The sequence below is a fragment of the Bufo bufo genome, chromosome 4 (genome assembly GCF_905171765.1).
Source record: "Bufo bufo chromosome 4, aBufBuf1.1, whole genome shotgun sequence".
Lineage (NCBI taxonomy): Eukaryota > Metazoa > Chordata > Amphibia > Anura > Bufonidae > Bufo > Bufo bufo.
In genome coordinates, this window is record NC_053392.1 from 212,074,992 (window position 1) to 212,211,677 (window position 136,686).

General features: G+C 43.6%; 1 protein-coding gene across 1 annotated transcript; it reads right to left on the reverse strand.

The window, feature by feature from the left end:
- Positions 1 to 62,744: 62,744 nt before the first annotated feature.
- Positions 62,745 to 121,078, reverse strand: ZMAT3 (zinc finger matrin-type 3). Its single transcript, XM_040428257.1, has 6 exons — positions 120,951 to 121,078; positions 82,863 to 83,208; positions 75,928 to 76,035; positions 70,964 to 71,130; positions 69,546 to 69,640; positions 62,745 to 64,771 (listed from the first exon to the last, which is right to left on the reverse strand). The coding sequence occupies exons 2-6, from the start codon at positions 83,133 to 83,135 to the stop codon at positions 64,563 to 64,565; spliced, it is 852 nt and encodes a 283-aa protein (XP_040284191.1). The 5' UTR covers positions 83,136 to 83,208; positions 120,951 to 121,078; the 3' UTR covers positions 62,745 to 64,562.
- Between the last annotated feature and the right edge of the window lie 15,608 nt (positions 121,079 to 136,686).

Here is a 136,686-nt window from a genome sequence, read left to right on the forward strand (position 1 = left end):
CCAGCTTTGATGATGCTCGACGTCTTCCAGCTGCCACCGGTCCCTGATTGAAGTAACGCCGCGCCTGTGCAGTGGCATGTTTACAACGCCAAATGATCGCATGGAATATGCCCCTCTCTGCCTTGATGTGTCCACCTGATCGTCCCTTTGCTCCGCCCTCGGTATGTTTTACACTCACTGGACATATCCATCGATTGCTTTTTTGTGTCCGATCGATGGGTCTGTCCTTTTATTCACATAATGTATGCAAATGTCAGACATGTATATTTATGTCATTTGCCTTATCATGTATTTTTTTCACTGTATTTTTATTATGATTATGATGCTGTCACTTTTGTAACACACCCACTGGGTGGGACATGGTCACATGATCTGTATACTGATTGATTCACCTATATATTGGTCTTCACTTGTTTTGTATCTCTGCTTGAAAAAGGCTCATTTTTGGAGCCGAAACGTTGCACCCTATGGTTGAATAAAGGAACATTCACTTTCATCTAACCGGAGTGCTGTCCATTTTCTGGATTTATATATATATATATATATATATATATACAGTTGCAAGAAAAAGTATGTGAACCCTTTGGAATTATATGGATTCCTGCACAAATTGGTCATAAAATGTGATCTGATCTTCATCTAAGTCACAACAATAGACAATCACAGTCTGCTTAAACTAATAACACACAAGGAATTAAATGTTACCATGTTTTTATTGAACACACCATGTAAACATTCACAGTGCATGTGGAAAAAGTATGTGAACCCCTAGACTAATGACATCTCCAATAGCTAATTGAAGTGAGGTGTCAGCCAACTGGAGTCCAATCAATGAGATGAGATTGGAGGTGTTGGTTACAGCTGCCCTGCCCTATAAAAAACACACACCAGTTCTGGGTTTCCTTTTCACAAGAAGCATTGCCTGATGTGAATGATGCTTCGCACAAAAGAGCTCTCAGAAGACCTACGATTAAGAATTGTTGACTTGCATAAAGCTGAAAAGGGTTATAAAAGTATCTCCAAAAGCCTTGCTGTTCATCAGTCCACGGTAAGACAAATTGTCTATAAATGGAGAAAGTTCAGCACTTCTGCTACTCTCCCTAGGAGTGGCTGTCCTGTAAAGATGACTGCAAGAGCACAGCGCAGACTGCTCAATGAGGTGAAGAAGAATCCTAGAGTGTCAGCTAAAGACTTACAAAAGTCTCTGGCATATGCTAACATCCCTGTTAGCGAATCTACGATACGTAAAACACTAAACAAGAATGGATTTCATGGGAGGATACCACAGAGGAAGATACTGCTGTCCAAAAAAAACATTGCTGCACATTTACAGATTGCACAAGAGCACCTGGATGTACCACAGCAGTACTGGCAAAATATTCTGTGGACAGATGAAACCAAAGTTGAGTTGTTTGGAAGAAACACACAACACTATGTATAGAGAAAAAGAGGCACAGCACACCAACATCAAAACCTCATCCCAACTTTGAAGTATGGTGGTGGGGCATCATGGTTTGGGGCTGCTTTGCTGTGTCAGGGCCTGGACGGATTTCTATCATCGAAGGAAAAATGAATTCCCAGTTTATCAAGACATTTTGCAAGAGAACTTAAGGCCATCTGTCCACCAGCTGAAGCTCAACAGAAGATGGGTGTTGCAACAGGACAACGACTCAAAGCATAGAAATAAATCAACAACAGAATGGCTTAAACAGAAGAAAATACGCCTTCTGGAGTGGCCCAGTCAGAGTCCTGACCTCAACCCGATTGAGATGCTGTGGCATGACCTCCAGAAAGTGATTCACACCAGACATCCCAAGAATATTGCTGAACTGAAACAGTTCTGTAAAGAGGAATGGTCAAGAATTACTCCTGACCGTTGTGCACGTCTGATCTGCAACTACAGGAAACGTTTGGTTGAAGTTATTGCTGCCAAAGGAGGTTCAACCAGTTATTAAATCCAAGGGTTCACATACTTTTTCCACCTGCACTGTGAATGTTTACATGGTGTGTTCAATAAAAACATGGTAACATTTAATTATTTGTGTGTTATTAGTTTAAGCAGACTGTGATTGTCTATTGTTGTGACTTAGATGAAGATCAGATCACATTTTATGACCAATTTGTGCAGAAATCCATATAATTCCAAAGGGTTCACATACTTTTTCTTGCAACTGTATATATATATATATATATATATATATAAACATGCCATGGCACAGCCTCCAGAAAATGTGCGTTTATTCACCCATAAGCGACGTTTCAGTCAACACAATGGGATCTTTCTCAAGCAGTGACAAAAGTGAATGGTGCCAAATACAAATACAAACTCAGGTGATTATTCAATGAAAACTATTAATAAGTGAATTACAATTAATGTGTTTGATTAGTATTGTGTCTAAAAATTAAAAATACTGTATAAAAAAATTACATAATATACAAGTATCCATACTGTGAAGAGATTAATAACTTCAATTAAACTATGTGAATTCATAATATGTGCTTAATTCATCATAATTACATATTTTAAAAAATACGTCCAAAACCAATTGTGTCATTAAAATATCAGTTGTACCGATTAAAAACATAATGGAAGGGGCCAAGAACTAACCAGCATGGATCTGATATAGCATCCCGTTTGGTTAACACTGCATGTCGGCGCATAGCTTCCGCATTACATAAAGAAACATGTGATGCGATCAGTGATCGCATCGAAGGATGAACGCACACAGACCGCGAGCGTCCATAGACAGGGAGGTCACATGATAACAGATCACGTGTTCGCACCTGAAATGGAACGCGCGCTGAGCCGCAGGCTCCTCACGTCTATGCGGTCACATGATCGCAACCATGGAAATTAATAGACCAACTCGCAAACTGGTGACCTGGCTTCAAGAACATCATATATTCAACAGTTTATATTGCAAAGTGAAAAGATGGGATTATATATTAAAAAAAAGCATGTGCAACTTATCATTACATAGTTGTCAAGAAGTAACATAAAATATAAATGTATATATAGATATACCCATGTGGCAATTACGCTACATTCCTAAAACCGCATTACCACATGGTTCAGTATAACGCCAGTCACACCCAACCATGTAGAGAGGTCAACATGGAAGTCAGGAATCCTGTTCAGGACGACAGACAACACCATGTTTAAACCTAAATCCTAAATAAAACAAACAATGAAATAATACAATTTAATTAGGTTCCTCAATCAGTCCTGTACAATGTTAACTGCACAAGACCTTTTGACAAGGGAAGCCCACATGCGGTCCCTACCTAGCTTTAGTAAGAACCACACCAGGGCCGCCCAAAACCCAAGAAAAGCAAAATTATAACTGAAGCATAATTATAAAATGAAATAAAGTAAAAAAAAAAAAAATTGGGAGAATGAAGCGTAACACTGCATGATTGTATTTTATTCAAATGATTCTTTTTATATATATATATATATATATATATGTATACTGTATATATATATATATATATATATATATATTGACAATATATGATGAACAGAGCACATGTGCAAAAATGAAGCATGCGCACCAGTTTAAGAGAATTCTAATACTCGATAGTTGAAAAAGTCCTAGGGGCGAATAAGTGGTCCATGCTGGTTGTCCTCAGCAGGATCAGGACAGACAGGTAATTGTTAACGCTGTAGTATAAGGCAGCAGGTAAACATAGCTCGACCAAACTCAGCAGGATCAGGAAAGACAAAAAGCAGGTAATTGGTAACGCTGGAGTATAAGGCCTACACATAGCTCGACCAAACTCAGCAGGATCAGGACAGACAGCAGCAGGTAATTGTTAACGCTGTAGTATAAGGCCTACACATAGCTCGACCAAACTCAGCCGTATCAAAACAGTCAGCAGCGGGTAAATGGTAAAGCTGTAGTATAAGGTCGACACATAACTCAGCAGGGTCAGGACAGACAGCAGCAGCAAATAAAGGTAACGGTGGAGTATAATGCCTACACATAACTCAGCATGATCAGGACAGACAGCAGCAGCACGTACAAGGTAACGGTTGAGTATAAGGCCTACACACAGATCGGTCTATCTCAGCAGGAACAGACTGCAGCAGGTTCTTTTTTGCAGCAGGAATGTTTTCCCAGGAATGGGGCCCCGCCAGACTGGGGAAACACCAAAATTAAACTTAGACACCTCTGACAGCAGCAGGTTCTTCGACTACAGCAGGAATGTGCTCCCATGCATAAAAAATTCAATATTTTCCTTTGACAATTCATTTTTCAAAGGTATTTTAAGTTTGTAAAGCCCACAATAAATTAGTTAAAAATTTGCTCCACACGCCACCCGCACCGATCTGCTCTCAGATTCCATATCGGGCACATCGAGTCTGGAGAAGAACACTGCCTTTAGGTTCATGAAAAATGTACAGTAATCCGGTCCTATACAATGCAGATGTCTGGAGGGGGAGAAGAATGCAGGGCTTCCAGAGAGAGATGGGATAGATAAATATACACATGTGGTCCATCCTGCTAGAATCTAACTACCCCATCTCTCACTGGAAACACTGAAATCTTCTCACCCTCCAGACATAAAAAATGTATAGGACCGGATTACTGTGCGTTTTTCAGGAACTTACAGGATCTGATTTTCTATGTCAAGTCCACAAAGATGAAGCAAAGCTGTATTCGTTTTGTGGGGTAAGTTTACCTGCAGCTCTATGTAACTCAAGAACACATGGTGGCTTCAGAACAGACTACAAACTCCGCTCTGCTGGATGACAGTGTCGGTGCTCCCCGGTGCCTGTGAGTAGAGATGGCCTTGCGGTTCGCCCTGCTGTCGTTTTGCAGCGAACTTTGACCCATGATGGCCACATCCATCAGGTGGTACAGGACAGCCAATTGAGACATTTCAGCACATGCACATACCCCCTAACATAAATAAACCTGATCTGGCCGCCATTTTACATTCAGTCTTTTGCCAGTGTAGGGAGAGGTTGCTCTGTGGAGCAGGGACAGTCTGTTAGGGACACCAAATGCTAGCTAATACGGCCACAAAAGTCCTTTTATGGACTAGTATAGGTGTGCTATCGATAGATGTGACTTACTGAGGGGTGTAATATACTTATAATATACTTTCTAACATAGAAAGTATATTATAGTGCATTTGTATTGTGCAGCAGTTGTGTGCGGTTCTGCTGAGATACTGCAGCTACACAGAGTGCCAAACGCTATTGGAACAAATAATTTCTACTGGTGTGATTTACCAGTTGCCTCCCCAAAAAACTGATTGAAGCAGGGGTGTTATATACTAATAATATACTTTCTATATAGTGCATTTAGGTAGTGCAGCATTTGTCTGCGGTTTAGCTGCGATACTGCAGCTACACAGAGTGCCAAACACTATTGGAACAAATAATTTCTACTGGTGTTATATACCAGTTGCCTCCCCAAAAAACTGATTGAAGCAGGGGTGTTATATATTAATAATATACTTTCTATATAGTGCATTTAGGTAGTGCAGCATTTGTTTGCAGTTGTGCTGCATTACCGCATCTACACAGAGTGACAAACACCATTGGAACAAATAATTTCTACTGGTGTGATATACCAGTTGCCCCCCAAAAAAATTGATTGAAGCAGAGGTGTTATATACGAATTATATACTTTTTATATAGTGCATTTGGGTAGTGCAGCATTTGTTTGCGGTTTTGTTGCGTTACCGCAGCTACAGATAGTGACAAACGCCATTGGAACAAATAATTTCTACTGGTGTGATATACCAGTTTCCCCACAAAAAAAATGATTGAAGCAGGGGTGTTATATACCAATTATATACTTTCTATATAGTGCATTTGGGTAGTGCAGCATTTGTTTGCGGTTTAGGCTACTTTCACACCTGCGTTCAGGTGTCCGCTCGTGAGCTGCGTTTGAAGGGGCTCACGAGCGGTCCTGAACGCAGCCGTCCGGCCCCAATGCATTCTCAGTGGAGGCGGATCCACTGAGAATGCATCCGCCTGCCAGCGCTCAGCCTCCGCTCCGCTCAGTGAGCGGACACCTGAACGCTGCTTGCAGCGTTCAGGTGTCCGCCTGGCCGTGCGAAGGTGAGCGGATCCGTCCAGACTTATAATAGAAGTCAATGGGGACGGATCCGCTTGAAGATGACACCATATGGCTCAATCTTCAAGCGGATCCGTTCCCCATTGACTTTCAATGTAAAGTCAGGCTACTTTCAGACTTAGAAAATTTTCTAAGTAATAATGCAGACGGATCCGTTCTGAACGGATGCAAACGTCTGCATTATCGGAGCGGATCCGTCTGATGAAACATCAGACGGATACGCTCCGAACGCTAGTGTGAAAGTAGCCTTAGCTGCGTTAGCTCAGCTACAGATAGTGACAAATGCTATTGGAACAAATAATTTCTACTGGTGTGAAATACCAGTTGCCCCCCAAAAAAACTGATTGAAGCAGTGGTGTGATATACCAAAAATATACTTTCTATATAGTGCATTTGGGTAGTGCAGCATTTGTTTGCGGTTTTGCTGCATTACCGCAGCTACACAGAGTGACAAACGCCATTAGAACAAATAATTTGTACTGGTGTGATATACCAGTTGCCCCCCAAAAAAACTGATTGAGGCAGGGGTGTGATATACCTATAATATAATTTATATATAGTGCATGTGCAGCATTTGTGTGCGGTTCTGCTGAGATACCGCAGCTATACAGAGGGACAAACGCTACTGGAACAACTAATTTCAACTGGTGTGATATAACAGTTGCCCCCCAAAAAAACTGATTGAGGCAGGGGTGTGATATACCTATAATATAATTTCTATATAGTGCATTTGTATTGTGCAGCAGTTGTGTGCGGTTCTGCTGAGATACCGCAGCTATACAGAGGGACAAACGCTATTGGAACAACTAATTGCAACTGTTGTGATTAGAGATGAGCGTATCGAAGCTGACGAAGTCGAATTCGTTCCGAATTTCAGGAAAAATTCCATTCTTAACCAATGCAAATTTCCTCACGCTTCGTGGTAGCAAATCGCATTATTTCCTAAAATGGTGTCTGAAATGGCGGCTACACGTGTGAGGACCTAGGGCAAGGAACTCTGGTAAGGCGGGATGACCCATAATGCGATGCATGCAGCCAATCAGCAGCCAGCCAGCCCGGTGATGTCACAGCCCTATAAATACGGTGGCCATCTTAGATGCTGTCATTCACCATCGTACATTGTTCAGGGACAGACGTGTATGCAGGCACTATGGAGAGTGAAAGAAAAACTGTTTTAAAAAAAAAGGAACGACGCGATTTACTAGTGCAGGGAAAGGATAAGTGAGATGAATCATTTCACAGTCAGGGAGAGACGTGTGCAGATGCTAGTAGGGAGAGTCATCGGAATTTCCTCATTGTGAAAACCAGCGTTTTACAAGTGCAGGGAAAGGACAGTGAGAGGAATCATTTCACAGTCAGGGAGAGACACGTGCAGATGCTAGTAGGGAGAGTGCAGGGAAACATTACATGGGGATCCAGATCGTCTGATAATACCTCTCTGTTATTCCAGCAATTAGTTATTGGGGTGCAAGTGCTATGTTGAAAAGCCTTTAGTGGCTTTTATCTGTGGAAAAAGATAAATATACACGCAGGTCACTTTTGCTGTTAACTGCGCTGATATAATTTAGTGGCCTATTTCAATACAATACAAAAAATATATACGCAGGTCATTTTTGTTGTTATTTACGCTAAAATCATTTGCAGTCATTTCTTGTGAAAGAACATAGGGCCGTATTTCAGTAATACATGAAACATTTAAATGCACTGCACGGTTGCATTCATTTCTGGTGAAAGAGTATAGGGGCTTATTTCATTTAAAAAATTAAAATACATGCGCACTGCTGGTGAAAGCGTATAGTGGCCTATTTCAGTCCAAGAAGAAATATATATTTTCAGTTCACTTATGCAGTTATTTCAGTTAAAAGCGTATAGGAACTACTAATTTTCCTTATGATGTCAGGATGCAGTGTTTTACTTTTATAACTTAATATACTAATGTCCTTTGGACTAACTTACACCTATTAATCCTGCACCTCCTTATCCTAAAACGTAACCTTTATTCATATTGTTTCTAATAGGTGACTAAGGACTCATAAATTAAAAGTTTTGCCAGTTTGTTTCTAGATTTTAGTCAGTAGTTTTCCGGATATACACTGTTACCTTGCTGGCTGCGTGCTGCCAGCATTATTAGGTTTAATGTATCTAATATCTCCTATTTCACATCAGTAGAGACCATACTGAGTTAAAACATAAGATCCTCGACATGTTTCGCCGAGTACCGGCGTCTTCAGGGGTTTGGGCAAATGATGGGCTAATAATGCTGGCAGCGCGCAGCCAGCAAGGTAACAGTGTATATCTGGAAAACTACTGACTACAATCTAGAGACCAACTAGCAAACTTTTAATTTATGAGTCCTTAGTCACCTATTAGAAACAATATGAATAAAGGTTAAAAAGCGTATAGGGACGTATTTCAGTAAACAAAGAAAAATATATTCTCAGTTCCCTTCTGCAGTTATTTCTGTTGAAAGCGTATAGTGGCCTATTGAGTCCAACAAGAAATATTTATTCTCAGGTCACTTCTGCAGTTATTTCTGGTGAAAGCGTATAGGGGCATATTTCAGTACTAATAGTTAAGGCTGCATGCAGCCTGTTATTGTGGGAGGGGCCAGGTCCCCTTACTTAAGCCCCCTCGTACAGCTCACCATCACCGCGCCCGCCGACCAGCACTTCCTGTGACTCACGTCACTTCCGGTAAGCACGCCTCCCCAGGTAAGTAGCGCCGCACGCCTCCTGCCTCCCGCCGGTGTCTCCGGTCCGTCCGACCGACTTCGGGACCGAGGTCGGCCGCAGGCCCGCTCCCCCTCACCGCCTCGTGAGCTCCCTCCACCGCCGTCGTGTCGCGTCCGTCCTCTCGCGAGAGGTCGGGCGCATGCGCAGCCGGCTACCGGGCCGGCTGCCGCATCAAGTCCTGCACGCTGGCCGTAGGGGTGGTGGACAGAGGGGGAGCCCCGCTCACGGCCGCTACTGCCTCCCACGCTCCTGTCATGGCCGTTCTTGCTTGCCACACTCCCGTGCCCCAGAGTGCAGGCCTTTCCACCATCCACGGTGCACACTCACTCGGGGGGTCTGTTACATACAGCTGCATGCTCGTACAGGGGTACATTAGTCAGCCGACCGCCCGTGCCTGCTGCCAGCCCATGGTTGTTATGGTGGCCAGCCTGTATTCGTGCAGGTTGGCTAAGCCACGCCCATTTGGTGTCAACATAGCAGGGCTGGCAGATGCAGCTTCAGGTCATATCCGCCACTCTGGCCGGTCAGTGGTCCTGACACGCATTAATTGCCCATCACGTTGAAGTGGCGCTGTTGGGTAATTAATGGTCCGCCCCCTTCACGTCTCGCCTGGCTCCATCCAGCTCGCCGTGCCTGGCTCCTGGGTTCCACCTCCAGGCCACCCGCTCCGCCAGGTTGGCACGGACCACAGACACCTCCACGCCCACCCAGGGGGGACCCGTGGCCTTTCAGGCCTGCGCACGCCCCTGCCAACCCACGGCCTCCGAGCCGGTCCCACGGGGGCTCCGACCCTTGTGGCTCCCCAATTTTTCACATGCATGTTCCTTTCCCAGGTGCCAGTAGCGTTCGTGGTCCCCGACGAGTTTTTTTTTCGCGACTTCCTGACGTCAGGTTCATGTCCGCAGAAGGTCGCTGCCGGCCAACTCGCGGGTATTCGCAAGCTTGAGGGTGTTCAGGTAGGTAATCCTGGGCTGCTCCCCGCAGTTCCTCCCACCCATATCCCGGGTTGCCTCCACGGAGGCAAGCAGGGATGTTTTCTTTCTCACTCAACCTGAGACGTTCAGGCATCTTCTCTGTCCTTCTTAAACCGGAAGCGTTCTGGTCCTTCTCTGCCCAGGTACCCTGAAGCGTTCAGGTGTCTTCTCTGCACATTTCTGCCTGAGTCAGTCAGGTGTCTTCTCTGTCCAGGTACCCTGAAGCGTTCAGGTGTCTTCTCTGTCCATCTTGGCCTGAGGCGTTCAGGTGTCTTCTCTGTCCAGGGACCCTGAAGCGTTCAGGTGTCTTCTCTGTCCATCTGGCCTGAGGCGTTCAGGTGTCTTCTCTGTCCAGGTACCCTGAAGCGTTCAGGTGTCTTCTCTGCACATTTCTGCCTGAGTCAGTCAGGTGTCTTCGCTGTCCAGGTACCCTGAAGCGTTCAGGTGTCTTCTCTGTCCATCCTAGCCTGAGGCGTTCAGGTGGCTTCTCTGTCCCAGCACCCTGAAACGTTCAGGTGTCTCCTCTATCCATCCAGCCTGCGACGTTCAGGTCTCTTCCCTGCCGGGTGCCCTGATGCGTTCGGGTGTCTCCCCCGTCCGCTGTCACTTGGCGTCAGGGTCGTTCCTGGTCTCGTTAGCGCACGGGGGCAGCCACCTTTAGGGTAGTCAGTCGGTGCGACAGGTGTCTCCCAGTCCCCACGCATCTTGCAGCACCCAGGCAACTTGCTCGCGTCCCCAACCTGAAACGTTCAGGTCACTCCTCACCGCCCGTCCTGGAACTCCACTTTTTCCTGGTTCATGTTTTATCCACGTCTCCCTGTTGCCATTAGCAGCCGACACAGCGGTGTGTCCACACGCATCAGCATTGGTTTTCAGGTCCTGCGCTGCAATTTTCTCACGTCGCTCCTAACTTTTCCAGTCCTCAGGGCCAGCCGGGTCGTTCCCGTTAATCCGCAGACGGTAAGGCAAGGGTGTTGATTCCACGCTCTCAGGTACGTTCTCAAATATGTTCGCCCTCGTCCTCAGCAGTCAGGGTACTCGTCCCCAGGACCTCTCCAGCTGCCATATTGTTGTCTCTAATTCCAGGTATTGCAAGGTCTCCACTATCTTGAAGCTATGTCGCAGGTCTCTGATGTCGACGACACTTTGTCCCTCCCGGGTACTTCGGTCTCCAGCCAAGGTGGCCCTGTTGCCCTCCGAAGATGGACCGTGCCGAGGCTCATTGCGGAGTTGGCCACGAGAGGTATCAGGCACCCAGCCTCAGCCAGGAAGGCCGAGCTATACCGGCTATTGATGACCGAGCCCAGCCCTCCTGCAAGAGAAGATCCACCCCCTGCCATCCAGCAGTCCCTGGTGCTGTTACAGGCCTCCTTGGATTCGCTCATCTCGTCCGTTGCCGACATCAGGACCAGGGTGGTGGACTTGGAGTCCAGGACACCAGCGTCATCCCAGGCAGTGGTCCCCGTCACCGATCCCCCGCTATCCCTGCTTCCGGCTCCAGGTACGTCCCCGGCTGCTCCGGTGGTGGCTCCTGCGCACTTGGTGCCGGACCATATCAGGAGGGACATCTTGGCGGGCAAGGACGTGAATCTCGCGTCCATCCTGATTGCGTCCCACGATGCCGCAGACAACAAGACTTTTGACTGCGGGGAGGTCTCGGTGGTCCTTCGGGCCAAGGATGGACGTCTCAACCGCAAGCTCTCTGTCGTCGAGTTTGTTTTGGCCTTCGGCCTGTTTAGAGACGTGCTCTGCTCCGCTTTCCCGGCCCGCCGGGAGGAGCTGGACACGTATCTACACAGGGTCACGGGACTTGGGCACAAGTACGGCGGCACGGCGTTTTATGATTACCACCGCTCCTTTTCAGCCAAGGCCGCCGCCGCGCTTGCCCAGTTTCAGTTCTCCGTCAACTGGGCCATGCTGGACATGGAGTTGTTCTGCCAGCATTTCGCCGGTCTCCGGGCCCCCGCTTGTTCGACCTGCCAGTCGATTTTCCACTCCACTGAGTGGTGTCCTCAAACGGCCACGGCCCAACCAGACAAGGCCATTCCAGGCCCCTCTGGGGTCCCCCGCAGTCCCTCCACCACCGATAAGTTGGGTAGACCCATTGTCTACCTGGGCAACAGTCAAGTTTGCAATAACTTCAACTTTGGTTCCTGTCTGTTTAGCGGTTGCAGGGCTCTGCACATCTGCTCCATTTGCTTCAGGGCTCACCCCAGGTCCACATGTCCCAAGAAGGCGTACAAGCGCCTATGACTAGCCGACTGCGACATCGACCTCCTGGCTCTCCTGTTACGGGACCATCCGGTGCCAGGGTTCGTGGACTTCCTGGTCACTGGCCTCTGCTCCGGGTTTGACACAGGGTTGGTGGCACTACCCCATTCCAACTGGGAGTGCGACAATCTGCAGTCAGCCAGGTCAGATCCCACCGCTGTACAGGAACTCCTGAATTCGGAGGTGGAGAAAGGGTTCCTCCTGGGCCCTTTCAACCAGGTTCCTTTCTCCCGCTGGCGGATCAGCCCCATAGGCATCGTGTCCAAAAAAGATTCGAATAAAAAACGTTTGATTTACGATCTCTCCGCCCCCCATGATTCCGTCATCCCCAGCATCAATTCGCTCATCCCTTCTGAAGAATTTTCCATGACCTATGCGTCCATAGACGAAGCCATTGCCCTCATCCTTAGCGCCGGGAAAGGCGCCTGGTTGTCTAAAACTGACATAGCGGACGCCTTCAAACTGCTGCCCATCGCCCCTCACCTTTGGCAGTTCTATGGCATCAGGTGGGAGGGCAGGTTCTATTTTGCCAACAGGTTGACCTTCGGCTCAAAAAGCAGCCCGTGGTTATTCGACCAATTGGCGCAGGCCCTGCACTGGATCCTGATCCACCACGGCAGCGCCCCAGCGGTCATACATTACCTGGACGACTTCCTCCTCATAGAACCTCCGCTATGTCGGCCATCCGGGCTGCTCTCCCTCCTGGAGATCTTTGCCGCCCTTGCCATCCCTATTTCGCAGGGAAAGACCGCGGGGCCGGTCACTTCCATCACCTTCCTGGGTATTGTCCTGGACTCAGACAGAATGGAAGCCAGGCTTCCGGAGGCAAAGCTGTCCCAGATACGGGAAGTCGTGGCCAGGGCCATCACCTCTTCCCAGGTGACCAAGGTCGAGCTACAGTCCATCCTGGGTCGGCTGAACTTTGCCTTAAGGGTCATGCCCCAGGGCAGGGCTTTCATTTCCCGGCTGCTCTCGCTCCTTCCCTCAGCCTCCGAACCCAGCAGCATTGTCCACTTGGACAGGGCTGCCATGGCAGATTTGCGCATGTGGGACAGCTTTCTGTTATCTTGGAACGGGGTCAGCCTGTTTGTCCCCTCATGGTCCCAGTCATCTACCAGGGTGTTTGCTGATGCCGCAGCATCCCGGGGTTTCGCGGCCATCTTCGGGTCCCAGTGGCTGGCTGGCCCATGGCCTCCTCAGGTCAGTTCCGACCCTCAGTCCCTCAGCTCATCACCGTTCCTGGAATGTTACCCCATCGTGGCGGCCGCATCCGTCTGGGGTCATCTCTGGGCGAATTCCAGCGTCATGTTTATATCTGACAGTCAGGACCTGGTGGACATCATCTCCAAAGGCCGAGCTAAGTCGGCCAGGGTCATGTCCTTGTTGCGCAAACTGGTCTGGCTAGCCATGACCCATAACTTTCATTTTTCATGTTCCCATATCCCAGGTGCCAGCAACACGGCGGCCGATGCCTTATCGAGGTTCAATTTTCACACCTTCTTTCAGGTATGTCCAGAAGCAGACCGGACCGGGGCCCGGATTCCCGGCTTCAGCGACCTGATGTTGGACTGAGGTCTCTGCTGGCAACCGCCGAGGACCTCAGGCACCGATCCCTTTCGGTCAACACGGCTCGCAACTACGGCACAGGTTGGAACCACTTCCAGAAGTTTTCCAGGGACCATCCCCAACTGGATATGTCCTTCATTGCGTACATCATGGCTTTCATGGCCCATTGCCATGTCAACCTCAAGCTGGCACCCAGCACCATCCGTTTGTACCTGGCCGGGGCACAGCATTTCTTAGCCCTTCAGAACCCTGAAGTACGCGCGGCGTTCACATCCCAAGCCGTCAAGGCCACGCTCAGGGGCATTGAGAAAAACAGTAAAGACTCCAACCCGTCCCGTCGGCCGGTCTCCGGTGAGCTGTTTAGGCAGCTGTCTGCATCCCTAGATGGCAATCCTTTTGGCCATTTCACTAGTCTGGTCATCAAAGCCGCCATGTACCTAAGCTTCTACGGCTTCCTTCGTCCAGGAGAATTTTCAGTTGCTTCCCTGAAGACGATCTTCCTGAAAAAGAAGCAGCTATCCTGGAGCCAGGATCATCTGGTATTAAGCCTGCCTTCCACCAAGACGTCCCAAACCGGTCCTCCCATACTGATCCGTTTCTTCAAGTCCGGGAACGCCTGGTGTCCGGTGGTGGTACTCCAACATCTCCTGGGTTCCACACCATCTCCAGATCCAGAGTCTCCGTTGCTGCCATTCCAAGGGAAACCCCTATCCACGTCACAGTTTGTCTCCCACATCAGATCCCTGGTCGCAGGGTTGGGGGTGGACCCCAAAACCATATCAGGACATTCGTTCCGCATCGGAGCAGCTTCAGCGGCTTCCAAGCACGGGACGCCTCCGCACGTCATCCGTCACATGGGTAGGTGGAGATCTGCTTGTTTTTCCCGGTACATCCCGGATCCGCTGACTGAAACCCGGCAGGTATTCCGTTCCTTGGTTTTGTAACCCTGTTCCACATGCATTAAACAGCAGCACTTCTCCTACCTGGTGTCTTTTTGGCCCTCTTTTAGGCAGGCCCACGTCCCGTGGCTCCAGGCACACCCCAGCCACTGTCTAGCCCCCTCCTGTCACCTTACTGACCGTGGCCGCGGCCACAAATAGTTAAGGCTGCATGCAGCCTGTTATTGTGGGAGGGGCCAGGTCCCCTTACTTAAGCCCCCTCGTACAGCTCACCATCACCGCGCCCGCCGACCAGCACTTCACCCACCCGTTCCCCCCCCCTTTTTTCTACTCTCTCTAGGGTTGGCCCTCTTTTAGGCAGGCCCACGTCCCGTGGCTCCAGGCACACCCCAGCCACTGTCTAGCCCCCTCCTGTCACCTTACTGACCGTGGCCGCGGCCACAACAAGAAAAATATATTCTCAGTTCACTGTTGCAGTTATATCTGGTAAAGCCTTTACTGGCGTATTGCAGTATAAAAAGAAATATACATTCGCCATTCGCTGGTGCACTTATATCTTGAAAAAACGTTATTCACGTATAGCAGTAGAAAAATAAATATGCATTCGCCATTCGCTGCTGCACTTATATCTTGAAAAAACTTTATTGACGTATAGCAGTAGAAAAAGAAATATACATTCGCCATTCGCTGCTGCACTCATATCTTGAAAAACATTTATTGACGTATATCAGTAGAAAAATAAAAATATATTCAGCTTTTACTGTTGCAGTTATATGATGTAAAGCCTTTAGTGGCGTATTTCTGTACAAAAATCAAGATATATTCAGCGTTCAGCGCTGCAGTTATATGTGGGAAAGTCCTTTTTGCGGTATGGACTGAATTACGTTGTGTTGAAATTTTGTATTTACGTTTCACACACTGCGCACTTACGTGACGACATCCATAAGAGTGGTCCACCAATACAGGTGAATACACTATGCACTAACCCTGCACAAAAATGCGAAATAATTCACACCAGCCCGCCTCTATCTACAGTATTGCTTACTGGAAACTACGGGGACTTTTCTGCAGCACAGAAACCGCACCAGGTCCGAGTCTCGCTCTTCCAGTGTGGACCTACTTCCTCCACTACGTCCCGTTCACTTCCGAAAAAATCTTGTATTCTGCGTTAAGCGCTGCACTGATATGCGCTAAAATTTCTTATGGAATATTTGGGTGGAAAAAAATCTTGTATTCGGTGTTTAGTACTGCACTGATATGCGCTAAAATATCTCTTGAAATATTTGGGTGGCAAAAAATCTTGTATTCTGCGTTAAGCGCTGCACTTATATGCGGTAAAATCTTTTGTGAATTATTAACTTCCTCATCTATTCATTAACATTGGACACACTAACTTTACATCCCCCCCTCCCCAGCTATATATCTAAGTGGTTCCTGCACCACCTAGGGGCAAATAAAGGTAAATGATACTGCCAGCCTATTAAAGGGAATTACAGCATGATACCACAATACATTTGATATGACATTTAGAAAGAGTTTAAAGTGCCCAAATATAGCACATAGTGGGACACTGCATCAAGATGAATCAGGGGTGGATCAGCCAGGATTTCAACACACCAATGCCTGATGCATCAGACTAGATCATCAATGGTGCCACACCAACATTATGACAAAAGAGACCGTTTTTTTCTGGCTACCTGCCTCAGCTACTATTCTGATGCTGTTACCCGCCTGACGTAAAACATCTGATGCCAAGTGCTCCTTCTTTCACCCACCATCTTCAGCGAGTACTAGTATTGCCACCCACCTCCACACTATGTCATCTTGCCACTGTGTGGCCTACTGATGCTGCCGTGTCCACACTATGTCACTGTGCCACTCTGTTGTATCATGCTGCTGCTGCCGCCATGTCAACACTATGTCACAGTGCCACTCTGTTGTATAATGCTGCTGCTGCCATGTCCACACTATGTCACCTTGCCACTCTGGCCTCCTGATGCTACCATCTCCACACTATGGAAACTGGCCACTCGCTGGCCTTCACATACTGCTGCCAACTACATGCTCTGTGATTGTGCCACTCGGTGGCCTCCTCCTACTGCTGCCACCTCCACACTGTCATTGTGCCACTCTGTGGCCTTCTGATGCTGCCGCCACCTCCAGACTTTGTCATTAGGCCACTGTGTGGTCTCATGCTGCTTCCGCCTCACCACTCTGTCATAGGGACACTCTGTGGACTTCATATGCTGTTAACACCCTCCCCACTTCATGACTGGGCCACTATTTTACCTTTTGACCTGGCTGACATCATCATTAATTTGACCATTCTTCTGATCTGTCAGAAGGAAGGAAAAATGAGACACACAACAGATCTTATCTGTGTAGCAGCTGTAAGGCCTGTATGGTCCCATCAGAATTGGCTTACGATTTGGTAGACAAATGCAGGAGTGGGTACAAAACACAGAAGACATGCAAATATTCCATTCACGTGTCATCTCTGTTTTAGATCCACTCCTGTTTTTATTGGCATTAGCAATACTGAGCAAATGCTGACCGAGTAAAGGCATATGCTCCAAAGACAGGATCCGTTTTTTGTGGGTTATTGTTCTGACGGATCAGAGGAAGAGCAAATTAATCAGTTAATCTACTTGAATAAGTGTGTAATAAAACAGGTTCTGTAGACATCTATGTGGAATCAGCTGACAAGGGTGTAAAAGGAGTGTGCTTCTTCTTGACACTAACATCGACCTATAAGGCAGAGTTCATACTTGAGTTATTAGGCCAGTTTTGGCAAATTTAAGTATACTTTCTTATAATTTTAATCAAGTTTTGGTTTAATAAAATTAATGTTTTTTTTTGTGGTGCTGTTCTGGTGGGTTGGTGGGACCCAGTGCCATGGGTGGCGTTGTCGGACAGCAGGTTTGCTGTTGGACTCCTGGGTCCCTCCGCCTACCAGGGCAGTGCCGCTTTGTCACCGCACTGCGCTGCACCTTTTTGTCAGAGTAGGTCCCACTCAAAGAGGCGACCTTGGCGTGATGAGTGGGCTTATGCCTTTTGATCAAAATGTACACTAATGCCTCTTGTACAGCATGCAGTATGGGGGGCTGTACACTTCAATATAGCGATGAGAAGCGAGTTAGATCAAAGCATAGCATTGTGGATGTGCGATCCAGTTCTGTTTCTCTCCCCCTGGCATATTAATAAAATTAATGTTAAAATATTTAATGAATTTAATAATAAAAATTAAATGTTGAGTAAGACAGGAGATAATCGGCCAGTCTTCAGTTTATTCAACAATGTGGTGTTGCGATGGAGAAAGCATTCCAAAAAAAAAATGTACTCTCCACCTGGAGCCGAATCCTGTCAAGATTGATGCAAGTGCGGTATTGGCTGCTCATCCAGCAAGATACTTCTGGGGGTACCTGCCTGGCATGCTTAGGCCTCTACTAGTGACAGACAATGAGAAGAAGACAAAGCTTCAATATTGCTTGGAGCCCGGAAGAGTTGCAAATTTAATCACGATTCAAACCAACCAGGACCCAGTCTCTTCATCAGTGGTCATCATGGAACGGAAAGAAGGGCATCCTTATTATATTTAATACATTTTATAATAAAAATTAAATTTTTCCTAACACATGAGGAGGAGGACATCCTGTGGTGCACGGAGATGAAGATGATCTTCGGATTCCCACATAGACGTCTCAGAAATGAACCGTGGCTCCCAAAAGCAGCTCCTGGGAAGATCATGGAGCGTCCCGATCATCCGTCATCTATTCGCCCCACTTTATTTTGGAATTTTATATTAGGCTTTCCACAAGCCTAATAGTGCAGCTTCCATCTATCTTCCCTGGTACAGAACTTTGTATAATCATCAATGTATAATATTTTCTTTAAGTGTGATATCCTTGTTATTAGTCCTAGAGATGGTCTTCCAATTGACTTGTGATTTATTTGACTGCTGTAATGCTTGTGATCTGTGGCCCATCCAGATCCTTAGCTTTGTTTGTTTACCTACATATAGCATCTCTTCTCATGTGCCTTACTTCAGTGAAGTGAAAACAGGACAGCACCACTTGTTAGTCAATTTCTGTGTAAAATGGCGGCGGTGCTCGCAGTGCCAGGCCCCTTGGTAGCCAAAGCCAAAATATTTATATAGCTTGAAAAAGACTTTGCTGTCGAAACGTTGCTATTTTTTTCGGTGTTAATAAACACAAAATTGTATTCAAGACTAGTAGTGCTGCGGTTTTTCATCTATTTTTTGGGTTACTTCAGTGATTAATTGATTAATGAGCTAAATTACCCCTAGTTCTGTGATCACACTTCCTATAAATATAGACACAGACTAGAGGGAAGCACTCGCAGGGGTCAGCACGAGCCTTAAGCACCATCTCTGCCAAAGCGCCATTTTGCCTAAGCGCTTGGCAGTTAATCATGGCAGTTAGACAGGGCAGGAGACGGAAATGCTATGTGTACTACTCAAACAAAGTTACATACAGCACAGGTATGCTACGCTATTGTTTCACTCAGGCTCTGGCTGCTCTTCTCATCACTATGGCTGTCTACTTTCAAATCCAACCACACTGTCCACACTGTCCACCCTCTGTCTCTTCTCTCCACATCAGTCCGTCCCTCCTTCCCTCACCCTTGTTCAGTTCCCATACACTTTATACCCTCATACATTACACTGACCCATCTTCCTTCACGGTGCAGCATAAAAAACACCAATATAAATCTTTCAACCACTTGCTGTCTCTTTCTGTCCTTCTGCTACTAGCTGCAGGGAATATTTCACCAAATCCTGGCCCTCCCTCTCTTGCTAACTTCTCCACTGCCACACACAGAAACTCCAAAAATCAGATTAATGTTCACTGCACATTCTCTCTTTCAGCTGTGCACTCTGGAACGCACGATTACATCCTCTCACAGTCTCTGAACTTGCTAGCCCTTACAGAAACCTGGCTTCAACCTTCTGACACTGCTTCCCCTGCTGCCCTATCCTATAGTGAACCGAAAAGAATTGTGAGGTATTAAACAGGCAGGAAGTGCTCAAACCCACATGCAGTTGTGCATATATATGCAGGGGAGAAAATCCTGCACTTGTGGCCCGTTGCTAATTTGTGGCCCGTTGTAATTTGCCCACTGGCTCCTGGTATTGCCCACATGGCACAGGTAGGTGAGTGTTAGGTCCCGAGCTACTTGAGAAACCTTGGCGTGGTGTCCGGGCTTAGACATGTTCTACACCGTAGGACATGTTGACTAATCTCTCAATTTTAAAATCAGTTTGAGGGTCTAGTGAGACTGCAGAGTGCACCTGTCCTTGTTATTGTTTTGTTATATTGTTATATTAATTATGACATCCGCACTTGTTATCTTGTGTAGGATATCTATTGTGGTACTTGTGGTTCGCCGCGGGCATCCTCCATTGTATGCATTTTGCTGGGGATTGCCATTAGCAACGGGCCACAAGTGCAGGATTTGCTCCCCTATATATATGCACAACTGCATGTGGGTTTGAGCACCTCCTGCTAATGCCAACCTGTCTTCTTAGTATATATAGATTTCTGGAGGTGTATAAACTCCAATTTAAATGTGCCTGTTTTCCATCTACAGGCCACATTTAGGTGCACCTGTGAGGCCTGGGACATATCAGCCAGTCTTGAGTGGGACTCGCAGACTCCTCCCTCCTCCCATTGGAAGCATGGCTACATGCTGGAGGTAACTGGTGAGCTGTTTGTGAGTCGGCCTTATGCTCCTGTAATTTGCCCACTGGCTCCTGGTATCGCCCATACGGCTCAGGTTAGGAGAGTGTTAGGTCCCGGGCTACTTGAGAAACCTTGGCGTGGTGTCCGGGCTTAGACATGTTCTACACCGTAGGACATGTTGACTAATCTCTCAATTTTAAAATCAGTTTGAGGGTCTAGTGAGACTGCAGAGTGCACCTGTCCTTGTTATTGTTTTGTTATATTGTTATATTGTACGGGGTTACTGGTTGTTTTACAAAACCGTGTGGGTGGTATTAATGTGTAAGAATGTGTATATAAGAACAATAAACACACAGCTCTGGCTGTCCACTGCTTTACCCTCAACACAGAGCTTGGTCTTGTTCTTGGGGGGATTCACTGTATGCTGTTAGAGACTGATTGCTAGGAGTGTAAGCCGCTTGGGTGCGTTTCATATTCGTCTGCTAGCAGCTATTCGTGAGGTTCCGTTGGGAGTTTGGAGCATTCCCTTGTATGCCGTTCGGGAGTTAGGTGTTTTGTAAGTAGCTGTGCCTGTAGCTCTGGAAGGGGAAGATCGCCTAAACGGTTTTAACCCCTTTTACGCCCGGGGTGCCGTAACATGTTGTGATGGAGAAAACATTCCAAAAAAACTATTCCTCTACACCTGGAGCCGAATCCTGTCAAGATTGATGCAAGTGCGGTATTGGCTGCTCATCCAGCAAGATACTTCTGGGGGAACCTGCCTGGCATGCTTAGGCCTCTACTAGCGACAGACAATGAGAAGAAGACAAAGCTTCAAGATTGCTTGGAGCCCGGAAGAGTTGCGATTTGAATCACGATTCAAACCAACCAGGGCCCAGTCTCTTCGTCAGGGGTTCCCAGTCATCATGGAATGGAAAGGAGGGCATCCTTATTATATTTAATAAATTTAATAATAAAATGTTTAATAAATTTTATAATAAAAATTTAATTTTTCCTAACACAGGAGGAGGAGGACATCCTGTGGTGCACGGAGATGGAGATGGTCTTCGGATTCTCCCATAGACGTCTCAGAAATGAATAGCGGCTCCCAAAAGCAGCTCCTGGGAAGATCATGGGGCGTCCCGATCATCCGTCATCTATTCGCCCCACTTTATTTTGGAAGTGTGTAGAACCCGTGTGGGACCCCCACGCTGCAGATTGATCATGGAGACACCGAATTTTATAATATATATGGAATAAATTTTATAATAAAATGTTTAATAAATGTAATAATAACTTTAAAAAAAAATCTTAGGAGAGAATCGGCCAGTCTTCAGTTTATTCAATGACGTGAAGGGGGTTGCGATGGAGAAAGCATTCCAAAAAAACAATTCCTCTACACCTGGAGCCCAATCCTGTCAAGATTGATGCAAGTGCGGTATTGGCTGCTCATCCAGCAAGATACTTCTGGGAGAACCTGCCTGCCATGCTTAGGCCTCTACTAGCGACAGACAATGAGAAGAAGACAAAGCTTGTTCTTTTCTGTAAATTGAATGAATAATTTTTGGGGCCTGTATTCCACTGGCCTGCCGTAAAATTGATATCTAATGACCGTCTAATATACCTCCAGCCACATAATCACTTGATGTTTTCTGGCTGGTGAATGCCTAATGTTTGGGGCCTGTACTCCCATGGCCTAAAATAAAAATTTTCTAGGCTCCAGCATGGCACATTTTTGAGAGTTTCAATTTAAGACGCATTAAAAATGGCCCCTGATTAAAATACATATTTTTTGTGGGACTTTTTGCCATTGATCCCCCTCTGGTATGTCACTGTCCATGTTGTGGGACGATTTGTGCATTTCTAGTAAGTATTTGGTGGCTGTAAATATGAGCTGAAGGTTTTTCAGGTTCGCCTGCCATTAGAGTGAATGGGGCCCGCCGCAAACTTGCGGTTCGCGAACCATCCCGGCCGATATTTGTCCATCACTACCTGTCAGCCCCTTCCTGGTGATGTCTGGCTCGGGCTGTGTGACACTACCCCCCGTGTGTAGCCAAGCATCGCAGCTAAAGGCTTATTCAGCAGCCAATAAATTAATTGATAAATAAATACATAAATAAATTCATCGATAGAGAAATAGATCAATAAATTCATCAATAGAGAAATATATAAAGTCATCAATAAATAAATACATAAATAAATTCAGCAATATAGAAATATATAAAGTCATCAATAAATAAATATATAAATAAACTCATCCCTAAATAAATAAATAAATAAATAAATTCATCCAGAAACATATACAGAAGTTAGAAAACAGCAATGTTTTGGAGGGAGAGCCCAAGTAGAGGGATTGACAAGGGCCCCCTCAGCGCCCTGAACCGACGGCGGGGGCCAAGATTCATTTTGATAAATGTCAGTCTATCCACGGAGTCTGTGGACAGACGGGTCCGCTTGTCGGTGACCACCCCACCTGCCGTACTGAATGTCCACTCAGATAGTACGCTGGAGGAGGGGCAAAACAGTGCCTCCAGTGCATACTGAGCGAGCTCACGGCAAGTGTCCAGCCTGGCAACCCAGTACTCCATGGGGTCGTTGGTGATCATGCTGTTGGAAGCACCGACGGACCCCATGTAGTCAGGCACCATGCGGGCCAGCCTCTGGTGGTGACTGCTGCTGCTACTGGATCGCGCAGGCAGGTAGAACAGCCTCATCTCACTCATAAGATCACCTGCTCGGCTGGAGCTGCTTGGACCAGCCACCTGCAGGGTGAGATGAGCGGGGAGAACTGGAGCATGAGGCAGAGGGTTGGCCTGCTCCAGCCGGAGGAGCAGACAGGCCTGCAGGTTTTGCATATGGGCATCCCGCCGGCTGGCTGGGATGAACTGTTCCAGTTTCCCCTTGTAGAGAGGGTCTAAAAGGGTGGCCAACTAAAAATCATCCCTCTCCTTAATTTTCCTGATCCAGGGGTCCCTCTGGAGGCAGCGCAGCATGTGGGCAGCCATGGAGAAGAGCCCGCTGTGACTCTTCTTGGCTGCCCGGGACCATGACGTCTTGGTCCTGCTGCTGCTGCCTCTGGGAGCCTCCCCACCCCCAGACTAACGATGCCCCCAACAACAACCTCCTCAAAAAATTCTTCCTCCTCCTCCTCGTCCTTGGCTCCACCAAGGCGCTCTCCCCAGCATTGAGCAGGCGTTCTAGTGTCCTATCCAGCAGGAACACTATGGGGAGCATGTCATTGAGGCTGACATGCTCCCCTCTGACCATCTTGGTTGCCTGCTCCAAAGGGGCCAACATGTGGCAGACCTGATTTATCTGTCCCCAGTCCGCATTGGTGATGTAGGGGAGTAAGTGTGATGGCCCGGAAGTGCCTAGGTCCAGCAGGTACTCCTTCACCGCCCGTCACTGTTCGCACAACCTCTCCAGCATGTGGAGGGTGGAGTTCCACCATGTTACACTGTCCACAATCAGCCTGTGAGGTGGTAGGCTGTTGTCCTGCTGCAGTTTGGACAGGGACACGGTGGTGGTTGGGGACCGTCAGAAGTAGCTGGCAATCCTACATACACGTTGCACGATGTCGCTCAACCTTGCGTATGTGCGTAGAAAAATCTGTACCACAAGATTGAGTACATATGCCATGCAGGGCATGTATGTTTGACTGCCAGCATGGAGGGCGGCAAGGAGGTTGCTGCCATTGTCACAGACAACCATACCTGCCTGGAGCCTTCAGGGTGTCAGACACTTGTGGACCTGAGCCTGGAGGGCGGCCAGAACATCAGATCCAGTGTGTCTCCATTCCCCTAAGCTCACAAGCTAGAGCACGGCCTGGCAGTGGACGTGCCCCACACTTGTGTAGCCATGGGGACACTTCCTGGGGGGCTCAGCAGCAGTGGAGACAGTGGCTTGAGGGAGAGCAGCAGTTCTTCTCTAGACACCCCGGGGCCGTACCACAAACTAAGATTCCACCACATCTGATGATCCCTCCCGGCGCCTCGGAGGGACACCTAATGGGCTGTGAAGCTGATGTAGCGTCCCTGCCCATGTCTGCTGGTCCAGGCATCCATTGTGAGATGCTCCCTGTCGCTGACAGCATGATGCAGTGACAGGGATACATTCTGCACAATGTGCTAGTGTAGGGCAGGGACGCCGTATTGGCCTGCTCCAATAACCCTTGCCAGGAGCCCATTGAGTGAACGCACCCGATGGTCCCCGGGTGCGTAGGCCGTGGTGTGTTCAAATGCCTCGGCGACCGACGGCTGGCGCCGGACACCAATGCAGGCGACAGAGGAGGCAGAGGTCTGGCTGCCGGTACCAGTACCTCTAGGAGAGGCAGTAGGGGAGTGGGAATGTATTGTTGGAAGGGGGTGGGGTGGCTGCAGGACAGTGGCAGGGGCTGCTGTCCCCTACGCACTGCTGCTGGCGATGCTACAACCACCCTACATCTGGTCCCACTCCCGCCAGTAGTTTCCTCTCAGGTTCTGGATAAGAGCAGTGGTACCCAGCCAGGCAACTGACCTCCTTCTCCTCACCCTGGCATGGCACAGATGGCAATTGTCTGATCGTCTTCTGCCAGGGTGAAGTAAGCCCAAACAGGCGACTTACGCACCAATCTCTTGTCAGATGAGGCGGTGCTGGCTTGCGCCTGTTCAGGCTCGGTGCGCATAGGTGGAGGCGACACATGCTTCTACTGCCTCACCTGCTGCTGCTGCCGCCTCCTGCTGCAATTACCAGTGGAGCCCCTGCCACTGGGCTCCCTGGTGACCTGGCACACCGTTTGCCTCGGGTGCCTACCTTACTCATCAGTGCTGCTGTCAGCTGACAAGGGAGGTGGCACCCATTCTTGGTCACCCTCCTCTTCGTTGCCTGCATTGTCAGACCCAAAGGCGACCAGTTGTGGACTGAGGGGAACAGCAGACGTGGAGCCCCTGACCTGGCTCCGCTGTCCCCCGGCTGACGCCTGGGTCTGACTAGGTGCGGGGGTTCTGTGGCTGAAACCACCCACACAAGTTGGAAGGGATGTCACTGGGGTACTGACGGGCGGTACCCCCTCCTCCTCCTCCTCCTCCATCCCTTCCAAAAGGTCCTGAGCATCCAGGCCCAAGCTCACTTTCCTGCATTACCTCCCCTAAGATGTTCCTCTCGCTGTCAAACAGCTGCAGGGACGAGTCTTGGGGGCTGGTACTGCAGGAGACGGAGAGCTGCTGCTGCTGCTCAGAGAAGGGGCAGAGGACTCCGTGCCACTGGCTTGTGTCACAAAAGACACAACTACCTCGGCGTCCTGGAACTAAATGAAGTGGCTGCCACGCCCAAAAAAATCTCTGATGAGGCGGACGACACTGCCCGCTGCACCCGCCCCTCCGTGGGTAGAGGAGCAGCCCCATGCTGGCAGCGGTCCAGCACTGGAACTGGCTCCCCTACCACGACCACGGCTGCCAGCACGCCCACATCCACTCATGATCGGCACACAATATTTTTAAACACCAAAAAAATTTAGAAAGAAAATGAAGAGCGATTTTGGGCTAACTTTATTGGGTTTGGGACAATGGGGCAAAAATCAAATAAAATAGACATGAAACTCTAACACAATGACAGAAAACCAGACAGCAAAAGACTTGTTTTTTTCAAAGACGAATGACGCTGACGCTAATCCCTCCCTAACACACACAACCATAAGGCCTCTTTCACAAGAGCGAGAATTCCGTGCGGGTGCAATGCGTGAGGTGAACGCATTGCACCCGCACTGAATCCGGACCCATTCATTTCTATGGGGCTGTGCACACGAGCGGTGATTTTCATGCATCACTTGTGCGTTGCGTGAAAATCACAGCATGTTCTATATTCTGCGTTTTTCACGCAATGCAAGCCCCATAGAAGTGAATGGGGCTGCGTGAAAATCGCAAGCATCCGCAAGCAAGTGCGGATGCGGTTGGAGACCCGATCATTATTATTTTCCCTTATAACATGGTTATAAGGGAAAATAATAGCATTCTTGATACAGAATGCATAGTACAATAGGGCTGGAGGGGTTACATTTTTTTTTACAATTATTTAACTCACCTTAATCCACTTGTTCGCGCAGCCCGGCTTCTCTTTTGTCTTCATCTTTGCTGTGCACAGGAAAAGGACCTGTGGTGACGTCACTGGCACTGCGCTTATCACATGGTCCGTCACATGATCCATCACCATGGTAAAAGATCACGGTAGCTAGGAGATGATCGGGATGGGGACCCGATCTTTATTATTTTCCCTTATAACATGGTTATAAGGGAAAATAATAGCATTCTTAATACAGAATGCATAGTACAATAGGGCTGGAGGGGTTAAAAAAAATATATATAATTTAACTCACCTTAATCCACTTGTTCGCGCAGCTGGCATCTCTTCTGTCTTCTTCTTTGAGGAATAGGACCTTTGATGATGTCACTACGCTCATTACATGGTCCGTCACATGATCCATCACCATGGTAAAAAGATCATGTGATGGACCATGTGATGAGCATTGTGACATCATCAAAGGTCCTATTCCTCAAAGAAGAAGACAGAAGACAGAAGAGATGCCTGCTGTGCGAACAAGTGGATTAAGGGGAGTTAAATTATTTTATTTATTTTTTTAACCCCTCTAGCCCTATTGTACTATGCGTTCTGCATTAAGAATGCTATTTTTTTCCCTTATAACCATGTTATAAAGGAAAATAATAAAATCTACACAACACCTAACCCAAACCTGAACTTCTGTGAAGAAGTCCGGGTTCGGGTCTGGGTACCAAACATGCCGATTTTTTTCACACGCATGCAAAATGCATTACAATGTTTTGCACCCGCGCTGAAAAAACGCAAACATGGAATGCAATCGCAGTGAAAACTGACTTGTTTTAGTGTCAAAATTGCACCATTTTCCCTGAATGCATCTGGCCCCAATCCGCAACGCCCGTGTGAAAGAGGCCTAAGACAGTGACACTAAAACAGCAAGCAAAATACTTTTTTTTTTTGTTTCTTTCAAAGACGAACGACGCTGAAAATAATCCCTTCCTAGCACTCGAAACCCAAAGACAATGACACTAAAACAGCAAGCAAAAGACTTTTTTTTTTTTTTTTATCAATTAACGTGGATAGCTCACCACTTTTCTCTGTATGGCTAAGGTGCTCTAGTCTGAAACTGATCACCCAATCAGTCAAAGTGTTTGTTGAAAATGGATAAATATACGACTGGCACTCGCTATGTAGGTCACATTCACAGCATTTAATCACAATAAAATATCACACTATAAAATGTTTATCACACTATTAAGATATAACAATTTCCGGGATAATGTTATCACACATAAAAATGTCCCAAAAAAGTATATAAAATACAATAAGCAATACACTGGTAATGAAGTCCTATATATGGGGTAAGGTCATCTGTATATAAAATGTCCAATAGGTGAAGATCCTTTCAGCTGAATATAGTTGTGCTGCCCACGTCCCGCTTTTGTGGCCTATATGGTCAGCGAATTAATATTTGGACAATGTCCCTTTAAATATGATATGTATCCAGATGGTGGGTCTGTTTGGAATACAGTGTCCACATTAGTTTGCAGTCCGGTCCTTATGGAGCGAGAGCGCCTCTTTCAAACTTAATAAAAAAATATTATTAGCAGCAATGTCACCTGGTGCTCGGTGTTGGGGGGGGGGGGGGGGGGAATCGCTTACCGGTATGTGTTGATGCCCGGCAGTCCAGTTGTCCCGCTCTCCTCTTTCCACCGCACGGCTATAGCTGTTTCCCGGCGTCCTCGCTCTCTGGTATCTGTCACGTGATCTCTCCAGAGATATCGCGAGGTTTAGTGTCTTTATTCCGGTATTCAGGTGAGATTATACTCACAGCAAAAAAAATATAGAAAAATGGAGCGCTCCAAGTTTTAGGATGTCCCAATCATATCCGAATCCTCTAATCAAAGCAGGGATATAACGCCAGACGCGTTTCGGGGACTTCACTCCCCTTCCTCAGTGGCTGTATCCCTGCTAAAGCGTCACATCCTTTTATACCGTCACAGGTCCTCTTCAAAATCTGGACTGGAATATCTATTTTCATCATTTTGGTATTGATGCGTTTTCCATGCGGTTTTTGGGTAACACATGCGTTTTTTATATATTTGCTTCATCTTGTTGTAATTAATACAGGTGATAAAGGAAAAATTGCTACCAGGTAGCTTTCCATTAAAAATATAAGAAAATTATATAAAAATTTATATAAAGTATCCCAATAAAATTAATGATATTTATCACAAGAGGGAAAGTATACTACAGTCTTATGTAGGGTCCATATTCATATAAAACGTATTAGTGGAACTATAATATCGACATAGGCTTCATAAAACTCTATATTTTCGGAGTAGTACAAATGAGTTGTATTTGTTTGTTTGTATTTTTCAAAGATGAACGACGCTGACCCTAAGGCCTCTTTCACACGGGCAAGATTTCCGCGCGGGTGCAATGCGTGAGGTGAACGCATTGCACCCACACTGAATCCGGACCCATTCACTTCAATGGGGCTGTGCACATGAGCGGTGATTTTCACGCATCACTTGTGCTTTGCGTGAAAATCGCAGCATGCTCTATATTGTGCGTTTTCCACGCAACGCAGGCCCCATAGAAGTGAATGGGGCTGCGTGAAAATCGCAAGCATCCGCAAGCAAGTGCGGATGCGGTGCGATTTTCACGCACGGTTGCTAGGAGACGATCGGGATGGAGACCCGATCATTATTATTTTCCCTTATAACATGGTTATAAGGGAAAATAATAGCATTCTTAATACAGAATGCATAGTACAATAGGGCTGGAGGGGTTAAAAAAATTAATAATAATTTAACTCACCTTAATCCACTTGTTCGCGCAGCCCGGATTCTCTTTTGTCTTCATCTTTGCTGTGCACAGGAAAAGGACCTGTGGAGACGTCACTGCGCTTATCACATGGTCCGTCACATGATCCATCACAATGGTAAAGGATCATGTGATGGACCATGTGATGAGCGCAGTGACATCATCAAAGGTCCTATTCCTCAAAGAAGACAAACGGCGCTGACAATAATCCCTCCCTAGCACACGAAACACTAAGACAATGACACTAAAACAGCAAGCAAAATACATTTTTTTTGTTTTGTTTTTTCAAAGACGAACGGCACTGACAATAATCTCTCCCTAGCACACGAAACCCTAAGACAATTACACTAAAACAGCAAGCAAAAAACTTTTTTTTGTTTTTCTTTTGTTTTTTCAAAGACGAACAATGTTGACGCTAATCCCTCCCTAGCACACGAAACACCAAGACAATGAAATTAAAACAGCAAGGAAAATACTTTTTTACTTTTTTTTCAAAGACGAACAACGCTGGCAATAATCCCTCCCTAGCACATGAAACACTAAGACAATGACACTAAAACAGCAAGCAAAATACTTTTTTTTTGTTTTTCTTTTGTTTTTTCAAAGACGAACAATGTTGACGCTAATCCCTCCCTAGCACACGAAACACTAAGACAATGAAATTAAAACAGCAAGGAAAATACTTTTTTACTTTATTTTCAAAGACGAACAACGCTGGCAATAATCCCTCCCTAGCACATGAAACACTAAGACAATGACACTAAAACAGCAAGCAAAATATTTTTTTTGTTTTTCTTTTGTTTTTTCAAAGACGAACAATGTTGACGCTAATCCCTCCCTAGCACACGAAACACTAAGACAATGAAATTAAAACAGCAAGGAAAATACTTTTTTACTTTTTTTTCAAAGACGAACAACGCTGGCAATAATCCCTCCCTAGCACACGAAACACTAATACAATGACACTAAAACAGCAAGCAAAATACTTTTTTTTGTTTTTCTTTTGTTTTTTCAAAGACAAACAATGTTGACGCTAATCCCTCCCTAGCACACGAAACACTAAGACAATGAAATTAAAACAGCAAGGAAAATACTTAATTTTTGTTTTTTTCAAAGACGAACGACGCTGACGCTAATTCCTCCCTAGCACATGAAACCTTAACACAGTGACACTAAAACACCAAGCAAAATACTTTTCTTTTGTTTTTTTTTTGTTTTTTTCAAAGACGAACAACGCTGACGCGAATCCCTCCCTAGCACACGAAACACTAAGACAATGACACTAAAACAGCAAGGAAAATACTTATTTTTTTGTTTTTTTCAAAGACGAACGACGCTGACGCTAATTCCTCCCTAGCACACGAAACGCTAAGACAATGACACTAAAACAGCAAGCAAAATACATTTTTTTTTGTTTTTTCAAAGACGAATGAGAGCTAGCTTTTTTCAAAGACGAACGACCCTAGCAAACGAAACACTAATACAATGACACTAAAACAGCAAGCAAAAGACTTTTTTTTTGTTTGTTTTTAGTTTTTTCAAAGACGAACAATGCTGACGCGAATCCCTCCCTAGCACACGAATCACTAAGACAATGACACTAAAACAGCAAGGAAAATACTTTTTTTTTTTTTTTCAAAGAAGAACGACGCTGACGCTAATTCCTCCCTAGCACATGAAACCCTAACACAGTGACACTGGTTGCTAGGGATTTTGCTAAACTCTGACAAAGATATTGCAGCCATCTCATTGGCCCACAAGCTAGAAGCAGGGAGGGATTATGTGTGCTGGTTAAAAAAAAATCTCGAATATTTTCGATTATGAATATATAGCGCCATATTCAAAATATTTGCGAATTCTCGAAATTACGATATTCGCGAGAAAAATTTGCAATACGAATATTCGCGCTCAACACTAATTATGAGCTGCCACTGTGCAATGTCAAGTCACAGTGCAACACAGGCCAGAAGAAAACCAGGGAGTGGTGAGTGAGTGGCAGACCCGTTCAGAGCAAGTGATGGGGGTCTGAGGATGATGGGGATCTGATCTGAGGCTTATGTGGATCTTATCTGATGCTGATGGAATCTGGGGTGTCTGATGGGGGGGTCAATCTGAGTCTGATGGAGCTTGGGGGTCTATTTTGGGGTCTGACTTGAAGAATGGGGGTCTGATGAGGATTGGGGGTCTGATCTGAAGTATGAAAAATATTGTTTTTCTTATTTTCCTCCTCCAAATCCTAGGTGCGCCTTATAGTCCGGTGCATCCGGTAACTGATCCCCGCCTCTGGGTTTCAGCTCCATTGCTCACCCTCGTGTGCCTCTGGTCCCAGCTGTACCCTTGTTAACATCCTGTTTCACGTTGGTCACGTGACCGCCACAGCCGATGACTGGGCGCAACAGTTACTTGTCACCCATGTGTCACTTGGAGGGAAGACAGAAACCATTGTAGCACTTTTGAGTCCTCTGTTCTCTCGAACACGACACTAACACTGCCTCAGTGTCCCAGTGATCATGTGACTGGTTGCATAACCCCAGTTATTCTTACTTACCAACATGGCGGGGCATATAAACCACACCCCAGGAATGCCCAAACCCATCTGGAAACTCTCACTTATGGTTGGAGATTACACAAGCCCTGTTCACTTTCAGACAGGGATAACCTGAATTTGCTTTGACTGTCTCTGATTTCCCTGCAATTCAGGACTGTTGGGAAGTATAGGAATTCCAGTTCTAGAAGGCTGCTGCAGGGTCTAACTAGACGCAGCACAGCCGTAGCAGTGACAACTGTCCCTGTAACTGGGCAGATTTCCCTGTCATCTGTACAGTGAGAAACAAAATAGTGTAAAAAAAAAAAAAGTCCCCCAAGGGTCTTTTCTGACCTTTGAAGGACAGAGCAAAAAAAATAAAAAAATATAAATGACACAAAACAAACATCCTCCGCACGAATCGTTCTCATACCTCTAGCCAGTGGATGATTTTTTTTTTAAACTACTTCCTGCTCTTAGACAACTTCGAGACAACTGCTTTAAGTTAAGAAAGCTGTGGTTTCAGGAGAAAATAAAATTGGAATTGCTGAATATAATACTACGAAAAAAAAAAACTTTTATCACATAAAAGGTTGCATTAGAAATTTAGAACTTTTTACTGAATCTTTTTTAGCACGCTTCCCCAAAAGCTATGTGAAAGTAATTTTAGATAATTTGATGGTCCTATTTATATCTCAATGACAAAGATTAATATAGTTCTTGTCCAGTAAAGTGGTCATTTCAGACTTCATTACATTACCCCCAAAGCTGTATAATTTATGCAGAGCTACCTGAGGGCTTCTTATTCCATTTGCACTACAGGAAAATATTTGCAAAATTCAGAAATCATTTACTCCATTTCTGGCATCAAGGGTTTCTATGGTAATATTATTGCCTTTGCTTGACTTTGGGGCACGAGGGCATTTTAACTTCCCAGACTCTTCTCTACTTGCAGCTAGAAGGTAAGAAATATTTTTTAACAGAGAAATATAAATCAGGTAACAGAAGACAAACCTAAAATGACAAAAAATGAAACAAAAGCATTTTGGCAGCTGGTTGACCCATCACAATTATATATACATCTATATACACACAGTTTAGTCACATTATTATGACCCCTTCCAGGGTCTATTCCAGGTTCATGTGGGTCGATAAAGTCTCAGTGAGTCCCTTTGTGGCATTTTGCACGACGCACATAGCAATTAAACTGCATGTATTATAATTATATACAGTATAAAAAAAAAACGGGAAGAGCAATGTCATCTTCTGCATCCTCCCAGCTTCTGAACATCTGGTAAGCCCAAAGCAGGCTGTGGTTTACCAAAGTAAGAGGCAGAATAGGGATCCCTCTGCCCCACATGTTGAGGATGCAGATACTGTAGAATGCGGAGATCTGGGTGGGCCCACTTCCCTTCCAGGCCTGGTCACACAGTCTCATTCCCTAAGACCACAATTGTTACACAACTGCTGCCATCTGCTGGTGAGAGGGTAATAACTGCCATGTAGTACTCATCATTCACCAGCAGATGGCAGACAGCCTTCCAGGAAGACTTATGTACAAGAGCTGGAGCAGGAGAGCCATGGAGATGAGCGTGCATGTGTCTGCAATCGAAAATTTGATTGTGATCTGTATTGAGGACAATAGATTGTTTCAGGAGCAGCAACACAGACGGCTTATGAAGAGCAAAGATGGTGAATACGCAGCAGCTGGGCAGGGGATCGCAGATCCAAAGCGGTCCAATGGCATGTAAAAAGAATGGAGGGCCACAGCAGCGTCTCGCCAGGAAAACTTCTTTATTCAGGAACACTCCTCACAACAAGGCATATAAAAAGTAGTTTACAGCAGCAACGTTTCGGCTACGAGTAGCCTTTGTCAAGCATGTTAACAAGTTAAAATCATAGCCTATAAATAGCACATGACAGGTCCACCCACACCGCTAAGCAGCCAATAAGATTCAAATTTATGTATAACACACCTGTATATGAAATCAATGGGAACCGATATGTTGAAATAGATTAGCCAGCTGTAGAAAAACGTACCCATATAGGGCCATCACATATAAAACTCCTCCGTCCCTCCAGCGTCCCATGGTCGGCAGTGCGCATGTCTGCATACGTCATCACATGCGCCACCACGCGGCGGCGCACGTGTGACGTGCCCAAGTGAATCCAAATGCATAGTCAACGCCGGACAACTAACATCATCAGGCGGCGGCCGACTGACGTCACAAGGCCACTCCCACCTGGCGTTACGGATTGAAATATGCATGTGGACTCAAGTGGGGCTGTGCATGGGGGGCGATCGCACCACTGCAATACATAAGCAGTGTGCAAAAAACGCTCACCAAGGATAGCAGCAATAAGGCATAAACAGCGCACTGGCATTAATACTAGCTCAAGGAAGGAACAGGGAGATATGTAAAACCATATATATATAGGCATCGCATAGGAACAGCAGGCATAATAAAAGTGCAGAAATCACTAAATATTGATGACAAAAAGTGTATTCACTATGCACAGGTTACCTTTGATAAATAAAATATCATATACAGGTGTGTGTAGAAAAAACCACAGTGATCATCATGATGCTATAAAGCGGTGTGATTAAGGCACAAAATTAAAAGAACAAAGCAAAAAATACTTTAACAGAGGAGAAATATGTAATCGGCCATATAAAGAATATTTCTTGATTAAATCCAGATCTTAGCTGATACCAGCCACATTAAACTCTAGATTTAAACCAAATGGCTGTAGGGATTTCAGTGTGTAGATCCATTTGAGTTCCTTCTTCCTTAATATCGCATCCCTGTCACCCCCTCTCCGTAAGGGGCCCACACTGTCAATAACTCTAAAGCGAAGCTGGTTAACAGAATGCCCCGCCTCCACGAAGTGTTTCGCAACGGGCTTATCCATGTTCATCTTGCGTATGGTACTCTTGTGTTTATTAATGCGTTCTCTAATCTCCATGGTGGTCTCTCCCACATAAATAAGGCTGCAGGGGCACTGGATGGCATAAATCACATCCCGTGACCTGCAGGTATAGTAGCCCTTGATTTTATATTTTTTCCCACTGTAAGGGTGGGAGAAATATTCACCTTTGAGAACGTTACCACAATTACAGCAAGATAAACATGGATAAGTCCCATTTTTGCGCGGTGCAAAAAGTTTTTGTATCGGTGACTGGCCACCTACATCGGATTTAACCAGTCTATCACGGAGACTAGGGTTCCGTCTGTATGCCATCAACGGCGGGGATTTGAACTCTTCTGTATCTGGCAAACCCCGTTGGAGTATATGCCATTCCTTTCTGAGGATGTTGGCAATGTTGCCACTATCCCGGCCGTAGATGGACACAAACGGAACCCTAGTCTCAGGGACCGCCCTTGCTGATTTCCGTAGTGTGGTGCACCTGTCAACCAGCCTCACCCTCCGTTTAGTTCGAGTAAGTAGGGGTTTCGGGTAACCTCGTTCCAAGAAACGTGTGCACATTGTGTCAATCCTGTGTGCACACTCTTCTTCGTCAGAGACAATTCTCTTCACCCTTAAGAGTTGGCTCCATGGAAGGGAGTCAAGCATTCTATGTGGGTGGTAGCTATCATGCATAAGTAAAGTGTTGCCGTCAGTAGGCTTCCGATAGAGGTCCGTAGCCAAAAGACCCTCCATCACATAGACTCGCACATCAAGGAACTGCAACTCACTAGGAGAAACAGTTATAGTGAATTGCAGACCCGGGACACCCGCATTCAAATGAAGATGAAAGTTATCAAGTTCATTCATAGTGCCTGTCCAGATCATAAAGATGTCGTCGATGTAGCGCCACCAACATAGGACTCTCCCAGAGAAAGGGGAGTGATACACGAGTTTGTCCTCCACCTCAGCCATAAAGATGTTAGCGTAGGTGGGGGCCACATTGGACCCCATGGCCACACCCCGCTGCTGCTGATAGAAGGTGTCCCCGAAGAGGAAGTAACTCCTCTTCAGGACCACCTCCAAGAGGCGGAGGACAAATCGGCACACACCCGGGGAGAGCCCCATGTCGGATAGGGCCACATCGACGACATTTAACATGTATGGTCAATCGAAGTGTACAAAGACACTACATCGAAACTGACCAACAAAAATTGGGCGGGCAGTTGTAAATCCTGTAATTTAGAGAGAAAATGCCCAGTATCCTTGATATAGGATGGGGCGGAGGTCGCACGGACCTGCAATAACCTGTCCAGAAAGACAGACAATGGATTGAAGACCGAGCCCCTACCAGTGACAATCGGTCGGCCCGGTGGGTCAATCAAACTCTTGTGAATCTTGGGGAGTATGTATAGCATCGGGGTGATAGGGTGGGGCACCACAAGATATTGATACAAACCATCATCTATAATGGAACTCTGTAGTGCCTCCTCCAATATCACCCCGATGTCACGCATAATATCCCATTTGGGATCACCGTGTAGTTTCTTATAAACCTCAAGATCACTCAATTGTCTGTCTATCTCTCCAATGTACATCGCAGTGTCCATAACGACCACCGCCCCACCCTTATCTGCAGGCTTAATGGTAATGCGGGTGTCTCGTTCCAATGACATGATAGCCTGTCGTTCAGGAATCGAGAGGTTATTCCTACCACCAATGGGACTTAAAGATTCGATCTGTTTATGCACTATGTGAATGTACGATTCAACCACGTGATTGGTATGAGGTGGTGAAAAGACACTGGGTTTCCTGAGTTGAAATTCTTTACATGTCAGTAACGCTGTATTGTTATTACTAATCACAGGTGTTTTATTAGCTTCAACATTTTTAGATGCAAAAAAACATTTTAGGCGTAAGTTTCTAAAGAAACGTTGTAGATCCAACTCTAGAGAGAACCAGTCTCTATCGACAGTAGGAGAGAAACTGAGTCCCCGACTCAATACCCGTGTCTGTACAGGGGTGAGTGGTACTGAGGAGATATTAATGACTAATTGTGTTATCTCCGTGGATTGCGTCTGGTCGATCTCGCAGACATCGCTTGATTCTGAGGTGGCTTCCCTTTTACGTGACCGATGGTGTTTTCTACCACCCCGGCGACATCCCCGTCGCCTAGTTGACCTAAAAAAGGGGCTGACGTGGAGGGTTCATCAGTAGAATCGGAGACGGTGGAGAAACCAAAATGATTGTGGTCAAACCTCTTATTGCGCCTCCTCCTAGGCTTCCCTTGTGGCTGTTGGTTGCGCCAGTTGTACACTTTTCCGGACTGGTAATCTTCCAGATCACGGTGCCATTTTTCCCTTTTAATGCGCTCAGTTTCACTTCTGTGGCGTAGGGCTTGCTGTGCTATTTTATCAGTGTGTACCGTGTATTCCTCAACACTGGTTAAAGCCTGGATTTGCGCATTCAGCTCGACAATCACACCTTTAATTTTCTCCACCTCCTTACACAGAAAGTCAATGTTGAGCAATATCAATTCAAAGGAGTACTTGTTACTCACCGCCTCGAATTTCATACAGAAATCTGTATCGTTGGGAAAGAGGTTCGGTCGTAAATGAGAACGTAAACCTCTCGGAATCCGGCGGTTCCTATAGTATTCTCTCAGAGTGCTCAGATGTAACTCCATCGTGGTCAGTCTTTTAGACTCCTGTTCACATTTGCGTTTAAGCAGATCAATGGAGGGAGTGCTTAACCACTTCCCGCAACTGTAACGCCGAAAGGCGTCATTGCGGCGGCTCCCCCAGGCTACGCTAACGCCAATAGGCGTCATCTCGCGTGAGCCGAGATTTCCTGTGAACGCGCGCACACAGGCGCGCGCGCTCACAGGAACGGAAGGTAAGAGAGTTGATCTCCAGCCTGCCAGCGGCGATCGTTCGCTGGCAGGCTGGAGATGTGTTTTTTTTAACCCCTAACAGGTATATTAGACGCTGTTTTGATAACAGCGTCTAATATACCTGCTACCTGGTCCTCTGGTGGTCCCCTTTGTTTGGATCGACCACCAGAGGACACAGGTAGCTCAGTAAAGTAGCACCAAGCACCACTACACTACACTACACCCCCCCCCGTCACTTATTAACCCCTTATTAGCCCCTGATCACCCCTGATCACCCCATATAGACTCCCTGATCACCCCCCTGTCATTGATCACCCCCCTGTCATTGATCACCCCCCTGTAAAGCTCCATTCAGACGTCCGCATGATTTTTACGGATCCACTGATAGATGGATCGGATCCGCAAAACGCATCCGGACGTCTGAATGAAGCCTTACAGGGGCGTGATCAATGACTGTGGTGATCACCCCATATAGACTCCCTGATCACCCCCCTGTCATTGATCACCCCCCTGTAAAGCTCCATTCAGATGTCCGCATGATTTTTACGGATGCACTGATAGATGGATCGGATCCGCAAAACGCATCCGGACGTCTGAATGAAGCCTTACAGGGGCATGATCAATGATTGTGGTGATCACCCCATATAGACTCCCTGATCACCCCCCTGTCATTGATTACACCCCTGTCATTGATCACCCCCCTGTAAAGCTCCATTCAGATGTCCGCATGATTTTTACGGATGCACTGATAGATGGATCGGATCCGCAAAACGCATCCGGACGTCTGAATGAAGCCTTACAGGGGCATGATCAATGACTGTGGTGATCACCCCCCTGTCATTGATTACCCCCCTGTAAAGCTCCATTCAGATGTCTGCATGATTTTTACGGATGCACTGATAGATGGATCGGATCCGCAAAACGCATCCGGACGTCTGAATGAAGCCTTACAGGGGCATGATCAATGACTGTGGTGATCACCCCCCTGTCATTGATTACCCCCCTGTAAAGCTCCATTCAGATGTCCGCATGATTTTTACGGATGCACTGATAGATGGATCGGATCCGCAAAACGCATCCGGACGTCTGAATGAAGCCTTACAGGGGCGTGATCAATGACTGTGGTTATCACCCTATATAGACTCCCTGATCACCCCCCTGTCATTGATTACACCCCTGTCATTGATCACCCCCCTGTAAAGCTCCATTCAGATGTCCGCATGATTTTTACGGATCCACTGATAGATGGATCGGATCCGCAAAACGCATCCGGACGTCTGAATGAAGCCTTACAGGGGCGTGATCAATGACTGTGGTGATCACCCCATATAGACTCCCTGATCACCCCCCTGTCATTGATTACCCCCCTGTCATTGATTACCCCCCTGTAAAGCTCCATTCAGACGTCCGCATGATTTTTACGGATCCACTGATAGATGGATCGGATCCGCAAAACGCATCCGGACGTCTGAATGAAGCCTTACAGGGGCATGATCAATGACTGTGGTGATCACCCCATATAGACTCCCTGATCACCCCCCTGTCATTGATTACCCCCCTGTAAAGCTCCATTCAGATGTCCGCATGATTTTTACGGATGCACTGATAGATGGATCGGATCCGCAAAACGCATACGGACGTCTGAATGAAGCCTTACAGGGGCATGATCAATGACTGTGGTGATCACCCCATATAGACTCCCTGATCACCCCCCTGTCATTGATCACCCCCCCTGTCATTGATCACCCCCCCTGTCATTGATCACCCCTCTGTAAGGCTCCATTCAGACATTTTTTTGGCCCAAGTTAGCGGAATTATTTTTTTTTTTTTCTTACAAAGTCTCATATTCCACTAACTTGTGTCAAAAAATAAAATCTCACATGAACTCACCATACCCCTCAAGGAAAACCAAATGCGTAAAATTTTTTAGACATTTATATTCCAGACTTCTTCTCACGCTTTAGGGCCCCTAGAATGCCAGGACAGTATAAATACCCCACATGTGACCCCATTTCGGAAAGAAGACACCCCCAGGTATTCCGTGAGGGGCATATTGAGTCCATGAAAGATTGAAATTTTTGTCCCAAGTTAGCGGAACGGGAGACTTTGTGAGAAAAAAATTAAAAATATCAATTTCCGCTAACTTGTGCCAAAAAAAAAAAATTTCTATGAACTCGCCATGCCCCTCATTGAATACCTTGGGGTGTCTTCTTTCCAAAATGGGGTCACATGTGGGGTATTTATACTGCCCTGGCATTCTAGGGGCCCCAAAGCGTGAGAAGAAGTCTGGTATCCAAATGTCTAAAAATGCCCTCCTAAAAGGAATTTGGGCACCTTTGCGCATCTAGGCTGCAATAAAGTGTCACACATCTGGTATCGCCGTACTCAGGAGAAGTTGGGGAATGTGTTTTGGGGTGTCATTTTACATATACCCATGCTGGGTGAGAGAAATATCTTGGTCAAATGCCAACTTTGTATAAAAAAATGGTAAAAGTTGTCTTTTGCCAAGATATTTCTCTCACCCAGCAAGGGTATATGTAAAATGACACCCCAAAACACATTCCCCAACTTCTCCTGAATACGGCGATACCACATGTGTGACACTTTTTTGCAGCCTAGGTGGGCAAAGGGGCCCATATTCCAAAGAGCACCTTTAGGATTTCACAGGTCATTTACCTACTTACCACACATTAGGGCCCCTGGAAAATGCCAGGGCAGTATAACTACCCCACAAGTGACCCCATTTTGGAAAGAAGACACCCCAAGGTATTCCGTGAGGGGCATGGCAAGTTCCTAGAATTTTTTATTTTTTGTCACAAGTTAGTGGAAAATGCTGATTTTTTTTTATTTTTTTTTTTTCATACAAAGTCTCATATTCCACTAACTTGTGACAAAAAATAAAAACTTCCATGAACTCACTATGCCCATCAGCGAATACCTTGGGGTCTCTTCTTTCCAAAATGGGGTCACTTGTGGGGTAGTTATACTGCCCTGGCATTCTAGGGGCCCAAATGTGTGGTAAGGAGTTTGAAATCAAATTCTGTAAAAAATGACCTGTGAAATCCGAAAGGTGCTCTTTGGAATATGGGCCCCTTTGCCCACCTAGGCTGCAAAAAAGTGTCACACATCTGGTATCCCCGTACTCAGGAGAAGGTGGGGAATGTGTTTTGGGGCGTCATTTTACATATACCCCTGCTGGGTGAGAGAAATATCTTGGCAAAAGACAACTTTTCCCATTTTTTTATACAAAGTTGTCTTTTGCCAAGATATTTCTCTCACCCAGCATGGGTATATGTAAAAAGACACCCCAAAACACATTCCTCAACTTCTCCTGAATACAGAGATACCAGATGTGTGACACTTTTTTGCAGCCTAGGTGGGCAAAGGGGCCCATATTCCAAAGAGCACCTTTCGGATTTCACAGGTCATTTTTTACAGAATTTGATTTCAAACTCCTTACCACACATTCGGGCCCCTAGAATGCCAGGGCAGTATAACTACCCCACAAGTGACCCCATTTTGGAAAGAAGAAACCCCAAGGTATTCGCTGATGGGCATAGTGAGTTCATGGAAGTTTTTATTTTTTGTCACAAGTTAGTGGAATATGAGACTTTGTATGAAAAAAAATAAAAAAAAATAAAATCATCATTTTCCACTAACTTGTGACAAAAAATAAAAAATTCTAGGAACTTGCCATGCCCCTCACGGAATACCTTGGGGTGTCTTCTTTCCAAAATGGGGTCACTTGTGGGGTAGTTATACTGCCCTGGCATTCTAGGGGCCCGAATGTGTGGTAAGGAGTTTGAAATCAAATTCTGTAAAAAATGACCTGTGAAATCCGAAAGGTGCTCTTTGGAATATGGGCCCCTTTGCCCACCTAGGCTGCAAAAAAGTGTCACACATCTGGTATTGCCGTACTCAGGAGAAGGTGGGGAATGTGTTTTGGGGTGTCATTTTACATATACCCATGCTGGGTGAGAGAAATATCTTGGCAAAAGACAACTTTTCCCATTTTTTTATACAAAGTTGGCATTTGACCAAGATATTTATCTCACCCAGCATGGGTATATGTAAAATGACACCCCAAAACACATTCCTCAACTTCTCCTGAGTACGTAGATACCAGATGTGTGACACTTTTTTGCAGCCTAGGTGGGCAAAGGGGCCCACATTCCAAAAGCACCTTTCGGATTTCACTCGTCATTTTTTACAGAATTTGATTTCAAACTCCTTACCACACATTTGGGCCCCTAGAATGCCAGGGCAGTATAACTAGCCCACAAGTGACCCCATTTTGGAAAGAAGAGACCCCAAGGTATTTTGTGATGGGCATAGTGAGTTCATAAAAGTTTTTATTTTTTGTCACAAGTTAGTGGAATATGAGACTTTGTAGGAAAAAAAATAAAATAAAAAAAAATCATCATTTTCCGCTAACTTGTGACAAAAAATAAAAAGTTCTATGAACTCACTATGCCCATCAGCGAATACCTTAGGGTGTGTACTTTCCGAAATGGGGTCATTTGTGGGGTGTTTGTACTGTCTGGGCATTGTAGAACCTCAGGAAACATGACAGGTGCTCAGAAAGTCAGAGCTGCTTCAAAAAGCGGAAATTCACATTTTTGTACCATAGTTTGTAAACGCTATAACTTTTACCCAAACCATTTTTTTTTTACCCAAACATTTTTTTTTTTATCAAAGACATGTAGAACTATAAATTTAGAGCAAAATTTCTATATGGATCTCGTTTTTTTTGCAAAATTTTACAACTGAAAGTGAAAAATGTCATTTTTTTGCAAAAAAAATCGTTAAATTTCGATTAATAACAAAAAAAGTAAAAATGTCAGCAGCAATGAAATACCACCAAATGAAAGCTCTATTAGTGAGAAGAAAAGGAGGTAAAATTCATTTGGGTGGTAAGTTGCATGACCGAGCAATAAACGGTGAAAGTAGTGTAGTGCCGATTTGTAAAAAAGGGCCTGGTCTTTAGGGGGGTATAAACCTGTGGTCCTTAAGTGGTTAAGAAGGAAACATCACTGCATTCGGATCCAATCAATTTCAATATTTCATCCTCTGTATACATATATGTCGTGGTGTTAGGGGTGTCCATGCTCTTACCCGAGCCTGGGGGTCCATCCATATTCACATAATGTGAAGACAGCAGGAATACTCCCCTGGTGCACGCTCCCCGGATCAATAACTTCGCTTTAGAGTTATTGACAGTGTGGGCCCCTTACGGAGAGGGGGTGACAGGGGTGCGATATTAAGGAAGAAGGAACTCAAATGGATCTACACACTGAAATCCCTACAGCCGTTTGGTTTAAATCTAGAGTTTAATGTGGCTGGTATCAGCTAAGATCTGGATTTAATCAAGAAATATTCTTTATATGGCCGATTACATATTTCTCCTCTGTTAAAGTATTTTTTGCTTTGTTCTTTCAATTTTGTGCCTTAATCACACCGCTTTATAGCATCATGATGATCACTGTGGTTTTTTCTACACACACCTGTATATGATATTTTATTTATCAAAGGTAACCTGTGCATAGTGAATACACTTTTTGTCATCAATATTTAGTGATTTCTGCACTTTTATTATGCCTGCTGTTCCTATGCGATGCCTATATATATATGGTTTTACATATCTCCCTGTTCCTTCCTTGAGCTAGTATTAATGCCAGTGCGCTGTTTATGCCTTATTGCTGCTATCCTTGGTGAGCGTTTTTTGCACACTGCTTATGTATTGCAGTGGTGCGATCGCCCCCCATGCACAGCCCCACTTGAGTCCACATGCATATTTCAATCCGTAACGCCAGGTGGGAGTGGCCTTGTGACGTCAGTCGGCCGCCGCCTGATGATGTTAGTTGTCCGGCGTTGACTATGCATTTGGATTCACTTGGGCACGTCACACGTGCGCCGCCGCGTGGTGGCGCATGTGATGACGTATGCAGACATGCGCACTGCCGACCATGGGACGCTGGAGGGACGGAGGAGTTTTATATGTGATGGCCCTATATGGGTACGTTTTTCTACAGCTGGCTAATCTATTTCAACATATCGGTTCCCATTGATTTCATATACAGGTGTGTTATACATAAATTTGAATCTTATTGGCTGCTTAGCGGTGTGGGTGGACCTGTCATGTGCTATTTATAGGCTATGATTTTAACTTGTTAACATGCTTGACAAAGGCTACTCGTAGCCGAAACGTTGCTGCTGTAAACTACTTTTTATATGCCTTGTTGTGAGGAGTGTTCCTGAATAAAGAAGTTTTCCTGTATTGAGGACAGAGACTGATGTGAATGATGACACAGAACTGCAGAATATGTTGGTGCTATATCAGCAACATGAAAAGAGAAATATAATAACTGAAAATACATTTAGTCTTATAGGCATAATGTAGGGAAAATCCTGCAGAGCTGTTTTTCTTCTCGCTTAGCTCGGCACCTATTACGACATAAATTTTCTTGCCATTTCTTTTATTGTTTGTACTTCTGGTGGGATAACTGCAAGTGATTTTTTTTTACTGAGGTTCGTAATGAACAAAAATAAGTTAAAAGGCAAAAAAATAAAACAATAATGGTTATTTATGGCAGTCTAAGAGTGTTCTAGGCAGACGATCATTATTATGAGTCAGTACTTTTCTTACGGATATTCCGAAGAATGCAATTTACTGATTCATCACTCCTTTTGCTTCAGGTCACACTGTTGGGATATCGGTCATATGGAGAGTTTCTGTGCACGAGGGTAATGATTATGAGTTATCCTTTCAAAAAGGGGATAGCTCTACCTTCACTTTCACACTCATCCGTTATGGGGTGGGAATTAAAAATAATGCTGCTTTCAAAGAGAAAAAAAATCTGCTGAGATAGATTTTTTATAAAGACTGGGCAGCTTCCATCAATATGTTTTCTTTCGCATGCAGTAGCTGATGTCTGAAGACGTTTAATAGGAAAAGCACTGTAATAAATCTACTAAGAAGCCAGCTCCGCTATCTTCACTCTTAAAAGCCTCTTTGTGTCACACCCTTACAAACGAAGGCTATAATGAGAATTTAAAGAGGTTGACTTATCAGATACAGAATTCAGTTCCGTTCACGACATCACTAGCAAACAGCAGATTTTTTTTTTTTAATAGTATCTTTTTATTTATTAATTTAGCAAAAAGCATAACAAACACATCAAATACAGACAATCATCAATTGAGTCCAGTACAAATCAAATACATGGGATCAATCATAACAGTTCCTCATGACCCAAGTTTGGGACAGAAGAAAAAGATATCACTTTCAGGATGAACAGTACCCAAGATATCAATCCTAAGGAAGATTAAAAGTACTGCACACACACACACACATTCACACACGCCTTCATTGGTCAGAACAGTCTTTCAGTCATCTATGGTACTAGAGTCTGGGCTCCAATCCAGGGGTCCCATATCTTCATGAAGCGATCAGGGGTCCCTCTTCTCTCATACACAAACTTGTATAATTCAAGATCAGCAATAACTAGATGTACCCATTGTTGCACAGTAGGATTCTTAGGAGGTTTCCAGTTGAGAAGGATAGTTTTCCTAGCATAATATAAGAGTATTCTATACAGCTTCCTGCCAAATTTGATGGGAACAATCTCGTTGGCTACTCCCAACAGACTAGTGAGTTCAGTACAGACGTTAGGAAAGCCTAGTTTGTCATTAAAATATTTATGGATCTCTTCCCAGAAGCCATGAATAATCGGACACTGCCAAACCATGTGTATAAGACAACCGTTTTCATGTCCACATCTTGTACAATGAGGGTTCGGCAATTTACCCATTTTAAATAGTCTCACAGGAGTATAAAAAATCCTATGAAGCCATTTAACTTGAATCAACTGATCCCTAGCACTTACCACTGTAGATCTCCATGTACAGCTAGATTCTTTAACATGAACATCTTCCAAACCTTCAATGTCCCTTTTCCACCTAACAAATGTCCTGTCTAGGGGGGAGTCCTGCAACGCCATCAACGACGCATACAGGGTCGACACTGGTTTGACCAACGGAACCCTCCTAATCGCTGCCTCAACTGTACCACACTCCAGCTTTAAAGGTTCTCTACCAAACTGAGCCTGACAGGCATGCCTGAGTTGAAGATATCTATACAAACAACGCTGGGGCAAATTAAACTCCTGTTTCAAACTATTAAAGGTTTTAAATAGGCCCTTATCATATAGTTGGGTAAGGTAGCGCACCCCCCTCTGAGGCCAAAATTCAAACTCCAGTAATGAGAACAGCTCCGGAAGCACTCTGTTTCTCCACAAAGGCAAATATGGCGACCAAGTAATATCATTCTCATCAGGGTTACATTTCTGACCCCATTTGACCCACATCTGTACTGCAGCAGCCATCGATTGGGTGTAATGTATTGTAGACCTAGCCCCCCTCCTATACGCCAAGTTCGTAAGTGCCTCATAGGACCCCAATAAAGCTGCCTCCAACACTACCGCCGGGTTACCTGAGTCAGCCCGTACCCACCACGCCACATAGCTCAGCTGCACCGCTACATAGTACATGTACAGGTTTGGCAAGGCAAGACCCCCCCGCAGGTAAGACGCCTGGAGGGTGGATCTCGCTATTCTGGGAGAAGACTTATTCCATAGAAAGGGAGCGATTATTTTATCCAAAGTAGCAAAATGTCTCTTGGGGAGTAACACTGGGGCAGCCCTATATAAGTATAGCAATTTTGGGAGAAGAATCATTTTTACCACATTGATACGCCCAATCAGAGTTAAAGGAAGGTTTTCCCAAGCCTCTAGCTTTCGAGTAATGGATTGCATTGTAGGAGCAACATTCAAATCATAAAATTTTGCCACTTCTTTATGAACAATAATCCCCAAATATGTAAATTGCTCCACAATCTGAAGCTTATTGTTCACCGAAATGCGAGCTGGGTCAACATCATCAACCAGACATAGACTAGACTTAGCCCAGTTCACACGGAGACCCGAGAAACCCCCAAATTGATCAACAACACCTAAAAGGGTATCCAAGGATTTCCCTGAATCTGCTAGGTAAACCAGCATGTCATCAGCATATAATGAAAGCTTTTCTGATATTCCAGCTATTTCCCAGCCTTCTATACCTGAATTAGAGGATATGAGTATCGACAAAGGTTCCATGATTAATGCAAATAACAGGGGGGAGAGAGGGCAGCCCTGTCTAGTGCCTCTACCCAAGGGGAAGGAGTCCGATGTGTACCTATTCACCCTGACTCTTGCCGAAGGGGATCTATAAAGCATTTGTAACCAGCACAAAAATTTCTCCGGAAAGCCCATTTGAGTCAGTACTGCCCACATAAATTCCCATTCTACTGAATCAAATGCTTTTTCATTGTCTAAGGACGCAAGAGCCCTCATACCTCTGTTATCATGTTTGACCTGAAGATTAGTGAACAATCGCCTTAAATTAATATCTGTGGTTTTCCCTGGCATAAAACCCGATTGATCTACCCCAACCAAGGAGAGAATTAACCCCCGCAATCTTAACGCCAGTACCTTCGCAAAGATTTTGACGTCAAGATTCAGAAGTGAGATAGGTCGATAAGAGCTACACTGGTCAGATGGTTTCCCCGACTTGTGAATCACTACTATCGTTGCCTCCAGAAAGGACAGTGGCAACGAACCACTTTCCAGTGCATACCTCAACAGCTTCCCAAATCTACTAACCAGGTCTTTAGAAAATCGCTTATACCATTCAGCAGGAAATCCATCGGGTCCCGGGGTTTTCTTGGTTGCTAAGGAACTAATGGCCGTTTCAATCTCCAGGTCAGATATGTCTGCCGCCAGGGCTCCCCTGTCATCTCTGTCCAAAGAAGGAATATTAATACATGACAATTTCCTCCGAAGTACACGTGATCTTGGGGGCATACAATGTCTCATAATAGGAGGCAAACTGTCGGCAGACATCTCTAGGCTCCCTCAATAAGATCCCTTGGTCATTCAGAACTCCCGCCACCACCGTTTGCTGTGTCTCAGATCTAGTCAAGTACGCCAAGGCCCTGCCACACTTATCACCATCTGAAAAAATAGTTTGCCTCTGATTTAAAAGTTTCTTCTCAGTATATTCAGTTAAATGCAAAGTAAACCTACGCTGCGCCTCAAGCCACAAAGTCTGCTTCTCAGGGCACGGATCTAGTATATATAACCTCTCCTTATCAGCTAGTTCCGTCTCTAGTTTTATCCGTTTGATATTCAGTTCCTTTCTATGAGTTGCAATAGCAGCAATCAATGCCCCCCTCATTACTGACTTGAAAGCATCCCATTCTACCAGAGGATTCGTAGACCCTTCATTTTCTGCCCAGTAGTTCCCCATTGCATCTAGACTCTCGCTCACCACAGGTAATACCTCGAGCCACATAGGGTTTAACCGCCACTGCTTATCAGTCGAAGCCAGCGGCTGTGACAGTATCAGAAGGAGGGGGGCATGGTCTGAAACTCCTCTCGGTAGATAATCACTAGACTTGATATAGGGGGATAAGTCTCTGCTGACAAAGGCCAGATCTATACGAGAGAGTGAGCCAGTAGAAGCTGAATAGCAAGAGAATTGCGCATCTGTGGGGTGGAAATAGCGCCACGCCTCTACTAAATCATAAGTATTAGCCCAATGTGATAGGACATTGTTGTGTGAGGCCTGGGGAACCCTTCTGTCCCGTATAGGATCTAAAGTGGCATTATAGTCACCCATAATAATATAAGGTATTGCTGGAAATCCTGCTATTTTAGCTGTAATTAAGTCTAGGACCTCTCTGCGGAATGGCGGAGGAATATATACAGTGGAGGAAATAATTATTTGACCCCTCACTGATTTTGTAAGTTTGTCCAATGACAAAGAAATGAAAAGTCTCAGAACAGTATCATTTCAATGGTAGGTTTATTGTAACAGTGGCAGATAGCACATCAAAAGGAAAATCGAAAAAATAACTTTAAATAAAAGATAGCAACTGATTTGCATTTCATTGAGTGAAATAAGTATTTGAACCCTCTAACAAAAAAAGACTTAATACTTGGTGGAAAAACCCTTGTTTGCAAGCACAGAGGTCAAACGTTTCTTGTAATTGATGACCAAGTTTGCGCACATTTTAGGAGGAATGTTGGTCCACTCCTCTTTGCAGATCATCTCTAAATCCCTAAGGTTTCGAGGCTGTCTCTGTGCAACTCTGAACTTGAGCTCCCTCCATAGGTTTTCGATTGGATTAAGGTCCGGAGACTGACTAGGCCACTCCATGACCTTAATGTGCTTCTTCTTGAGCCACTCCTTTGTTGCCTTTGCTGTATTTTTTGGGTCATTGTCGTGCTGGAACACCCATCCACGACCCATTTTCAGTTTCCTGGCAGAGGGAAGGAGGTTGTCGCTCAGGATTTCACGATACATGGCTCCGTCCATTTTCCCGTTTATGCGAATAAGTTGTCCTGTGCCCTTAGCAGAAAAACACCCCCAAAGCAAAATGTTTCCACCCCCATGCTTGACGGTGGGGACGGTGTTTTGGGGGTCATAGGCAGCATTTTTCTTCCTCCAAACACAGCGAGTTGAGTTAATGCCAAAGAGCTCTATTTTGGTCTCATCAGACCACAGCACCTTCTCCCAGTCACTCTCTGAATCATTCAGGTGTTCATTGGCAAACTTCAGACGGGCCTGCACATGTGCCTTCCTGAGCAGGGGGACCTTGCGAGCCCTGCAGGATTTTAATCCATTGCGGTGTAATGTGTTTCCAATGGTTTTCTTGGTGACTGTGGTCCCTGCTAATTTGAGGTCATTAACTAACTCCTCCCGTGTAGTTCTAGGATGCTTTTTCACCTTTCTCAGAACCATTGACACCCCACGAGGTGAGATCTTGCGTGGAGCCCCAGAGCGAGGTCGATTGATGGTCATTTTGTGCTCCTTCCATTTTCGAACAATCGCACCAACAGTTGTCACCTTCTCTCCCAGCTTCTTGCTAATGGTTTTGTAGCCCATTCCAGCCTTGTGCAGGTCTACAATTTTGTCTCTGACATCCTTGGACAGCTCTTTGGTCTTTCCCATGTTGGAGAGTTTGGAGTCTGCTTGATTGATTGATTCTGTGGACAGGTGTCTTTTATACAGGTGACTAGTTAAGACAGGTGTCCTTAATGAGGGTGACTAATTGAGTAGAAGTGTCTAACCACTCTGTGGGAGCCAGAACTCTTAATGGTTGGTAGGGGTTCAAATACTTATTTCACTCAATGAAATGCAAATCAGTTGCTATCTTTTATTTAAAGTTATTTTTTCGATTTTCCTTTTGATGTGCTATCTGCCACTGTTACAATAAACCTACCATTGAAATGATACTGTTCTGAGACTTTTCATTTCTTTGTCATTGGACAAACTTACAAAATCAGTGAGGGGTCAAATAATTATTTCCTCCACTGTAGTCCCACAAATAGGTACTGCAGGCCTCTGACACAAGCATGTAAAATCACATACCTACCATATGGGTCTAGCTGCACAGATAGTATTTGAAATGGAAGACTTTTAGCAATTAAAATAGACATGCCTCTAGCGTGGTTTGAGTAAACCGCATGATATGTGGGGCCTATCCATGGGCGCCGCAAAGCTAGTACTTTCTGGCCCTGCAGGTGCGTTTCTTGCAATAACATTATGTCAGGGTTATACCTCTTCAGATAATTGAACACTAAAGACCGTTTAATCTTATCATTCAGACCCCGAACATTCCATGAAAGTAGCTTAATTACCGCCATTTATTCTTCCAAAGATAACATCTCCATAGTTTCCGACCAATGAAGGCACATTCACGCACACATACAATCCACATCAAAGAACCCCTCAACAGAGAAACCCTATCCAACCCACCCATTCCCAACCTCCCTAACCCACCCTGCCCAAACCTTCCTAACATGGTTGAGCCTGACACCCCAAACTAGCAACTCCTGGGTACGATAACCTACCCTAACTCATTAGAATATATATACCATATAGGTACGTTGGTGATAGGAAGCAAGTATATACGTCTACCCACAACAGTGCATAGTCATACAGGGTGTTGCCACCCAGCATACCAATATGGGGTTAAACATCTGATCAATAGACAAAGTCAAAGAACAGGGAATCTAACAGGAGTAATAATGGTGCATTTAAACCAGATACTCCCCCCCCCCTCCCCCAACTATCTTGTCAGCAAAACAATTTAACATTTAATCAAGTATTATATGCTTCAGCTGCCAACACTACAGGGAGTGCAGAATTATTAGGCAAGTTGTATTTTTGAGGATTAATTTTATTATTGAACAACAACCATGTTCTCAATGAACCCAAAAAACTCATTAATATCAAAGCTGAATATTTTTGGAAGTAGTTTTTAGTTTGTTTTTAGTTTTAGCTATTTTAGGGGGATATCTGTGTGTGCAGGTGACTATTACTGTGCATAATTATTAGGCAACTTAACAAAAAACAAATATATACCCATTTCAATTATTTATTTTTACCAGTGAAACCAATATAACATCTCAACATTCACAAATATACATTTCTGACATTCAAAAACAAAACAAAAACAAATCAGTGACCAATATAGCCACCTTTCTTTGCAAAGACACTCAAAAGCCTGCCATCCATGGATTCTGTCAGTGTTTTGATCTGTTCACCATCAACATTGCGTGCAGCAGCAACCACAGCCTCCCAGACACTGTTCAGAGAGGTGTACTGTTTTCCCTCCTTGTAAATCTCACATTTGATGATGGACCACAGGTTCTCAATGGGGTTCAGATCAGGTGAACAAGGAGGCCATGTCATTAGATTTTCTTCTTTTATACCCTTTCTTGCCAGCCACGCTGTGGAGTACTTGGACGCGTGTGATGGAGCATTATCCTGCATGAAAATCATGTTTTTCTTGAAGGATGCAGACTTCTTCCTGTACCACTGCTTGAAGAAGGTGTCTTCCAGAAACTGGCAGTAGGACTGGGAGTTGAGCTTGACTCCATCCTCAACCCGAAAAGGCCCCACAAGCTCATCTTTGATGATACCAGCCCAAACCAGTACTCCACCTCCACCTTGCTGGCGTCTGAGTCGGACTGGAGCTCTCTGCCCTTTACCAATCCAGCCACGGGCCCATCCATCTGGCCCATCAAGACTCACTCTCATTTCATCAGTCCATAAAACCTTAGAAAAATCAGTCTTGAGATATTTCTTGGCCCAGTCTTGACGTTTCAGCTTGTGTGTCTTGTTCAGTGGTGGTCGTCTTTCAGCCTTTCTTACCTTGTCCATGTCTCTGAGTATTGCACACCTTGTGCTTTTGGGCACTCCAGTGATGTTGCAGCTCTGAAATATGGCCAAACTGGTGGCAAGTGGCATCTTGGCAGCTGCACGCTTGACTTTTCTCAGTTCATGGGCAGTTATTTTGCGCCTTGGTTTTTCCACAAGCTTCTTGCGACCCTGTTGACTATTTTGAATGAAACGCTTGATTGTTCGATGATCACGCTTCAAAAGCTTTGCAATTTTAAGAGTGCTGCATCCCTCTCACTATTTTTGACTTTTCTGAGCCTGTCAAGTCCTTCTTTTGACCCATTTTGCCAAAGGAAAGGAAGTTGCCTAATAATTATGCACACCTAATATAGGGTGTTGATGTCATTAGACCACACCCCTTCTCATTACAGAGATGCACATCACCTAATATGCTTAATTGGTAGTAGGCTTTCGAGCCTATACAGCTTGGAGTAAGACAACATGCATAAAGAGGATGATGTGGTCAAAATACTCATTTGCCTAATAATTCTGCACGCAGTGTATAGTATAAACCATCAGCGGTGAGGCCTTGCATTTAGATTTCTTTCAATCCATTCAGTAGCCTCTTCAGGAGTACTAAAAAAACGGACTGTTTCACCATCTTGCACCCTCAAGCGAGAAGGGTAGATCATGGCATATTTCACATTTTTGTCCCTCAGCCGCGCTCGGACCTCAGTAAACTGCTTCCTTTTCTTCTGGACCTCTGCAGTAAAGTCCGGGTAAAAGGACAAACGGACATTCTCATAGCTGACATTCCCCTTCTGCCAAGCAGCTAGCAAAATAGCGTCTCTGTCCCTGTAGTTCAGGATCTTCATGATGAAAGGTCTAGCAGGGGATCCCGGCGGTAAGGGCCTGGTTGGAATCCGATGTGCCCTTTCTATAACAAAGCAACTGGAAAGTGAGATGGGATGTAACACTTCTTTTATGAGCTGTTCCGCAAAAATTTCTGGGGTAGACCCTTCTGCTCGCTCCGGTAAGCCCAGGATACGGACGTTGTTACGTCTATTGCGGTTCTCAGCGTCCTCCGCCCTGGCTTGCAGCATCTGTACCTGTTGCAGCAGCTGCCTGGTGTCATTTCCAGCTGCTCTGGACGCATCTTCCACATCACTCACTCTTTGCTCCACTGTAGATGTTCTTTCACGTATTTTGTCAAAATCGTGTCGCAAACAGCTAAGGTCAGACTGTAGATGGTCTATCTTTGATGTAAGAGCAGCTTGACAGGCAGCTATAGCTTTCATAATTTGAGAGGCTTCAGCAGAGGAACCAGGGACAGGAGACCCCTCACTTTCCTGTTCAGTTTGACTCATGGCATCCATGAATCGTTTAACAGATGATGGAGCCACAGAAGAAGTTTTGCGGCCCATAGAAATAGTCCACAGACACTTTAAAGATCTGCTGGGGTTTGTCACTCATGCAGCAAAACAAGATAAGGCTTTGTTAAATTCAGCAAGTCCTTCCACACAGCCAAGTAGACTGCCAGATATCTTTACATTCCTCAGGGGGGAGGGGGATAAGTACACCAGCACCACCATTAAACTTTCATATAAACTGTGGTGAACTCTGCAGCTTTCATATATAAGGACTCCTAACAGGATTACCACTGCAGGACTTCAGGATAATAGTGGAAGTAGGGAGATACAGAGCGTTTCGCCGATCCACTCCGTTTGCTGGGGCAGAGAGGAGCGCCGCTGCACATACACTTAACGGCAAGATGGCGCCCACCGCGCGGCTTCTTCCCGCCTCGGTCTTCAGCTCAAGATTCCAGCAGGTATCGGCAGCAGTCCAAGGTAAGTTGTTAGCAACTTTCAGCAAGCCGTACCTGCACTGTGTACCTTGTGGCAGATCGTGTCCCGGCCTCACTCCACACTCTCCTCAGTTTGCGTCCCTCTGCTCCTCTCCCCCAATCCGTCGGCATCCACAGCACCACAGCCAAAACTCAGCAATCCAGCTCCGGGCAGAGTGTCCCCAAGTATGAAGGGGTCCAACATATAGTGAATGCGCTCAAAAAAACCCCGATTATGCCAGGTGTATAAAGGATATTTCACAGGATTTTGTAGGAGCACTGCAATCCTGCTTCCTCACTCCATGCTGGCTCGGCCACGCCCCCGCAAACAGCAGATTTGCCAGGCTCGCCATGCATTTGCCCTGCAGTAGCCACGGCAGATGTAGTATGACATGGCAGCCATTCAAATGTAGTATTATATTGCTTAACCAATCATTAAAACTTTTCATATACACTGTACAATCACAGGCAGTTAGAACAATTTAAAGGTGTTTTCCCAGGGGATAGGTAACACATTTATGACGGCTGCGAACTCCTCAACTGGGACCCCCACCAATCATGAGAAGTCTAGCTGAGGGCATCCCATCAGACCTATCCGAATCATACAAAATAATTTTTGCACCAAAGTTAATGGATTAAGCAAATGGGCTGGTGGGGCACAAAGAGCACATTCAAAATCAATGTATTGACTTTTCTACTGTGATTGCAAGTCAGTATGAAGTCCTTATCAGTGTAAAGACCCTTTCATCTGTACCATGACAGTGCCTAGCAACGTGCATGCTCTCCAAAGATATTCCTCTGGACATCCCTCAAGCCCATTTTGCCGTTGAAGAACGCCTGGTGACAAAGATAGTCCCCTGCGCTAATATCACTGTTATCATTGAGGGAAGAAACAATCTTGCCATGCTGCAGTAGAAATAAATTACACGGCACTCGATGAAATAATACACAGAAGAGACCGGACCTCCAGAACCGCTTTTTGTGGTGAATCTATCTACTACGGGAGTCTTGTCCTGCCAACACCCATCTAATACATTGATTTTCAATACCACAGCATATGCAAAGTGTTTGCACGAACGTGTGACGGCTGTGCCCGTATTGCAGCCCGCAATTGGTCTGCAATTTATGGGCACCGGCCATGTGCGCACCGTATCAAGGATGCAGACCCATTCACTGGAATGGGTCCACAATCCAGAAGATATGGTGTGGTGCAGGAAGCCCACGGATCCACTACGGAGTGCTTCTGTGGGTTTTTTGACCGTGCCTCCACACACTACTTTTTTTTGCGGTGCAGATCGTGGACCCCATTAAAATGAATGTGTCCGCATCCACAGACACGGCCAATACACTTTCATGTGCATGAGGTCTAAGGCAGACAACCGCATCTGGAAGTTTCTTACCTACAAGAACCTTCTAATTACATCAGGATCTGCATTTTATGACATGGTCCTCAGGTGCATCAAATATGGCACTGACCATGACCGTGTGCCTTTGTTTTATGCAATCTTCTTTAATAGGTCATTAGGATCCATATTTATGACATCATCACATGTGCATAGTCCACCACAGATATTTCTTACCGATGCATGCTTCGTTCCCTATGAAGTCACCCAATGGTCTGAAGTGTTAACCCTTTCATGTCTGTCTTACTACAGAGGACATTAGAATGCACTTGTTAGTAGGCAGGCTCCTTCTTGCAAGGTGATAAGGAATTATTTTGTATTAGTCTGTCTGTCTGTCTGTCTGTTTTTCTCCACCCGCTGGCCACCAAACCTCTTTCAATGTCTAATATTATTTCTCCAAAGTTTTCTACAGACAGTTTTGTGCTGGTATACAGCATATGAATGCTGCAGCCAATTACTGTGCTCAGCAGTCTAATGCCTTAGCAGTCAGTGTTTGATCAGTGATTAAACACAGAACAGGAGCAGATCTTTCCCTTATACCTTATGTCTGTGGAGGCTCCAATCCTGGTTTTGGCTCACAGTCACTGATGAAAATCACTGACCGAACACTAACGTGTGAATGAAGCTTTAGGGCACATTCACACGAAGGTATGAATGAGCCCACATCTGTTCCGCAATTTTGCGAAACAGGTGCAGACCCATTCATTTCAAAGGGGCCGCAAAAGATACGGGCAGCACACCATGTGCTGTCCACAGCCGTAGTTCCATTCCGCAGCCCTGCAAAAAAGATAGATTGCGTCCTGTTCTTGTCCGGACAAGATTAGGCATTTTGTATCACAGTGGCGGCCATGTGTGGTCTGCAAATTGCGGAACGCACACGAGCCAGTATCCATGTTTTGTACCCTTAGACTGAATGTAGCCTTAGGCCTCATGCACATGACCGTTGTGTGTTTTGTGGTCCGCAAATTGCAGATCCGCAAAACACGGATGGCGTCCGTGTGCTTTCCGCCATTTGCGGAACGGCATGGACAGCCATTGATATAACTGCTATTCTTGTCCGCAAAACGGACAAGAATAGGACAGGTTATATTTTTTTTGCGGACCACGGAATGGAGCAACAGATGCGGACAGCACACGGAGTGCTGTCCATATCTTTTGCGGCCCCATTGAAGTGAATGGGTCCGCATCCAAGCCGCAAAAACTGCGGCTCAGATGCGGACCAAAACAACGGTCGTGTGCATGAGACCTTAGACTGAGGTCAGTGAATTGCTGCAGCAGTCACGTGTACTGTACGACACTGTGACTGTGCAGGTGTATAGAAAGTCCCTACTGCAGCCAATCACTATCCTCAGTCATAAACTGCTGAGCACAGTAATTGGCTGCAGCGGTCACGTATACAGCTGCAGATGATATTATTATTTTTTTTTTTTTGAGCTATTGCAGGAATTAGCCGAAATTTTTTATTATCTCGTTGTTCAAGATTTTGGTATTGATGGTCTATCCTCAGAATATCTGATCGGTGGGGGTCCGACTCTCTGCACGAGGTTGCAGCCCTTACCAGCCAATAGGGCCACCACACTATGTTAATGCTTTCAGTTTTCAGCAAGTCATCTGTCATCTTTGCTGTACAGACTGGGAAAGTCATAGTTAATGCTTGCTGCATTGCAGGAATGTAGCACTATGCACAGACAGGACTCTATATGCATCTCCCCTGTCACTCCATGCTCTCTAGGGACGGGGCTGTATTCCATTATTTCCTGGAGACTGCAATACTCTATGACATTCTTCTGTCAACTGAATGCCATTCGTTTCAGCTGACATAAAGCAATAGCACCTGGGTGTACTGTCTATACAGACAAACTAAGAGGAAAGTGTGTAGCACCAATATGGCTACCCCCAGGAAAGTAAATAACAAAACACACATATATATATATATATATATATATATATATATACACACACTGCCTGTCCAAAAAAAAAGTTGCTACCTGGATTTAACTAAGCAAATAGTTATGAGCCTCCTATTGGATAATAACTGCATGGGCGATTATCTTTCAGCTGGCAATAAGTTATTTAACCCCCAACTGGTGCTATGAGTTTCTTCTCATTTCTTAAACAACCATGTCGAAAGACACATCTCGTGGTCGTGGAAAAGATGTTAGTCTATTTGAGAAGGGTCAAATCATTGGCATGCATCAAGCAGAGAAAACCTCTAAGGAGATTGTAGAAACTACTAAAATTGGGTTAAGAACTGTGCCCACGCATTATTAAAAACTGCAAGGACAGTGGGGACCCATCGTATTCGAGAAAGAAATGTGACGGGAAAAAAATCCTGAATGATGGTGATCGGCGATCACTTAAACGTTTGGTGAAATTAAATCGAAGAAAAACAACAGTAGAACTCAGGGCTATTTTTAATAGTGAAAGTAAGAGCATTTCCACATGCACAATGCGAAGGGAACTCAAGGGATTGGGACTGAACATCTGTGTAGCCATAAGAAAACCACTAATCAGTAAGGCAAACCAGAAAAAAAGGCTTCAATTTGCTAGGGAGCATAAAGATTGGACTCTGGAGCAGTGGAAGAAGGTCATGTGGTCTGATGAGTCCAGATTTACCCTGTTCCAGAGTGATGGGCGCATCAGGGTAAGAAGAAAGGCAGATGAAGTGATGCACCCATCATGCCTAGTGCCTACTGTACAAGCCTGTGGGGGCAGTGCTATGATCTGGGGTTGCTGCAGTTGATCAGGTCTAGGTTCAGCAACAGTATGTGCTCCAAGAATGAGGTCAGCTGACTACCTGAACATACTGAATGGCCAGGTTATTCTATCAATGGATTTTTTCTTCCCTGATGGCACGGGCATATTCCAAGAGGACAATGCCAGGATTCATCGGGCTCAAATTGTGAAAGATTGGGTTCAGGGAGCATGAGACATCATTTTCACACATGGATTGACCACCACAGAGTCCAGACCTTAACCCCATTGAGAATCTTTGGGATGTGCTGGAGAAGGCTTTGCGCAGCGGTCAGACTCTACCATCATCAATGCAAGATCTTGGTGAAAAATTAATGCAACACTGGATGGAAACAAATCTTGTGACATTTCAGAAGCTTATCGAAACAATGTCACAGCAATTGCATGCCGTAATCAAAGCTAAAGGCTTTTTTTTGGTGGCGACTTTTTTTTGGACGAGCAGTGTGTATATATATATATATATATATATATATATATATATATATACACTGAACAAAAATATAAATGCAACACTTTCGGTTTTGCTCCCATTTTGCATGAGCTGAACTCAAAGATCTGAAACATTTTCTACATACACAAAAGACCCATTACTCTCAAATATTGTTCACAAATCTGTCTAAGGCCTCATGCACACGACCGTTGTGTGCACCCGTGGCCGTTGTGCCGTTTTCCGTTTTTTTTCGCGGACCCATTGACTTTCAATGGGTCCGTGGAAAAATCGGAAAATGCACCGTTTTGCAGCCGCATCCGTGATCCGTGTTTCCTGGCCGTGAAAAAAATATGACCTGTCCTATTTTTTTCACGGCCAACGGTTCACGGACCCATTCAAGTCAATGGGTCCGTGAAAGAACACGGATGCACACAAGATTGGCATCCGTGTCCGTGATCCGTGGCCGTAGGTTAGTTTTTATACAGACGGATCCGAAGATCCGTCTGCATAAAGCTTTTTCAAAGCTGAGTTTTCACTTCGTGAAAACTCAGAACCGACAGTATATTCTAACACAGAAGCGTTCCCATGGTGATGGGGACGCTTCTAGTTAGAATACACTACAAACTGTGTACAAGACTGCCCCCTGCTGCCTGGCAGCACCCGATCTCTTACAGGGGGCCGTGATCAGCACAATTAACCCCTTCAGGTGCGGCACCTGAAAGGGTTAATTGTACTATCATATCCCCCTGTAAGAGATCAGGGCTGCCAGGCAGCAGGGGGCAGACCCCCCCCCCCTCCCCAGTTTGAATATCATTGGTGGCCAGTGCGGCACCCCCCCCCTCCCTCTATTGTAATAATTCGTTGGTGGCACAGTGTGCGCCCCCCCCCCCCTTCCTCCCTCTATTGTAATAAATCGTTGGTGGCACAGTGTGCGCCCCCCCTTGCCCCCCCCCCCCCCCTCTATAGCATTAACAACGTTGGTGGCCAGTGTGCAGCCTCCCATCTCCCCCCCCCCTCCCCCCCATCATCATTGGTGGCAGCGGAGTTCTGATCGGAGTCCCAGTTTAATCGCTGGGGCTCCGATCGGTAACCATGGCAACCAGGACGCTACTACAGTCCTCGTTGCCATGGTTACTTAGCAATAGTACAATAGTAGAAGATTAATACTTACCTGCTGCTGCGATGTTCGTGTCCGGCCGGGAGCTCCACCTACTGGTAAGTGACAGTGACAGGTCTGTGCGGCGCATTGCTAAATGAACCGTCACTTACCAGTAGGAGGAGCTCCCGGCCGGACACGAACATCACAGCTCCCAGGTAAGTATGAATCTTGTACTATTGCTAGTAACCCGCTGCCACCAATGATCGGGGGGGGGGGGGGGGGCGCAAGATGGGAGGCCGCACACTGGCCACCAATGTTGTTAATGCTATAGAGGGAGGGGGGCCAATGATTGCCACCAACGATTTATTACAATAGAGGGAGGAAGGGGGGGGGGGGGGGGGGGGGGGGGGGGCCACACTGTGCCACCAACGAATTATTACAATAGAGGGAGGAAGGGGGGGGGGCGCACACTGTGCCACCAACGATTTATTACAATGGAGGAAGGGGGGGGGGGCCGCACTGGCCACCAATGATATTCAAACTGGGGAGGGGGGGGGGGGGGGTCTGCCCCCTGCTGCCTGGCAGCCCTGATCTCTTACAGGGGGATATGATAGTACAATTAACCCCTTCAGGTGCGGCACCTGAGGGGTTAATTGTGCTGATCACGGCCCCCTGTAAGAGATCGGATGCTGCTAGGCAGCAGGGGGCAGTCATGTACACAGTTTGTAGTATATTCTAACTAGAAGCGTCCCCATCACCATGGGAACGCCTCTGTGTTAGAATATACTGTCGGAAATGAGGTTTCACGATCTAACTCATATCCGACAGTATATTCTAACATAGAGGCGTTCCCATGGTGATGGGGACGCTTCAAGTTAAAATATACCATCGGATTGGAGAAAACTCCGATCTGATGGTATAAAAGGGACTCCGGACTTTACATTGAAAGTCAATGGGGACGGATCCGTTTGAAATGGCACCATATTGTGTCAACGTCAAACGGATCCGTCCCCATTGACTTGCATTGTAATTCAGGACGGATCCGTTTGGCTCCGCACGGCCAGGCGGACACCAAAATGACTTTTTTTTCATGACCGTGGATCCGCCAAAAATCAAGGAAGACCCACGGACGAAAAAACGGTCACGGATCACGGACCTACGGACCCTGTTTTTGCGGACCGTGAAAAAAAACGTTCGTGTGCATGAGGCCTAAATCTGTGTTAGTGAGCACTTCTCCTTTGCCGAGATAATCCATCCCACCTCACAGGTGTGGCATATCAAGGTGCTGATTAGACAGCATAAATATTGCACAGGTGTGCCTTAGACTGCCCACAATTAAAGGCCACTCTGAAATGTGCACAATTTTGACTTACTGGGGGGGGGGGGGACAGAAAACCAGTCAGTATCTGGTGTGTCAGATCTTTGAGTTCAGCTGATGTAAAATGGGAGCAAATCCAAAAGTGTTGCGTTTATATTTATGTTTAGTGTATATATATATATATATATATATATATAAAAATATATGAGTAGGGCTACACGTTTACTGCGACCCCAGAATTGTAAAAAAAAAATCCAACCCTGCTGAATTTTTGGTAATTCTGGGGTCACAGTTGTGGCAGACACGTGAGTCGCACTGTGACCCTATTCATTCCATGGCTGCCCTAATGCACTACAACACTTGGCCTCAACACCTGTTGATTGCCGTGTAGTCCTAGCCTTAGGGCTCATGCACACAAACGTATATTCTTTCCGTGTCCATTCCCTTTTTTTGGGGACGTATGTAGAGCGATTACTCCGTGTGCATTCCGTTTCGCAAAAAAATAGAATATGTCCTATTACTGTCCACATAATGGACAAGGATAGGACTGTTCTATTAGGGGCTCACAAAGTACCTAATGCAGATGGACGTCATCCATATTTTTTGCGGATCCGTGTTTTGCGGACTGCAAAATACATACGGCCTTGTGCATGAGCCCTTAAAAAGAATGACAAGCACTGTGGTCCTCTTCTAGAAATTTACATCCTTCTGTGATAGATTCTCTTAAAAAACTGCTTTCAATATGAACGCCATCAGGGTAGTACAACTAGTACTGCAGAAAGGAGCTGCCGCATTCTGTGAAAATGTGTTGCTTGCCTATCAGGAATATCATAAAACACAATAAGCTCCCGATGGATACTATGCGATAACCCACACAGCAGTGCATGACAGAGGAGAGGGAGAAAAGTCACTGAAGCCTCATAGACCACAAATTCCAGAGGCTCTTCAGGTCTCCAGTGATTTCCCAGCTCCTTATCTGAAACAACAGTTGCCTTTTTTCATCCAGGTTTTCATGTAGGCGCAGTCCTCATGTGAACACTCATATCAACATTGCTAAAAACCTGCAATAAAGCCTGTAATGTAAGACATTGGTAACTGAGGAGGATCAGGCTATGCTCACTGATTCAGCAGTGGAAAATGGCATTTTCTGCTGTTGAATGCACATTTAAACCATCTTTGACAGCTTCCCATTGACTTCAGTGTACAAAAAACTCCACCATGTGCATAATTTGTACACATGGAAGAGTTTTTATTTCAGCAGTTGATTTGAAAAACGCTTGAGAAGTGACATGTTACTGTAGTTCTTTGAAGATGATTTGATTGTAGATTTCCATAGAAGTCAATGGGGAAGCAGAAGAATCTCACTCAAAAACTCAAAAATGCTAGTAAAAACTCAAATAAAACCACTACCAAATTACAAAACCACCCCCGAAATTTACCTAGAGTATTTTCAGCAGATTTTTTTGCTGTGGATTTTGCCATGTGGACATGGATCATCGAGTGATGCATGGGAACACAGAGAAGTGAGAGGTCCCTGCAGAGGAGGTCAATCTAGAGGGTGCACAAGATCAGGAAACACCGAAGCTCCTTTAGCTACAACCTTAGGGCTCATGAACACAAACATATTTTTTTCCATGTCCATTCCATTTTTATTTTTATTTTTTGCAGCCTGTACGTGGGACCATTTACTTCAATGGGTCTGCAAATAAACGGAAATGACTCCATGTGCATTCCATTTCCGTATATCCGCATGGCCGTTGTGCAAAAAAGCTAGAACACGTCCTATTCTTGTTCTTTTGTGGACGAGGATAGGCATTGTTACAATGGATCTGCCAAAAAAAAAAAGGATGCAATACGGATGTCACACGGACGTCATCTGTATTTTTTGCGTATCCATGTTTTGCGGACCGCAAAATACATATGGCTATTAATCTGGTCCTGCTATTGTGGAAGTGTTTTGTGCCAGTGAGCTTGCAACTTTGAGTAAGATGATGTGGAGAAAGGTGAAATAAAGGGCGTCGTTTATCAAACTGGTGTAAAGTAGAACTGGCTCAGTTGCCCATAGCAACCAATCAGATTCCTCCTTTCATTTTTCAGAACTCCTTTGGAAAATAAAAGGAGGAATCTGATTGGTTGCTAAGGGCAACTAAACCAGTTCAACTTTAAAACCAGTTTGATAAATGACCCCCAAAGCCTCTATCTTACTACTTAAATAAAACACATTGGTCCGCAGTCGTAGTTTATCATTATATATTTCTGTACATTATAAAGAAAAATATCATCTCATCAACATACATGAACAGCAAAACTAGGCATCCTATAAATAAAGACACGGTACCGCACAGTAATAATGTGCGGTAAGTGCAAAAAAACAGGTACATGTCAAAATCCTTCATTCTCTAAGACCAAAGGTACTAAGCATACAAGTGATATGGTTATAAATCACTTGAGCCCGGTTTGTAAAGTAATTGAGCAAATGAAGCAGCATTATTTTGTTTCATTCGCGTCTCTGGGGGTCATTTATTAAGATGCTTACGCCAGTTTTTGATGAGAGTGTCCTGGGGCTTGGTTGGGCACTGGCCCCGGCAAATATACTAACATTTATTTACACCTGGAAAAAGGCGTAAAAGAGGAGTAAAAACGACTCCAGTCAGGGGCTGGAAAAGCTTTCATTACAGGAGCATGGACTGCCGGAGGTAGCCTGCGCCTCGTCATAAATTAGTCTCTTCGGGAAAGACGGTCTTTGATAAATGACCCCCACTGTGTGGTGAAAGAGCTGCCCTCAGCGAACTTGTGTCTCTTCTAATGTTATAGTTTAAGCCAAGAGACAGATGGGAAGATTCACCAGACTCTGCTATGGGTTAATACCTGATGTGGCATTACCTGACATGGATTTTAATGGGTTTTAGCAAGAATGAATAAGTGCAACAGCAGAGAGAAGGTTACAGTACAAGTAAGATATGAATTTCAGACATTATATAAAATAGGAATGTAATGACCAAAATAAGCAGTGGAATCACAAAAAATGGAAAAATACCCTCTCTTAACCTTACTGGCCAAAGTCCCACTAGATCTTATGTCAATTACAGTACCTAGAGCAGCAAAGGATTAAAAGTGCAAAGTGAAGGATATAAATTTATCAAGAGACACATAAAATACAGTTCATTGCACAGTAATTGATTAAATGCCCAACAGCAACAAACCATTAAGAGAAATCATCTATTAATGCTTGTTGGCAAACACAGTGATGAGTTCTGGAGCGTTCACCAGTAAAATACAACATACAAAAATGTTTTCGGAACCATGCTTAAAACTACATGCTGTACACGTCTGCACTGTTTCCGGTCTTCTCAGCACATGCAGACTTTTCCCCATCGAGCTGTTCTGTATTTTCCAAAATGGGATTCTTTGGCTACTAAGCACACAGTGTAAATGATTGTGTGCAGCGGCAAAAAGTACGCTTCAAAGTCATCAGTCACAATGTCCATAGTAGGGTCCCTACAACAGACACCCAGAGTACATTTCCTTGGTGTAAACGATCATTGCACTGCCTGAAGAATGTGATTCCATTATATGTCAAAGGGGTTTGTCGGCATCATTGGTATCCATGGTGGGATGGATCGGTCACAGTTTTGGTAGCCACAATACAGATGTAAGGAGCCTAAATCTCTCTAAAAGTAGCTGCATCCTTTCTGATCAGGCCATGACTATAGTCTGCAATTGTGAATACAGAAGGAATAGTTTCCACATTGAAACAAGGTCCACAAAGTGTTGTAACATCAAGTAACACCTTCAAGTGTCTTATTATGAGCAGCTCAAAAGCAATTTCCCAAGAACTGCAAATGCTCTGTAAGAAAACTGGCAGCCTTGGCGTACCTTCACAGAACACATATGACAGTGATGTTAAACTTCAGGGCAGAGAATTGTCTCAAATTAAACATGGTAACAATAGGTCTACTCTCCATCACTGGCAAAGTCAATTAGTATATGAAAGATGTTCAGAAGTGGTTAAACAGGAAAAATTAGTAGTAACAAAGAAATTAAAAGGAACAGCTTAGAAGCACCACTAGGTAGTGATTGTTTTCCTACATGTATCCCAAATTCTCCATCTCGCTACGGTAGCGTTGCTCGGAAACTTTGCTTTTGTGCTGCTTGGTCTCCAGATGTTGCCTGAACTCCAGCTCCTCACTGGCTCCAGCATTGCACATTGAGCAATAGAACTGTCCACTGGGGGTTACACACATAGCTAGGTCTCTAGGAATCCGTTGGCGGGACCGAGGATTAAAATATGGACCTAAGGGAAACAAAACAAGAAACCTTTTTATTTTGCATTAAAGTGTCATAAAACCAAAACAAATATGTGATTTCTGGAGTTAAAATTTGAAGTGACTTCCAGTAAAAAAAAACTCAATGCGCTCATACGCTTTTTTTTGCATGTCCTAGAACAAAGACTATTTGGATGGTTTGGTCTATTAACTTGATCCATCTCTTTAACTTTAATTACAGAAACCTTTATTTAGTGACACAAGACCTTGATACTCAATGGCCTAATCTGTGCCGCTCTTATGAGAGGTAGTTTTTCATGGTCTATCACGAATTTGAAGAACTCTGTCAAATTAGCTATTCTGGTTCATGTATTAAGATTGGTTCATCTGACATCATTTGCACCCTTCTTACATTACTCAGCATTGTTTCAATAAACATCTTTTGTGAGACTTTCATTACATTCATGTACGCGTCTCACAGAACCAAAAAAATTAAACGGGCAAAACAATGGTAAAATAAGCAAAGGGTTTAAGATATGCAAAGATGTAGAACACAATATATGTTCTCTGGACCCTTTAGGAAAACATTGGAGGGCTCTCTTATCAATGTACATGCACATCTACAAGATGGGTAATATTATGGACATCAAGGGTACAGGCAACATACATAAAGGCATACCACATAGATGCTACCATGGCAAGACTGGCCGGATCTACAATGTTACGCAGCATGCCATGGGTATAATTAGGAACAAGCAGATCAAGGGTAAGATTCTTGCCAAAAGAAACCAAAATGTGCGTGTGGCACATATCTGTCACCCCAAGAGCAGAGAGAACTTCCCACAGCTTGTCAAGGACAAAAAGCCATCCCTACCAAAAGAAGCTCACTTCTCCTGCACTTATGAAAAGGAATCCAAGATCCTTGAGCTGATTCCCATGACTTTATGGCATAATGTGTCATAAATAATATGTTCTTCCTTTCTAATGCTTCTCCGGTCCCTGCTGCTCCCCTCCCCCTGTCCTGGTTCAACATGGGTTTTCTGTGAAGGGTCCTCCAGAGCAGGAGATAGTCTTTGTAACTGTTCTCCACTCTGGCAAAGAAATGAGGTTTCTGAAACCGCCTCCCCTCTATTAGCTCATAATCTCCTAACAAGGTATATACAGTGACGAGCAAAAGGGTAACAATGTTTTGAACTTTTGACTTTCAGACTCCATATCTCACCATCCACTACAGCTTTGACCGTGAGACTGCCATAATTTTATAGGCAATCATGTTGGCTATCTCATACATAAACTGGATTTGCAACTATTTAGCATATAATTAGTTATGCAGATTCTTGTCATGTAACTGCATTGTTACCGTTTTGCTCCTAAAATTCTAAATTGTAATTTTTTGAATTTTGCAAATCCACCTTTGGCTTTCAACACTGCCTGGGCATGCTCTCGATCGGATTCAATCATGTCTCTACCAAAATCTGTTCCCAGGTCTCTACTACTAGTGATGAGCGGCAGGTGCCATATTTGATTTCGACGAAATTCGCAAATATTCGATAGAATATTCGTCGAAATCGAATATTCGTCATTATTCTAGTTATCGCGATTATTATGCGATTTAAATAATCGCGTATTGCGATTTTAACTTAAGGCTACTTTCCTATTGGTTTGATATCTAGAATTAGCGAATATGACGAATGTATTCGTCATATTCCTCAAAACGAAGATAACGAAGTATTCTACATCTTCGTTTTAGCTACCTATTCGTCAACTTCGCTAATTCTAGAAATCAAATAGGAAAGTTGACTATAGAGACAGCTAAGTTTAATTCGCTATGCGATTATATTACTTTGCTTTTTTAAAAAAAATCTGAATAGTTAAATAAATACTTGATTATTATAATGATTCTATTTATAAAAAAATAAAATAAAATAAGTAATATAATCAAATAGCGAATTAAACTTAGCTGTCTCTATAGTCAACTTTCCTATTTGATTGCTAGAATTAGCGAAGTTGACGAATATGGAGCTAAAACGAAGATGGAGAATACTTTGTTATCCTAGTTTTGAGGAATATGACGAATACATTCGTCATATTCGCTAATTCTACCAAGCCAACCATAGTAAACCAGGTCCAAGTTGAAATAACAATTCGATTAATTCAAGTTATAATAATCGAATTTCGATTTCAACTTAGCACTGCTATATTCCATATTAGGCTAGAATTAACGAATATGGAATATAGCAGTGCTAAGTTGAAATCGAAATTCGATTATTATAACTTGAATTAATCGAATTGCGATTTCAACGTAATTCTCAAATCCGACAGTACATTCTAGTATGGAGACGTTCCCATGGTGATGGGGACGCTCCATGAGCACGAAAGTCGTCAGAAGTGGCAACAGGCAATGACTGGAGCAGCCAGGAAGCCAGGAATCCTAAGGACAGGTAAGAACTACTTTTGGGAAGTGGGAAAGAAAAAAATATAACAATAAAAAAAATTTTAAAAACAAATATTCGAAATATCGAATTTATAGCACTATATTCAAAATATTCGCGAATTATCGAAGTGCCGATATTCGCGAAAAAAATTTGATATTCGCATATTCGCGCTCAACACTATCTACTACATGTTCCCAATGTTGGTGCATACTGGGTACGAATACAGCTTTTTCTTCAACTCTATCGACAAGTGTTCGATTGGGTTGAGGTCTGGGGACTGTGGGGGCCAATCCTGCACCTCTAATTCATTGTCATTGAACCATTTCTTCGCCAATCTGTATGCTTTGGGTTGTTGTCCTGCTGGAACACTATGTCGTCCTTTTCATACCCATAGTACTCGAGTTTATAAAGTAACTCATCTTGTAGGATACTCACATATAGCTCAACATCGAGACCACCATCGATCCTAGTCAAGTATTCAACGCCTTTGGCTGTGAAACAACCCCATATCATCAGGCTTCCTCCACCGAACTTGACAGTTCTTTCAATTTCTCGATGCATTAGCCCCCTTTTCCCTTGTTTCTTCCAGGATCATTTACACCCATCAGACCCCAGTCTATTGACTTTTGTCTCATCGCTCCAAATCGCCCGTTTACAATCTTCTACTGTCCAATGTTCGTAATTTTTTCAAACTCGAGCAGACGCTTCTTATGACGATATTGAAGTTACGCCTTCTTCACCTTTTTTCAGGCCACCATTCCAGACTTGTGTAATGTGCATTGCATGGTGCCTGCATGGACATCTGTGATCTCACTATTATGACGCATACAAGCCACCTCCACTGCCTTGTTTGTCGCACCAGAACTGATAGACCTTGTGATGTGCCGACTTGTTGACTCCGATATTTTGCTTGGAAGTCCACCTCTTTGCTTTGGAATGGATGGATGGACTTTATTTCATATTCTTCCAACTTTCATGGCACTCACATGATGCAATTAGAAAACTAGAGATACCGCTATTGATGAGCTGGATGATGTTGCTTCTCTTTTCTTGGGAAATCTTCTTCATGGCTGCTTCTGGATTCAAACCAGTGACCTTTCCTTTGGGAATCAACATGATAACACACTGAGCTATTAGGGAATGTGAGAACAGGTTGTAATTTGTGGTATACAAGAATAAAATGATTGTTCCACCACCAGGAGCAAAACAGTAACAATGCAGTTACATGACAAGAATCTGCATAACTAATCATATGCTAAATAGTGTCAAGTCCAATTTATGTATAAGATAGCCAAGATGATTGTCTATAAAATGATGGTAGTCTCACGTTCGAAGCTGTAGTGGATGGTGGAGATATGGAGCCTGAAAGTTCCCTTTTGCTCATCAGTGTAAAATTAGGTTTCCTAAACTACTCAGCCCCTTTAAGCAATATATTGTATACCCCTCATCTTGTTATGTTGAAGGCTGACTATATACAACTGAACCTGAAAGTCACGAGAAGAACACTCAGCTGTGTCTTCCTCTTTATTCCTTTGTCATCTGTATCCGCTCTCTTACATTATGCATATTTATTCAGGAGGAAAATATAATAGTAGAGCTGCAGCGACTAAAATAATGGCGCCACCAGTGTTCTAAAGACTCTTCACAACCACAACTTTGACAATTAAAAAACTAGCATTAATGTTAAAAGCGTCTGTCTCCTCAATTTATAAGTACATTTCTGAGCCAGGAAACAGCACTTTGGACCCCTGCTGTTTGTACATATACACTATATGGACTATAGGTTTTCATTGCATTTGGTTCCATCAATGCATTCAATATTCAACAATGGTGTAAAATAGATTAAAAAAACAATCAAGAAATAGCAGCCCGCCACATGGCACCAGCCATAGAATTAACAATAACTGTGATTAAGACCTGCTTCTGCAAACCTGGCATATATACAGTAAGCTTATTTTAATTAACCGAAAGCAACGTCGGGCCTCGGGTACTTCTATTATGGTAATGTAAGACAATGGTTATTTCCATTCATCAATGTCCACAGATCATTACAGTAAGGGAACAGATTGCAAAAGTAAAAACTTGCCTTCCCCAGCCAAGGGTCTTTGTGCATGGAATAAAGAAAGACCTGTTCCTGTGAAATTCTGATTGAAACAAGACTGGGGATTATATTTTATATACTGTATCAGGTAGATGCAGTTCATTTAAATTCAATTGAATTCTGTGAGATGTGCACCTCACTGTACGCTACGCATGTAACATGGCCCAGACAACCAGATCCGTCATCTGTTACCATGGTAACCACATCCCGCTATTCTATGAGGCCTATTCTATGAACCAGCCTGGACAAGTCTCCCTGATAGAATACCTGTATTATTCTGAAGAGAGCAGACACTTCTTCGGTTCGGCATCATTTTATGTTCATTACCTTCCTTCCGACTTCTCCTCTTGCATTCAGAGTCCCTGATTGTGACAAAATCATATTATATGCCATGGAGGTGAAATACATCAAGCGGATAATGTGATATTATATTCATTTATTATAGCAGCAGAAATTGGCAGAAATCAGAGGAAAATGTCAACAAACAGGCCTTCAGTGTTCATTAAAATGTGCAGTTTTCTTTACATCTTATTTATATGCTTACATACAATATAATTGCTTAAAAGTTTAGGACAAAAGGTTGAGGCTGCACTACTGAAAAATGTCATGGAGGACTGGAATCACCAAATCTAACAATGTTCCTGCACATACATAGATAACTGCCACTATGTAAGCCAGGCAAGATGCAGATTTGGGTGTATTTAAAGATTTGATACCACTGCTCACTGCTCTCATCTCAAACGTGGTCATCCAAATGTCTCAGTAGTGCAGCCTCGGGTAGCATCCTATAAATAGCCTACCATATTTCAGCATGGAAGTACAATATTAAAAATGTCCATAGATTGAATGTACATAGAAGGGGTAATCTAACCCCGTATTAAAAAAACATCGGATGATTGTGCCAACATTTCATCAGCCCCTTCTAAGTTTTTGTTCACCAGGCTCCAGCAAAGACTTGTGATACTAACATGTGACCACTGCAGCCAATCACTAGCACTAGTGGTGATGCGAGGTCAACACTGCGGCGGCTGGCTGGCTGCAGTGGTCACATGTAATGTCTACATGCCATCACTATAGCCGGTTGAACAGAGACTGGCATGGAGTCAGGGAAACCTCGGCACAGAAGCAGCAGGGGATTGGTATGGTGAGCAGTATTCCTTTTGCTATTTCACACTTGGATGGGAAAAAACTGTAATACCCTGGACTACTGTTAAAAAAAGTATGCCATGTGCACTATGAGCAACGTACAGACCAATGTAAGTATCCAGCGCCCACAAAAGCACCGCAGCTCTTTCAACAAGCTCATCAGAGGGGGTGTTGTGAGTCAGACGACAAACAGATCTGATATTGATGGCATATCCTAAGGGCTAGAGTCGCTAGACCATCAATTTTAAAAGGCTGGATAGCCACTTTGATCACTAATGTAATGTGCCACCTAGTCTGCAGACAATCTGAAACCACCAGTGGAAAGGAAGATCCAGCACTGTTCTGCCACAAGAGAAGCCGCAGTGTTCCTCTCATCGACCATCAGAGGTGTATGACCATCTTAGCTGGTAGGGATATATGCTAGTTGGTTTATGCTACTCTATTCTTCGACAAAAACATTTTTTTCTCCTCCATGAAGTAACAAGATTGAAGAAAATGAGCTTCTTTAGCTTCTATGGGATGTTATATTTTATACTTACATGAAAGTATTAGCTGGTGTCTCAGCCAGACGCAATCTCTTGGCATGGTTCTTTCCTTGGTAGTGTGCTTGAGCAACCACTGGAGAGCTGAATGAAGCATCACATAGTTTGCAATAGTCATTCTCGGTAGCAAGAATCACCCGCCCCCCACTTTTCGGGACTGTCACCTGAATAAATTAAACGCATAACTTTTATTTTTGAGCTAAATTACATCATGTTCTAATATTTAACATTAACTGATAATTACTAAATCCAGGGATTTTTTTTAAATAGGTTAAAAATAAAAAAGAAGCTTTACTCATCTCACGGATACTCCTCTGCTGCTGCTGCTCTTTTCTGACGCTGCTCTGGTCCCCACTGCCTCCACTTCCTGGTCTTGACCCAAGACACATGAGATGGCTTGGACTGCTTGCTCAGCCAACGGCCAACTGAGGCAGGTCGCCGCTAAGTCCAGTGGTGGGCTGTGGGCAGTTCAAGCCACTTCCTGTGTGCCACCAGAGACCAATAAGTGGAGAGAAGAACAGACCAGAGCAACAGCAGAACCACAATGGTGGGGGATCGGCAAGGTGAGCAACGTTTGTTTGTTTGTTTGTTTGTTTGTTTTCAACCACTCTGCCCCTTTTTTTTAAACAAACAAATCATAATTCCCCTGGAAGTTCCCATTAAAAATGTTCAATATCATATCTCATTTTTGTAATTCAATCCACTGAAAACATTCAACAGGTTCTTATAATTACAATGATGCACTGTTGATATTCAGGAGACGTTTTAATGTAATCTGTTACCGGCATAAAACAAGTTAAATTAGAACACCTGCAGGATATAATAAAGAAGCTAAATTAGTGACACCAACTAAATAGCAACCAAAGGTGACCATAGACATTACAAAGCTGCCGGCTGAGAATAGTTCTACCGGCAGTTATGACCCCCAATCTTCCCATAAACATGCATGTTCAGCCAGGCAGAATGTGCACGTTCTTCCAATAGAGAAGTAAAGGGCAGCAAGTAATGTACACCCGAGGCGTCATTTATCTGAAGGGGGGTAGCTGAAAAATTCCAGAACGGATGCCATCATGCACAATATAACACATGGCACCTTAAGGACCTGTGAAAAAAACGACGTATTCACACTTCTGGACACTGCATCCCCCAATCCCAATGACAGCTTCTTGGCATTCTGTTTAGTGGATATCTTGCAGCCTCCAAATTTATTATGGCATCATACAGATTCCCTCATTTAGAAAGGTCTTTCCTTTTGATAGCCTTTATTAATAATAGAATATGTTGAAATGTTGCTTTTTCTAATTTAGATACTCAAAATTGAGCCACATAATTTGCTATGTAAATACAGACCATATTAGATAAGCCAATGACAGATACATCCACTAGATGTCAGATATAATAAAATGGATGATCACGGGCCATAGAACAAGGACTGAAGTTGTCTGATCCTCAAAATAAGATATTTAGGACAGGTTTTTGTTACGTATATCCTACTAAAAGGTGCTATCCAGGGCAGCAGGGACAATATAAAAATGTACCCTGTATTCCTGAGTCTGTCAATCAGGGAATATTCCAAGTAAAACTGCTTGAACATAAATGCAGTGAAATGTGATGTCTGGAGTGAATATATAGCAGCACAGAGCAGCCTAAATATGCAGAATGATTTCCTTCTGGCACAGAACTAAATGCTAGACGCCCTCTAGTGGACACTGCTGGAGCCAGCTCTATGCATTTGCCTCCTCTAGGAGAAGTAAATCATCTCTACAGAATTCTAGAAATTTAGCATCCATTTATAAAGAAAAACGATATAAAAGTGGAGCTGTACATTAATATGTACAAATAAAAGCAACCTGTAGTGCATACTGTAGCACAAAAAAGAGGCTGCAGTATATATTCAGTTCAGAACAAATACACTGTATATTGCTCATTCTTTGTAGTGACTAGGGTTGTCACGATACCAAAATTTAGATTTGATTTTGATACCATAAAAAAGTATTGCAGTACTCGATACCATTCGAAAAAAATAAAACACAAAAAAAGCCGCGTGCATTCCGCATTTTATAGAACATCCGGCCCATAATAGAACAGTCCTATCCTATTTTTTGGGGGGGACAAGGTGACAAACAAATGGTGAATCGCTCAGTTTTTACTTTTTTTTTTTTTCTGTTACGGCATTCACCGCATAGGAGATTTTTTTTATATTTTAATAGTTTGAAATTTTTGAACGTGGCAATATGTAATATGTTTATTTATTTATTGTTCATATATTTTATATGTAAAATTGGGAAAGGGGGTGATTTATATTTAATATTTTGGTGGGGGTTTTTTTTACTTTTTTTTTTTTTACTTTTTATTTAATAACTATTCCCCCCCTTAGGGGTTAGAACCTGGGATCTTTTAATTCCTTGTCCTATAAACTCTAATACAGATCTATTAGGGTGTATAGGATCTTACACTCTCCCTGCTGCTGCAGCAGGGAGCTTGCAATGGCAGTCAGGGCTTCAGTAGCGTCCTGGCTGCCATGGTAACCAATCGGAGCCCCGCGATTACACTGCTGGGGCTCCGATCGGAACTGCCACTGCACCATCAATGAAGAGGGGGAGGGGACCCTGTGGCCACTGCCACCAATGATTTAATACTGGGGTGGGGAGGACGCTCTGTGCCACCAATGTTTTTAATACTGGGGGGGAGGGAGCACTCCGCCACCAATGTAGATAACTAACGTTTAATACAAATACAGGAGGCGGGTGCCGGCAGCAGAATCAGACAGCTGGCACCCGACGATCAGCTCCCTGACATAGAGGTCGGGTGCCGGCTATGTGATTCTGCAGCCGGCACCTGCCTCCTGTATTTGTATTAATGGTTTAGTTATCTTCATTGGTGGTGCAGTGGCCACAGCCCCTCCCCTCCTCCGCCCCTCTCTTCTCTCATTGGTGGCAGTGGCAGCAGTGGCAGGGGAGGAGGGGAGAGACTGCTTCCTTCTCCACTGTGCTGCTGAGGGAACATGGGGCGCGCTGAGAGCAGCGCATGCAATGTTATGTGGAACTAGGCTGCGTAGTAGCGCAGCCTAGTATAGGTAAAAAGCAAATCCCTGTATCGAATACAACAGTATCGATTGGGTATCGATAATTCGAAACCGGTGCAACCCTAGTACTGACAGAATAGGAAAGCACGGCAGGATACACTTTCTTATACAGAAAAAAATTATATTTAATAATAATAATACCATTATTTACCTGCCTGGCTGGTACCAAAAAGACATTCTGCAATCCGTCTGGCCCATAGGAGCCTTTGGACCCTTTGAGAGTATGAGCTGGGATTATTTCCTGACAAGAACTGACAAGATACAGGTTATGTCCAGTTCACACTTCAGTTATTTGGTCAGTTATTTCCATCAGTTGTTGTGAGCTAAAACCAGTAGTGAAACCTACTCAGAGATGAGGTATAATGGAAAAATCTGCACCTAGTTTTGGCTCGCACTAACTGATGGCAATAATTGATGAAATAACTGAAGTGTGAACAAAGCCTTAGGCTGGGTTCACCTGGGCGAGATTTCCACGCGGGTGCAATGCGTGAGGTGAACGCATTGCACCCGCACTGAATCCGAACCCATTCATTTCTATGGGGCTGTGCACATGAGCGGTGATTTTCACGCATCACTTGTTCGTTGCGTGAAAATCGCAGCATGCTCTATATTGTGCGTTTTACACGCAACGCAGGCCCCATAGAAGTGAATAGGGCTGCGTGAAAATCGCAAGCAAGTGCGGATGCGGTGCGATTTTTACGCACGGTTGCTAGGAGACGATGGGGATGGGAACCCGATCATTATTATTTTCCCTTATAACATGGTTATAAGGGAAAATAATAGCATTCTGAATACAGAATTCTAAGTAAAATAGGGCTGGAGGGGTTAAAAAAATAATAATAATAATTTAACTCACCTTAATCCACTTGTCCGCGCAGCCGGCATCTCTTCTGTCTTCATCTGTGAGGTAAAGGACCTGTGATGACATCACTGCTCTCATCACATGGTCCGTCGCATGATCAATCACCATGTAGATGGATCATGTGACGGACCATGTGATGAGTGCAGTGACGTCAGTCACGTCACCACAGGTCGTTTACCTCACAGATGAAGACAGAAGAGATGCCGGCTGCGTGAACAAGTGGATTAAGGTGAGTTAAAAAAATAAAATAAAATTTTAACCCCTCCAGCCCTATTTTACTTAGCAGTCTGTATTCAGAATGCTATTATTTTCCCTTATAACCATGGTATAAGGGAAAAAATTACGATCTACACAACACCTAACCCAAACCTGAACTTCAGTGAAGAAGTTCGGGTCTGGGTAGCACATTAATTTTTTTATCACGCGCGTGCAAAACACACCCGGGACGCATCTTGAACAAATCCGTCATGCCCGTGTGAACCCAGCCTTACCTGTCCAGAAAACTGCACACCCACTGCCAGACTTGGCTGTAGCTGCCCAATTCAGCAAGAGTCTTCAAATTTACCCTGCAACAACCCTATAACTACAGGCACCCTGACTACAGCAAAATATCTGCTCCAGTAAGGGTGATCCCACCCAGGCCCCTAACTAGTTAACCCTGAGCACTCCCTTATGGTATGGAATCCTATCCTGCGCTTACCAGGGAGCTGCTAGCAGGTGGTCGGTCTGATTGAGTAGTTGTGCTAGCCAGGCTTAAAAGAAGAGCGGTCAAAACGTCAAAGCCAAACCAGTATCCAGCAGAAACAAGCCAAGTTACAACCAAGAGAGACAAAGGGTGGCAAGCAAGCAGAAGACAAAAAGTAAATGGGTAAACAAGATGGGTCAAAAATACAAGTTAGGTCAGTTAGGGAGAGGTTACATCCTATAAAGGGGTCATCCATCAAGGGCAAATTAATAAGTAATGGTATTTGAAATCATTTCCTGCAAGAAGATATTAGTTGACCAAAAACTTACATTTGGTGAAGATGATCCAGGTGATACTGTATGTAAAGTGTGTCTTGATGACGGCGGACAACTACTTGATGCACAGTAATTCCGTAACTTCTTGCTGTGGTTTTTGCCCTAAAATACAAGATTTCTAAAAAAAATTACTAAAAAAAAAGGTTTCTGCTTTCATTTCCAACTGAAAAGTGCAATATGACATCACTCTAGGTATCTCCACCGTATATGCACTGGATTTCATGCATGGTGAGAAGACAATTGGAGAGAATTTTCCACACACAAACAATATGTTTCTTCTTTTCTCTGCTGATCTCAGCCTGGAATCAAGCCATCACATTTATGTTGTAGGCATACTGAACCCCACTGGGTCCCATCTCAAGTTGAAAGGTCGATGTGCAGCCTGAAATTTGGCTATAGCAGCACAAGAGGAAGCATATCACTACTGTATCTAATAAAAAACATGTTTTTCCTGTAGGCATGGTCACATTTTCTTGTAGAAGCAGTTCTAAAAATAAACTGCATAAAAAAAAAAACTCTAAAAAGCTTTTCTGCTGCAGTTTTTATAGCAAAGCACATTAACATATACTGCTAGTGGTGGTTGTGGTAAAACTACACTACACATAGTTTTACACCAGTTCTGTCCGGTGTTTCTAAAAGAAGCAGTTCTAAAACACAACTCTGTATAGTATGGAAAAAACAAGCCAAGACCAAATAGAAACTGCAAGGTTAGGGCGTGCTTCTCTGTGCTTTTTAACTGGATTGTGGGAATAGGTTTTTCTACCATACAATTTGCTACAATACATCTAGCTGCTGAACTAAATACAGAACTATAAAAAAAAATCAGTAGAACAGAAAAAAATAAAGTTGTAACTCATATGTATTTATGACCCTTTTTATTCTTAGAGTCAGTTTATATATGAAGACTGTTATAATTAGGGATGAGCGAATCGAGCTTCAGATCCTAAATCCAAAGTCGCTTCGCCCAAAACTTCGGTTTAATGCTGTACGGGGATCCGTCTCCGTACAGCATTAAAATGTATGGCCGCTGACGAGGTGAAGTCAGTTATTCCCAAAGTTTCGCGAGACTTCAGTGAATAACTTCAGTATTTGATTTTTAAACTGGAAAACCATTTTAAAACTTGGATCCAAACTCAGCTTCGGTTCTAAGTTTTAAAATGGTTTTCCAGGTTAAAAAATCAAATACAGAAGTTATTCATGCAAGACTTTGGGAATAACTGACTTCGCCTCGTCGGAGGCCATACATTTTAATGCTGTACGGAGATGGATCGCCATACAGCATTAAACCGAAGTTTTGAGCAAAGTGACTTCAGATCTAGGATCGGAAGCTTGTGTCACTGATCTCTAGTTACAATAAGAGGAAATCTCCCATAAATCACACAGCTTATGAAAATATATCATGCTCTAAAACTGCCAAAACCACAGAGGTAAATGATGTGACATATATGATGATAAATTCTTATTCAATAGCATGGCACATCTGGCCGCTGTAGAAAACAATGAGCAGTGTAGAAGGGATGTGCAGGTTAGAAACCTATCCCTTACCCAAGGGTTAGGAAATAAATATCTGATCATTGGGGGTCTGACTTCCAGGACCCGGACTGATCACAAAAATGGGGGTCCCGTGCCCCCATATGAATAGAGCAGCAGACTGCAAGTGTCTGCTGCTATTCATTTTCTATGGCACTGCGAGAGATGGCCAGGTACGGTGAATAAGGCATACGTTTTTAACCTGTCACCACAAAATTCCGTGCAATCTGCAGGCAGCATGTTATAGAGCAGGAAGAGCTGAGCAGAATGATATAGAGTTGTGAAAACTTGTAATTTCTACATTTAAATCTCTGCTTTTTCTGACTTCAGTTGTACACAGGGAAGGTCTTATAAGTGATTGATAGCATTCCCTGTGTAAGTGTGCGTAAAGAGCTGTTACTGACAGCTGTACACAGGAGCGGTCTTAAAGGGGTTGTCCAAGCTTTAACAATAATGATCTATCCTCAGGATAGGTCATCAATATCAGATCAGTGGGGGTCTGACACCCACATTGATCAGCTGTATGAAGAGACGGCACGTGCAGTGTGCAAGTGCCATCTCCCATCTCTCTTCCTGCTGCTGCTATGTCTATGGCAAAGCAGCAGTGAACAGTAAGAGAGAAGGGAGACGCTACATGCACACTGCGCACGCCGTCCCCTCATACAGCTGATCGGCGGGGGCGCCGGATGTTGGACCCCCACCGATATGATATTGATGACCTATTCTGAGGATAGGTCATCAATATTAAAAGTCTGGACAACCCCTTTAACCCTTTCAATGCCAAGGGTGTTTGGATATTATGCATCTCTGGTAGCCAGGACAATGGCTTTGACATGGTTAAATAAAACCTAAATTACAAAATAAAGAAATCATACTCTTCCTCTCCCCCCCCCCCCCCTTCCCCCCATAGCCATATATTTTCTGAAAGTAGACACTTGGCACATTATCAAAATGCTACTCCGCACTTTATACACAGGGACACCTTTGCATCAAATTAAAATTTTTCATAAAAATGATAGTAGTGGGTAAAAGTAATAAATGTGCCCATACTGTTTATAAAGTTATAACAAAAAAGGGGTTTTTCCAGGATTTTAATATTGATCCTCAGGATAGGTCATCATACCCTTTTCTTCACTGTTTACCTTCTTGCCGTCGACATTGCAGCGGTGAGCACCTTAATGCAAACAATAATTGACAAAATTTAGACAAAAATTCAAATTGCAAAGAACTAACATGCACACTCTAGCAGAGGATTCATGCAAATAAAATATAGTCTGCAAATAACTGTAAGATTTGAGGAGTTCATACATACCACACATGTATACATTCAATGCTGCATGTGTTAAAGAAATGCAAAAACCACAGGAATGCACCAAACCATTTTTGCATACAGTACGGTATATCATTTCCATCCCTCTATACAAACTGTAATCCTAACTAACAATAGTAAATCCTTAAACCTAAAATAATGCATTAACTGTGGCCAGTTTTAGACAGGTATAACATGGGTGCTTTATTACCATATAACACCTGAACCTCCTGCAGTTCATCAGAAAATGAGTTTGATCTGATGAACTGCGGGAGGTCTGGATATTACATCCATAAAAACCCTGAACTACACCAGTCTGAAAAGTGTCTAAATACTGTTGTTTAATAAGAAATCTATGGTTATTAAAAATGATTGTTTATTGTGAAAGTAAATGTGCGAAAATCCATTTTCTGACTGATGAATTTTTTTTCCATCTGTCAGAAATATATTAGATATTTCTCTCTAGTAGTCCTTATCGCTGTTACTGCAGCATTTAATGGGTATTGCTAGAGAAGCAGTCTGTATATGTTACTCTATAGATCGAGTATGGACAGGATAGGGACAGTGTAATATGTAAACTTTATTTATGTTTGTGGTGTGTTTGGTGCAACTAATTTGGCACCATGATCCAAATGCTAGTAAATGTCTGGGTCATAACGTCAATAAACACTCTAATTAGGCACAGAGGAGTTATTAGATGAGCAAGCACTCATCTTCACACTCCTTTTATGGAACCCCCAACCACATACAACAATCAGAGAGAAAGTATGCTTTATGATTGATTGGTGAAGGGGATTGATAACATGTACAGAATTCCATGTTATCCTTCCCCTGAGGAGAAATACAGGCAGATACTTATCCATCATGTAGTGCCACCAGAGAGGCATCTGATTGCCTCCAAATTTATTCTGCAGCAGGGTAGATACCCGAAGCATACAGCCAATGTTATTAAGAAATATCTTCAGAAAAAAGAGCAACAAGGAGTTCTGGAAGTGATATGGCCCCACAGAGACCTGATCTCAACATAATGGATTATGTCTGGGATTACATGAAGAGAAGGAAGGATCTGAGTAAGCCTTCATCCACAGAAGATCTATGGTTAGTTCTGCAAGATGTTTGGAACAACTTCCCTGTAGAGTGTTTTCAAAAACAAGTGTACCTAGAAGAAATGTTGCTGTTTTGGAGGCAAAAATTGGTCACATGAAGTATTGATTTGATGTAGATTTCTCTTTTGTTCATTCACTTCGCATGAAAAATAAACTATTAACACTTCTATTTTTGAAAGCATTCTTACTTAACAACATTTTTCCACATCTGTAAATGTATAAATTGCAAGTTTTGCTAAATTGTTTCCCACAAAACTATATAACAACCTGCTCAGCTCTTTCTGTTCTATAACATGCTGACTGAAATGCATTCTGTGGATACAGGTCCACTAACTTTAACATAAATTTCCATCAAGATTTGATGTAAGTTAACTGAAGATTAAAAATAACAAATAAATAAAAAAAATAAGTAATATGCAAGGGAATCTGTCACTAGCAACCTTCCTATCAAACTGTTTGCATATACACATAGCTGTGGTTCAGGGCAAGGGCTTTTTTGCTTACATTCTTACACTGCTAGGCTGAGGCTTCCGCCTAGCAGTGTTCCTGGTAACATCATCAACACTAATGGGCAGGCTTTAGCGCTGCCCTAGACTGTAAAACATGAAATGCTCTGATGCTCATCTCAGAGGGGCTGCCTGGGTGAAAAAGGGGATATGTCCGGGTTCAGAGCCAGCTTAAACCAGGGTAAGGAGCAGGAAGAGGTTCCTGTGTCTAAAGTGAGCCCTGAGCATTTCTCTTTTGGAAAATTTGGCAATGTTTACCCTGAATTCTCAGTAAATATATAATATATTGTTAATCCCTTAGTGACCACCAATACGCCTTTTTACGGTGGTCACTAAGGAGCCTTAGCCTGGCCCACCCCCTTTTTAGAGAGCCAGAGCTTGATTCTCCCATGAGAGTCGTGCTCCTGCTCTAACAGCCCAGACCAGCAAAAGCGCTGATCCAGGCCATGTAACCCATTACATGCCACAGGCAATAGCGCCTGTGGCAAGTATGCAGTTACAGAGGGAGCGGAATCCTTCTGTCTCCTATTGGCACCCTGCAAATTAGATCACGCGGTGCTAATGTCACTGAACGTAGGCCAGGGCCTAGTGAATGCCCGAGGCCTGCCTCCAGCATTTCCCAGCAGGCTGCGCTCTTTGTTTTTTGGCCAGCAAAAAAGCAGAATAAAAAGCATTAAGTATCCCAAAATGATGCCAATGAAAACTACAAGGCGTCCTGCAAAAAGCAAGAGCTTCGTAGAAAGAAAACAAAAAAAGTTATGGGTCTTGGGATGTGGCGATGCAAAAACATTATTTTTTTTAAAATATTTTTTTTATTTCGCAAACATAGTAAAATGTAAACAAAAACTATCTGTATTTGGTATTGCTTTATTTGTACTAACCCAGAGAATAAAGTTACCGTGTTATTTATGCCAAAAAATGAACGCCACAAAATTTACAGTATAAAAACAGTATTGCTGTTTTTTTCCTATTCACCTTCCAGAAAGAGTACATAAAAGTTAATCAGTAAGTTATGTGTACCTGAAAATGGCATGATTAAAAACTACAACTTGTCATGCAAAGTTATAGCTTGTGGAAGGCGACAATGAAAAAAAATAAAAAAAAATAAAATCACTAGGTCAGTAAGTCCAAAAACAGGCTGGTCATTAAGGGGTTAAAATATTTTGCTATTTTTTTAAATAACTGGTCAACCAATTCCTGACCTCAGACCCATTTTACATCTCTTAGATCACTGTGGAAGGGGGGGGGGGACCAAATGTGAGCCAATCCTTTCCCCCCCAGCCTTCGTGCCCTACCAGCTCTCCACGGTTCTGAAATATGCTGCTGAAGAGGCACAAATGGACTGCCAGTGTGTCCATATATTGTTCTACATGCAGAGACATTTTTAACAAACTCTGCATATTAAAAATACAGAAAGATGCCTATATATGTCTAAATACTCACCAGATGATGCCACTGTAGCTCAGAAGGAATTATTTTTCAATATTATTATCAGTTCTGTGCAGTTCAGTTGTTTTTATGTTGCCAGGGCTCACTGTTGGCTGGATTACCAATGTAAAGGACTACAATTCAAGGATTCCTCTTTCCTCTCATACACATTGCTTTTATTTACAACTGCCAGCATGCTTTTTTTAATTTGTAAGACAGTGTTGTAATTACTCTCTGTCTGCTTTATAATTATGTTCCTCATTGACTACATTATTTGCTGCTCAGCATGTAAAACACAATCCAGAAACATGATTCCTTCAAAGACATGGAGGAAGGGGGAGAACTAGGGAGCAGTGATGTGTGACATCTCTTAATACCAGGAGGGTGAGAGGGGACATAACTATGTGCAGAGCATGAGACATCACAAAGGAAGGAGACAAACACCAGAATCATGATCATGCTGTATGTGAGAGTGGCTTACACAGGCATCTCACTTACAGGCAATGTATTAGTAAAGCTGGCCATAAACTAGAGATCTTGGACAGCCAAAAGAGTTTAATTTTAAAGGAGATGGACAATTTTTTTGTGATGGCCTATCTTCAGCCCTGTTAGACCATCACTCGCTGATTGTGTGTGTGTTGAGGGGGGGGGGGGGTCCGACACTCTGGCCGATCAGCTATTCAGCTCCAGCAATGGAGGAAGACTGTTTACTATGTAGTGGACTGAGCATTTCACTACAGTGCCGCTACGATTGTATGTCACCTTGGACCTCCTTAGTTTCAGATCAGTAATTTATATCTCTAAACTCACCCTCGTCCCTTGCTGTGCACCCACAAACTGGCCATATAATACATTAAGTAGACTTCTCAGATCTCTCTATGCATTACACAGCCAATTTTTGGGAGCACAGTGGGGGAACAGGGGTGAGTAGAGAGATATAAATTACTGATTTAAACAAAGTACCAGCAATACTATTCATAGAGTACTTTAGGTAACAGGTCTGGGGTGAAGAGTCCCAGAATAAAGCAACACCAGCCTCAGCTTGCTTACCTGATAGTGTGCCTGAGCTTGCTGTGCAGAATTTAAAGTGACATTACACAGCTTACAAGAAAGTGGTTTACATAGGTCTTCCAAGGACGGATCTTGCTCCCCAACTTCATCCTGTGTGACTTCCAAAGTCGGAGGTGTAATGGCATGGACCAGTCTACTGTCTGAATGAGCCTGCACAGGCAGTACTATTTGCTTCTTGCCCATTCCTATGGCGGATGGAAAAGCAGATGACTCTGGTTGCGATGGCGGCCTAGCATGTTGTAACACAATCATTTGCCCCTCTGTTATGCAAAAGTTAGTACTAAATGAAGAATGAAGTTCCTTTGCCAGCAGCAGTGAAGATTACCTGAAGGAAGAACAGAACCAATATAACAGTTAAACATAAAGCACATATCCAGATATTTTAAAACATTACATTTTCTTTTTTAAAGCGGTTTTAAAGAAGCTGTTTCCTGATAGGTATATTGACTTATGTTGTAAAATGGGAAGCTAGCTCCTCCTTTACTGCACCATCAGAAGGACAGGAGGAAGAGGTTTTTGAGACTGACTGCCGAACGAGGAAAAAATCTAGCAAAAAAAGGAACCTCTAAGTGACCAGATGACAAATCAGAACCATAAGAGGTAATAGGGCTGATGATACCAGCGAATTTGTGTCCCTGAAACAGAAGAGAGGAATTCTATTAAAGGGGCTTTCCGGCATTTTAATATTGGTGACCTATCCTTAGGATAGATCATCATTATTAGATCTGCGGGGGTCTGACACTGGGCATTACCGCCGATCAGCTGATTGAAGAGAAGACAGCTCTCCGTGCAAGCGCAGCCCTTCCCTTCATTGTTTACCTGCTCACGATCAATATTGCAATGGTGAACAGATGCAGCTACACGCTGTCCCATTCACGATCAATAAGAACGAGCCATCCCATTGAAGTGAATGGGATGGCTTGTAATTACACCCGCTCACTGCTGCGATGTCGACGGCGAGCAGGCAAACAGTGAAGGGAAAGCTGCGCTAGCAGGGAGCGCTGTATTCTCTTCAACCAGCTGATCGGCGAATATGCCAGTTATCAGATCCCCACCGATCTGATATTGATTATCTATTCTAAATGTTGTCACAGTGACGTATAAAAAGTTGCAAATACAGGGTTTCTAACTTTTTTTCGAATGATAAATGGATAAATTTCCCCCAAAGTTTAAAAATGGTCGGCTGACTGCATACACTGACGCCCCCAAATACTGTTTTCTAAACTGCTCAATTTTAACCCTAGTACAGAGGCGTTTCAGAAGAAGTCATACTGCTGAAAACAGACCAGGCCCACATGCCTGGAAGACCCCTACCACGAAAAGAAGACCACAGAAGACTGTGCCCACTTTCAGCTTCATTGTTAACCCCTGTGACACCTTCCTCTTCACATATTGTGACAGACTAGGGGAAGATAATGATAAGAGAATGACATAATACTGGAATTCTGACCAGTCAAAAATGACAGAATAGAAATGTGGTTAATTTGCAAATGTCTTCTGTTCCCAGCCTCCAGGCAGCGACCTGGCTAATTAGCTTCGCAGTTGCCATGGTTACACCAAGAGTGCCTACAGACATTCAGTGTAATCTGCTGCCTTCTGTGGACCACCTATTTTAGCCCATAATTTACATATGTACAGAGCTTTTACTTTAGTGACCACTAATCAAAATGCAGAGAGAGGCCTTGATTTGTTAATCTTTTTCAAGTTGTCACAAATTCTATATATCCAGCTTGATCCCTGAGAACACTGGTACTACTACTAAGCTTCATAGCATTTGTACTCAGACTCTTCAGGGGAAATACTGCCTAGTGATGCAGCAAAGTGGACAGATCTGACTACATACATATATTCAGGACTCTGGGAAAGCCGGGTGGCACTCAATATGCCTGCCATTTTTGGTCCAAGGGGCAGGCTTTCATAGGGTTCTGATATGGAGGAGACTTATGGAACCAGGCAATGCTCCTCTGGAATTCTGGGAAGAAAGGGATGCAAATGAGCTCTTAACAAACTCTGCCACTAATGCCATCAGATGTAAGGCAGCTATTCTATAAGTCAAAGTTTGATCTTTTAAACAGACCTTGAGACATGACTTGGATAATAATTAAGCCAGCATCTCATCTGGAAACAGCTGTTTTGGGGTAATTACCCCTTATCAGTGCAGAGCAGAGAGTACTGGCTTAACTGGGTGAGAGGCATAGGTTAGTATTCAGGGGATACTATATCTTCTTATGAGTAGCACATAAACAGAGTGTGGAGTCTTATAGGTCAGGCAATGCTCTTGTGGAATTATTATCCAAGTTATGTCTCAAGGCCTGTTTAAATGGTCAAACATTGACTTATAAGATAACTCCCTTGCATCTGGTGGTATTAGACGCAGCACTTGCTATGAGCTCATTTGCATACCCTTTTCCCAGATTTCAGAGAGCATTGCCTGAACTATAAAACTTCTCACTGTGTGATTTGCTTCCCATAGCACTACATAACTAAGCAAATAGGGGATTCACCTTACAATTTATATACAACACTAATCTATAGAAAACCCTGATTAATTGAGCAGATATATTTCATAACGTATTTTGTACTGATCCACAATTATAATAAGTTTCACCGCTCAGAGCTGCATTCACAGTTCTGCTGGCCTGAGAACTGAAATAGCTCTGAATAACTTCTGGTTCAATGTCTGGTGTCTTGTATTCTAGGAAGTGCATTGTTTACACTAGACACTTCACATGCTTGGTGGCTGTTTCCAACAATAACTAGAAGAAATAAGAATGTAGGTCTGGCCTATAATACAATCTGTACCTCATGATCAGCACATCCTTCTTATGATGTACACTACTCACAAAAAGTTAGGGATATTTGGCTTTCAGGTGAAATTTATGGAAAACATAGAAAGTTCACGCTACAGTGATATTATATCATGAAAGTAGGGAATTTAAGTAGAAGCAGCAATAGTGATTTACTCATCTCAAATAATTTATTGAAACAAAAGCCAACAACAGTGGTCGGTATACCCCCACAAAAAATGTAAATGTCTCAAAAACCTGTCATCTGGCCTTGAGCATCAATTACAGCTTGACAACGATGTACCATGCTGTTCACAAGTCGACTCTGCTCAGGCATGGCATCCCACTCTTCTTGAAGGCCGGCCCTCAGGTAATTGAGGTTCTATGGTACAGAGTTACGAGCCTCTACATGACGACTCAGCTGATCGCATAGGTTTTCAATGGGATTAAGGTCTAGAGAAAGTTCAGACCACTCTATTTGAGGTACCCCAGTCTCCAGCAGCTGTTCCCTAATTATGCAACCTGGCGCATTGTTGTCCATGAAGATGAAATTAGGCCTGTGTTGTTCATGCAGAGGCACAATGACTGGATTAATTATGTTATTCTAGTAGTATGGGCTTATCATTGTATCATTCACAAAGTGTAGGGCAGTTCTGTATTGACTAGACATACAGTACAGACCAAAAGTTTGGACACACCTTCTCATTCAAAGAGTTTTCTTTATTTTCATGACTATGAAAATTGTAGATTCACACTGAAGGAATCAAAACTATGAATTAACACATGTGGAATTATATACATAACAAACAAGTGTGAAACAACTGAAAATATGTCATATTCTAGGTTCTTCAAAGTAACCACCTTTTGCTTTGATTACTGCTTTGCACACTCTTGGCATTCTCTTGATGAGCTTCAAGAGGTAGTCCCCTGAAATGGTTTTCACTTCACAGGTGTGCCCTGTCAGGTTTAATAAGTGGGATTTCTTGCCTTATAAATGGGGTTGGGACATACAGCTGATAGTCCTACTGAATAGACTGTTAGAATTTGTGTTATGGCAAGAAAAAAGCAGCTAAGTAAAGAAAGAAAAATGAGTGGCCATCATTACTTTAAGAAATGAAGGTCAGTCAGTCAGCCGAAAAATTGGGAAAACTTTGAAAGTAAGGGCTATTTGACCATGAAGGAGAGTGATGGGGTGCTGCGCCAGATGACCTGGCCTCCACAGTCACCGGACCTGAACCCAATCGAGATGGTTTGGGGTGAGCTGGACCGCAGAGTGAAGGCAAAAGGGCCAACAAGTGCTAAGCATCTCTGGGAACTCCTTCAAGACTGTTGGAAGACCATTTCAGGGGACTACCTCTTAAAGCTCATCAAGAGAATGCCAAGAGAGTGCAAAGCAGTAATCAAAGCAAAAGGTGGCTACTTTGAAGAACCTAGAATATGACATATTTTCAGTTGTTTCACACTTGTTTGTTATGTATATAATTCCACATGTGTTAATTCATAGTTTTGATGCCTTCATAGTCATGAAAATAAAGAAAACTCTTTGAATGAGAAGGTGTGTCCAAACTTTTGGTCTGCACTGTACCTGCCCACATTGTAACACCACCACCACCAAAGGCTCGTCTGACTAATGCATAGAGCTCTCCTTGACGTCTCCAACATTGTTGGGGGCCCTCAATTCTGCTCAGCGTGAATCGACTTTCATCAGTGAACAGCACTGAGGCCCACTTGTCCCTCATCCAGTGTAGATGCTCCCTGGCCCATAAAAAAACGATGACGCTTGTGACTGGTTGTGTGGTGCAGACCACGCTAATGTAAACGGTTTTGAATGCTCTGACGTGACACTTGGATGCCTCCCACCTCCCTTAAATGTGCCTGGAGTTGTGTGGCATTCATCATCCGGTTCCGCATTGTTCACAATGAAGTGGTCATCAGTGTGGGATGTGGCCAAAGATGTCCACTTCTGTGCCTTTCTGTGACTCTTCCAGTCTCTCTGTATCTCTTTTGCAAGCTGCTGATGACACTCTGTTACTCTCTAAGCTCAGTGGCCACTTCCGTGTGAGAAAATTCTGCTTGAAGCCTCGCCAAGGCGAGGTATTGTTGATAAATTGTTAGGTGTCATCTTGGTCTCATGATGTCAAAATATGAACAGCATGATGAGGAGGACTGTTTAAATGCCAATTCTAATTGAACCAGGAAATTTATTGGGTGATTCATGGATCAAATACCTGTTGTGTATTTTGCCGTTATGCTCCTTGTTAGAGAACAGCAAGTTGTGCAAAAAGTACTGAAACATTGAACAGTTGTACCTGTGCATTCAAAAGTTTAGAGAAGGTCACATTAAGTTTACCTGTAAAGGTTAGATTAGAAGGTGCATTTTAGGTTCATCTTGAAATTTCACCCACAAGCCAAATATCCCTATCAGCCTATTACTGACTCTCTAGGATGCTTTGTGGATGGAAAAGCGCTATTCAACCACTGCGCTAATTAACCATGCGCCATACTTGTACATCGGATGTCATCTCTTTAAAGATGGTGCCTGCTCTGGAGTTGAGTGGGTGCCAAAGCCGTTCGGTGTCTGCTGTTTCACATAGCAGACACCAGGGTCAAATGTATGGAATTGGCTATAATGGCAATCGTATACATTTAACCCATCAAATGCTATGGTCAATTGTGACCACGGCATCTCAGGCAGCATTCCCCAAGAATCCATAAGAAAATGGCGAATCTGCCATACACTACAGTTCTAATTCATTGCAATATAAGGGAGAAGCGAACAGAAGATTGCATATGGGTGTGAAAAAGTAAAAAAGAGTACAACTTTAAGTGAAAATGGCCAAATTGTACCCAAAGTGTCAATATTTTGTGTGGCCACCATTATTTTCCAGCATTGCCTTAACTCTCTTGGGCATGGAGTTCACTAGAGCTTCACAGGTTGCCACCGGAATTCTCTTCTGTTACTCTATGACGACATCAAGAAGCAGGTGGATGTTGGAGACCTTGCACTTCTCCACCTTTCGTTTGAGGATGCCCCAGAGATGCTCAGTAGGGTTTAGGTCTGGTGATATGCTTGGCCAGTACAGCATCTATACCCTCAGAAGGCAGTGGTCATCTTGGAAGTGCGTTTGGGAACTACAGTATATCATGTTGGAATACTGCCCTGCAGCCCAGTTTGTAGCTCAAGCTCCAGCACGGACCCCAAAGACTTGAAAAAGGAGTATATTGACTCCGAAACGCATTGTCATTTACAAATAAAAGCTCCTATACATATCTACTGAGGTTGTGTCTTTGTGCCAGAAGGTATCACTTTTGTGTACTGACACAGTACACACACCCTCAAATTATGCTGGATTATGGAAGTGCGTCCGTGTTCCTGCTGATGAACTCCCTGGCCTCCTGAGTCTGTTTAGAGGAGAGGCTGTCTGCAATCTTCACTGTGGCAACCGCTTCCCTTACATCAGACTTAGGGGCCGGAACCTCTCCCCCTAGAAAACTCGGTCGCGGGCTATCGCCAGTACTGGTCTCCTTATCCTTCCATGGTTTGAGTAAATTCACATGGTACACCTGGTGTACCTTTTAGTTTACTTCTCTAACCTTTTCAAGTACCTCGTATGGTCCCTGCCACCTAGCCAGTAACTTACTGTCCACTGTCGGTACCAGAACCAAAACCCGATCTCCCGGGTTAAAGATCCGGATCCGAGCCTGCTGATTATACACCCAACTTTGAGCTCGCTAAGATGCCTCCAAATGTTCCTTTACCAGCGGCAACACGGTTTCCATATGTTCCTGCATCTGGGTGACGTATTCAACAACACTTTAATATGGTGTGGGTTGTTTCTCCCATGCCTCTTTGGCTATGTCCAACATACCACGTGGATGTCTGCCATATAGTAGTTCGAAGGGCGAGAACCCAGTAGAGGCCTGGGGCACTTCTCGCACTGCGAACATAAGATAGAGCAGAAGAAGGTCCCAGTCCTTTCCATACTTAGCTACTACTTGTTTTAAAATAGCTTTTAACGTTTGATTAAACCTTTCTACTAGTCCGTCAGTTTGCGGGTGATAGACGGATGTCCGTATCTGTTTGATATTCAGCGACTTACAGAGTTCTCGCATGACCTTGGACATAAAAGGAGTCCCCTGGTCAGTCAGAACCTCTTTGGGTATCCCCACTCTGGAAAACATCTCCATTTACTCTTTTGCTATGAGTTTGGCCGATGTATGTCGCAGTGGCACAGCCTCTGGGTACCGAGTGGCATAGTCCAGGACGACCAAGATGTGTTGGTGCCCTCTGGCGGACTTCGGTACTGGGCCTACGAGATCCATAGCGATTCTCTCAAATGGTACCTAAATAATCGGGAGGGGCACTAAGGGACTGCGGAACAGGTGCTGGAGGCTAGTGGTTTGGCAGGTCGGGCAAGACTTACAAAAGTCATCCACCTCTCTAAAGACACTGGGCTAGTAAATCTGTTGTAGTATCCGGTCCTGTGTCTTCTGCAGTCCCAGCTGACCCCCGAGAATGTTGGTGGTCTAACTCTAACACGAGTTTTCGATAGGTCCTGGGCACCACCAACTGTTCAACAGGTTCACCCCGCAGCTGGTTTACCTGATATAGCATATTCTGGTGGACCACAAAATGGGGAAACATCGACTCAGCCCCAGGTTGTTGGGGTACGCCATCAAGTATTACCACATTCTCCCAGGTCCGAGAAAGGGTTGGGTCTCTGCGTTTGGATGTACCGAAATTCTCCCTGGAGACGTTGAGGTCTGCCAACCCTGGACCCGGTGGCAACTCCTCCATGTCTACCACCATTACCCTACGCAGGGTTGTCGCCCCCTCTTCCAACGAAGTAGCGGTCACCCCTACCGCTGGCCCTTTGGCCTCAGGTTCCCGGGGTTCCGGCCATCCCCCTGAACAAGGCCAATCTTCTGGGCTTATTCCTGTCTCAGGGGTATCTGTAACTCTCACAATTGGCCATAGGGCAGGGAAACCTGGAAAGTCTCTCCCTATTATTAGTTCATAGTGGAGATTTGTACAAGGTAAGAAGATAAGAGACTGCACTCACCATAAAAGTCCAATCTTTACTTTATCGAGGTACAAAAGACATGCGGGCAGGCAATGCGCAGAACGCCACACAGGCACCACATTGGAGATTTTTGGCGACTGCCACTTCGTGGGTCCACCTGCCAGCCACCGTGGTTAGAGACACCAGCGCAGTGGGGTAGTCTTTCAAGTCTCCATGAATGCACATCACCCCAACTTTCCAGCCAGTATACTCAGCGGACTGCACCAGGGTAGCCCTTACCAGGGTCACCAAGCTCCCTGAGTCCAGCAGCGTCTCCGCTTGAGTGTCTCCCACTTTCACCTGACACAAGTGGTCTAGAGCCTCCGGGGTACCTGTGGTACACAGTTTCCTAGCATATAGCGATTGTCAGTAACCACAATTAGTGTCCATGGGCTCAACCCGATGAGGACACTCAGCCCTGGTGTGGCCAGGTTCCTGACACCGCCAGCAGATTAACTGGGTCCGGCCCATAAGGGGAACCTTCCGGGGGGGGTTTAATTGGCTCATACCAGTGGGCCTGGGGTGGGGAGTTCTGGAGTTTGCCTGCCCTCCTCCCAAAAGAACCCCCTTGAGATTCTTGGTGGCCTCATAGCGTTCCACCAGGTCCACCATTTCCAGGGCATTTCCAGAAGATACCTGGCCGATCCAGTGCTGGAGAGGGGGTGGCAGCGCCCTCCAGAACATGTCAGCCAATAGTCTATCCAGCATAGTCGTGGTAAACAGCACATCAGGCTGTAGCCACTTTTGCATAAGGTGGAGTAAGTCATAATACTGAGATCTTGTGGGCTCAGCCGGCTTAAACCCCCACTTATGTACCCGCTGGGCCCGGACCAACACATTCACGCCCAGTCTTGCCAAAATCTCACCCTTTACCTTCGGGTAGTCGGCTGCTTGATCATCCGGCAAGTCGAAATAGACTCGCTAGGACTCTGATGCCAGGAAAGGAGCGACGACCTCAGTCCACTTGTCTCGGGGCAGCTTTTCCCTGGTGGCCACTTTCTCGTACATCACCAAGTAGGTTTCGATGTCGTCTGCAGGTGTCATCCTAGGGATCGCTGCACGGACTGCTTTCCGGGCATCGTGGACGCTTGGGGTTGCTTGGGGTTGCTTTCCGGGCATCGTGGACGCTTGGGGTTGCTCATGCTGTCTGCAAAGCCATCACGTGTTGTAGCAGCAACTGATTGGTCTCTTGCTGCTGCTTAATAGCCTCCTGTTGGTGCAGGTTGGTCTTTCGCTGCTGCAAATTAGCCTCCATGAGGGCCTTCACAACAGCCTCCATTTTGTCGTGGGGCAAGGGTTAAAATACAGGTGGTTTGATGTCCACCAATTGTGGGAATTTGCTCTGGTAGCTAGGACTAGCGGATGCAGTATAGAGGCAAAGTACACAGTTCTTGAATCAAACAGCGGTGTTTATTCACACATTGGTGTATAACAAAATGCAGATAAGATGTATCACAAAACGCAGGTGGCTTGGTGTTTGTTCACACACAAGTAAAGTCCATAAACAATAAAAGTCATCTTTTCTCCTCGTTGTTAATTTACACCATGTTAGCAGTTCAGCCTCATCAAGTCCTCCAGCCCAGCTCAAATCTCAAATCCCAGAACAGCCCTCAGTTCACAGCACACAGACTCCTGAGCTCCACTGTCAGAGGGAGGTAAATCCACACACCTGGCAGTGCTGGCTGGTTTTTATGCCTGGCAAAACCCAGCCTGGAACATGGGGAGTAGTCACCCACCCAGCACTTTGACTACTTCCAGTAAGAGCCGCCCCGGATCAACTATGACAGCCATGCTAACTCTCAAGGTGTCAATTAGCAATAGCTGCTGCAGACACATAAAATACCAGCTCTTACTTCATCGAGGCCAGGAACCTCATTGACACATACCTTCCATCCACGATAATTCCAGGTACCTTCTTACACTCCCCACAGTCTGCAGCACTCATGCATCCCCAAACCATAACACTCCCACCACCATGCTTGACTGTAGTCAAGACACACTTGTCTTTGTGCTCCTTACCTGGTTGCCTCCACACAGGTTTGACACCATCTGAACCAGATAAGTTTATCTTGGTCTCATCAGACCACAGGACATTGTTTAAGTAATCCATATCCTTAGTCTGCTTGTCTTCAGCAAACTCTTTGCGGGCTTTTTTTGTGCATTGAGTATAAAAAGAATTGAGAGATCCGCTAACCTCTATTTCCCGAGGGTAGGTGCACCAACCAAAACTTGAGAACACCCCTCAAAAATGGTTTAAAATGTAAAGAAAATATGGATGGGCACTCATATATGGAGATATAGGACACAATTTATTCATAAAATTTACAATAAAATGAGGTCTCACTTATAAAAAGAACAATATAAAAAACATGAAATAAAATACAATATAATGCAGGAGATAACTGTGTCGTTTTTGGGCTAAGGCTGATAGTTCAAAAAAATCCTCACCCCGGATTTCCACAAATTTGTTGAATCCTAAGTGTTAATTCAAGGGGAGGATGAATGAAACAGTCAGCCCCCGCTCAATTCAGTAATAATCTCCCATAATTCTGTAGATATATTAATCACACATCAATACTTATTTTAAAAAAATCCACCTATAGTGGTATGATCGGTCCAATTCTGGAATAAAAAACACTGGTTGTACTAGAATGCCGCTGAATGTCCTGTATCAATTCAACATGTGCTCAAATAATAGCGCTCTGCATGTACAAAGTTTCTTTTGTGCTTGGTATTTTTTGCAAGATGTAACCAGTTCCTTCTAGAAAAACAACATCAGTGACCTCTACACAAAACTCTCATTCAATGACTATTAAACATTTCCTCACCTGCAATTTTAACAATGTTATATACCTGATCCAGTGTCCATGTCGGAGACAGTATATAGGTCGAACAAAACGCACCTTGAAAGTCAGGATAGCAGAACATTTAAACAACATTGTTAAAGGTTATGATTATGACAAACATTAGCTGTCCAGACATTTCAAGGATGCACACAACCAAGACCCCACAGGTCTCTCCTTCATGGCACTGGAGAAGGTAGAGAAACATTGGCGGGGAGGAAACCAGATTGAGAGATTATCGAGGGCAGAATCGAGGAAGATTTACGAATTTGGTAGCCTGTTACCGAGGGGCTTGAATGCAGAACTAGAAATATTTGGTTTTATATGAAAAATCGGTGGTCCGTGTGGGATTCGATGCAGAGTTGCATGTCAGGCTGTTTTTCTCAGCACTGCAACTCTCCCTCTACCCCACATGGGCCTCCCCTCTTCTACACCCTCTAGCCAAGAAGAAGCTATGAAATTGTAAACATTATTCTATATGTGAAATGCCTAAAATAGACCCCATAAATCATAAGAATGCCAATGACAGTTAAAATGTTACTTATCGAAAAAAACGCAGACAAACCGCAGATGCGTTTTTAGTCAAAAATGACCCCAAACAGACGCATCTGTGGAGGGAAAATACCCCCGATATGAAAGCTGTAGGAATCTGCAATTGGTACACATATATACTTTTAGATATTTTTAATATTTTTCTTTTATATATTTATTGTATATATATTTTTGAAACATTGCTGATAGTTTGATAAACATTCAGTAAAGTGTGTTTTTTATAAAAAAAAATTATAGTAATGATATATAGTGAGATAGAAATAAATAAATCTCACATACAGAAGATAATAATATGAAAACAAAATACCATAAAGAAAAAATTCCAAATGGATATAACTATAGACATAAAATTGCAAAGATAGTAGAAAAAACGCACCTTGTGAAAAAATGCTGCATCAAAACCGCAAGTAAATTGCAAGGATATAGAATGACATTCAAAAATCAGATCCAGACCAGCTTTTGGGACATAATTCAGATCCAGAACGGATCTTGAGAAAGACCGATAATTAGTATAAATACAATGGTCTACAGAATCGGGGTATGCCACTGAGGAAGGGGACAGCAGCTCCCCGAAACGCGTTTGGCGTAGGACTTTGTACGGATACCCCGCTTCTATGAATACAAGTGCACTTTAAAGAGAAAGAAAAAGAAAGGAATTTCTTCACTTCATTAGAAAAGCCCTCAAGACGTCATTAAGGCTACTTTCACACCTGCGTTCGGGTGTCCGCTTGTGAGCTCCGTTTGAAGGGTCTCACAAGCGGCCCCGAACGCATCCATCCTGCCCTAATGCATTCTGAGTGGACGCGGATCCGCTCAGAATGCCTCAGTCTGGCAGCGTTCAGCCTCCGCTCCGCTCAGCAAGCGGAGACACCTGAACGCTGCTTGCAGCGTTCGGGTGTCCGCCTGGCCGTGCGGAGGCAAGCGGATCCGTCCAGACTTACAATGTAAGTCAATGGGGACGGATCCGTTTGAAGATGACACAATATGGCTCAATCTTCAAACGGATCCGTCCCCCATTGACTTTCAATGTAAAGTCTGGACGGATCCGTTCAGGCTACTTTCACACAAATTTTTTTAAACTATAATGCAGACGGATCCGTTCTGAACGGATCCCAAGTCTGCATTATATGAGCGGATCCGTCTGAACGGTAGTGTGAAAGTAGCCTTACCTGTGCCTGAAAAGTACGTGTTCCTCACACCAAGTCGGATCTTGGAACCAGCTGTGAGAGACACGTGGATCGCGATTAACTCCACAACCGGGACGCCGGCACACAGTGTGGAGTACGAATTCAGTCGCAAGTCCCACCAAGTTACAGGCAAAGGTAAGCCCACGTAGTGGGTAAAGATTTGTGAGGTGCTAGAAAATGAACTGTACCCAAAATATACACTAAGGACTGTTTCCAACACTCTGACTCTGATGAAATTGTCCTACAGATATAGAAGGAACTGGTTACATCTTGCAAAAAAATACCAAGCACAAAGGAAACTATGTACATGCAGAGCGCTATTATTTGAGCACATGTTGAATTGATACAGGACATTCAGCGGCATTCTAGTAAAACCAGTGTTTTTTATTCCAAAATAGGACCGATCATACCACTATAGGTGGATTTTTTTTAAATAAGTATTGATGTGTGATTAATATATCTACAGAATTATGGGAGATTATTACTGAATTGAGCGGGGGCTGACTGTTTCATTCATCCTCCCCTTGAATTAACACTTAGGATTCAACAAATCTGTGGAAATCCGGGGTGAGGAATTTTTTTTTTAACTATCAGCCTTAGCCCAAAAACGACAGTTATCTCCTGCATTATATTGTATTTTATTTTTTGTGCCTCATCTTTTGAAGAAGCTTTCTTCTGGGACGACAGCCATGCAGACCAATTTGATGCAGTGTGCGGCGTATGGTCTTAGCACTGACAGGCTGACACCCACCTCTTTAATCTCTGCAGCAATAGTGGCAGCACTCATACATCTACTTTAAAAAGGCAACCTCTCGATATGACTCTGGGCACGTGCACTCAACCTCTTTGGCCGACCATGGCGAAGTCAGTTCTCAGTGGAACCTGTATTGTTAAACCGCTGTATGGTCTTGGCCACCATGCTGCAGCTCAGTTTCAGGGTGTTAGAAATCTTCTTATAGCCTGGGACATCTTTATGTAAAGCAGCAACCAAACCACCCTGGGGATCAGCCTGCAATAAAGAACGATACTTACCTGGCAGATCCAGCAACCCCACTCCGGTTCTCCTGGCTGGGCAATTTACCCAGCTTCAGCGGTAACGTCATGCCAACAACATATGACCCCTGCAGCCAGTGACTGTCCTATTCAGTGCACCGCAGTTTGCAATAAGGAACCAGCTGGATATTACCAGTTGGCGGTCCCTGCACAGTCTTCCATTATCTAAGCAGTGCCGCCAGTGTCAGACTAGCTTGTTACACCCATCTGGACTGTCATTGCAAACAACTAATTATTTGTTTTTAACTTATAGCAGCAATAATAAAGGAGACAGCCATAAGAACAGATACTCCAGAACTGTTATTACATGGGGAACGTAAGTAGTTACTAAAACAGACATGTCAGGAGAGGTTATAAGTCCTCTTTAACATTCAATCAAAAAATACACTCTGTATTATATCTAGTGCCTTATACCTAGGTTTTCAGAACTTCCCGTATTTGATGCTATTACGGTATGTCCTACGGTAATAGCATCAAATCCGGGAAGTTAGGACTATTTGCAAAATAGTGGTTCTTACAAGCATAACAGAACCTCCCCGTGCACAGCAGCTGGCAAGGTAGTCCTTTAAAAGTGCTTCTTCCCTAAACATAGCTTTGGTGATTGAAGCCAGTCAGACCTCTGCTTCACTGGAACACAGTACTGGATACAGAATGCTCTGGATTATCTAAGGGTTGTATGGCATACTTACGAAGATTTTTTTTATACACATATCAGGTATGTTTTTCTTCTAATGTGTTTTGCATGCAGATCATATTTTGGAAAGCAATGCCCATGCAATGCTACATGGATGGTGTAGTGTCCCACTATGTAAATGTGGGCACTACACAAGGGTCAATTGGGTCACGTTGTTCTCCACCTCCTGTGGAACATAGTCATTGTATTTTATATTGCATTTTAATGTATGTTGTCATGTTATTTATGTTATCTCCTGTGTACCAGGCCTGTTAGGGGTGTAGTTCCTCCTCCTAGACAGTAGAGGGAGCTAGGGAACCCCCTAGTATATATAGCCAGGTCCAGACCAGAGAGAGGGGTGTGTAGTCAGAAGCCAAGAGTCACTTCAGCCAGAGAGTAGCTGAGGAGCAGCTTCTGACATGCAGCTAGATAGCCCAGGCTTCTAGCTTGCCTTCAGGAGAAGAGTGTGCCTCCTGAGAAACTAAGTTCCTATAAAAGTACAGTGCAGAGCCAAGTTGATTCCAGCCAAACAGAGAGAGCTGAAGGGCAGAAGGATATATTTACAGCAAGGAGAGGAAGTTTTCCCTACCCAAGGATAAAGCCAGCAATAGGGCATACGGGCCTTGGAGAAAGACAGACAGGATCCTGAGGAAAATTGCAGCCTGATCTGTAAGTGTTTAACCCTCTGAGTATCTTGCAAGAACATTGTCTGCCATTTGATATAAAGCCTGCCTGTCACAACCTGTTACATGTGGAATTGCATAAAGACTGTAAATAGTTTAACTGTTCAGTAAAAGGAAGTTTTGGTTCACTGCAACTTGTGTTCCTCAATTATTACTACAAGAAATCGGTGTGCCACCGTTACCGGCACTGGCGTCACGAACTTAAAGGGATCTTGCCACCGGCACATTAAACCTGCAACACCCAGGGCACCTCACCTACCACCTGGCCTGGTCCCTATACACAGAGAGTGCCCCACAGGATCCATGTGCCAGCCTCTCCATCACTGATGTATGCCTGCCCAGGGTATATAAAAACTGTGAGTACCAAGAGCAACCCTCGGTTTATTAACTACCCCTGTGACCTCACATTCGCTCACCCTGCAGGACTGGCGTACTGCAATGGCATCCTGGCAGTGATATGGGGGTTTTGGTTTACATAAATAACTAGTCTATTAGAATTTCTTTAATTTCTGTTGTCCACTTAGGGTTCAATGACAATAAGCTGATCACACAGCGTCCCCTGCTGAAACCCCCAGTGATCAACAGTAATCTGTGGTGAAACCTGCCAGTAGCTGTTCAGTTTTCCTACAGCGCCACCACAGGAGAAGCTAAGCAGTACACAGGGTCCATACAAATCAATGGGCTGTTTGTGTAATGCAGAAGAGTACAGGACCTCCAAAGCGTCAGATACTTTATAGCAATTCTACGCTCCAGCCAAGAGATGAGGATCTTCAACAGAGGACCCCACTTTATCAAATAAGAACTCCCTAAGGCTGGGGCTACATTGTCAGACATCATGAGGCCAAAGATCCCAGCCTTGTGATGCTACAATACTGTGCATCACAGCATAATGAACGTGAATTAGGTCACATTGTGAGTCGTAAGTTTCCATGACCACAATACATGAGCCGTCAGAAATCCAAATTTGCCAGATTTCTGGCGACTCACATTTTGTGGTAGCAGCAACTTAAAGGGGTTGTCCCATTTTAACATTTACGGCTTATCATTAGGATAGGCCGCAAATGTTCTGGTACCACCTCTGAGACCCACTACTGTCTCCAGAACGAGGCTCCTGAAATTAAAGGAGAATATGAGGGTTCCAAAAATAGCCAAGGGTTGGGTTGGCTTGGCTTTTTCCGGCAGTCCTATAACAGTAAATGGAGAGATGGATGCTCTTGTGTGCCTTTCTCTCCACTAACTGCTATAGGACTTCTGAAAATAGCTGAGTGCACTCTCTTGGCTATTTTGGATAACCCCATAGCAGTGAATGGAGAGGACATCACACATGTCCTCTCCATTCACTGCTATGGAGAGGATATCACACATGTGCCGTGTGCCCTCCTTCACTTAGGAGGTCCTGTTCTGAAAATAGGAGTCGGTTTCAGAGGTCGGTTAATACAAGGCACTTGCTAATGTATCGCGATTGTCCATATTGCCTCCTTTGCTGGCTTGATTAATTTTTCCATCACATTATACCTTGTATTGAGGGGTTATGACTACCCTGCAATCCAGCAGTGGTGGCCGTGCTTGCATACTATAGGAAAATGTGCCAGCCTTAACTTTGCCTACATGATAAATAACATTTGCTGAAGTAAGACAACCTCTGAGTGTCACAATGCAACCTCATTTAATTTCATTATGCTGTGATGTACACCACAGTAGCACTGCAATGCTGTAATCGTTGACCACAGGACATGTGTATTAGCCCTAGTCTAATATGGTATATAAACATGGGTTTCTAAAATAGACAACTCCTTTAAGGATCAATAGTCTTAGAGAACAGTGCCTTGAAAACGTATTCATACCCCTAGAACTTTTCCAAAAAATTTTCACGTTACACCAGCAAATTTTATTGGGATTTTATGTGATAGACCAACACAAATTAGCAAATATGTGTGAAGTGAAAAGAAAATGATATATAATAATGAAAATTTTTAATAAATAAAAATCTGAAACGTGTGACGTGCATTTGTATTCAAACCCCTGTACTCTGATAGCCCTAAATAAAATCCAGTGTGAACTATTGCCTTCAGAAGTCACCTAATTAGTAAATAGAGTCCACCTGTGTGTAATTTATTCTCAGTATAACTACAGCTGTTCTGTGAAGGCCTCAGAGGTTTGTTAGAGAACATTAGTCATCAAACAGCATTATGGCGGACAGACAGGGTCATCTGTCAACGAGACTGTGAATGCTAATCAGTGTGTTGTCTGCCGGGTGCTCGGGTTCGGCATATTGCTGATCGGATAGACAGATTGCTGGGTGGGGCTGGGGAAGACCCCGCGGTCATGGTACACATTGGCACCAATGACAAAGTCAGTGGGAGATGGAAGGTCCTTAAAAACGATTTTAGGGAACTAGGTGAGAAGCTCAAGTCCAGGACCTCCAAGGTAGTGTTTTCAGAAATATTGCCAGGGCCATGAGCATCGCCAGAGAGACAACGGGAGCTTAGGGAGTTAAATAGGTGGCTCAGAAGCTGGTGCAGGAAGGAAGGTTTTGGGTTCATGGAGAACTGGGCCGACTTCTCAGTCGGTTACAGGCTCTACAGTAGGGATGGGCTGCACCTTAATGGGGAGGGTGCAACTACCCTGGGGGAAAAAAATGTTAGACGGCTGGAGGAGCTTTTAAACTAGGATCTGGGGGGAAAGGTCATACTAATAAGGGGGCAGATAGTGTAGATAGAGGGTGGGTTATAGAAGGGGACAGTGGGGATTTAGTGGGGGCTGGGGTTAGCAAGGAAAATAGGGAGAAGACTGGGCATAACTATACATTTATGAAAAATAGAACTGCTGGTAACAAGAACCTGTTACATACAAAAATCAACCAAGGTAACCAAAAAATCCTGGATATTCACTTTACACCTAATAGTAATTTAAAATGTATTTTCACAGATGGCAGAAGTCTAGCTAGAAAAATGGGGGAGCTGTAGGCTATGGTACTCAGGGCCGGCGCTTCCATAGATGCAAGGGGGGCAATTGCCCATGGGCCCCCGAGTCCTTAGGGCCCCCTGCGCCGGCCCGTAACTAGACTAGTCTATAATTCTGTTGTTGTGGCGGCCCTGCCGGCTGTTGCGGCTAGCAGCCGGCTAACAGCGCTAAGCGCATGGAGTCCCCCCGGTCCGGACTAATGAAAAGACTGAGGAGGGGCCCACGGCCTCTCTGAGCCCCGCTCTGCTGCCTGCCTGCCTCTTTAAGAGAGCAGTGGCTGCTGGAACGTGCCGCCGCTGCCGCACAGGCACGTCTTTGCGTCTGACGTTGCCACCAGCTCCGCCCCCAGAGAAGAAGGAGCGAGCGCCAGCCTGCCACAGACTCTGCCAGGGAAGGCCCACAGGGGAGGGGCCCCATTTCACCTAGAACCGGCCCTGATGGTACTAGAAGAACACATAGATATGGTTGGTGTGGCTGAGACATGGTTGGACTCCTCGCATGACTGGGCTGTTAATATTGAGGGTTTTGCACTATTTAGGAAAGACCGGGTCAATAGAAAAGGTGGTGGCGTGTGCCTGTATGTGAGGAGTGATCTGAAGACAAGTGTGAAAGAGGCAATTGTGTGTGCGGATGGTGAGGATGTGGAAACCTTATGGGTGGAGGTTCAAAGGGAAATAAACACTGAAAAAATAATACTTGGTGTAATCTATAGACCTCCTAACATCACAGAAGAAACGCAACTGTATAACCAAATAGAGCGGACGGCACAGGCTGGTACAGTGGTCATAATGGGAGATTTTAACTTCCCAGACATTGACTGGGGTCACGGTTCTGCCTCAACATCAAAGGGGAGAAGATTCTTCAACTTGCTGCAGGACCACTTTATGGGCCAGTTTGTAGAAGCTCCCACTAGGGGCGATGCTCTGTTGGATCTGGTAATTTCTAATGATGCAGAGCTTGTTGTAAATGTTACTGTTTGAGAAACACTAGGTAATAGTGACCACAATATAATTATAATCCCCCTAAACTATAAAAAGCAAACTCTGTCAGGCAAAGCAAAGACACTGAATTTCAAAAAGGCTAATTTCCCTGGGTTGAGGCAGCATTTCAGGGCATAGACTGGGAGCAGCTACTGTCACATAATAATACTGAGGATAAATGGGAGAGCTTCAAATCCACATTGAGTAATTGCACTAAAAAATGTATCCCTTTAGATAACAAGTATAAACGGCTAAAATTAAACCCCCCATGGCTTACAGCTACTGTAAAAAGGGCAATAAAAGACAAAAAGAGAGCATTTAAAAAATACTAATCTGAGGGGTCAGCTGGAGCGTTTGAAGATTACAAAGGGCTTAATAAAATCTGTAAAGAGGAGATACAATTATCAAAAATACAATACGAACATCAGGTAGCAAAAGAGAGCAAAACAAATCCCAAAAAATTCTTTAACTATATAAATGCTAAAAAACATAGGTCTGAGCAGGTAGGTCCACTAAATAATGGTAAAGGGGGGGTAGTCACTGAAGATAAGGAAAAGGCAGAGTTACTAAATGGGGTTTTTAACTCTGTATATAAAAAAGAAGAGACAGGGGCTGATATCTGTGGTGCTGGGGCTGTTAGTATATCCAGTAATATACTCAATTGGCTAACTGTAGATATGATCCAAGATAAGTTAAATAGGGTAAATGTAAACAAGGCTCCGGGTCCAGATGGATTACACCCAAGAGTGCTTAAAGAGCTCAGTTCAGTCATTGCTCTGCCCCTGTTTATAATTTTTAAAGATTCTCTAGGTACTGGTACAGTGCCAAGTGATTGGCGCAAGGCAAATGTGGTGCCCACATTCAAAAAAGGATCAAGTTCCTCCACAGGTAATTATAGACCAGTTAGTTTAACTTCTGTTGTGGGAAAAATGTTTGAAGGACTCTTAAGGGACTATATACAGGAATATGTGACTGTAAATATTATTATAAGTGATAACTAGCATGGGTTTACCAAGGACAGAAGTTGTCAGACTAACCTGATTTGTTTTTATGAGGAGGTGAGTAGTAGCCTGGACAGAGGGGCGGCTGTGGATGTAGTGTTTCTGGATTTTGCTAAGGCTTTTGATACTGTCCCTCATGGACGGTTAATAGGTAAAGTAAGGTATATAGGCTTGGAAAGTATAGTTTGTAATTTGATTGAAAACTGGCTGAAGGACCGTGTCCAGAGAGTTGTGGTCAATGATTCCTATTCAGAATGGTCCTGGGTTATAAGTGGTGTACCCCAAGGTTTTTAATTTATTTATTAATGATATTGAGGACGGGATTAATAGCACCATTTCTATTTTTGCAGATGACACTAAGCTGTGTAGTACTGTGCAGTCTATGGAAGATTTCCATAAACTAAGAGCTGACTTTATCACTCTGAGTGATTGGGCTTCAACTTGGCAAATTAGGTTCAATGTGGACAAATGTAAAGTTATGCATCTTGGTAGTAATAATCTCTATGCTTCATATGTCCTAGGTGATGTACCACTGGGAGAGTCACTTATAGAGAATGTGTGAAAAAATGTGGCGCACAGGAATGACACACAATCAAGGTAGAGGTGCTCACAGTGAAAAGGAATCACCCTTCCTCTGAACAAATAATGGAATTGGATAAAAAATACTGGGCACTCTCGATATATTGGGACCATACAATTTATAAATAACTAAAAAAACTTGTGGGTAACAATAGATAAAAAGCCTAATTACCAAATAAAAGGTAGAATTAAAAATTAATTGATAGCCTAAAAAGTCAAAATGCATACAATATCCCAGTATTGTATCTCCACTGCAGATTTAATAAGATTACACAGCAGTAGTCTTTAGTAATGAAACTTCGCCTCTGTTTGTGTCTTATAGAGGCTCTCTGTTCAGTTGCGGTATTTGCATATCCTCCCAATGTGGCAGTGACACAATATCAATGTGTTAAATAACTAGTAATTTGAAAACTTCTTATGTGCCTTCTCCGTATCCCTCAGTAGCTCTGGATGCCGCTCCGGAGTAACAAGGAGCCGGTGTCTTACGAGCTCGAACCTTCCTTCTCCCGCGCTGGTGTTTGTTTGCACGTGTTTGCCTGGTTTATGGCCGTGCAGTGATTTTTAGTTCATAGCGCGTCGGGTTTGATTCTCAGGGTTGGTTTGGCATTGAGTTCTTCAGCAGATAATATTCCGATCCATCAGGGGGGGGGGGAGTCTTTAACCAAACGTGTTTCGGGGTTTAAAATCACCCCTTCCTCAGTGGATACGGAGAAGGCACATAAGAAGTTTTCGAGCAGTATACTAACCGTAGTATGAAATATTGGAAATCCAACTATTGAAACAGCTCAGCGGGACGCCGCTGATCAGTGAGTATAGCGGGACGCCGCTAAACAAATTACTAGTTATTTAACACATTGATATTGTGTCACTACCACATTGGGAGGATATGCAAATACCGCAACTGAACAGAGAGCCTCTATAAGACACAAACAGAGGTGAAGTTTCATTACTAAAGACTACTGCTGTGTACTCTTATTAAATCTGCAGTGGAGCTACAATACTGTACCATCCCACATTACATATTCGTATTTATTACTAATCTGGACCTAGGTGGATTTTATTTGATTAAAGGAAAAAACAAATGGTGGCTCTCTCACTGTACCACTTCTGGATTGGTGCACAACCCCTCAGCACTCCCAATTGCTGATACGTAGGACTTTGGAAAAAACTTGGATAGGGGGTCACTCAAAATATCAGGCAAACACTTGGAGATGTATCCACACTCACTTTATAATACATAAATTACACAATAATAAATGCTACATAAAACATATCGTAAAATACAATATAAAAAACCGCTGGTGTCCCAAATGTCTGTTGAGATTATAACCACAATTGGGGGACCTGTTTCAATCTAGCTGGAAGCTGATTATGGGTCCCAAATAGCCACAATAGGGATAAGAGTTCCTCAGGTTGCCGTTTAGAAGAAAGTCACTCTTGCATTTGTGGGTATAAAAATACTAGAAATGTGGATCAATTGTACGTTACCATACCGGACCTTCGGTGAAGTCTCCCGCTTCCAAATGTAAGGCTGTGTGGAGCTCAGCAGACTAGTACCGCACTATGGTAGTCGCTTCCTGCTGTGACCTTCCAGGACCTTACGTGGCGTCCCACGTGGTTCACTGTTTGGTCATGTGCTGGTGACGTCTTCTGCGCGGAGATTTCAAATCACCTGTGTCCGGTTTGTTGGTATATTTCGTAGATGCTGCTTAGATAATCCCTCACTGTTTCCCAAACGCGTTTCGGGGATGAGCCCCTTCTTCAGTGGCTCATCCCCGAAATGCGTTTGGGAAACAGTGAGGGATTATCTAAGCAGCATCTACGAAATATACCAACAAACCGGACACAGGTGATTTGAAATCTCCGCGCAGAAGACGTCACCAGCACATGACCAAACAGTGAACCACGTGGGACGCCACGTAAGGTCCTGGAAGGTCACAGCAGGAAGCGACTACCATAGTGCGGTACTAGTCTGCTGAGCTCCACACAGCCTTACATTTGGAAGCAGGAGACTTCACCGAAGGTCCGGTATGGTAACGTACAATTGATCCACATTTCTAGTATTTTTATACCCACAAATGCAAGAGTGACTTTCTTCTAAACGGCAACCTGAGGAACTCTTATCCCTATTGTGGCTATTTGGGACCCATAATCAGCTTCCAGCTAGATTGAAACAGGTCCCCCAATTGTGGTTATAATCTCAACAGACATTTGGGACACCAGCGGTTTTTTATATTGTATTTTACGATATGTTTTATGTAGCATTTATTATTGTGTAATTTATGTATTATAAAGTGAGTGTGGATACATCTCCAAGTGTTTGCCTGATATTTTGAGTGACCCCCTATCCAAGTTTTTTCCAAAGGATTTTATTTGATGTTTAGGATATTGTATGCATTTTGACTTTTTAGGCTATCAATTAATTTTTAATTCTACCTTTTATTTGGTAATTAGACTTAGAGAGAAGGATTTGGGTGTCCTGTGGATGGTAGATTAAATTAAAGCATACAATGTCAATTAGCTGCTTCTAAGGCCACCAGGATATTGTCATGCATTAAACTGTTTTGGATCTGATCAATGATCAGTAAAGTTGATGTGCTGGTCCAAATTATAGAAGTAGGTTTACAGGCCTTCTACTGGAGAGAAATGACACTGACACACGCAGGTGGGAGTCAACGCATATCTCTGGTTTATTGCGGAACAGCAGACAGTACATAGGACAGGAAGGAGTGGGGGGTGTAAGGTGGCATATATCTTTTCTATTGGCTATAAACTCAGTATTTTCTGTCACATCTATGTGCAAGAGGAAGTTCCCCCCTCCCCCTTCCAGATAGGGGAAGCTGCTACTTTCTGTCTCTTTGAAGCTGCTTGCTTGAGCTGAACAGAAACCGTCTTGTGACACATGATAAAGCAAAGAGCAAGATTCTTGACCGCCATTTTACCTACAGTATATTTCTCAACAAGCAAGTATCCATTTTGTATCAATAGTCCATAACAAAACGAGTAATGGACTTGCGAGGCAGGGATGTAATATTACCACTTTACAAAGCGTTGGTGCGGCCTCATATGGAATATGCAGTTCATTTCTGGGCACCAGTACATAGAAAGGACAATCTGCAGCTGGAAAAAGTACAGAGGAGAGCGACTAAACTGATAAGGGGCATGTAGGGTCTTAGTTACAAAGAAAGATTAAAATAATTGAATTTATTTACAGTCTTGTGAAAAAATTAGGACACCCTTTGAAAGCATGTGGTTTTTTGTAACATTTTTAATAAATGGTTATTTCATCTCCGTTTCAACAATACAGAGAGATTAAAGTAATCCGACTAAACAAAGAAAACTGAAGAAAAGTCTTTTCAAGATCTTCTGTAAATGTCATTCTACAAAAATGCCTATTCTAACTGAGGAAAAAGATAGGACACCCTTGCCCCTAATAGCGAGTGTTACCTCCTTTGGCTGAAATAACTGCAGTGAGACGGTTCTTGTAGCCATCTACCAGTCTTCGACATCGGTCTGAGGAAATTTTACCCCACTCCTCAATGCAGAACTTTTTCAGCTGTGAGATGTTTGAGGGGTTTCTTGCACGTACAGCCCTTTTCAAGTCACCCCACAGCATCTCAATGGGATTCAAATCTGGACTTTGACTTGGCCATTCCAGGACTCTCCATTTCTTCTTTTTCAGCCAATCTTTGGTTGATTTACTAGTATGTTTTGGGTCATTGTCATGTTGCATGGTCCAGTTCCGCTTCAGCTTTAATTTTCTAACTGATGGTCTCACATGTTCTTCAAGCACCTTCTGATACACAGTAGAATTCATCGTGGATTCTATGATGGTGAGCTGACCAGGTCCTGCTGCAGCAAAGCAGCCCCAAACCATGACACTTCCACCTCCATGCTTCACAGTTGGTATGAGGTTCTTTTCTTGGAATGCTGTGTTTGGTTTACGCCAAACATGTCCTCTGCTGTTGTGTCCAAATAATTCAATTTTGGACTCATCTGTCCAAAGAACATTATTCCAGAAGTCCTGGTCTTTGTCAACTTTATCGCTGGCAAATGTCAGTCTGGCCTCGATGTTTCTCTTGGAAAGCAAAGGTTTCCTCCTTGCACACCTCCCATGCAAGTTAAACTTGTACAGTCTCTTTCTGATTGTAGAGGCATGTACTTCTACATCAACAGTAGCCAGAGCCTGCTGTAGTTCTCGAGATGACACTTTAGGGTTTTTGGATACCTCTTTTAGCATCTTGCGGTCTGCTCTTGGGGTGAACTTGCTGGGGCGACCAGTCCTGGGCATGTTGGCAGTTGTTTTGAAAGCCCTCCACTTGTAGACTATCTTCCGGACAGTGGAATGGCTGATTTCAAAATCTTTTGAGATCTTTTTAAATCCCTTCCCAGACTCATAGGCTGCTACAATCTTTTTTCTGAAGTCCTCTGACAGCTCTTTTGCTCTCACCATGGTGCTCACTCTCACTTCAACAGTCAGGAGCACACCAAACTAAATGTCTGAGGTTTAAATAGGGCAAGCCTCATTCAACATGCAGAGTAACGATCTACTAATTATGTGCACCTGGTGTGATATACCTGTGTGAGATCTGAGCCAATTTAAGAGGGAATACATGTGAGGGTGTCCTATCTTTTTCCTCAGTTAGAATAGGCATTTTTGTAGAATGACATTTACAGAAGATCTTGAAAAGACTTTTCTTCAGTTTTCTTTGTTTAGTTGGATTACTTTAATCTCTCTGTATTGTTGAAACGGAGATGAAATAACCATTTATTAAAAATGTTACAAAAAACCACATGCTTTCAAAGGGTGTCCTAATTTTTTCACATGACTGTAGTCTTGAGAAGAGACGTCTAAGGGGGGACATGATTAACCTATACAAATATATATATAAATGGGCCATACAAAAAATACAGTGAAAAGCAGTTCCATGTAAAATGCGCTCAAAAGACAAGGGGCACTGACTTCAATTGGAGAGGAAAAAGTTCAGTCTCCGGAAGCGTCAAAGTTTCTTTACTGTGAGAACTGTGAATCTGTGGAATAGACTTCCTCAGGACCTGGACACAGCAGGAACAGTAGACAGTTTCAAAAAGGGTTTAGACGAATTCTTAAAAGTAAAAAACATTAATGCCTATGAAAACATGTAGAAATCTGAGTCTCAATTCTTTTTGCGATTCGCATCCCCATCTATCCCTTGGTTGAACTTGATAAACGTACAGTGGATATAAAAAGTCTACACACCCCTGTTAAAATGTCAGGTTTCTGTGATGTAAAAAAATGAGACAAAGATAAATCATTTCAGAACTTTTTCCAAATTTAATGTGACCTATAAACTGTACAACTCAATTGAAAAACAAACTGAAATCTTTTAGGTAGAGGGAACAAAAAATACAAAAATAAAATAATATGGTTGCATAAGTGTGCACACCCTTAAACTAATACTTTGTCGAAGCACCTTTTGATTTTATTACAGCACTCAATCTTTTTGGGTATGAGTCTATCAGCATGGCACATTTTGACTTGGCAAGATTTGCCCACTCTTCTTTGCAAAAACACTCCAAATCTGTCAGATTGCGAGGGCATCTCCTGTGCACAGCCCTCTTCAGATCACCCCACAGATTTTCAATCGGATTCAGGTCTGGGCCATTCCAAAACTTTAATCTTCTTCTGGTGAAGCCATTCCTTTGTTGATTTGGATGTATGCTTTGGGTCGTTGTCATGCTGAAAGATGAAGTTCCTCTTCATGTTCAGCTTTCTAGCAGAAGCCTGAAGGTTTTGTGCCAATATTGACTGGTATTTGGAACTGTCCATAATTCCCTCTAGCTTAACTAAGGCCCCAGTTCCAGCTGAAGAAAAACAGCACCAAAGCATGATGCTGCCACCACCATGCTTCACTGTATGTCTTTTTTCAACCGTATTAACTATGTAACTATGGAAACTAAAGAACACACCAGACAGGTCAGGGATAAACTTGTGGAGAAGTGTAAAGCAGGAATAGGTTATAAAATATATTCCAAGCTCTGAACATCTCACGGAGCACTGTTCAATCAATCATCTGACAATGGAAGGAGTATGGCACAACTGCATACCTATGAAGACATGGCCGCCCACCTAAACTGACAGCTAAGGCAAGGAGAGCACTAATAGAGAAGCAGCCAAGAGGACCATGGTCACTCTGGAGAAGCTTCACAGATCCACAGGTCAGGTGAGAGAATCTGTGCACAGGACAGAGATTAGTTGTGTAATAAAAAAACTGGCCTTTATGGAAGAGTGGCAAGAAGAATAAAATAAAAAAAAACATGCCATAAGAAGTCCTGTTTGTAGTTTTCCACAAGCCATGTAGGGGACACAGTAAACACATGGAAGAAGGTGCTCTAGTCAGATGAGAGTTAAGGTTGAACTTATTGGCCTAAATGCAAAATGCTATGACCGGTGGAAAACTAACACTGCACATAAACCTGAACACCCCATTTCCACAGTGGAACATGGTGGTGGCAGCATTGTGGTGTGGGGATGCTTTTCTTCAGCAGGGACAGGGAAGCTGGTCAGATTTCGTTGGAAGATAGATGGAGCTAAATATAGGGCAGGAGGAAAACCTGATAGAGGCTACAAAAACTTGATACTGGAGAGGAGGTTCACCTTCCAGCAGGACAATGACCCTAAACATACAGCCAGAGCTATAATGGAATGATTTATAGCAAAGCATATTCATGTGTTAGAATAGCTCACTCAAAGTCTGGACCTAAATCCCATTGAAAATCTATGGGAAGACCTGCTCTCCATCCAATCTGCCTGGGCTTGAGCTACTTTGCAAAGAAGAATGGGCAAAAATAATAGCCTCTAGATGTGAAAAGCTGGTAGAGACATACCCCAAAAGACTTGCAGCTGTAATTGTAGCGAAAGGTGCTCCTACAAGGTATTGACTCAGGGGGGCTGAATACAAAACACTTTCCAGATTTGTATTTATTAACTACTAACTAGCTATTTTGTGTTGGTCTAACACATAAAATCCCAATAAAATACATTTAAGTTTGTGGGTGTAACATGAAAAAATATGGAAAAGTTCAAAGGGTATGAATACTTTTTCAAGGCAATGTATTTAAAGGGAACCTGTCATGTGGATATTTGATTATAATCTAACTAATTATATACAATCATTAACTACTAAAAAGTGCCTTAGATGTATTCACTTTCTGGTGTGACAGATGGTTATCTCATAATATACACACAAAGATGCCACATGCCGTATGCTAATGAGCTGATTTGAGCCCAGCGTGATGTCATAGAGTCCAGCGTATATTTAATTCAGAGCTATAGCCACTCCCCTGCCCACCTGCTGCTGATTCATATGGAAAATAACTGTCACTCAGCAGCAGGTGGGCGGGGAGAGTCAGGAGCTCATGAATATTCAGGACTCATCATTACCAGCTGGAGCTTTTCAATACAAGATGTTGGGAGATTGACTGGGTCAAGAAAGTGACCCAGCATTTTGCTAAGAGAATCAGTCACTTATTTATGTTGCCCTTAGTTAGGACACCATAAAACTGGTGACAGGTTCCCTTTAAGGAGTAGTTGCCAAATACTGGTTGGATCTGCTCATGTTGCAGTAAGCAGCCACACACAATTGTCTCAGAACCTCCATGTCTGTATGTGACACCTCCAAGGGGCAGGTTCTTTTAAAATGTTACTTCTTACTGTGCCCATCGCAGATTTTTTCATCAGCCATACTGATGGTGCCCATGCATTGGAGACCACAACTGACGTCCCCAATGCACGGAACGGGCGGTACACGTTCGTGTCCATAAGCCCTATAGGACAATCATTTAAGTACATTACAAACATCAGAAGCGCCCATTGGCTCACATCAGAAGGGATGGCAGATTTAGCCCCAAAATCACACAAAGACTCTAAACAGGAAAAAAGCAATTTGTTAGGTCCAGAACTTGCTCATGAAGTAAAAATGAGATATAGGGCTTGTAAGTCCTTTGCAGAACTGAAGCTGCTAGGGCAACCAAAGGTCCCATGGGCAGACCATGATCACAGGGACAATCCAAAAAAATAATATTCTAAAAATCATACATTTCAGGAAAAGGATCTTCAACAAAACCAAATACTTACAAGAAATCCTATTCAGGTAAGCATAGCATTATCCATTTCTTCCCGTCATTATGTAGAAAAAAATCTCTACAGACCGTTGGGTCATAAATGTGATTAAAAAAAATTCGCACTATCACAAAAAATGTTTCCTTTCCAGAAAAAAACCCTATCTTTGCACAGAAAACAGTGTTTAGACTAAGTATTAGGTCCCATTCACACAACCATATTTTTGGTCCGCAGCCAATCAGCAGTTTTTGCAGATTTCACACGGACTCATTCATTTCTATGGGTCCACAATAAAAAGGTTAGGCATTGTTACGCATGTTATGCGTTAAGGGTTAAAGAGGTTTTCCCATCACATACAATGGGGGCATATCGCTAAGATATGCCCCCATTGTCTAATAGGTGCGGGTCCCACCTCTGGGACCTGCACCTACAAGAAGAACGGAGCGGGGAGAGCTGTGGCTGGAGAACCCCGGGGTTCGCCCACCACCAAGCGCTGCTCCCATACAAGTTAATTGGAGCACACCGTGCACACGCGGCCCCTGCTCCCATTCATTTCTATAAGACAGAAATAGCAAAGCCAGTGCTCGGCTATTTTCGGGAGCCCCACTGAAATGAATGGAGGGCGGCTGCGCATGCGCGCCCTCCATTAATTTCCCTGCTCCGTTCTCGTTGTGAGTGCGGGTCCCAGAGGTGGGACCCACACCTATCAGACAATGGGGGCATATCCTATCCATATACATACAATGGTCGCCCTGTATTGTAACTAAGAGGGACTGCTGTATTATAAGAGTGTGGACTCTTTTTACGTAAAACAAACAGGGTTCCAGCATCCGAAGTTTTGATTGTTGTTTCGTATTTCATTTATGGTTAAAAATACATCTTGTAGACAACACCACCCTCCACCGTCAGGTTAACATGTTTCGAACTCAAGCGTTCTTCCTCATAACCTCATGGGGTGTCCGGCTTCAGGGATAAAATAGACCCCACCCTCCAATGGGAAAAATGGGGGAAGGGAAAATAAGTCTTGGAGGGGGAAAGAAAATTCTCCCTGGGCCGGACTTCACATAATCAGTCACCTGTCACATTCATAGAATCACAATACTCTTCCTACCTTTAATACATAAAATGCATAGTTACATCGATGTTATAAACTCAATAAAAACAAAACACTGAGTACCACATTAGAAAGGAAAGAAAAAGGTGAAAAGCTAGGAGAGAAAAACAGACAAACAAAGCCCCTTGATTTGGACATATTAGCTCCAAAGAAAAAACGCAGTGTGTGAATATACACACTGTGCTAATATCTGAAAAAAACTATTAAAATCTCAGGGGATTGATCTCTGTTGTATTTAAGGCTGTTCACTCCTAACCCATGTGATTAAAAAATGGCTTCTCTTTATGATGTTATTACTATTCCATTTTCACCGAATAAATGAATTCTGATTTAGGTATAATATATTATATTTAATTTAGCTGTTTTAATTTATAATCTAGGTGTTTAAACTGGCCCCTGTATCAAGCTATCGTTGATATAAATACATAAGCTCCTTCCTCAGATTAAGTCCTGATGGATAACGAGGGTTCAATCTGAAGATCCAGTATGCCTCACGCAATAAGATTCTTTGCTTAAGATTGCCTCCCCTGGATGGAATAAACACTTTCTCGATGGCATAATGAGCGGTCTTCCAATTGTTTAAGTGCTTCCCTTTGCTTTCTAGTGAGATTATGGTGTTTGTATTGTTTATTAGATTTGCCCTTATATATTGCAGTAAGTTCCCTTTCAAGAACCTCCTGAAATATATCCATACTTTATGTGCGAGTCTATGGGGGCCAAATTCTCACCATCCCTCGCAAATATAACCAAGGCGTATTGGGAAGAGCGTTATGTCTTTTCAGAGCATAATCATTTTTCGGAAGCTATTGTCTGGTATGGCAGATACATCGATGATTTGCTACTCATTTGGAGTGGCGATGTATCTGCCATACCGGACTTTGTTTATTATGTCAACAATAATCCATATAATTTGAAGTTCACTTACCACACGAATTTACAATCTGTTTGTTTTTTGGATCTGAGGCTGACTGGAATCCCAAACCAGAATATCAATACAGAGACTTATCGGAAGGAGGTCTCTGGTAATACTATCTTAAAAGCAGCCACCATCCAACCCATATAATAAAAGCCATAATTGGTGGGTAAATTTATACCGGCACGTAGAAACTGTAATACCAATATTGCCTTCCAGACTGAATATGGGGTCGTTTGAGACACAGAGGGTATGCTAAGTGGATGTTATCCAGAGCCCTGAATATAGCCAAAAATAAAGACAGAATAGATCTTTTATTCAAATCTGAAAAGAAAAATTTGGCTTGGAAGGGAATAGGGAGTTCTGAGAAACCTACACTTGTTTTTACATATAGTCGGCAATTTTTCTTAATAGAACAAGCGATACGGAAATGCCTCCTAATTCTATATGAAGATAACATCCTGTATAATGTTCTCAAGAAAAGATGCAGGATCGTGTCGAGACGACCGTGCACATTGGCCAATAGCCTATCCCCTTCAGTGTTTACACGGTCCCATAGTACACCTTACCTGGTTGAAATACCTGGGCTTTACTAAATGCTGGAGGCATCCTTGTAAAACATGCAGATTTGCTTATCCGACCACAAATTTTGATAATGCCACACATACAGAAACTTTTCCAATAAAGAGTTATATAAATTGTAACAGTGAGGGGGTTATATATATAATTAAATGTACAAGCTGTGATATTATGTATGTGGCCAGTACCAGTAGACAATTTAAAGCCAGATTACAGGAGCATCTCAACTACACTACTAACCCCCAGGCAACGGGCATTTCAATTGCGGCCACCCATTTTATTAATAAACATAACAGAAATTTGGATAGTTTCCGCTCAGTATGCCATCGAGAAAGTGTTTATTCCATCCAGGGGAGGCAATCTTAAGCAAAGAATCTTATTGCGTGAGGCATACTGGATCTTCAGATTTAACACTCGTTATCCATCAGGACTCAATCTGAGGAAGGAGCTTATGTATTTATATCAACGATAGCTCGATACAGGGGCCAGTTTAAACACCTAGATTATAAATTAAAATAGCTAAATTAAATATAATATATTATACCTAAATCAAAATTCATTTATCCGGTCAAAATGTAATAGTAATAATATCATAAAGAGAAGCCATTTTTTTATCACATGGGTTAGGAGTGAACAGCCTTAAATACAACAGAGATCAATCCTCTGAGATTTTAATAGTTTTTTTCAGATATTAGCAGTGTGTATATTCACACACTGCGTTTTTTCTTTGGAGCTAATATGTCTAAATCAAGGGGCTTTGTTTGTCTGTTTTTCTCTCCTAGCTTTTCACCTTTTTCTTTCCTTTCTGATTTGATACTTAGTGGGGTTTTTTTTTTATTGAGTTTATAACATCGATGTAACTATGCATTTTATGTATTAAAAGTAGGAAGAGTATTGTGATTCCATGAATGTGACAGGTGACTGATTATGTGACGTCTGGCCCAGGGAGGATTTTCTTTCCCCCTCCAAGACTTGTTTTCCCTTCCCCCGTTTTTCCCATTGGAGGGTGGGTTCTATTTTATCCCTGAAGCCAGACACCCCATGAGGTTATGAGTAAGAACGCTTGAGTTCAAAACATGTTACCCTGATGGTGGAGGGTGGTGTTGTCTACAAGATGTATTTTTTATCGTAAATTAAATAAAGACGAACCAACAATCAAAACTTCGGATGCTGGAACCCTGTTTGTTTTACATATCTGTTTGAAAGACTCGTCCGTTCTGTTCCGTGCATCGGCAACATATGGTGAGCTGGAATACATGTTTCTATAGACTAGGTGGATTATTTTTGTCATATAAAACGCAGGCATAGATAAGACCATATTTAAAGCCCAATATATGAGAGAAGCTGCTATGGAGGGCAGCTAGATGGTCTTCAGAACTCACTTTCATTAGGTTCTATTGGCATTCTTCAGAAATTGAACGTTTACAAATGATGAGAGCTACCATCAGGTGTGTGTCACTCTACCTAATAGTTGGTGCTAGGTGGCTGCCCCCACGAAGAACAAAGCACAGTTTGCAGGACTCTATGATCTGCAAATGTTTTTTGTTCTAGGGAAGGGCACGACCCCCTAGCAACAGCGACCCTCCGAATATCCTACCCACATAGGTTTTCCTGTTTGTAACAGAGAATACTAATTTGGTTTATATATGTTCTCTTAGGCCAACAAAAGAGCCAAAACTTCCTCAAACTCAAACATAGCCTAAAAGGTACAGGGTAACAATCTACCAGAAACATATGCCAGTCTTGATCTTCTTGCCCTGGGTTAGATGCGTCTAATTTATTAGGAGGTAGATGCCTCTTAATAAATTAGGCTGCCATGCACCAGATACTGAGTTCTACCCTAGTTACAGACTGGTGTAGACTTTAGCTATAACTTACGCCAGTTATAGTAAATCCGGCCGGCTGCACAAAGCCCCACCCCTCCCGCTAAGTGCCGGCACTTTTCTCTGCACTTCGGAAAAGTGCTGAGAAGCATTTTTAGGCCACAATAGTGGCATAAGGCCTTTAGTAAATGTCCCTCATAGTGTCACATACTTACCAGTCTGCTCTCCCGTGGCGAGTCTGACCGGACTACGGTGGCGCTTTGTTGCTGCGGCAACCAACCCTGCTGACAGTGGGTCTGGTCGACCGATTAGGAGCAGGGATGCCGTGCCAATAAGGCTCAGTGCCGACGTCACATGCTTCCTGAGGGCAAGCTATTTGCACCACATTCCAAATTATTATGCAAATTGGATTCAAGTGTCATAAAGAAGTCATTTTTGGTTTTTCAATTATACTCATGGATGGTTTTATGTCTCAGGGCTGTTTGGATCACGGAAATTAGTCTCAAACACCTGAGATAATTAGTTTGCCAGGTGAGCCCAATTAAAGGAAAACTACTTAAGAAGGACGTTCCATATTATTAATTAGGCCACAGGTTTCAAACAATATGGGAAATAAAAAAGGATCTCTCTACTGCCAAAAGCGTTAAATAGTGCAATGCCTTGGACAAGATATGAAAACATTAGCTATTTCATGAAAACGTAAGCGTGATCATCGTACTGTGAAGAGATTTCTGGCTGATTCACAGCACAGAGGGGTTTGTGCAGATAAAGCCATAATGAGGAAGGTTTCTGCCAGACAAATTCATAGGATTAGGAGAGCAACTGCTTTAAAATGCAATTACAAAGCTGCAAATAGGTATTTGAAGCTGCTGGTGCCTCTGGAGTCCCGTGAACCCCAAGGTGTAGGATCCTCCAGAGGTTTGCAGTTGTGCATAAACCTACTATTCGGCCATCCCTAACCAGTGCTCACAAGCAGAAGTGGTTCCAGTGGGCCCAGACATACATGAAGACTCATTTTCAAACAGTCTTTTTTATTGATGAGAGCTCTGCAACTCAGGATGGTCCAGATGGATGGAGTACTGGATGGTTGGTGGACGGCAGCCAAGTCCCAACAAGGATGTGACGTCAGCAAGGAGGTGGCGGAGTCATGTTTTGGGCTGGAATCATGGGGAGAGAGCTGGTAAAACCCTTTAGGGTCCCTGAAGGTGTGGAAATGACCTTGGCAAAGTATATAAAGTTTCTCACTGACCACTTTCTTCCATGGTACAAAAAGAAGAACCATGCCTTCCATAGCAAATTCATCTTCATACCTGAAAATACATGAAAATCTCATGCTGCAAGGAATACCTCTAATTCATTGGCTGCTATCGGCAAAAAAGGAGAGAAACTTCTCTGACCTTAACCCTATTGAGAATCTTTGGAGTATCCTCACGCAAAAGATCTATGGGTGGGAGGCAGTTCACATCAAAACAGCAGCTCTGGGAGGCTATTCTGACATCCTGCAAAGAAATCCAAGCAGAACCTGTCCAAAAACTCAGAAGTTCAATGGAAGCAAGAATTGTGAAGGGGATATCAAAGAAGTGATCCTATGTTAACATGTAACTTGGCCTGTTAAGATGTTTTGGATTGAAATAGTTTTTGATTTCAGTAAATGTGACGTCTTAATGCTGCAAATTCAACAAATGACCATTTTCAGTTCTTTACCACCTATAAAATGTTTTGAAACGCTGTTGTGCATAATAATTTGGAACAAAATTTTGAGTTTTTTCATTTGTGAAAAAAATACTGTTATTATTGGGAGGTTTGTTCAATAGAATTTGATTTCTACTCTTAACGGTTGATTTGCATTGACCATTTAGGAAAAGCAGAGAAAAATATAACTTGCATAATAATTTGGAACGCAGAGTAAGCAGGCAGCTGCTGGCCACAGTTGCCTGTGATTGGTATTCCTGCCTTACTAGCTCGTTTAGTGTTTGTTACTCTGGATCGCTTACCTGTTGCCTGTTTTTTGGACTTTGCCAATGTATTCTGATTTTGCCTCTGACATGACCTCCAGGTATTTGACTCTGCTTGTTATTTAACCTTGCTTGATATTGGATACTGTTTGGTATTAGACTCTGATAGTTTGTGACCTAGCCTTTGCCTGCTAACGTTATCTCCTGGTTTCACTCTGCTGTGTATTTGACTTAGCTTTTAGCTTCTGATCCGCTCCTGGTTTTAACCTCTTTCTGTCTGACAACACTTAGGCCTCTGCACTTAAGTTAGGGACCATCACCTAATTGTGGGCCTTCATTTAGGGCGGATCGCACAACTAGGTATGGACAATGGTGTGGGTGGAGTTCAGGGCTGGACTGTTGTTCCCTTCCAGTCATTACATGTAGGACTATTCTCATTCTGAGTTGTCATCTCAAGAAAACTACATTTCATCAACAAGTTTAAAAAAAAACCACTCACAATTATTACACAGTTAATCTGAGCCACAAAGTTTATTACAGTTCGTCTCATTTTCAGTTATTAAACCTGTTGAGACCTCTCAAGTCTACTTGTGTTTTTTCAATGTTAATTTTGATCTTAGGCTGACAGAGTTGAGAGTACCCGGTGTCGCGACACTTTCCGATGAGATCTCGCTTGCCGTAGCAGTCTCGCGAGATCTCGGACTCTTTCCCGTTGGCAGTAATAGGCAGCCACCCACACCTAATAGTGGTTGCTAGGTGGCTATCCCTTTCCCTGGAACAAAAAATGACTGGAGATCATAGGTTTCAGCAAACGTAGCGCAGAAGTGATGCGTGAAAAAAACCGCTCATGTATACAGACCTATTGAAATGAATTGGTGAGGATTCAGTGCGGGTGGTATGCGTTCACGTCATGCATTGCACTCGCGCTGAAAACTCGCTCGTGTGAAAGGGGCCTTAGGTCTCATTCACATTTCCGTTTTTCACTGACGTGTACTCTCCGCATTTTCTACAGACTGCACAAGTACCCATTGATTTTAATGTGTCTGCTCACATATCATTAGATTTTCACTGACTGTGGGTCAGTGAAAAAAAACACGGAGACATGATGCAGACCAAATACGCCCATTATAGTCTATGGGTCAGTGAAAAAACACTGTGAGTTGTCCATGGAATAAGGGATGACACATGGATGGCAAAAAACTAACAGATAAAACACAGACTGATTTTTTCATGGACATCAAACAAACACGGAAATGTGAATACGGCCTTAGGGTACAACCTCACGGTCAGGTTTCTGCACTGTGTTTTGAAAGACGAGGATTAAATTTAATCTATCTGTCCTTTATACTTTCTCTTCTCTTATGAGCCACTCCTGATTTTAGCTTTCAACTGCAGCAGAAACCTGACGGTGTGACCGTACCCTTAGGCTCCATTCACACGTCCGCAAATGGGTCCGCATTCGTTCCGCAATTTTGCGGAACGGGTCCGGACCCATTCATTTTCTATGGGGACGGAATGGATGCGAACAGCACACAGTGTGCTGTCTGCATCCGCATTTGCGGAGCGCGGCCCCGATCTTCAGGTCCGCGGCTCGGCAAAAGATAGAACATGTCCTATTCTTGTCCGCAGCTTGCGGACATGAATAGGCATTTCTATAGGGGTGCAGGGCGGGTGTGTTGCGGATCCGCAACTCACCACGGACGTGTGAATGGAGCCTTACTGTGTGATCAGCCTCCAGTAGGGTAAGACACTGGAACATTGGCAGAACCTCACATGGTTTTGTAGGTTTGTGTTGTCTATCGAATAATCGTGGCATTTGCATCCTCTCCAATATAATCCAGAACAATAGATCACAGGGCAATGTATCTTCCTGACATCTGAAAGTGGCATGTCAGTAAATCCTGACACTGGATAACCCTTATCAGATTGGGGTTATGTAGGCTGTGATAGAAACTGAATACCAAAAATCCAATAGACATTAAGAATGGCAACCTGTGACAAGATGACATGAAATAACGCTCCAGTGGAAACTGTTTGTGATAGATAGATAGATAGATAGATAGATAGATAGATAGATAGATAGATAGATAGATAGATGATAGATAGAAAAGATAGGAGATAGATGATAGATAGATAGATAGATAGATAGATAGATAGATAGATAGATAGATAATAGATAGATAGATAGATAGATAGATAGGAGATAGATAGAATAGATGATAGATAGATAGATAGATAGATAGATAGATAGATAGATAGATAGATAGATAGAATAATAGAATAGATAGATAGATAGATAGATAGATAGATAGATAGATAGATAGATAGATAGATAGATAGATAATAGAATAGATAGATAGAAAGATAGATAGATAGAATAGATGATAGATAGATAGAATAGATAGGAGATAGATAATAGATAGATAGATAGATAGATAGATAGATAGAATAGCTGATAGATAATAGATAGATAGATAGATTATAGATAATAGATAGATAGAAGATTAGATAGATAATAGATAGAAGATAGATAGATAGATAGATAGATAGGAAGATAGATAGATAGATAGATAGATAGATAATTGATAGATAGAATAATAGAATAGATAGATAGATAGATAGATAGATAGATAGATAGATAGATAGATAGATAATTGATAGATAGAATAATAGATAGATAGATAGATAGATAGATAGATAGATAGAATAGATAGGAGATAGATAATAGATAGAATAGAATGAATAGATAGATAGATAGATAGATAGATAATAGATAGATAGAATAGCTGATAGATAATAGATAGATAGATAGATTATAGATAATAGATGGATAGATAGAAGATTAGATAGATAATAGATAGAAGATAGATAGATAGATAATAGATGGATAGATAGATAGATGGATAGATAGATAGATAATAGATAGATAGAATAGCTGATAGATAATAGATAGATAGATTATAGATAATAGATGGATAGATAGAAGATTAGATAGATAGAATCATTTCTAGAATGATATACAGTTTATATGGCACCAACCCCCTCCGTGGCGCTGTACAATGTATCTCCCGCATGTACAGCTGTTGCACTGACGCTTCCCTGGGTAGTACACATCTGGTATGAGGGGCCCCGGTAGCGCAGGAGGCAGAGATCAGTGGAGCAGGCTCTGGACCGGTATGTACACAGGCAGTGATGGACGGGAAGCGGTCAGTACTCACACACAGCCCCGGCACCGGCCTCCGCTCTCACTGGGGCGCGATCATCCTCTGCACCGGAGAAGGACGAGGCCCCGCACACGCCGGCTGCTTTCCTTCCCCGAGATCCCAGCAGCCGCAGAGCCCCTTCCTCCTCCCCGGCTGTCTGTGTGGACGAGCTTCCGGGGCCTCCCGCCCTCCCATTGGCCGCCTGCCACAGCCAGTGCAGAGTGTGAGGCTGCAGGACCAGGTGCACACGGGGCCACAGACACATCACTGCTGCTGCTAGGATCCCCATCATCTTACTCTTCTGCTGGCTATTTCTTGGTGCTGCCTAATATTTCATCAATTGGTACTAAATAAATGGTCATTTTTAACCTATTTTGTACCATAAATCAAAGCCATGCTGAACTGGGGGCCTGTAGCCTCTGCTGCCTAGTACAGAGCCATAGGAACTGGGTGTGCCCTCATATGGTGATCTGTATGGCATCATATCTACATGGTAATCTGCCATAGTGCATAAAATGTCATCAGGTGTCATAAAGTGGCAGAAAACGACTATCAGGGGTGCACCACCAAGGAGGCGAGGTTAAGCGATTGCCTCAGGCAGCGGAAGGGATTATCAGTTTCTGCAGTATAGTATTAGGAAGCACAATGGACACAGGACCATCTTTAACGCGGGGCAAAAGGGGCAGCTGCCCCGGGTCCAGTTGCTCCTGGGAGGCCCAAGGCAGCTGCCTCTTGAGCCCCGCTGGCCACTGCCCACAAATTCAATGAACGATGTCCGTAAATTAGTACCGGAGGAGGATCAGGAAGTGGTGAAGGCTTTGTACTCACTGCTTCCTGGTCCTTGGCTGTCGGTTGTGCAGGGCTGCACACATCGTGAGGCGCTCTGTGACGTCATGCTGTGCGCAGCCTTCACAGCACAGCCGACAGCAGGAGGATGCAGATCACGCTGGAGGAGAGGAGAGGTAAGTGTTTTATTTTATGTTATATTTATGAGGCTGATGGACACTTCTGGGGCTGGTGAGAGGCACTGGGGGTTGATGGAGAGGCTATTGGGGGCTGATGAGAGGCTACTGGGGGCTACTATAAGGCTACTGGGGGCTGCAATGAGGCTAATGGGGGCTGCTATGAGGCTACTGGGGGCTGATATGAGTCGACTGGGGGCTGATATGAGGCATGGGGCTCTTATCTGAGGTCTGATTGGGGGTCATTCATATTGGGGTCTGAGCAGAGGTCTGATTGGGGGTCTGATCTGAGATCTTATTGGGGTCTTATTAACATTGGAGATCTTATTGGGGCTGTTAGCTGAGGTCTGATTAACATTGGGGATCTGATTGGTGGTCTGACCTGAGGTATAATTACAAATATTTTTTTCTTATTGTCCCCCTCCAAAACCTAGGTACATCTTATGGGCCAGTGCGTCTTATAGGACAAAAAAATACGGTACTTGCTTGCTCCTCCTCCCGACCTCCCCTGCCCTTTGCGCCGTGACGCCACACGAAGGCACTGCAACGCTAGGGTGAGCCGAGCCCCGGTCTCCTTCCTGAACTGCAGAGTGTTGCCCACTTCCATCCCAGAGTCCAGCTGCCCAGAGCACTGATCCTGAGCCTGCTGGAGTCTTCAGAACTTTAAGGGCCAGATTTATCATTAGCTCAGGTCAGAATAATGGAGTGAAAAAGTCCCAAAAAAAGTCCCAAACGCTAAAACTGCGCACAAATTTGCGACTTTTTTCTGCTCTGCACTATGCTCGCCAGTTTTCTGAAAGTGGGCGTGTTTTCTTATGTAAATGAATCTCTAGACAAATTTACTATTGGGACTATTTAAAAAGTCGCAAAAAAGTCGCAATTTCACTCCAGTGAGGACCATGCTTATCTTATGAGACTTTTTAATAGAACATGCGACTTTTTCATAAAAACGTGCGACTTTTTCAAAGCTGCTTACTGACAGATAAACTGCTAACGTCAAACCAGATTTATTACAGTCTTAAAGGGCCGATCATAAATCTGACTTGGCTAAAACTGACTTTAGCCATATGTGAAAGTGGAGTGAGCTGTCAGAGTAATGAGAAATCTGGCCCTAAGTATTTACAGTAATTCACTGTAAGCTATGTATATATTACTTGTTTTATGTGAGTAAGGGTGCTGGGTGATTGGAGAAGGGGGGGGGGGGTGGAGGGGTTAGTAATACAGTACTATCTTGCACATTGTAAAAAAAAAAAAAAGTGATCTGCAAAATACTAGGGGCCAGATTTCTCATTACTCTGACAGCTCGCTCCACTTTCACATATGGCTAAAGTTAGTTTTAGCCAAGTCAGATTTATGATCGGCCCTTTAAGACTGTAATAAATGTGGTTTGACGGTAGCAGTTTATCCGTCAGTAAGCAGCTTTACAAAAGTCACACGTCCTTATGAAAAAGTCGCATGTTCTATTAAGTAAAAATTGTGCATTTTTTTGCGACTTTTTAAATAGTCCCAATAGTAAATCTGTCTAGAGATTCATTTACATAAGAAAACACGCCCACTTTCAGAAAACTGGCGAGCATTGTGCAGAGCAGAAAAAAGTCGCAAATTTGTGCGCAGTTTTAGCATTTGCGCATTTTTTTGCGACTTTTTCACTCCATTATTCTGACTTGAGCTAATGATAAATCTGGACCCTGGTGTTTGTGTCAGAAGTTGTGCTTTTTTTAATTTTCTGAATAATGATACAGCCATTTTATTTGATACTTTTGGCTGCTTCTTTTTTTCCCCTCTATAGGACACTATAGTCACCAGAACCACAACAGCTAAACGTAACACCATTTGAAAAAACTAGCCCAAAAAGGGTAATAGCTGTGAGGTTAGAATTAAACCATAAACCCCTATAAATACTCAACACAGCCGCATAGGATATAAAATATAAAATCTTTATATACTAATAAAAGACATATATGTGCGTGGCAATACAGACACAGGAATGAATAAAGACTATAATAGCATGTTATAAAGTAAATGCATTAACTCCTAATAGCTCCTAACAAGTGCCAAGGGGATAGAACCCCAATAGAACATAGTAAAGTGCTAAGTGCGTTGAGACAAGAGTAAACATAGGAGAGATAGCTGCCCAATGTATACAGACCAGAATAGTCCTGACCCCGACACGCGTTTTGCTGTCGCTTCCCCTGACGAACGTAGTAGTTCTGGTGGCTATAGCGCGTCTCTGCAAGCTTTCTAATGTAAACACTGCCATTTCAGAAAAAAAGGCAGTATTTACATTACTGCCAAGGAACCCCTCTAGTGGCCCCTCAGACGGCCACTCATCAGACGGCCACTCATCAGACGGCCACTAGAGGTGTTTCCTAGTCCAGTGTTGCACAACGTGCAACTCTGACATTCACGCTAAACACTCCTCATAGAAATGCATTGATTCGTGATTGCATGCTAGGGTGTGGGAAGGGTGGGATCCAGGGGGCCCAAATAAATTCTTGCCCAGGGTCCAATCAATATTAAAGACGGCCCTGGGCACAGTATGTGGCATCGTGTTACCCTGTATGTTTTATAGCTCTGTATGTAATGTTTTCCAAGTATGTATGTAACAGTAGAGCTGGAGGGAAGGGGTTAGGTTAAGAAATTGGCATTGGGGGTGTTGGGGTGGGTTTCAGATTTTCCCTCAGGCAGCAGAAAGGCTAGGTGCACTCCTGACTACTATTTGTGCCTCTATACGTGAAATACAGAGCTACAGTAGGGTCCTATAGAAGTCTGTTGGTGCATTATTAAATCTCTATGTGCACAAAGCCTATAGGATCATTTCCTGGCAGTTAAAGGGGTTGTCCAGCCTTGGAGCCAATAACCCTTGAGGTCCTAACCTGTGCCGTGAACATAACAAACCCCTGTCCCACCTCTGTTCCATTCCCTGCCGCTTCAGATCCCTACAGGACCATGACCGCTGCAGCCAGTCACAGGTCACAGCAGCTTGAATGGTACATCACTGTTGTGCGTGGGGTGTGGTATGTTTAGGGGCAAAGGCTTCAAGGCCCCTTTAAGGGTATATTCCCGCACACATATAAACACTGCTAAATGCTGCCGCAGATTTGTGGGCAGCAGATATGTAGCAGTACACAGTGGTAGCACATGGATAAGATTTTCAGAAATCTCATCCACATGCCGCGCTGTGGATTTAAACGTCAGTGCATGCTGCAGGTTTTACCCACAGCTTTTAACCTTTGCAATGCAAAGTTTGAGCCAGCAGAAGACACACAGTGATTCCTACCACAAAAAAGGCCATTTTGGCAGTAGATTTCAAAGAAGCAGCAGATTTCTGATAATCCCACTGCTGAATTTCCAAGACATGAATACAGTAGGGAAGTCATCTTTTGCAAACATATCATATAATATGTGGTTCTTTGATTCAGATCAATTTTTTACAAGCTCCACTGAATACGTCCATCATTTGCATGGAATGTGTAAAAATACTGCTATATAGAAATAAGTAGATATGCTGCTGAGAAGCATGCCTAACTGAATACAGCAGATATAATGCTTATACTTCTGAATTCAGTACCTGTTACTATTCAGTCCCCTAGGGCAGATTTTAGAGATCTCAGTTGGGGGTCGTACTGTTTGTATCCATGTGTCTCATCCATATGGAGGAATACATCCATAGTGATTAGCAAACAGACAGTTGGACACCTCATAGAATATCAATAGAAATCAGACATATACTGTACATTGCTTCTGAACACAGATGCCTAAAGCTGGCCATACACATTCAACAGCTGTCCACCAAATGATCTCTCCCGAAAGAGAAGAGAGTTGCTGCCAGACACCTCTGATGGGAGCTTGAATCCTGAGAGAACAAAAGATAAGAAGAAAATATTCAGCTTGCCCGATCTTTCTTCAGAGGTAAGTCGGGAGCTCCCCATACACAGTAGACAGATTGTTGGCCAAATCCACCCTTCTCAGGAGGTTGAACTGACAATACATTAATGTGTAAAAAGGCCTTAAAGGGGTTGTCCAAAGCTTTACAAGTTATGGCCTATTCTCCGGATAATATAAGCAATAATTCCCAAGAGATAATGGGACCACATAGCCTCCCAATCTCACAACCATATCCATATGCAAGGAACACACACTTGCCTTGGTGCAAAATCCACTTCATATAAATATATTGCACCCTTGTTGTACAAACATCCATCTGAATCATTTCAAGTGTCTCTAAACTCCCAAAAAAAACAGTGTACGAGATAAAGCAAAGTCCATAGAAGGCCAGTTCAATGGAGAATTAGTATGGTGACTTTTCAGGGCCATGCCCTTTTTCTCAAGCATGCATTGTGATGCACCCTGTGTTGTGTTTAAACAGTGGAAAAACCTAACCCAATTAAAAAACATAACATGATAATCCACAGGACTACAGTACTGTGCAAGAGTTTTGGAAAAAAAACGCTGCAAAGTAACAATGCTTTCAGGTTTTAAATAAAATTTGATTGTATTCTGCAGCAGGACAACAAACCCAAACATACATCCAATGTTATTAAGAAATCTCTTCAGCGTAAAGAACCAGGGGTCCTTGAAGTGATGATATTGCCCTCCCAGAGCTCTGATCTCAACATTATCCAGTCTGTCTGGAATTACATGAAGATACAGAAGGATCTGAGCAAGCCTACATCCATAGAACCTCTGTCACACACACACACAGGGATTGGGGGAAGTGACCACTGAGCTCAACCTGCACCCCTGTACCTGCCTACTTGCCTTGCAAGTCCTAGTGACAAGGGACAACTGGTCGACAAACCCTCAACTAGGATAAGTGCAGGGAAGATGGACAAAACACACAACAGAGTAGTCAAACGAACCGAGTCTATAACCAAGAGAGCAGCAAAGTACCAGAGGAGCAAGCAGAGCAAAGTACCAGGAGGAAGCCAAAGTCAGAACCAGGAGGGAACGCCAAGACCAAGGGATGAGACGGACGGAAAGTAGTTCACGAGCAAGAGAACAACAAACCAGGTAAGTAATCGCAGGAAGGACCTCAATAACAGGCAATCTGTGGCCAGCAGATTGCCTGTTTAAATAGGGTGCTGGTGGAGTCATTTGACGTGGCCAGCGTCACATGACTCCTGAGTTCCAATACAGCCGAGTGAGCAGCTCGGCGCTCAGTCCGATTGTGGTTACCATGGGAACGGGCGACGCCGGGCAAGCTGAGGACGCGAGCACGCCCCAGCCGTCCCCGCTTCCGCACAGAGCGCACCGTGACAACATCTGTGGTTAGTTCTCCAAGATGTTTGGAACAACCTCCCTGCTGAGTTCCTTCAAAAACTGTGTGCAAGTGTATCTAGAAGAACTGAGGCTGTTTTGAAGGCAAAGGGTGGTCACACCAAATATTGATTTGGTTTAGATTTCTCTTTTGTTCATTCACTTTGTAATAATGTATTTACCAACATAAAGGAGTCTTCCAGGCTCCTGATATTGATGATCCATCCTTAGTATAGGTTATTATTATCTAAACGGTTAGAGTCAATCAGCTGTTCCTTGCAGGCACTGGAACTAGCACTTAAAATGGAGCAGGAAGTACAGCTCGTGTGGGATACTAGAGCTTAGCTTCCATTCACCTAACCCATCATGGCCATTCACTTTGAACAGAGCTGTACTTCCTGTTGCAATCAATCTCCTAGTTCCAGAGACTGTAGAGCAGCGGTCCCCAACCGCCAGGACCGAGACTTGAAAGATTGTTTGCCGGGCCGCGGCAATGAGGGTGGCTAGACGCCCCGCACAACACTCTCTGATTGGGGGCTGAACGTCTATTGGTCTCTGCAGCTGTCAATCACATCCGAGCGCCCTCACCCCTTCAACGCGCAGCAGCCTAAAGGGCTCGCAGTGCGCATGCACCGCTCTGAGCTCCTCCCACCAGCTGATACTGAGTACATTCTTCAGATCAGCGTTAGCAACGGTCACCGAGACGCCACTCACTCCCGCATCATGGGATGAGGACGGCCCGCCCCTTATATTACCTGTCATATGGTCAGTCACTTGATCCGGTCATCTGCTATGAGAGCCATTGTATCTATGGAAACGAAGACGTAGAGAGCATGCGCGTCGTCTGTAGTAACCAGTCGTGAGCTGCGGCAGGTCTCTGTGGGGAGTATAGTGTGGAGGTCTCTGTGGGGAGTGGAGGTCTCTCTGGGGTTAATAGCTACTTTGAAGTGGGGACTGCTGAGAGGGGGAAATTATTACTGTGAAGACTGCTGAAGGGGTTAATAACTACTGTGAATGGGGGATACACCTTGTGTTTTGTTATGCGCGTGAATCAGTCAGCGCCGACCAGCACCACAAATCCCCGCCCACCCCATAAGCCCCGCCCAAGAACCCCACCCCTCACCTGGTCCCTGGGAAAAATGTCTTGCATTAAAATGGTCTTTGGCGCAAAAAAAGGTTGGGACCACTGCTGTAGAGAACAACTAACTGGTAGAGGTGATGTGTGTTTAACCCTCACAGAGCAGATATTTATTAATGACCTATCCTTAAAGCATACCTGAGTTTTCAAAAAAATGGCTGTGCTTCTTTGTACAATCATAACTGTGAAGCAAAAGTTATATTTGGACTTCCCTAATGCTTTTTTCAGCCATATTACTGCCTGTTTCAACTACATAGCTAGATGCATTTCACTCAGAAGCAGGGCACATCTCCATTTCGCCAGCACTGTACTGCTGTGAAGTCGTTTCCCTTCCCACTATGTTTGTTTTCAGCTCTGGAGCTCACAGAACAGATAAGGAGGAATAAATCACACTTACAGCAAGACAGGAGGCTCCTGCGATGTTCAGTAGGTGTGTAGGAGCAGTTGTTTTATGGAGCTCAGGATCTCAGCTAGCTCTGACACCCCCCCCCCCCCCACTTCCTCTCTGTTGTCTTCTGAGTCTCTATTACCAGGGATGGATCTTGCCTGACAACCGGCAATGGACTGCAACTTATGTGGAAGTGAGACCTCTAGTGGCCATGACTTTACAGCTTTTATTCAGGTGGATGGAGACAGATTTTTTTTTAAATGATTTCTTATAGGCAGAGGCAACAAAATAACGTTTCAGAGAATATTAAAAAAGGAATATTTAATGCACAAAGAAAATAAGATGACATAAAAATAAAAGTGCATAAGAAAATGTTAAAGTTCATTCAAGATACATAGAATCTTATGCTTGTTTCCACCAAACAAATAGATCCATGTAATCTAATCAAAGTAAAATTTGGTCGGCGAATTCACACACCACACACTGAGCCTCGAAATATGACATAAAAGTGGAGAAGAAGATGTAGGTTCTTCAAGTGAAAGCAGCTCAAATAAAAGCACAAGATACAACAGCTCTCAAAGTGAGGCAAGGTAACAAGACAAAAAATATGTGAGCTTGTGAATAATATTTCATCTAAACAGTTAACTGATAATGAACTAAAGGTTACTGATAAAGGACTATGATTTTTTGCCACTTATGATCCAGGCAAGTTTGATTTTATGATACCTTCTGCTCCATTCTGACCCCGAGGTGAGAACAGAACAGAATTTTTTATTCATTCCAACAGCTTGTTATGAATGATATTCTGAAAATTCTGATAAATACAGATAATATATACAGAGCTTTTAGAGGAGCAGGCACAGGCAGGAGCTCTGCACAGTATATTGCTGCTCCTTCCTGTGCCTGCTAAAAGCTCTGCATAGTTTACCAGCGCAGGAGACCTTGTACCAATGTGCTATGCCAGGCTTTAGCAGAGCGGAGATGGCACAGGCAGGAGCAGCGATGTGTGCTCCTACCAGTACTCACCTTGGCCACTGTGTGCACTGCATACACGTCAGAGGTGCACTGGTTAGATTCCAAAGTGCTACACAAACCCTAAACGCCTTGTCCCTTTTTTGTCAGTAAAACTTTAAAATAAACTAGAAAAGCTACAATTTATGGGGAAATTGTGTGAAGTGTCCTTGCCTCCACCAGTGGTCTACAACTGGAGTGGGTGGAGTAACTGGGTGGAGTGGCTTGAGTTACTGTTGTGTGGTTGGAGTGGCTGGAGTAACTGTGGAAAGGTTGGACTGGGCAGAGGAACTTTATGGAGTGGGCAGAGTAACTCTGTGGAGTGTTTGGAGTGAGTAAAGATAGTGAACATTACTACCACTACAACTAACCAATTAATTGATCAAATTTAAAAAGTGCACATAGCAAGCTTGATAGAGTGAGAAATGCATTTCAACTTTGATTTATTTATATAGCACATTTAATTGCAATGTTGTTGCCCAAAGTGATTCATAGTTACATAAAAACATACATTTATAAAAACATTAGCAGCCGATTTGTGTAGGTGGGCTTGAAAATAAGGGAGTGGTGGCAGTTTAGAAATCATGTCCATTTCACTGGCAGTTGCCATCTTCAAATGGTTGTAGTTTAAAAATTATAAATCCTACAGCGAAGAGCTTTATATTATGAGAATCACAATACCCAGACCTATGCATAGTATGTCTCTGAAATAATAAAAATGAAGGCACACTCGCAGTTTATAAATTGCCCTTCAAATTTGAGGTGGCTAGAGTGGAGTTTCAATGAATGTCAATGGGCGGCGTGAGTTGCAAACAAATGGTCATATTGTGCAAACTATCAGGAATATGGCTTAGCCGTGGACATTTTTAGTGACAGCAGGGATAACTGAATATAAGATTTGTGTAGGTGGGCTTGAAAATGAGGGAGTGGTGGCAGTTTAGAAATCATGTCCTGATTTTTCAGCTCACACTCTAGCTTTTGTCAGCTCCCACTCTAGTTTTGAACATTCCGCCATTCATTCCTATGGGACCAATTTCACCACAAAAACGCTGATATTTCGTGAACCATTCAGGGAAACGTTCCACAAAGTAATAGCACACCAATCGGGAACAATCCACACGTTTCGGTATATTACTGTCTATGTAGTGTAAAAACTGTGGGAGGAGTTAGGGTGGTAAATTTGGCTATAATAATCTCTTTATATATATATAAAAATGAGTTTCTGTCTGTACGTCTGGACGTTCTTTATGCGCGACCAAACGACTGGACCGATCTTCACCTAATTTGGCACACAGGTACATCAGGCGTCCGGGAAGGTTTTAGACCGGGTCTCAGCTCTCTAGGACGTACCATTCCTGAGATATTCCCAAAAAATGACCCACATTAGCCAATAAAAGCCTGCAAGTCTTTCTTTAAAATCGCAACTGCTATAAACACAGTTTTACTCCAGGTTTCCATAACAACCTAGCCATTTTTCTTTACTGCTTAAAGGGGCGAGCACTGTGGAGGTCACTGTTTTTAAAGGGGCGGGCACAGTGGAGGTCACTGTTATTTAAGGGGCGGGCACTGTGGAGGACACTGATATTAAATGGGCGGGCACTGTGGAGGTCACTGTTATTAAAGAGGCGGGCGCTATGAAGGTCCCTGTTAAAGGGGTGGTCATTGTGAAAGTCACTGTTAAAGGGGCAGTCACTGTGAAAGTCACTGTTAAAGGGGCGGTCAATGTAAAAGTCACTGTTAAAGGGGCGGTCACTGTGAAAGTCACTGTTAAAGGGGCGGTCACTGTAAAATTCACTGTTAAAGGGGCGGTCACTGTGAAAGTCACTGTTAAAGGGGCGGTCACTGTGAAATTCACTGTTAAAGTCACTGTTAAAGAAGCAGTCACTGTAAAAGTCACTTTTAAAGGGGCGGACACTGTGGAGGTCTCTGTTAAAGGGGCGATCACTGTGAAACTCACTGTTAAAGGGGTGGTCACTGTTAAAGGGGCGGTCAATGTAAAAGTCACTGTTAAAGGGGTGGTCAATGTAAAAGTCATTGTTAAAGGGGCGGTCACTGTGAAAGTCACTGTTAAAGGGGCGGCCACTGTTAAAGAGGCGGTCAATGTGAAAGTCACGGTTAAAGGGGCGGCCACTGTGAAAGTCACTGTTAAAGGGGTGGTCACTGATAAAGGGGCGGTCAATGTGAAAGTCATTGTTAAAGGGGCGGTCACTGTGAAAGTCGCTGTTAACTCCTTAAGGACACAGCCTTATTTCACCTTAAGGACCAGGCCATTTTTTGCAAATCTGACCAGTGTCACTTTAAGTGGTGATAACTTTAAAACGCTTTGACTTATCCAGGCCATTCTGAGATTGTTTTTCGTCACATATTGTACTTCATGGCACTGGTAAAATGGAGTAAAAAAAATCATTTTTATTTATGAAAAAAAATACCAAATTTGCCAAAAAATTTAAAAAATTTGCAAATTTCCAAGTTTCAATTTCTCTACTTCTATAATACATAGTAATACCTACAAAAATAGTTATTACTTTACATTCCCCATATGTCTACTTCATGTTAGGATCATGTTTGGAATGACATTTTATTTTTGGTGGGACGTTACAAGGCTTAGAAATTTTGAAGTAAATCTTGAAATTTCTCAGAAATTTTCAAAAACCAACTTTTTAAGGACCAGTTCAGGTCTGAAGTCACTTTGTGAGGCTTACATAATAGAAACCACCCAAAAATGACCCCATTCTAGAAACTACACCCCTCAAGGTATTCAAAACTGATTTTACAAATGTTGTTAACCCTTTAGGTGTTCCACAAGAATTAATGGAAAATAGAGATACAATTTCAAAATTTCACTTTTTTGGCAGATTTTCCATTTTAATATTTTTTTTCCAGTTACAAAGCAAGTAAACTGCTGTACGGGCACACAGCAGGGCGCAGAAGGAAAGGAATGCCATACAGTTTTTGGAAGGCAGATTTTGCTGGACTGTTTTTTTTTACACCATGTCCCATTTGAAGCCCCCCTGCCCCCCATGCACCCCTAGAGTAGAAACTCCATAAAAGTGACCCCATCTAAGAAACTACGGGATAGGGTAGAAATTTTGTTGGTACTAGTTTAGGGTATATATGATTTTTGGTTGCTCTATATTACACTTTTTGTGAGGCAAGGTAACAAGAAATAGCTGTTTTGGCACCTTTTTTTGGGTTATTTACAACATTCATCTGACAGGTTAGATCATGTGGTATTTTTATAGAGCAGGTTGTCAAGGACGCGGTGATACCTAATATGTATACAATTTTTTTATTTATGTAAGTTTTACACAATGATTTCATTTTTGAAACAAAAAAAAATCATGTTTTAGTGTTTTCATAGTCCAAGATCCATAGTTTTTTCAGTTTTTAGGCGATTATCTTGGGTAGGTGTCACGGGGTTCCGAAGGTGCACTCGGTCCCGCATTGCCCGCAGACCTGTTGCTTAGCTTTGGGAATGAGGATCTGTGTTTGACCTCATTCCCAGGGCGGCTTTACTAGCTGGGTGGCTCCCTGCTCCTAGTCTGCCTTGAGCGCCGAGCTGATCACTCGGTGCTCGACTGGTTGGTCTGTCGGTCATGTGACGCTGGCCACATCACATGACCCTCACTCCCCACTATAAATACAGGCAGCCTGCTGGCTACAGGTTGCCTGTTAATTTCTAGGTTCCTGGCTATTTGTTGGACTGCTGAATACTTACCTGATCCTGTTCCCTGACCATCCTTTTGCCTGCTGCTCCTGTACTGCGCATCCGTCCTGGTATTGTGACCTCGGCTCCCACTTGACTACTCTCTTAGGACTCCTCTTGTACTTTTCTGCTCTCCTGGTATTTGACCCCGGCTTCTCCTGACCATTCTTTGCTTAATCCTTTGTACTGCGTAGCTCTCTTGGTTCTGACCCGGTCCGTTCATGTTCCGTATTTTGTCTTGTCTGTCTTCCCTGCACATATCCTAAGTTAGGGACTGTCGTCCAGTTGTCCCCTGTCATCAGGACTCGTGAGGCAAGTAGGCAGGGCCAGGGGTGAGGGTGGAGCGCAGTGGTCACTATCCTTCCCCCTGTGTGTGTGTGGACGTGACCGTTACAGTAGGGTATGATTTTTGCGGGATGAGATGACGGTTTGATTAGCACTATTTTGGGGTCCATATGACTTTTTGATCGCTTGCTATTACACTTTTTGTGATGTAAGGTGACAAAAAATGGTTTATTTAGCACAGTTTTTATTTTTTACTGTGTTCATCTGAGGGGTTAGGTCATGTTATATTTTTATAGAGCAGGTCGATACGGACGCGGTGATACCTAATATGTATACTTTTTTTTTAGTCATGTAAGTTTTACACAATAATATCATTTTTTTTAAAAAAAATAAAAAATCATGTTTTAGTGTCTCCATATTATTAGAGCTATAGTTTTTTCAGTTTTTGGGCCATTATCTTGGGTAGAGTATGATTTTTACGGGATGAGATGACGGTTTGATTGGCACTATTTTGGGGTGCATATAACTTTTTGATCGCTTGCTATTACACTTTTTGTGATGTAAGGTGACAAAAAATGGTTTATTTAGCACAGTTTTTATTTTTTACTGTGTTCATCTGAGGGGTTAGGTCATGTGATATTTTTATAGAGCAGGTCGATACGGACGCGGTGATACCTAATATGTATACTTATTTTTTAGTTATGTAGGTTTTACACAATAATATCATTTTAAAATTTAAAAAAAAAAACATGTTTTAGTGTCTCCATATTCTTAGAGCCATAGTTTTTTCAGTTTTTGGGCCATTATCTTGGGTAGGGTATGATTTTTACGGGATGAGATGACGGTTTGATTGGCACTATTTTGGGGTGCATATGACTTTTTGATCGCTTGCTATTACACTTTTTGTGATGTAAGGTGACAAAAAATGGTTTATTTAGCACAGTTTTTATTTTACATTTTTTACGGTGTTCTTCTGAGGGGTTAGGTCATGTGATATTTTTATAGAGCCGGTCGATACAGACGCGGCAATACCTAATATGTATACTTTTTTTTATTTATGTAAGTTTTACACAATAACAGCTTTTTTAAAACAAAAAAAATTATGTTTTAGTGTCTCCATATTCTGAGCCATAGTTTTTTTTATTTTTTGGGCGATTGTCTCAGATAGGGGCTCATTTTTTGCGGGATGAGGTGACGGTTGTACTTTTTGTGATGTAAGGTGAAAAAAAATAGTTTATTTAGCACAGTTTTTATTTTTTATTTTTCACGGTGTTCATCTGAGGGGTTAGGTCATGTGATATGTTTATAGATCTGGTCGATACGCACGCGGCGATTCCTAATATGTCTTTTTTTTTCTATTTTTTACTTTTTTTTTTTTACTTTATTTGGGGAAAATGAAGTTTTTGTTGATTTTTACTTGAAACTTTAAATTTTTTTGGGGGGGAAACTTTATTTTTTCAACTTTTTTTTTACTTTATTTTTTGTCCCACTTTGAGACTTCAACTTTTGGGGGTCTAATCCTTTACAATGCATTCCAATACTTCTGTATTGGAGTGCATTGGCTGTATGAGTAATACTGTGTGTATTACTCATACAGCTTCCGGCCTGTGAGATCCAGGGGGCTGGATCTCACAGGCACGTCACAGGAAGGCATCGCACTGCCTTCCATGCCATCAGGTCACCCCTACAGCCCCATGGGGACCCGATGGCAATGCCGCCGCCCCCGCACCATAAAAAGCCGCAAACCGCAGGTCTGAATTGACCTGCGGTTTGCGGCGATCGTCGACATGAGGGGGTCACAGGACCCCCCCGCGCATTTAGCCGAGGTGCCTGGTCAATGATTTGCGCGGCGGTGATCGGAAATACACAGGGCGTACAGGTACAAGGGGCGGTCACTGTTAAAGGGGCAGCCACTGTGGAGGTCAATGTTAAAGGGGCGGGCACTGTGAAGGTCATTGTTAAAGGGGCGGGTTCTGTAGAGGTCACTGTTATGGGGGAAACTTTCAATATCTTTTTACGACACACAGAAACTTTAAATGAAATAGATGAAATATACCCGTGCGAAGCTGGGTCTTTCTGCTAGTAAGAATATATATGATTTTGATTTTGTATATGTTACTTATATAACTGAAATAAAAATAAATAAATAAATAAAAAGAATATATATGTGAGATAACAGTAAGTGGTTTTGCTATGCAAGAACACTTAATAATATATTATAGGGTATTTAAAATAGTTTTAAAAGGGTTTGTACAAAGTAGGGATGAGCGATCATCCAAAGTCGATTCACTAAAAACTTTGTTCTAATACTGATCCCGCTCCGTACAGTATTAGACTGTATTGGCTCCAATGAGCCGAAGTTATTACTTTGCGAAGTCGACCGAGACTTCGTGTGATAACTTCGGAAATTAATTATTACTTTAAAAAAAAACCTTGGTACCAAACTCGGGTTTGGTTCCTAGTGGTACCTGGGAACCGAACCTGAGTTCGGTACCAAGGTTTTTTACAGTAATAATTCTCAAAGTTAGTTTGAATCTTATGTTTCAAATCAGGAATTGCAGGTGTAGTTCCCAGGAGTTAGGGGACTTTGCACTATGGACATTTGTGGACATTTGCCTCTATTGCTACTATGAATAGCCATCAACTCCATACTTTATTGGAGGGTTAACATGCACTGTGATTTTTTGCTGTTGTGTGCACTTATACTGTTTCTTATTGTTGAACTATATTTTATATGTTTATTGTAATATATCCTGTTAATTTGCACTGTTTTTGCACTATAGCTGCACTGACCTGTGGAAAGGGTTAATACAAAAAGAGCTAATACCAAGAGACTTTATGACTTTCTACCTATGTAAAGTTTTGGAGGGGAAAAAACAGACACACTGACCTTATCACTACCTGATTTAGCACTGTTGTTTATGTCTGATGACTTATTTATGTCTGGAAAACTGCTTATTCATTCCAATAGAACTGCATTGAAGCTCTATACAAGTCTATGA

Coding starts and splice junctions, on each gene's coding strand:
- ZMAT3 (XM_040428257.1), bottom strand. CDS start 83,135: ATGATTGTGTTACAACATGCTAGGCCGCCATCGCAACCAGAGTCATCT. Junction 76,036..82,862: donor AAGCTCAGGCACACTATCAG/GTAAGCAAGCTG, acceptor CTTGTATTTTAG/GGCAAAAACCACAGCAAGAA. Junction 71,131..75,927: donor CTGGATCATCTTCACCAAAT/GTAAGTTTTTGG, acceptor TAATTTATTCAG/GTGACAGTCCCGAAAAGTGG.